The sequence below is a fragment of the Eschrichtius robustus genome, chromosome 13, assembly GCF_028021215.1.
Source record: "Eschrichtius robustus isolate mEscRob2 chromosome 13, mEscRob2.pri, whole genome shotgun sequence".
Taxonomy (NCBI): Eukaryota; Metazoa; Chordata; class Mammalia; order Artiodactyla; family Eschrichtiidae; genus Eschrichtius; species Eschrichtius robustus.
The window spans coordinates 28,588,408-28,732,586 of NC_090836.1; the positions used below are offsets into that span (position 1 = coordinate 28,588,408).

At 36.0% G+C, this 144,179-nt stretch overlaps 1 protein-coding gene across 1 annotated transcript; it reads right to left on the reverse strand.

Annotated features, from left to right (window-relative positions):
* Positions 1 to 20,891: 20,891 nt before the first annotated feature.
* On the reverse strand, positions 20,892 to 96,538 carry SYT10 (synaptotagmin 10). Its single transcript, XM_068560861.1, has 7 exons — positions 96,388 to 96,538; positions 74,019 to 74,376; positions 60,953 to 61,520; positions 31,166 to 31,286; positions 26,245 to 26,416; positions 23,701 to 23,830; positions 20,892 to 21,076 (listed from the first exon to the last, which is right to left on the reverse strand). The coding sequence occupies exons 1-7, from the start codon at positions 96,536 to 96,538 to the stop codon at positions 21,005 to 21,007; spliced, it is 1,572 nt and encodes a 523-aa protein (XP_068416962.1). The 3' UTR covers positions 20,892 to 21,004.
* Positions 96,539 to 144,179: the final 47,641 nt, after the last annotated feature.

Sequence of the window (144,179 nt, forward strand, 5' to 3'; positions counted from 1 at the left end):
GTCCATTCTCTAGTAGGTCTGTGTCTTTATTCCCGTCTTGCCACAAGGTTCTTCATGGCCTTTTTTTTTTTCCTTAGATTCCGTATATATGCGTTAGCATACTGTATTTGTTTTTCTCTTTCTGACTTACTTCACTCTGTATGACAGACTCTAACTCCATCCACCTCATTACAAATACCTCCATTTCATTTCTTTTTATGGCTGAGTAATATTCCATTGTATATATGTGCCACATCTTCTTTATCCATTCATCTGTCGATGGACATTTAGGTTGCTTCCATGTCCTGGCTATTGTAAATAGAGCTGCAATGAACATTTTGGTACATGACTCTTTTTGACCTATGGTTTTCTCAGGGTATATGCCCAGTAGTGGGATTGCTGGGTCGTATGGTAGTTCTATTTGTAGTTTTTTCAGGAACCTCCATACTGTTCTCCATAGTGGCTGTATCAATTTACATTCCCACCAACAGTGCAAGAGTGTTCCCTTTCCTCCACACCCTCTCCAGCATTTATTGTTTCTAGATTTTTTGATGATGGCCATTCTGACCGGTGTGAGATGATATCTCATTGTAGTTTTGATTTGCATTTCTCTAATGATTAATGATGTTGAGCATTCTTTCATGTGTCTGTAGGCCATCTGTATATCTTCTTTGGAGAAATGTCTATTTAGGTCTTCTGCCCATTTTTGGATTGGGTTGTTGGTTCTTTTGTTATTGAGCTGCATGAGCTGCTTGTAAATCTTGGAGATTAATCCTTTGTCAGTTGCTTCATTTGCAAATATTTTCTCCCATTCTGAGGGTTGTCTTTTGGTCTTGTTTATGGTTTCCTTTGCTGTGCAAAAGATTTTAAGTTTCATTAGGTCCCATTTGTTTATTTGTGTTCTTATTTCCATTTCTCTGGGAGCTGGGTCAAAAAGAATCTTGCTGTGATGTATGTCATAGAGTGTTCTGCCTATGTTTTCCTCTAAGAGTTTGATAGTGTCTGGCCTTACACTTAGGTCTTTAATCCATTTTGAGTTTATTTTTGTGCATGGTGTCAGGAAGTGTTCTAATTTCATACTTTTACATGTAGCTGTCCAGTTTTCCCAGCACCACTTATTGAAGAGGCTGTCTTTTCTCCACTGTATATGCTTGCCTCCTTTATCAAAGATAAGGTGACCATATGTGTGTGGGTTTATCTCTGGGCTTTCTATCCTGTTCCATTGATCTATATTTCTGTTTTTGTGCCAGTACCAAACTGTCTTGATTACTGAAGCTTTGTAATATAGTCTGAAGTCAGGAAGCCTGATTCCCCCAGCTCCATTTTTCGTTCTCAAGATTGCTTTGGCTATTCGGGGTCTTTTGTGTTTCCATACAAATTGTGAAATTTTTTGTTCTAGTTCTGTGAAAAATGCCAGTGGTAGTTTGATAGGGATTGCATTGAATGTGTAGATTGCTTTGGGTAGTAGAGTCATTTTCACAATGTTGATTCTTCCAATCCAGGAACATGGTATATCTCTCCATCTATTTGTATCATCTTTAATTTCTTTCATCAGTGTCTTATAATTTTCTGCATACAGGTCTTTTGTCTCCTTAGGTAGGTTTATTCCTGGATATTTTATTCTTTTTGTTGCAATGGTAAATGGGAGTGTTTTCTTAATTTCACTTTCAGATTTTTCGTCATTAGTGTATAGAAATGCAAGAGATTTCTGTGCATTTATTTTGTATCCTGCTACTTTACCAAATTCATTGATTAGCTCTAGGAGTTTTCTGGTAGCATCTTTAGGATTCTCTATGTATAGTATCATGTCATCTGCAAATAGTGACACTTCTCTATTCTTAAGATCTTTGCTTTTTTGTTCTTTTCTCATTTTGTTAAATTACTTCTTCAAATATTTTGTATTAAGTGTATATATATACTATACTTTCTGTATAATTGCACATCTAAAAATATCTTTTTCTTGTACTTATAGTTGAATGCAAATTCAGCCTTGTGTAGAATTTTTATCTCAATTTTTTTCTCTGCAAAACTCAGAGAATATTGTTCTACTTTCTGATCTTAAGAATAAGGTCAATGAACTTTGGGGATACATATACCCTGTACCATACCCAAAATCTGAAGGGTGAGAATGTGCAACTGTTAAAATGCGGTAATTTTTTTAAAGTATAGCTAATCAGTAATGTAAGAGATAAATCATGTTTCCATCTGTTTTGTGACAAGGTGAACACTTGAATATTTTCAGCCAGAAAGCAAATAAAAATGACACAACTGATTTTCTTACTGCCATCTTACTATCTCTGTCCTGCTTATGTCTTGCATATGCCTGTTCAAGCATGCTTGCTTGTTTATGGTGACATTGTACAATATTATCATGTGAATACACAAGTCTCCTAAATTTCAGCTGTGGTTGGATATAATTTATTTCTTGATACCTGTGATGACTTTTAAACTGTGCAATATTTAAACTGTATGTAACATTTTCACAACAATTTCTATTCATTCAATTACTAAGTCAAGAATGTAAAACAAACAAATATTTTATTATTATCAAGAAGTTTCCATCTGGTGCAGTATAAGGAGAATACATTGAGGTTCTAATATGAGGTTATAATTATCCACTTGTTTTGAAAGTCATGAAAAGAAGAGAGAAATAGTACCAACCAAAGTTTACCTTTTAAACAAGGAAACTTTAAAATAAAACTTGAAATTTTAAAACATCTTGGTTCAGATATTTCTCATCATTTTATATGTAGGAGGTAGAAGTCCCTTGTTTGTGTCCTTTGTTCTAATAATAAAAATTTACCCATGAAAAATAACTATGATATAAAATATTCTAAATTAAACAACATTGGAAATTTTCAGAAAATATAAAGGACATTAAATAATTTTTAAAATCAATACAATTGAGGACTGAATACCAATTTCATGGTAAAACTATTGCTGATAATTAGAATTATATATTTACAATTATAATTAAATTATCGAATCACTCACAACAGGTTAAAATACTAGAATACACTTGAAATTAATAGTTACTATATTTACTTAGACAACAAAGTCTATATTTAAGAAAGATAATCTACTTCAGAACTATCCCAAAGTTTTAGGTTATAAGACAATATTCCAACAGAATTGTGCAATTTAAAATAGAATCATAAGGACTAGAACGCTGAATGGCATTTGTAAGTAGATCCTTTTGGATTTATTTAGTAGTTTCTGGTGGAAATATTGGTGTACAAATAAATGACAGCTGTCAGTTCATGTAAGACAGCTGAATTAAATATCAAAATTGAAGGAGAGATTCTTAAATTTTATTGTTGTTGAAGGGACAGCTGGAAACAACTTAGAGTTTATTATAATGAGTCAAAGAAATCAAAGTTAATTTAAATAAGATCTGTGCTCATAGGTGTGGCATCTATATAAATTTGAATTTTAGTGATGATGTAGAAAATTCATTGTTTAGATTGAACAATGGTGAGGCTTTGTAAGGAATTCCAAAATGCTCTGAACTTTAAAATATTTTTATGACACTATGCATCTGAGATATGATAGGCATTTTGTTTCCCAAAATATTTGCGAAGAAGACAAAGGTGTACCATGTAGAAAATAATATTGTTTGTTGGAAACACATTGAATTGTATAACATCATGGGTTATATGAAACAATGTTTCAAAAATGTAACTTGGCTAATAATTGAAGTAATTTGCTGAAATTGGCTTCCAGATTCAGATTTTATCTTTACCTTAAAACTTCTACATCACATTTATTAAGGACTGGGGATATTGCCTTAAAGCCAATAAATATTTACCTTAAAGTAAATATATAGCCAATCCTCACTTTTCAAAAGTAGAAGCATTGAAGGGAAACAAAACCATCGAGGAGAGTAAAGAGGAATTTATGCAAAAAACAAAAATCCCCCAACCAACCAACTAAACAACCAAAAAAAAAAAAAAAACCACTAAAACTGATATTTCAAAGTTACTAAATCTATAAACAACAAAACAAAAACTTTTAGACTAAAAATTTTGTAAGACTATTTATAAACTATATTTTATAATGTAAGAACACTCTCCTCAACCTCTACTCCATTGTTACTTTTGTATGTCAGTTCTTTCTCCAGCAATGCTACTATTTCATTTCCCCATATGATGACTGAGACTGTAGTATAAACAAAATGAAACAAATCTATTCAAAAGGGAATATAGGCGTGGGGAACATGGGGACGGTGGGGGAATGAACACAGACATAATTCTTGATCTTGATAGAAGCGAGATTTAAAGAGAACAATGCCTATTAATTTTGCATTTACCATTATATGTTATAAAATTAAATTTTTATTCCTGTTTAACAGATTCAATTAACCACATTTGATCCACCGATCCAGTTTTGTGAACTGGGAATGTGATATACAAGATATAGCAGAATAAAGGCTAATTGATGAATTTTTAAATGAATCTCAGTTGCACAGAATTCTGTTAATCATGTTTGGCTTGTAGACAAATTGTCTTCATTGGCCCATGCAAGGTCCTCTTTTATGCTTGTTGGTATGGTGAATATACATATTTATTAGTATAAAGAGCATCTGTGAACTCAAATCTTAAGAACTAGACCATTTCTAGTTATTTATACCTGTACATTTATTCATCCTTATTTTACTCCTCTACTTCCCACTTCCAAATTAACACTATCCTAAATTTTTTGTTTGTCATTCTCTTGATTTTCTTGGTAACAGCTTTATTGGGATATAATTCAAATACAAATCAATTCATCTACTTAAAGTGTATAATTAAATGGTTGTTAGTATATTCACATACTTGTAAAACCCATCACCACAATTAATTTTATTTTTTTAAACATCTTTATTAGAGTATAATTGCTTTATAATGGTGTGCCAGTTTCCTCTTTATAACAAAGTAACTCAGTTATATATATACATATGTCCCAATATCTTTTCCCTCTTGCAACTCCCTCCTCCCACCCTCCCTATCCCACCCCTCTAGGTGGTGACAAAGCACCAAGCTGATCTCCCTATGCTATGTGGCTGCTTCCCACTAGCCATCTATTTTAGGTTTGGTAGTGTATATATGTCCATACCACTCTCTCACTTTGTCCCAGCTTACCCTTCCCCCTCCCCGTATCCTCAAGTCCATTCTCTAGTAGGTCTGCATCTTTATTCCCACCTTGCCCCTAGGTTCTTCTGACCATTTTCTTTTCTTTTCTTTTTTTTTTTTTAGATTCCATATGTATGTGTTAGTATACGGTATTTGTTTTTCTCTTTCTGACTTACTTCACTCTGTATGACAGTCTCTAGGTCCATCCACCTCACCACAAACAACTCAATTTCGTTCCTTTTTATGGCTGAGTAATATTCCATTGTATACATGTGCCACATCTTCTTTATCCATTCATCTGTTGATGGACACTTAGGTTGCTTCCATGTCCTGGCTATTGTAAATAGAGCTGCAATGAAGATTTTGGTACATGACTCTTTTTTTTTTTTAACATCTTTATTAGAGTATAATTGCTTTATAATGGTGTGTCAGTTTCCTCTTTATAACAAAGTAACTCAGTTATATATATACATATGTTCCCATATCTCTTCCCTCTTGCATCTCCCTCCCTCCCACCCTCCCTATCCCACCCCTCTAGGTGGTGACAAAGCACCGGGCTGATCTCCCTGTGTTATGCGGTTGCTTCTCACTAGCTATCTATTTTACGTTTGGCAGTGTATATATGTCCATGCCACTCTCTCACTTTGTCACAGCTTACCCTTCCCCCTCCCCATATCCTCAAGTCCATTCTCTGGTAGGTTTGTGTCGTTATTCCCATCTTGCCACTGAGTTCTTCATGACTTTTTTTTTCCCCTTAGATTCCATATATATGTGTTAGCATACTGTATTTATTTTTCTCTTTCTGACTTACTTCACTCTATATGACAGACACTAACTCCATCCCCCTCACTACAAATAACTCAATTTCATTTCTTTTTATGGATGAGTAATATTCCATTGTATATATGTGCCACATCTTCTTTATCCATTCATCCGATGATGGACACTTAGGTTGCTTCCATGTCCTGGCTATTGTAAATAGAGCTGCAATGAACATTTTGGTACATGACTCTTTTTGAATTATGGTTTTCTCAGGGTATATGCCCAGTAGTGGGATTGCTGGGTCATATGGTAGTTCTATTTTTAGTTTTTTAAGGAACCTCCATACTGTTCTCCATAATGGCTGTATCAATTTACATTCCCACCAACAGTGCAGGAGTGTTCCCTTTTCTCCACACCCTCTCCAGCATTTATTGTTTCTAGATTTTTTGATGATGGCCATTCTGACCAGTGTGAGATGATATCTCATTGTAGTTTTGATTTGCATTTCTCTAATGATTAATGATGTTGAGCATTCTTTCATGTGTCTGTAGGCCATCTGTATATCTTCTATGGAGAAATGTCTATTTCGGTCTTCTGGCCATTTTTGGATTTAGTGGTTTGTTTTTTTGATATTGAGCTGCATGTGTTGCTTGTATGTTTTGGAGATTAATACTTTGTCAGTTGCTTCATTGGCAAATATTTTTTCCCATTCTGAGGTTTATCTTTTCATCTTGTTTATGGTTTCCTTTGCTGTGCAAAAGCTTTTAAGTTTCGTTAGGTCGCATTTGTTTATTTGTGTTTTTATTTCCATTTCTCTAGGAGCTGGGTCAAAAAGGATCTTGCTGTAATTTATGTCATAGAGTGTTCTGCCTATGTTTTCCTCTAAGACTTTGATGGTGTCTGGCCTTGCATTTAGGTCTTTAATACATTTTGAGTATATTTTTGTGTATGGTGTTAGGGAGTGTTCTAATTTCATTCTTTTACATGTAGCTGTCCAGTTTTCCCAACACAACTTATTGAAGAGGCTGTCTTTTCTCCACTGTATATGCTTGCCTCCTTTATCAAAGATAAGGTGACCATATGTGTGTGGGTATATCTCTGGGCTCTCTATCCTGTTCCATTGATCTATATTTCTGTTTTTGTGCCAGTACCATACTGTCTTGATTACTGTAGCTTTGTAGTATAGTCTGAAGTCAGGGAGCCTGATTCCTCCAGCTCCGTTTTTCTTTCTCAAGATTGCTTTGGTTTTTCGGGGTCTTTTGTGTTTCCATACAAATTGTGAAATTTTTTGTTCTAGTTCTGTGAAAAATGCTGGTGGTAGTTTGATAGGGATTGCATTGCATCTGTGGATTGCTTTGGGTAATAGAGTCATTTTCACAATGTTGAGGAACATGTCCAAGAACATGGTATATCTCTCCATCTATTTGTATCATCTTTAATTTCTTTCATCAGTGTCTTATAATTTTCTGCATACAGGTCTCTTGTCTCCTTAGGTAGGTATATTCCTAGATATTTTATTCTTTTTGTTGCAATGGTAAATGGGAGTGTTTTCTTAATTTCACTTTCAGATTTTTCATCATTAGTGTATAGGAATGCAAGAGATTTCTGGGCATTAATTTTGTATCCTGCAACTTTACCAAATTCATTGATTAGCTCTAGTAGTTTTCTGGTAGCATCTTTAGGATTTTCTATGTATAGTATCATATCATCTGCAAACAGTGACAGCTTTACTTGTTCTTTTCCGATTTGGATTCCTTTTATTTCTTTTTCTTCTCTGATTGCTGTGGCTGAAACTTCCAAAACAATGTTGAATAATACTGAAGAGAGTGAGCAAACTTGTCTTGTTCCTGATCTTAGTGCAAATGGTTTCAGTTTTTCACAATTGAGGACTATGTGGGCTGTGGGTTTGTCATATATGGCCTTTATTATGTTGAAGGAAGTTCCCTCTATGCCTGCTTTCTGGAGCGTTTTTGTCATAAATGGGTGTTGAATTTTGTTGAAAGCTTTCTCTGCATCTCTTGAGATGATCATATGGTTTTTCTCCTTCTATTTGTTAATATGGTGTATCACGTTAGATTGATTAGTGTATATTGAAGAATTCTTGCATTCCTGGGATAAAACCCACTTCATCATAATGTGTGATCCTTTTAATGTGCTGTTGGATTCTGTTTGCTAGTATTTTGTTGAGGATTTTTGTATCTGTGTTCATCAGTGATATTGGCCTGTATTTTTCTTTCATTGTGACACCTTTGTCTGGTTTTGATATCAGAGTGATGGTGGCCTCGTAGATTGAATTTGGGAGTCTTCCCCCCTCTGCCATATTTTGGAAGAGTTTGAGAAGGATAGGTGTTAGCTCTACTCTAAATGGTTGATAGAATTCGCCTGTGAAGCCATGTGGTCCTGGGCTTTTGTTTGTTGGAAGATTTTTAATCACAGTTTCAATTTCAGTGCTTGTGATTGGTCTGTACATATTTTCTATTTCTTCCTAGTTCAGTCTTGGAAGGTTGTGCATTTCAAAGACTTTGTCCAATTCTTCCAGGTTGTCCATTTTATTGGCATAGAGTTGCTTGTAGTAATCTCTCATGATCGTTTGTATTTCTGTAGTGTCAGTTGTTACTTCTCCTTTTTCATTTCTAATTCTATTGATTTGAATTTCCTTTTTTTTTTTTTTTGATGAGTCTGGCTTTATCGGCTTTATCAATTTTGTTTTTCTTCTCAAAGAATCAGCTTTTAGTTTTATTGATCTTTACTATCATTACCTTCATTTCTTTTTCATTTTTTTCTGATCTGATCTTTATGATTTCTTTCCATCTGCTAACTCTGGGGTGTTTTTGTTCTTCTTTCACTAATTGCTTTAGATGTGAGTTTAGGTTGTTTATTTGAGATGTTTCTTGTTTCTTAAGGTAGGCATGTATAGCTATAAACTTCCGTCTTAGAACTGCTTTTGCTGCATCCCATAGGTTTTGGTCATTGTGTTTTCATTGTCATTTGTTTCTAGGTACTTTTTGATTTCCTCTTTGATTTCTTCAGTGATCTCTTGGTTATTAAGCAGTGTGCTGTTTAGCCTCCATGTGTTTGTATTTCTTACAGATTTTTTCCTGTAATTGATATCTAGTCTCATAACGTTGTGTTTGGAAAAGATATTTGATATGATTTCAATTTTTAAAAAATTTACCAAGGCTTGATTTGTGACCCAAGTTATGATCTATCCTGGAGAATGTTCCATGAGCACTTGAGAAGAAAGTGTATTCTGTTTTTTTTGGAAGGAATGTCCTATAAATATCAATGAAGTCCATCTTGTTTAATGTATCATTTAAAGCTTGTATTTCCTTAGTTATTTTCATTTTGGTTGATCTGTCCATTAGTGAAAGTGGAGTGTTAAAGTCCCCTAGTATGATTGTGTCACTGTCGATTTCCCCTTTTATGGCTGTTAGTATTTGCCTTATGTATTGAGGTGCTCCTATGTTGGGTGCATAAATATTTACAATTGTTATATCTTCTTCTTAGATCGAACCCTTGATCATTATGTACTGTCCTTCTTTGTCTCTTGTAATAGTCTTTATTTTAAAGTCTATTTTGTCTGATATGAGAATTGCTACTCCAGCTTTCTTTTGATTCATTTGCATGGAATATCTTTTTCCATCCTCTCACTTTCTGTATGTGTCCCTAGGTCTGAAGTGGGTCTCTTGTAGACAGCATATATGCGGGTCTTGTTTTTGTATCCATTCAGACAGTCTATGTATTTTGGTTGGAGCATTTATTCCACTTATGTTTAAGGTAATTATCGATATGTATGTTTCTATTACCATATTCTTAATTGTTGTGGGTTTATTATTGTAGGTCTTTTCCTTCTCTTGTGTTTCCTGACTAGAGAAGTTCCTTTAGCAGTTGCTGTAAAGCTGGTTTGGTGGTGTTGAATTCTCTTAGCTTTTGCTTGTCTGTAAAGCTTTTAATTTCTCTGTCAAATCTGAATGAGTTCCTTGCTGGGTAGAGTAATCTTGGTTGTAGGTTTTTCTCCTTCATCACTTTAAATATGTCCTGCCACTCCCTTCTGGCTTGCAAAGTTTCTGCTGAAAGATCAGCTGTTAACCTTATGGGGATTCCCTTATGTGTTACTTGTTGTTTTTCCCTTGCTGCTTTTAATATTTGTTCTTTGTATTTAATTTTTGATAGTTTGATTAATATTTCTTGATGTGTTTCTCCTTGGATTTATCATGTATGGTAGTGTCTACATTTCCTGCACTTGATTGACTAATTCCTTTCCCATATTAGGGAAGTTTTCAACTATAATCTCTTCAAATATTTTCTCAGTCCCTCTCTTTTTCTCTTCTTCTTCTGGGACCCCTATAATTCAAATATGGGTGTGTTTAATGTTGTCCCAGAGGTCTCTGAGACTGTCCTCAATTCTTTTCATTCTTTTTTCTTTATTCTGCTCTGCAGTAGTTATTTCCACTATTTTATATTCCAGGCCACTTATCCGTTCTTTTGTGTCAGTTATTATTCTGTCATTGATCTCTTCTAGAGAATATTTAATTTCATTTATTGTGTTGTTCATCTCTGTTTGTTTGCTCTTTAGTTCTTCTAGGTCCTTGTTAAACGTTTTGTATTTTCTCCATTCTATTTCCAAGATTGTGGATCATCTTTACTATCATTATTCTGAATTCTTTTTCAGGTAGACTGCCTATTTCCTCTTCATTTGTTAGGTCTGGTGTGTTTTGACCCTACTCCTTCACCTGCTGTGTGTTTTTCTGTCTTCTTTTGTTTAACTTACTGTGTTTGGGGTCTCCTTTTCTCAGGCTGCAGGTTCGTAGTTTCCATTGTTTTTGCTGTCTGTCCCCAGTGGCTAAGGTTGGTTCAATGGGTTGTGTAGGCTTCCTGGTGGAGGGGACTAGTGCCTGTGTTCTGGTGGATGAAGCTGGATCTTGTCTTTCTAGTGGGCAGGTCCACGTCTGGTGGTGTGTTTTGGGGTGTCTGTGGCCTTATTATGATTTTAGGCAGCCTCTGTGCTAATGGATAGGGTTATGTTCCTATCTTGCTATTTGTTTGGCATAGGGTGTCCAGAAGTGTAGCTTGCTGGTCGTTGAGTGGAGCTGGATCTTTGCCTTGAGATGGAGATCTCTGCGTGATTTTTGCCGTTTGATATTACATGGAGTTGGGAGGTCTCTTGTGGACCAGTATCCTGAACTTGGCTCTCCCACCTCAGAGGCACAGCCCTGACACCTGGCTGGAGCACCGAGAGCCTGTCCACCACATGGCTCAGAATAAAAGGGAGGAAAAAAAGAAGAAGAGAAAATAAAATGAAGTAAAATAAAATAAAGTTATTAAAATGAAAAAATAAAATATTAATAAGAAAAAATAATTTTTAAAATAATAAACCAAACCAAACCAAAAAAAAAAAAAAATCCCGGACAGACAGAACCTTAGGACAAATGGTAAAAGCAAAGCTATACAGACAAAATCACACAGAGAAAGATACAAATACACACTCACAAAAAGAGAAAAAGGGCAAAAATATATATATATCGTTGCTCCCAAAGTTCACCTCCTAAATTTGGGATGATTCGTTGTCTACTCAGGTATTCCACAGATGCAGGGTACATCAAGTTGATTGTGGAGATTTAATCCGCTGATCCTGAGGCTGCTGGGAGAGATTTCTCTTTCTCTTCTTTGTTCATACAGCTCCCGGGGTTCAACTTTGGATTTGGACCCGCCTCTGCGTGTAGGTCGCCTGAGGGCATCTGTTCTTCACTCAGACAGGAAGGGGTTAAGCAAGCAGCTGCTTCGGCGGCTCCGGCTCATTCAGGCTTGGGGGAGGGAGGGGTACGGATGCGGGGCAAGCCTGCGGCGGCAGAGCCTGGTGTGACGATGCACCAGCCTGAGGCACGCCGTGCATTCTCCCGGGGAAGTTGTCCCTGGATCACGAGACCCTGGCAGTGGCGGCCTGCACATGCTCCCGGGAGGGGCGGTGTGGATAGTGACCTATGCTTGCACACAGGCTTCCTGGTGGCGGCAGCAACAGCCTTAGCGTCTCATGCCCGTCTCTGGGGTCCGCACTGATAGCCGCGGCTCGCGCCCATCTCTGGAGGTCCTTTAAGCAGAACTCTTAATCCCCTCTCCCCACGCACCAGAAAACAAAGAGGCAAGAAAAAGTCTCTTGCCTCTTCGGCAGCTCTAGCGTTTTTCCCGGACTCCCTCCCAGCTAGCTGTGGGGCACTAGCCCCTGCAGGCTGTGTTCACGCAGCCAACCCCAGTTCTCTCCCTGCAATCCGACTGAAGCCCGAGCCTCAGCTCCCAGCCCCCACCTGCCCCGGCGGGGGAGCAGACAAGCCTCTCGGGATGGTGAGTGCTGCTTAGCACCGATCCTCTGTGCGGGAATCTCTCTGCTTTGGCCTCCGCACCCCTGTTGCTGTGCTCTCCTCTGTGGCTCCGAAGCTCCCCCCCTCAGCCATTCGCAGTCTCTTCCCGCTAAGGGGCTTCCTAGTGTGTGGAAACCTTTCCTCCTTCACAGCTCCCTACCACTGGTGCAGGTCCCGTCCCTATTCTTTGTCTCTGTTTTTTCTTTTTTCTTTTGCCCTACCCAGGTATGTGGGGAGTTTCTTGCCTTTTGGGAGGTCTGAGGTCTTCTGCCAGCGTTCAGTAGGTGTTCTGTAGGAGTTGTTCCACATGTAGATGTATTTCTGATGTATTTGTGGGGAAGAAGGTGATCTCCATGTCTTACTCTTCTGCCATCTTGAAGCTCCTCCTCCCACAATTAATTTTAGAACATTTTCATCCGCTCCAAAAGTAATCCAGTTCCCTTTGTAGTCACTCCCAGTCTCCTCATCAAAGGCAGCCCCAGTCAACCACTAAACTACTTTCTGTCTCTATAGATTTGCCTGTTATGTACCTTTCATATAATTGGAATCATACAATACATTATCTTTTGTGATTGGCTTCTTTCAGTTAGCATAACGTTTCCAAGGTTCACCATGTTGTAGTATGCACCAGTACTGTATTTTTATTTATTGCCAAATAAAATTCCATATGTGGATATACCACATTTTACCTTTCTATTCATCAGTTGATAGGCATTTGGATCATTTCCTCTTTTTTGCTTATTATGAATAATGCTGCTATGAATATTCATGTAGAAGTTTCTTTGTGGACATATGCTTTTATTTCTCTTGTATATATATTTAGGGGTGGAGTTGCTGGGTAATGTGGAACTTTATGTATAACATTTTGAGGAACTGCCAGAAACTTTCCAAAGTGTCTGGCCCATTTTACATCCCTACCAACTGCCAATGAGGATTCCAATTTTTCTACATTTTTGTCAACACTTGTCATTATCTGTCTTTTAAATTATAGACATTTTAGTGAGTGTGAAGTGGTATCTTGTGGTTTTGATTTCTATTTCCCTGATGACTGATGATGCTAAACATATTTTCCAGTGCTTATTGGCCATTTGTACATCATTTGGAAGAAATGTCTTTTCATATTTTTTGCCCATTTAAAAAACTGTGTTCTTAGTTTTTATTATTGAGTTATAAGAGTTCTTTATATATTTATAAATAAGGTCCTTATAAGATATAGAACTGGCTTATGGTTTCTCACATTAAGTAGGCTGTCCTTTTAAGCTCTTGAAGGTATCCTTTGAAGCATAAAAATTTTTAATTTTGGTGAAGTTCAGTTTATTATTTCCTTGATTGTTAATGCTTTTGGTTTCATATCTCAGAAACCATTGCTAAATCCAGGGTCAAGAAGATTTACCCCTATGTTTTCTCCTAAGAGTTTTATCATTTTAGCTCTTACATTTATGTATTTGATCCACTTTGAGTTATTTTTTTGTATACTGTGTGAGCTGGGGCTCCAGCTTCATTTATTTGGATGTGGACATCCATTTGTCCCAACACTATTTGTTGCAAAAACTATTGTTTCCTCATTGAATTGTTCTGGCACACTTGTCAGAAATCAGTTGATCATAAATGTGTTTATTTCTGGACTCTAATTTCTGTTCCATTGACTTATATGTATATACTTAGTCAGTTATCACAGTTTTAATTTTATTGCTTTCTTAAATTAGTTTGTATGTAATTTTTGTTTGCAATGATACAACATCCTTTCAAGATTAAAAATTATACAAAAGTGCACACAGAAATTCTTCAGTTTTAAGGTTTCCAGTCAACATTTTGTTACTAAGATTTATCCATGTCATTGGTAACAATAATTCAGTTATTGCATGGTTATGTATCATTTTTTTGTTGAATATGCCATATTTTTAAAATCCATCACCTTTCTATAGGTGTGCAGGTCATTTTTATTTTTATCCCCCCCTATTTTTTTACAGTGTTTCAATGTCAAGTCTTGTACCTATCAACAATATACATGGATGAAGTAGTTTCCTCTGGGTATATACTCAGGGGTGGAATTGCTCCAACCTGGATATGTCAGTGTTTAATAGATACTTCCAAATTGTTGGGTTTTTTTTTTTATTACTCTCCATCAGAAATGTATTGGAAATTCTATTGGTCTATTGGTCTTCAGAGTTGGGATTGTGAGACTTTGTGAGTTTGTCAATTAATGCCATATGGTAGCTTTTGATTGCACTTTGTATCTCACATATATTTTTATTATATATTTTTCATTTGTATAGATTGTATAAACTGCCTTTACAGATTATAACCTAATATTATATGCCTTCAGCTTTGCAGAATGGAAATCAGTTTGAGATGTGGTCCTATGAAGAATATGTTTGCATTTTAAAAAAGGAATACAAATCTCTAAAAAATGAATATGGAAGACAATTCCAACAGAAGAAAGAGAAAAGTCTTAGGCAATAAAATTCAAATTTCCAATCAAAATATATGAAAAATGTTTATTACCACTGGATAAAAAAGATGTAAAATTAAAACACTGATGAAATATCATTTTTGTTGTGTTTAAATTGGCAAAGATTCAAATAATAATAATGGCAAGTATTGACTAGGGTAACTGGAGACTCTCATATATTGTTAGTGGAAATATAAATATAAACACTTCCTGGGGAGACATTTAGAAATACTAACAAAAAATCTTTAAGAGTTTCCATTTGACTAATTTTTTTAAGAAGCAACTTAAAAAACGAATCTAAACAACTTAGATTTCATTCTGGCTCTTCAAACATTTTGGATGTAGGAACTTAAGCGAGGCCAGACAAGTCAGATCATTGACTTTTCATTATCCTGCCTTCTAAACAGAGGCATAAACTTATTTATTTGCTTCTTCTTAGGAGTTGTATTTTTTTTAAACACTGACTCTAGGTACAGAGCATCTGTTTTATCAATGATTATGATTTCCTTTGATTCACTGCTGTGTTGATTGCCTAAAACTAGTTGCTGTATGTATAATCCTTATGAAAATATTTTTGAAAATCTGAGGTAAAACAGAACCAAACAAAATAACTGGTATTCCCAACTACTGAATCACCTGCTAAGTTTTTATACGGAGTTTTTGCAGATGAAAAAAATGTAGCTAATATGTGTAAATGGCATTTACCTCTCTTAACACTTGAGTAATGATTGTTTCATTATACCTTAATGGAAATAATCCAGGACCTTAAGTTTATAATTTTGTTAAAATAATGGTATGTATTAAGTGAGGTTTTTAAGGTTTATTCAGTTGCTCCAGTTACTGAATTATTGATAAATGAATTCCTCTTCTCTCTAATGAGTGCCAAAAATAATGACTATTAAAGAAAGACTTAGCAACATAAAGGTCTCAAAATTAAATCTGAAAAAGATGTTTTCTTCAAAGGAAAGAAAAAATAATTTATAATCACTTTATTTTTCAAAATACATATGAAACAGTAAAATTATATTTCAAGTGCTTTTCCTTTTTCTTTTACAAAACTAATCTCATAAACTGTACACTTCACAATGGCATTGAGGTTTCATTGTTTCATAATTCATCTGAACCTAACAAATATGTTCACACATTTTAAAGAAGACATTGTAAAAATACTGAAATGTGTAACATCTTTTAAAGGTGGTTGCAAAACATTTGTTCTAAGTAATACAATTATATGCTGTCAAATTTCACAAATGGCTGGTTACCATGTACAAAAGCCAGAAACATGAATTTCAAAAGATTTAAAAAGTTTTGTTCTATAATACGGAAGTCAAAGATTTTGATTTGAACAAAAGCTACATATTATATCACAAACTTCAGTTAAAAAGCCACCTTATGAACAATGACTGAAGGATACAAAAAAAATCAAATATGATGGATCCAAATTATTCAATGTCATGTATGAAATGAAGAATTTTCATGGATTCTGCCAGTTTAGAATAACTGGCACATATCTTGGAATATTCATTCGTGGAATCATCATATTTACAGTGTGAGATATTTCTATTTGACTTCTTCATTCTTCAGTGAGGATCTCACTTCATGTGTTCCATAATTTATCTATATTTTGCAGATGAACCCAATCATTTATGTCAATTGGAAGGGTCAATAAAAAGTTAATGACATAAACTTGAGTTGGACTTTTTGTTTATAAAAAACTATAAATGCAAATATTTTGTATATATAATTGAAATCCACCATCCTGTACAGTAAATAGGGATCCTGTGCATAGCAGATACAAATCGCAACAAAATTTCTGAAGAAAATGGTCTATTTTTACCCTTTTATGACAAAATCAGGCATAGTTTGTTCTTTGGAGAGGGTATTCATGACCCAGTTGAACTTCGAAGAAATCATTGTCAGTTTGAGATAAAAACATTTCCACATAAATACTATCTGCAGCTTTAGATCCATTAAAGGCAAGTCATTTCCAGTGTTTCAGAATAGATAAAAATAGGACTATTGTAATCAATTCTCCTTATAGAAGTGTATTTAAATCATTTCAAGCATGAAGAAACCTATCTTTTCTCTTATATATCTTCTACTTATTTTTTCAATCACCATTTCTAATATCCAAAATGTTTGCATTCAATAAATCTTTAAGTCCCACCTCAGCCCTTAATTTAGTGCTTTCTTTTTAAGGTCTCTACAGCATGATATTATCATGCTATTAAGTCAAACCCTGGTTACCAATCTTCATAATGAACAGGGTGGAAATAAAAACAATTTCTTGCTTTGATGAGAAAACCCTTGAACTGACTACTAATTAATTGCCACTGTTCAAATGCACATCCTTTTTGTTAACTGTAATTGCCAGATTACAGGTATTACCAATGCATCTTTAACTAAATTTCTATTCACTTTAATATAAGATTGAACAAATATAGGAAAAGTCTTTTAATGAAATAGAAAATTCTTACCTTAAAGAGTACCACTGAATAACATATTGGAAACATTTAGTTTAATTAGCTCTCTTTCCCATATAAAATAAAAACTTACTAGTTTCTTTTAAATAATGGGTTTAGTAGGTTCAGATAAATCATATCCTGAGCCATATCATTGAGTAACTATTAAAATGCTATGTCGTGGGTTTTTTGAACAGTGTTAGAGAATTTACTTTCTCCTAAAAGTTAAAATACAAAGGTGGTTTTTGATTTTGCATTCAATATCTTTATTTCCATATACTTTAACATCTGCATTTAACTGCCATTTAGTTATATAGATTCTTAATTTAAATTATTTTACTTTCCATGCTTTTGTATCATTTTTTTTGGCAGCGTACAAACTACAAAAGTTTAAATCAATTAAAGTACATCAGAACAACCAGAGCTGCTTCAAGAACAGATTTAGTTGGAAGAAGAATGATTTTCCTAAATCCTCATCACCTCTAGTTTTCTTTCTTTCTTTTTTTAAAATTATCAGGTAATTAAATTACTTGGTCATAATTGCAACTAAAGTGGCAAAAATATCATATGGAAATCCATTCCATGAAAATATATCTGAGATGATATCAAATATTGTTTTTAAAGAGGTAAAGAAATAACAATGTTTTCAGTGTTAAGATTTTGTGTCCCTTTATTTGCAATAGTCTCTGACTCTTTTGATAACTCATTCTGAAATGAGTTATATTTTGTTTCATGGATAATAAAAGTTGAGAAAGAAGTGAAAGTTTGGAGTTTTCATTTTTGAAGCAATTAATCATTAAATTAAAGCCTTAAGAGACTGATAGTTTTTATTGCATTTGCAATTTTAAAATAATAGACATTACAGAAGAATAAACACAGATGTCAATTAAATATCACAACCAAATAGGTTCAAATATATTTTGCTTTTATCTAAAACCTGAGTCAGTAGCAATCAGTTGTGAGCTCCCTCCAGTAACTAGAACATACAATCACTCCCAAAAACTGCATAAGAAAGTAGGTGCTTGGTTCTGTGTTCCCATCTCTAGTTCCCTGGCACTAGTCCTGATGATATTTTTTACTGAACTATGAATGTATTAACATCATAAGTTTTATATGTAAAATAAAGTACCAGAAACAGGGCTGGCCTGACAAAAAAATTAAAATTGTCCATAAAAATATTAAGAAACTAGGGTAAAAAAAGCATCAGCTGTTCAGATTTTTGTGAGAAGATTATATACTCCACAAACATTAATAATTTTTCATACTCAGTTTCCTCATTCACCTGATTACTTAGTGAATCAGGTAAAATAAATAAGTAAATAAACAAAACAAGAAACAAAACCAAAAAGAACATCAGTGTTGTTATGCTAATTAATCAACACTTGTTCCTTTTTCTTAGATTTATGTTTGGCAAGTCCCTGAATAAGTCCCTGGAATTAGGTATTCATTATATACCTGAATTGTAACTTCATAATGTGTCAGTGCTGTCATTAAAATGTGGTGTTCCACACAAATTAGTGGAGAATATCTGTAACATCAAAACCTTATTTTAAATACTGAAATGAAAAACATTCCATCTTCAACCACAGGTAGAAAGAGGATAAGTTATGTTTGTATGGATGCACGACTGTGCAGAGTGACGGTGTATTGTATTGAAAATGGTAGAATTATATTTTTATAATATGAACTACCATTTTAAATGATGTATGAAATCTGAGTTACTAATTTTCCCTCCTTAATCTCTCAAAGGTTAACAAATGCTCAGTCATGGTGAGTTTATTCTAATCCCTAGGAAACATTAAAAAAAAAATTACCTTCAACACTTAATCTACAATAGCCATATTAACGTCTCCTGTTTGGCTGATTGTTTGCATTTTTTATCATAAACATTGACTTTTTCTCCATAGGAGGCAAAGAAAAGCATGAATAAAAAGCCCTTAAAATATATATACTAAGGAAATAGAGTTGCTAATTAATTGTAAGTTGCAGCAATACCTGTAAACAATTGTCTCCAAATATGTTATTTTATTAAGAGTCTTCCCATTTGACAATTTTATTTTCCAGTAAAACAAAGACTTACAAAATGGAAGTGTCATCCTCATTCTGTCTGTAGCAAGTGGTTCTTTTAGGCTTGATAAGGTAACCAGGTATGTCCAACAGGTTTCTTTAGTTATTTTAAATTAGAAGATGTTAACCAGGAATACTTGTTTTCATTAAGGTGGCACAAGCATTTTTGAAAAATTTTAGGGAACTGGGTTTGACTTTAAAATGCTAATGTGTAAAATAGTTACATCTTAATAGTAATACCATCATATGAGAGATGCCAACATACAAAATTTCAAGATTTTTGAAACTTTGTATTTTTTAATATTTAAAAATAAAGGATTTTACTAAAATCAAAACTTTGTAATTGCTGATAAAATTTTCTCATTCTGATGAATATGTTTTTATAGCCTACCTGCAGATTTTCTTGCTTTTCGGTGTTTTTTGGGGGGGTGGGGTTTAACCTTCTTTCTTGGGATAAGCTTGAAGTATGCACTATCCATGGTACACATCTCAAAAGTAAGGTTGGGGTTATTCAATATAGATACATTCCAATAGGGTCCAGAAACAAGACAATAAAATGTTGACATGATTTAAAGGAAAGTTGTTTAAATGTTCAAAAAACATTTGCATAGTTTTTACGACTAGTGACCTGATCCTTGATCCTTATGAAGGCAAATGCCTTTCACAAAAGACTGTGGGTCTGGGCCTTAAGAATTATATATTTATATTAAATGTTCAAGTTGTATTATTTAGGGTATAGTTTTATAATTTGCTGGAAAATGTCATTTTTTTCTTTAAGAAAATACCCACTTCTAAAGATTACTTCTGTTTGAGTTTAAAAGTCGCAATTACTGTGTACAATCCAAACGACAATGAGCACAGACATTTATTGTACCTTTGGTGTCAGTATGCCTATCAGAAATACAGGATCTATGTGATAGCTTTATGTCACAAAATAAACATGTCACAGTACTTGAGAACTTTATGAAGACTTATGAGTTCTGATTCTATTCACTTAGGAATACTAATGCTACATTTGAGATTAAGAGTAATAGAATTTTTTAAACGTCAGTTAAATAGTGCTACAGATGTTTGAACTAATGTAACTTTAAGACAATATAAAATAGTAGCCCAAGTAGCTCAATCTCCATTTTCCAGCTACTAAATATTACTTAAGTTTATACTCAAAGAGGTTCTTCAAATTATAGTTTTTTTCTCTATATATTAAAGAACAAACTTGAAAGAAAAAGTTTTGAGTTGAACAGAGCCGAACTTCACCAAAAAAGATTTTGTTGAGAATGAAAGAATATATTATCAAATAAGTAATATTAATTTGATTATTCAAGGATTTAATGCTGTGAGTAAAGTTCAGAATTTCCCTTAAAGTGTATATAGAACCATGTGCACAACTAGAAATGAACATAGTTTTAATAAAGTCAAAAGCATACATATGTGGCATGTGCTTCTTTATACAATAGCAGCATTAACTGTATTTAATTTTAGATAAGTATGGATTATTTTCAAAAAATGTATTCTTTGCTTATGCAGAGAATTTACAACTTAATGAAAACATTCTTTGTGCTAATTGGCATATGACACAAAGAATAAAAAGCCTTATGTAAGGACCATTTGTATTCAAGTAAAATACATCAAGATGTCCGAAGTTAATAAACAGACAAAAAATGTAAATAAAAATTGCACATCGTTTGTTTCATTATCAGGATATATTTTAAATGAGGAGCTCAAATCTTTCACTTTTTTTTTTTTTTTTTTTTTTTTTGATCTGATGAGTACACGGTCCTGGGTCCTTATTATAATGGTCTTATTTTGAAAGCATTATGGTGTGGAAGGTGGTTTGGGAGATGGACAGGATCCTTGACTGTCAAAACTGATTGCCCGGCCAGGTAACTGAAAGATAATAATTTCATAATATATGATCTAGTGTAAAAAATAATAAAGTGGGTAATTGTTGTTACCTTTTAATAGTGAATATTCACCCCTGATATGCAAGCCTCTGAAAAGAAGATATACATAACTGCCCATGCCTTTCAGAACTCACCTTCTCAGGTATCATGAGGGGACACAAACATCTAACAAAGATGTACATAGATGGCATGCAGAGCAACTGCAGATTCATTTCACATTCTATCACAGGCTTTTAGTTCTTATTGTAAAATAACTAATGGTTTACTACAGTCGGGGGCAATTGCTGGGTAAGAACAAGGTTCAAGACACAAGAGACTGCATTCCACTTGCTCTAAGGCAGGAGGTGATTTTTATAGGAGCAATTAATGAGATGAGAGGGACTGGGAAAATGGGAGCCACGAGTGATAAAGAATAATTTCTCATGGTCTTTAAATATTATGTGTATTTTAAAAGTTTAATTACAACAGAATAAACTTTTGTATCTAGGTAGAAGTAGCCAGATTTTCCAAGTGATGCTTTAGTCTCCTCTTACCAACTTACTCAGCTCTTGAATAATTGTTCCCTTCTCATTTTAATCCCTGCTGTGGCAACGAAACATAATTACACATGTACCACTTTCCCACAATTCAAAATCCAGCCAGTTGTTAGGTCTCCAGTCCCTATGTTCTGTTTGATCAGTGAATGTAGATACAGGAGTTGGAGAAAAGGAGCTATTTGCTAGAGAAAGTATATTTACATAATCTTTTTGGCCCACTTGTCCTCTGATAGTCAGCTGCTAGAAAAATATATCTGAGATATTCTTCTGAGGCCCATATTGTAGCTAATTCTTCCTATATATTCTATGATGACTGAAAAGTATTCACATGTTCTCAGACACAAACACATGCCTATTTCATAGCTCCTCTTCATCATATAATGTATAACTTCTAATTAAACAGTCATAAGTATAATATGCCTTGGGTCATACAACATCTGTCCTTTCATTAGTTAAAAGTTGTTGGTCACATTATCTCACTTCTCCCTACATCATTCCTGTGAAATCTGTAGGGGTGGGCGTTTCTATTTTCATTAAATATGGGAGAATGTAGCTGCAGACAGAGTACGTGGTCTGCCTAGGATTAGACAGACAGAGGAGCAAGGGTTAGACTCCATGTCTCCCTTTAGTGTGGTTCTCTGCCCAGAAAAATTTACTCTCATGTCTGGATTCTTAGATTTAATATTCATTTTTCAAACTTTACATGAAAACAAAGATGAGAATCAGGAAAAGGATAGTAAAGCAGTAGAGTATACTTTAGACAATACACATTGTTGAAATGAAACAACCTTCTCAGGACTCGTTGAGCTATTACTTAGGGGAAAGTGTTGTGTGAATGTGCATTTGCATGTCTGTCTGTCTTTTATGATTTACATTAAATGATGAAGTGAGGTAAAGATTTGGAACATTAATATAATAAAGCAGATATCTTATCTATGATGACAGTTCACCTCTGTTGTCTGAGCATGTGCTGTTTATACAGTGTTCATCGAATTTTCCTTATACTGTCTTGAGTAACACAGCCAAAGTCACATTTTTGTGACTAAGCTGAGCTTAGAACCAGGGCTCACTGACATTTAATTACACTGCTCTGTCTCTCCTATTCAACCCTGTGCTTAGTGACAGAACAAGAAGCAGAATCTTATCCATGGGAGAGATGGCAATGTATCCTTCACTTACTATGTGGCTATCATAACTTTTTATTAAATTGCATAAATTCCACCCTCTGCCATACATCCTTTTATCAACCTGCATTACCTCTCAGTTAATCAGGTCATATCAATGATTTATTTTGAGACTCTTCTCTATTTATTTATTTTGAGACTCTTCAAGAGACTCCCGCAGTCTCTGACAACTGCCTTCATGGATAAAAATCCTGATAGAAACTGGTATTGATACTTCTTCTGGTTAATATAACTATTAATATTAGTTATAATTAGAGCAAACACTGTGCCATACTCTGTACTAAGCACTTAACATTCAGCATTTTATTTAGTTTTACTCTATGAGTTTACTGCTATTACAGAGTGTAATATGTAGTCACACAGCAGAGCCAGGTTTTCAACTCAGACAAAAAATATTTTTAAAAATCTGTGAGCCCTTTTACTTCCTGACCAGAGTCAGTGGATGTATATCTGTCCCCTTACATAGATGAGCTGTATTAGGTGATAGTACCCCTATTTAGGGATTCTGGAGAAGTTTAGGTGAGGTAGCTGTTTTCACAAAAGAGAATCAGGAAAATTCAGTTTCCAGTTAGTAATGAATTTACTTGATTGCTCCACCACTCACTGATATAAGTTTTCAGACAATGCAAAGAAAATAATAGGCTTGCAGTTTTTATGGGCTTACTGTAAAGGAATATCAAACTCAGAAAGTTTAGTGGTTTTTAAAAACCAACAAGGCACACAGAACTTTTCATACTGGATGATAGAGTCTGTGGGACAAAAGCAAGAACAATATCTGTTTAAAAAAATAGGTGAATATATAAAACATTAGTGAAGTGTTAGCAGATAAATAATATTTAAGCAAGAAATAAAGAAGAGAGTAGATGTGAGAGAGTCCCAGAGCTTACCTCCAGCAAGGGGTGCCAATGTGTTATTGGTTTTCGGTGATAGGCCAGCATTTCATTCCAGTGGTCTCGCCCAAGACCCTCAGCATCCAGTCCTGTTCTACACACTCCTATGACTTCATTGTGTCCTACCCTATGATTTGGAGAATATTTTACTTTCATTCCAACATTCAAAGATAAGTTTCACACACCTTAAACAGAATTTTAAACTTATGATTAAAAGAGTAGATTTTGTGGTAGGTTCTAGATAATTTTACATATTAAACTACTTCAGATCAAATGAAAAGTCTTAAGTAGGCTAAAATTTACTAAACAGGATCAATATTCAAAAATGAATCTGTAAAAGGATCACACACAAACCATTTTAGTGCTCTGTAAATTGAGAACATTTCACAATAATAAGAATAGTGTGAATGAGAAATGCCAGCTGGTCCTTACCTACATGATGAGTTTCTTTATTGGTAGCAGACCTATTAAGTGATGTAACTCTAATCTCCTTCTTTCCAAAAGGTTTAATGTTTTATAATGATGCCTACATTTCTTACCAAAAGCTCAATACCCGCTTTCTTGTATAAATGACCATAATTAATTGATTCTAAATGATATGTCAGTGAACATTACTGCTTGTATTACAATTAAACAGGGCAGGGCTACATTTTGAGCCATGGCATTTGACTTATTATTGCATAGTACCAGAGCATACTGAACAACATTATTATTTTCTATTCATGCCTTGTTTTCATAGCAACAAATCAAAATAATAATGATAGTTAATATTTTTAAGAGCTGTTATGTGCCAGACACTGTTCTAAGTAATTTAAATGTACTGACTCACTTAATCCTCACACCATGACCATGAATATCATTATCATCATCTCATTTTACAGACAAAGAAATTAAACACCCAGAAGTTAAGGGACCTGCCTGCCTTTGTACACTTAGTAAGAGACAGAGACAGGACTTGAATCAAGACAGTTGACTCATGCATGCATATAGTAAGCTGCTTTTCAAGAATGGAATGGAATTTAAAGGCATTTTCTTGAGGATTATTTTGACATACATCTATCTATAAGGAAAGTTTTGAGATGATTTTAGGACATTTCATTACTTTCTTCCTGTCACTGATGCATTAATAGATATGTAGGCTTAGTATCTTTTCTTTTAATATGAAGTTTCCCAAAAAAGCATATTTTAGAAATAACTTTTAATCTTTCTGTTTTATATATTGTCAGGGTCCATTTCCCTAAAATTATTTGGGTGACGAATGCTCAATTGTATCTACCTGTAATCTATGCTGTGAGAAATCAATAGGAGTAATTTTTTGGTAAAGCAGAATAAGGGCTTCTGATGAAAACATTACAAGATTTTTAGAGTTTTCTATTTCAACTAATTAAAGATTTTTCTCTCTCTCTCTCTCTCTTTAAATTGTGTCAACTTGTTTTGTAAACTCTGATGTAAACTAATTTCAAATAGATGGTATAATCATTGTAGTTTTCAGTGCTTCATTTTTCTAGCTCTCATCCAGAAGATACCATTTTTAATGTCTCTATGTTATAGGGTCTTGGTTACTGCCATTTGCATAATGATATAATATAGACACTCTTTGAATATTTGTGTATGTGTATTCTGTCCCACTTGTGTTATCATTAGAACAAAATAAGACATTGTCTATGTGCTGATAATTTTGTAGGTTAAACATACAGGATTCCTTTCTGAAAGTCTTATAAGTATAAAAAGCAAAAAAATAAAAAGAAGTATATAGCAAGGACCAAATAATACATATACACCTTTAGTGGGACAAAAGTTCAGAGGGAGAAGAGATTGGTTAGCCAAGAAAGACACAGAAGTGGTGCCTTGAGCAGGGCTGTAAAGCATGGGTGAAATGAGATACACGAGCAAGGCAATATTTCAGAAAAGGAAGGAGTGGGTGCTGCAGCAGGAAGAAGCTTCAGAGTTTCACTCGGGAGTTTGCCATTTATTTTGTGAAAGGAGAAGTAATCAAAGTGTGTGAGCTGGAAGAACTATCCACAAAGCAATGATTTAAGACTGGTGTGAAAGCCTCATGGCATAACGCTATGGACACTATTCACCTTCCACTGTTAATACTCACTGCTCACAGCTGCACGTTACACTGATGTTTTACAAATGGAAAAGTGAATCTCTAAGAGGTAACTTGCTCTTTCACACTGCTAGTTAATAATAGAGCTCAGTATCATGATATTCATATTCCAGCCCAGCTGGGAAAGCAAAATATGTTGATTGTAATTTATGTTGTTACTGTAAAAAGACTTCACAAAAGTGCTTCCTATTATGTATCCCATTCTTTCACCATCCGCAGGTATCCTGTCCTTCAACTTAAGAATGATGTCTTTTGGAAAAGAAAAAGGATAAGTAATAACATAGAATAAAATTAATTTTGAATGAATAATTTGTATTCATTCCAGTTTAAATTAAAACTCTTGTAGCAGTAAATAACCTGAGAAGTTGAATTTGGTCTGCATATGACTAAATGTAGCTGTTATTCAGTGAGTAGAGGGATGAACGTACCTGTCATAATCCATGACTGCAATGGAGAGGCTGACCTGGTCCACATTCTCCGGAGGGATATCAAAAATAATGGCCTCATTGTACACAGGGTTTAGAGTGTTTTTCTTTGTAGTGGTTTTCCTCTTTTTTAATCTTCGACCCTCACACATCAGAGACACTTTGACATAAGGATCTATCATGGGAAGGCAATTTTATTAAAATGAAAGTAATAGTACAAAGCATAAATAAAACTGTGGTTAATTGCTACTAAATAAGAAAAGTGATGTATTAAGCCCTTTAGTATTACTGGTTTTAAATTCAAATGACATAATTGGGGGTAATAGACTCTCTAGAACTTCTTACTGAATGAACTAGAAAATAATTAACTTGATCACTGTGTTTAATACAACAGAGAAAATGCACTAGTTTATCAAGAGCCAGTTTAAACTATAATGTGTCTTTTAGTCACAGCTATTTGAGGACATGTTTTGTCCCAAGTGATTTCTAGGGAATGTAATCCTAACAGGTAAAAATAATTGTATTAAAATTAATTTCCTTCAAAATGATTTAGAATAAGAAGACTAAAATTGGGCTTCCCTGGTGGCGCAGTGGTTGAGAGTCTGTCTGCCAATGCAGGGGACATGGGTTCGAGCCCTGGTCTGGGAAGATCCCACATGCCGCGGAGCAACTGGCTCCGTGAGCCACAACTACTGAGCCTGCGCGTCTGGAGCCTGTGCTCTGCAACAAGAGAGGCTGCGATAGTGAGAGGCCCGTGCACCGTGATGAAGAGTGGCCCCCACTTGTCACAACTAGAGAAAGCCCTTGTACAGAAACGAAGACCCAACACAGCCAAAAATAAATAAATAAATAAATTTAAAAAAAAAAATTAAAAAAAAATTGTAAACTTAAAAAAAAAAAGACTAAAATTTATGAAAGAGCAACATTGTATCTAGATAAGTATATATAATCACAATGAATTGAAATTAGCAAAAACTATGTGGGAATTGTCTTGAATTGTTGGAAAAGGTATTAAACTTAGAGGTTCCATTTTAGTCATAGTGCTTGATAAAAAGTTTGGATTGAAGAAATGATCACTACAAATCATTTATTAAATGCTCAACAGTATACAGTGAAAAGGTGATATTTGGTTTACAGATGTTCTCAAGGAAGTTTCCTCATGTGAATTGTCTGTATAATGCCAACTGGAAAGAGAAAATTTTAGTCGGGCTATATTTTTATGGGCCAAAGAGGTCAAATAATTGTTAACAAGTTCTGCTCTAGCTGACTGATCTCTACTCTCTTAACCCTGCCACCTTAAGTAGAAAAACTGTTACAGTATTATAGAAAATTGTACAATATTTATCAAAAATTTCTTTAAAAAGCCTTACTTTTTGTATCTTTTTATAAAAAGGAGGCATGGTTTTGGGAGGGGGTATTGACATTGGAGTGAGTATGCTAGGCGGTCAAAACAATCAGTGTCTGCTCTACCTTCATTTTTTTTTTTCATGATAGTTACCCTCCAACTGTAGCACCACAACCATTTTTTCTCTTTCCATCAATGTAACAAAGTAACAAAACTTATTTCCTTAGAATAAGCCAAAAACATGGCAACATTAATTTATTTGAGCAAATGAATGAAATGGATGATTTTTAGGCTCTAGAAAAATGTCTCTGCATATTTCATAAGCATTTCTATCAAGGGGCAAAAACACATTTTATGGCTGGAAATAGGGTATATAGAGGAAAACAAGGTAAAAGGGAAATGTTCAATGGCTGTTTCCTATTTATTTATTTATTTTAACTTTTTATTTTATATTGGAGTACAGTTGATTAACAATGTTGTGTTAGTTTCAGGTGTACAGCAAAGTGATTCAGTTATACATATACCTGTATTTACTCTTTTTCAAATTCTTTTCCCATTTAGGTTTCCCATAATATTGAGCAGAGTTCTCTGTGCTATAGAGTAGGTCCTTGTTGGTTATCCATTTTAAATATAGCAGTGTGTACATGTCAATCCCCAAATCCCTATCTGCCCCCCCCTTCCCCTCTGGTAACCATAAGTTCATTCTCTAAGTTAGTGAGTCTGTTTTAATAGAAATATAGATCAATGGAACAGGACAGAAAGCCCAGATATAAACCCATGCACCTATGGGCAATTAATCTATGACAAAAGAGGTAAGACTATACAATGGAGGAAAGACAGTCTCTTCAATAAATGGTGATGGGAAAATTGGAGAGCTACATGTAAAAAAATGAAATTAGAACATTCTTTAGCACCATATACAGAAATAAATTCAAAATGGATTAAAGACCTAAATGTGAGACTGGAAACTATAAAACTCTTAGAGGAAAACATAGGCAGAACACTCTCTGACATATCACAGCAATATCATTTTTGATCCATCTCCCAGAGTAATGGAAATAAAAACAAAAATAAACAAATGGGATCTAATTAAACTCAAAAGCTTTTGCATAGCAAAGGAAATGATAAGTAAAATGAAAATGAAAATACAACCCGCAGAATGAAAGAAAATATATGCAAATGATGTGACCGACAAGGGATTAGTCTCCAAAATTTACAAACAGCTCATGAAGCTTAATATCATCAAAACAAACTGCCTGATCAAAAAATGGGCAGAAGAGCTAAATAGACATTTCTCCAATGAAGACATACAGATGGCCAAAAGACACAAGAAAAGATGTTCAACATCACTAATTATTAGAGAAATGCAAATCAAAACTACAATGAGATATCACCTCACACCAGTCAGAATGGCTATCATCAAAAAATCCACAAAGAATAAATGCTGGAGAGGGTGTGGAGAGAAGGGAACCCTCCTACACTGTTGGTGGGAATGTAAATTGGTACAGCCACTATGGAGAACAGTGTGGAGGTTCCTTTAAAAACTAAAAATAGAGCTATCACATGATCCTTCCATCCCACTCCTGGGCATATATCCAAAGAAAAACATGGCCCAAAAGTATACATGCACCCCAGTGTTCATTGCAGCACTATTTACAATAGCCAAGACATGGAAGCAACCTAAATGCCCATCGACAGAGGAATGGATAAAGAAGATGTGGTATATATATACAGTGGAATATTACTCAAAAAAGAATGAAATAATGTAATTTGCAGCAACATAGATTGACCTAGAGATTATCATACTAAGAAGTGAAGTAAATCAGACAGAGAAAGAGAAATATCACATGATATCGCTTATATGTAGAATCTAAAAAAAAGATACAAATTAACTTATTTATAAAACAGAAACAGACTCCTATTTACTTTTCAATGTTTTAATAATAGGAAGTATGTTCTAAGGAAGAAGCTCATTTTTGTGATATAATTCCATGTATGAGCTTCCAGGCCTAGGCCTCTCATTAACAATGAGAACGAGTCCTAGTTTATTGTCTGCTACCCCCATCATGTCTCTGATGACATTTCTCTACTAGTGACAAGGATAATTTACTGGCTCCTTAGTTGATTCACAAGGCTGTTGTGAGAATTAATGAGGTGATGTTCTCAAAACGTGCACTCCCCCGATGAGAAGCTTCATATAAATAAAAAGTAGTCTTGCACTTAATTACAACTTTGATGCTGTTTGCTTGTCTTGGAATTTGGTTCTCTTTTGATACATGGTAGAAAGAGTAAAATAAACAATAATTTTCAGAGTGTGCTGTTTAAGTACTTCAACATTTACTTACCTATGACCTTTTTACCAAAATGAATGTGGAATTTATTTGTTTTCTTCCTATCCTTATATTTCAACTATGCATTGTAAATTTTAAAAAATGAATAGGAAATTCATGACATAGTTCAAAAATGAGATAGAGAAAGATGTGCACTGAGAAGTCTCCCTCCCATCTGTCCCCATACGTCTCCACTACTCAGTTTTTGTGTATCACTCAAGTATTTCTTCATGCAAATATTAGCAACATGAATATATATTCTAAGATTCCTCATTCTTACATAGGAGGGAGCATGATATCCATATTTATTCTTGTACCTCATTTTTTATTCACTTAGTATATCCTGGAGTTCTCTCTACATTAGAACTGAGAGTTCCCTCATACTTTTTGTGATGCAAATTTAGTTTATTTCTTTGTTCTTAAGAACCAAAAAGTTATAGATTCTACTCCCCATGTCATCTTTTACTATATCTCCACTACTATTTCTTATTTGTTTAATTCAACAAATGCTACTGAACTCCCTACTCTGTCTTTATCATTTTTTCTTCCACAGAGCTGTGCCAGAGTTCACCTATTAACTTACAAATAACCCTTCAAAACTGTGGTGATTTAAATGAAGGGATTAAAGAGAATGATGTGGTTTTACCTCTTTAACAAAGTTAGCACAAGAGAAATTTCCTTCAAGAATATCTTTAAGAAACTTTAAGGAGTATTCATTTACTTTATTATTTCTTTCACTCCCTGTTGTTGTCCAAATTTTTAGTTAGAAAGGTGGTAAGAAAGCAAATGCAAATAGTGGTCTTGGAATGTTATTTCTTTGCAGATCAGGTGAGGGAGATAAATTCAGTCTAAATATGTCTTCTTAGGACTCTTGCTTGTAGAGTAACACAAGTTTAAATTGAATGGCTTAAAGTCCAAGGATATTCCTTTATAAGCAACTGACTAGTTGGAAGTAGGGAAGTGTATGGTAAATAATGCATTTTTGAGAAAGAACTAAATAAGTAGAGAAAGAAATAAAAATAAAAACCCAAGTTCAAAGTCTATCTATTTGATAATACTTTTTAAAAATTTCATAATGATAATGTAAACTAAAAAGGTGTTTGGAGCACTTTATTTGGTAATCTCTTTTTCTACTTTTATAGCGTCCCATGACAGACAAATGAACTCAGTAATTCAATAGCCATATATAACTTTGGCTATGTGGAATATTTTATTTGGGAATGTACCCACTAGCCAAATGTGTGCATACCTGATGAGCCGGTGATATCCATAGCTTTCAGATTTCTGCACTTGATGACTGTCAATGTCACACGTCCAGCAGTTGGCAAATAACAAAGGGAAAACATGATTTCACCCAGGTCTATACTTTCCTAGAAAGGCAATTGGTAATGTTAGCAATTTCAAATACCAGATAGTGAAAACAAAATATAATAGAGTGAAAAATTGCTTTAGTGGAATATTTGAATGCCATTTTAAATTGTTTTATTGAGGATACAGATTGCATTGCAAAAAGCTGTAATAAACAGAGTAAGATAAAAGAGTATATTCCAGTTGCTCATTTGATATATCTACTTGTATTTCTAACAGAAAGCTCAAACTTAATACAATCAAAATCAGACTGCTGATTCTACTCATTCCTAATCATCTTCTGAAACCAATTCCTCTGTCATCTTTCCAAAATCAGGAAATGAGATCATAATTCACCCAAAGGCTGGAAGCAAAAACCTAGCAGTCACTTTCATTCTTCTTTTTCTCTCACCCCTAACACATCGAACCCATGTCTTGTCTACATTATCTACAAAACATATACGAAATTACTGACTTTCTTTTCAGCTCTATTACTATCATTGAAACCAATATCACTTCTTGCCAGGATTACTTCAGTAGTCTCTAAAACTGATCTCAGAAGCAAAGTGATCACTTATGAAATGCAAATCACATTATTTCACTTTCCTGCTTAAAACCATCTAAAGGCTCACAACTATATTGGAATAAAATTCAAATTCTTTACCTGGGCATATAAGTGGGGTAATTATAAATCCTGGTAATCTAGGAAATTCCAGATTTACACCTACTGTCCTGATATAATTATTAAGAACGTCTCTTTCCATTATTAAATATGTCTTTGTTTAGATAATGCATTACAAAGTCATACATATAAGGAGGCCCCATGTGATCTGGACCCATCTATCACTCTATTAATCTCTTGCCTCTCCCTCAGCTCACTCTTATGCAGGCACAAAAGCTTTTTTCTGTTATTCAATCGAATGACATTTGTTCCTGCTTTTGACCTTTGCATTTTCTTTTTCTCTCTCATATCTTTACATGGTTGACTCCTCTTCACCATGTAGGACTCAGCTCAAACAACATCTGTTCAGTGAGGCCTTCCCTCTTCCTATCCTATACCCATCCCACTCACATAACCGTCACATTTTTTTCATAGCACTTCTCATCACCAGAAATTATCTTTTACATTTATTTTTTGTTTCCCCAATTCCAATATATAAGGTCTAGGAGAGCACGGTTCTTATCTGTCTTATTTTTATATCTTAATGAAGGTACATAGCTGGCTCTCAGTGCAGTTTTTGAAGAAACGAAAGGATTATTAATTAATCTGGATTAAAACTGACCTGCTTTGTTTCATTAGTAAAGTAAAACTGTCCACAGTACCCTGGTATAGATAAATTTGCTGTCAGTGGCTGCATAGATGGTGGACAAATGAAAAAGAGTGTGAACAATGCACATTTGGGATGCTTCTCAAAGAGTTGCTTACAGGAATTAAATCAAATTATTCCTGGTAAGAGCTGGAGGAATTGGGCTCCTGGACTTCAGACTATACGACAAAGCTACAGTAATCAAAACAGTATGGTACTAGCACAAAAACAGAAATATAGATCAATGAACAGCATTGAAAGCCCCGAGATAAACCCATGCACATATGGTCACCTTATTTTTGATAAAGGAGGCAAGAATATACAATGGAGAAAAGACAGCCTCTCCAATAAGTGGTGCTGTGAAAACTGGACAGCTACACGTAAAAGAATGAAATTAGAACACTCCCTAACACTATACACACAAATAAACTCAAAATGGATTAAAGACCTAAATGTAAGGCCAGACAGTATAAAACTCTTAGAGGAAATCATAGGCAGAACACTCTATGACATAAATCACAGCAAGATCCTTTTTGACCCAGCTCCTAGAAAAATGGAAATAAAAACAAAAATAAACAAATGGGACCTAATGAAACTTAAAAGCTTTTGCACAGCAAAGGAAAGCATAAACAAGATGAAAAGACAACACTCAGAATGGGAGAAAATATTTGCAAACGAAGTAACTGACAAAGGATTAATCTCCAAAATATACAAGCAGCTCATGCAGCTCAATATCAAAAAAACAAACCACCCAATCCAAAAATGGGCAGAAGACCTAAAGAGACATTTCTCCAAAGAAGATATACAGATTGCCAACAAACGCATGAAAGGATGCTCAACATCATTAATCATTAGAGAAATGCATATCAAAACTACAATGAGGTATTACCTCACACCAGTCAGAATGGCCATCATCAAAAAATCTAGAAACAATAAATGCTGGAGAGGTTGTGGAGAAAAGGGAACCCTCTCGCACTGTTGGTGAGCATGTAATTTGATACAGCCACTATGGAGAACAGTATGGAGGTTCCTTAAAAAACTAAAAATAGAACTACCATATGACCCAGCAATCACACTACTGGGCATATACCCTGAGAAAACCATAATTCAAAAGGACACATGTACCACAATATTCATTGCAGCACTATTTACAATAGCCAGGACATGGAAGTAACCTAAGTGTCCATCGACAGATGAATGGATAAAGAAGATGTGGCACATATATACAATGGAATATTACTCAACCAAAAGAAGAAACAAAATTGAGTTATTTGTAGTGAGGGGGATGGAGTTAGAGTCTGTCATACAGAGTGAAGTAAGTCAGAAAGAGAAAAACAAATACCGTATGCTAACACATATATATGGAATCTTAAAAAAAAAAAAAAGAAGGTTCTGAAGAATCTAGGGGCAGGACAGGAATAAAGATGCAGACATAGAGAATGGAATTGAGGACACGGGGAGGGGGAAGGGTAAGCTGGGACGAAGTGAGAGAATGGCATGGACATATATACACTACCAAATGTAGAATAGATAGCTAGTGGGAAGCAGCTGCATAGCACAGGGAGATCAGCTGAGTGCTTTGTGACCACCTAGAGGGGTGGGATAGGGAGGGTGGGAGGGAGTCACAAGGGGGAGGAGATATCGGGATATATGTATACATATAGCTGATTCACTTTGTTATACAGCAGAAACTAACACAACACTGTAAAGCAATTATACTCCAATAAAGATGTTTAAAAAATAAATAAATAAAATAAAGTGACATCCTTCAGATAAAAAATATATATATATTCCTGGTAAGACAAACTGTGGTAGATTTAATATGGCGGGAAATAAGTTTCTATGCATCCAGGTCCATAAAACTGGTTTTTAAAAATTCTTCATGAAGAACTATTAACATTTATTGGACTTATCCTTACAGTTTAGGTTCTGATTTATGTAACTCCCATTTCTTTATTCATGATCTAGAAGTAGTAGAGCCCAGCAATTAAGAGCATAAATTTTAGAGTCAGTTAAACTTGAGTTGATTCCTGTTTTCTACTTCTTGGCTGTGAGATCCTAGGAAATTTAATTAAGCTTTGAATCTTTGAGACTTCATTTTCAGATTGAGGAAAATGCCATCTCCACAACGGTTTTAATCATTAATTGGGATAATGTAAATAAAGTCCAAGGCACACAGTGTCTGGCATATGATAAGGCATGCTGTTTTGTTCATTGCTGTATTGCTATCACATGGAGCAGGGTCTTACACATATCAGGTGCTCAGTAATGCTGGACAAGTGAAAAAAATTAATAAAAAGAAGCATTATTTTTTGAGAAAAAATACTAAGAAAATAATTATTTTAAAACAAAAGTATATCCAAATGTGTCTCCTCTGGGCTGTTTGATTGCTGCAGATCCAAAATAGCAAGAAAGATCCAAAAGGAGAGGTCTGAGAAAAAACAGGAAGAGTACAACCTCCTTCTAGTACTCATTCTTTTCATCACCAAGTAAATACTGAGTATTATTTGTTAAGTGCACTGGTAGGTGCTGTAGATACCAAAATAGAAATGGCATGATTCTGCCCTTGAAGATCTCCGTTGAGGAGGAAGAGAGTAGGCTATAAAGGGCTAAGAAAAGAAGTCTGAATTTTATTTTTATCTGATTCTTTATTTCTCATTCTCTGTTTCCAAGTGTTTCTTTAGGCTCAATCAATGGACTGAAGTTCTCTGTCTGATATCCATCCTTCTTTCCTTTACTGGACATTTCACTTCCCTGGAACTATCAATCAGAGTAGGCATATTTTGTTGAAAGCTGGTAAAATTTAAGGGATCCCTTTATAAATGTAGAACAAGATACCAGTTCCACCAAGAAACATGGTGGGGATGGTGATGGAGAAGCTAGGAAAGAAATAGGAGACATGATCTCAGAGGTGAAATACTTAGAATTCAACAGGAAATGAACTATATATAAGCAGAAAAAAGTATACAAACAGAGACATCTAAAGGGATTGGTAAATACAACATTTTCACATGTCTGACTGATATGGTTTTATTTTTACACATCACACTATCTGTAGAAGTAAATTTTCTGTTTCTTTAGATGTAGCACATGTTTACTGGATGGAACAAAGAAAGTTTGCTGTCTTTGGTCTCATCTCTCAAAGATCCTTTCTATGAATTCAGTTGCAACATAATTTTGACTATTAATGAGTATTGGCAAATATAAAGAGTTTAAACTGGGGAGTGACCAAAGAACTAGCCCAAATAAACTGAAAGCAAAGAGCATGATTAAAGGACATATCTGAGCAACTTCATATGACAAGCTAGTTGGCTTTTTGTTACTGCAGTAGTAAGAAATCTACTTAAATATTTAAATTCCATATAGTCAGGAGTTTTAAGGAAACTAGAATGAACTGAGTAGGGAAAATTAATGTATAGTATGCATGCATAATAACTGCACAAAAATTTGAATCTTCATTAGAATATTTTTTTTCCTTCAGGAAGTATGAACGTGAAAGAACTAAAACTGCCTACATATGGAAAAGGGCAAAATACTCTCTAGGGTAAATACCAATATTCTTCAACTTTTTAAATCTGGAAGAAATATAAGAGATAATTATGAGAAATGAACTTAATGAAGGTAAATGGCTGTATGACCTTTAAAAAGGTCCCATCACAAAAGTAACATCAGAACTCCAGATTTTGGTGACAGTTTTCTGAGCTACAATGTGCACTGATTTCAGTACCCACCACTGAATCTGTCCGTGTGTTGATAGCCCACCTCCAGGGATGAGGTTGAGTTTTATTTGCCTCTGTTTGCCCCAGATCACTGCAGTTTATAAGGAAAGTCTTAGTTTCAACAATCTGAACCCTCTAATGCCCAGCAAAGAACCAGGAAATAAATTGAAAGGTCTCTGAACATACAGCATAAATATAACAAAGTTATGCAATAAAATTCTCTTATATAAGGAGACTACATCTTCTCTTATTCAACACCCATTTACTATTTATTTTAGACAAAATTCTAAGAAGAATGTTTACTTGGTATATCAGTCTATAGCAGTTCAAAACACACATGTGAAATGTAAAGATGGGGAAATTAACAGCACTAGGTCTAGCAAAGGCAGAGATAAATGATAGCTGCAAAGACACAAAGCGTATAAAAAAGAAACAAATACTGTATTCTAAAAAAGGATAACAATCTAGAATCATTTTGTATCAAGGGTAACTAACACTAATAACTCTTCAGTAACTTAAAAACGACACTTTATTACAGACTTGAAGAGTAATTGATGTTCAAAATGATGACTGAGTCATCAACCTAGGGAAAATTATCCTATACGTTTTGTTTAAGAAGGTAGAGAAGTGTACACTATTCTTTAGAGTTATTTTTATCCAAAACCCTTAACATCTTTGAAGTGATAATTTTGGCTTAACATGAGAAAAGGCTTTGAGTTTCTGAAAATTTTATTTATGGGTAATCTCATTTACTGTAATTCGATATAAAAATGAAATTCCCATATTAACCTTTGAACAACTTTTGTGCCTTTGGGCAAATAATTATTTGAAAGCCTACTATAAAGCCTAGGATATCAGATTTCATAAAATTTCTTTCAAGTAGGATGACTTTTATTTCATTCTTATACACACCAATGTAATAGGTGAAACATTCACAGTGACAATCTTCTGAATCTATATTTGGAAAAAAGGCTCATGGAAAAAAGCTAACACTGAGGTTAGGTCAGGGACTATATATTTGATTTCTTCAACCTGGTTCCACAGACATAGAGCTGGGGAGATAAAGATCATTTTCTGATGACTGGTTACAGTCAGCCTCACAAACATATTCACAGTTATAAAGTTTTTGCATGTACTGTCTCTTCAAAATTAAAATAAAAATCATTGGAAAGATAAATTGATATGCAAATAGTTGCATTACATATCTTATTTCAGGACTAACTGAACAAATAGTGAGCTCAAGATATGGAGAGGAGGCAGTTTAAAGGCTCAAAAACTAGTGATTATAATAACCAGGGGAAGCACTCCTGGAGGGAAATAATCATTACATCGGCGTTTGAAAGATTAAAGAGATTGGATTTTACAGGGAAAAAGAGGAATGAAGCTCTATGTATGTACTATGATTAATACTCAGAAATAAGAATGGGCAATTTATGTTGAGAAATATGGAGTTTGGTGACCTGTTGGGGGATGTTTAAGGCTAGATGCAGTTGGCTTGGTGACTTCTCTGGGCAATAGGGATCCAAAGATTTTGGTAATATGAAAGACTGGGAGCTTGGCAGAATGGAAATGGCATAGATTCCTGAGTCAGAAAAGCCAGAGTTGAAATCCTATATCTTCCATGTACTACTTCCCAAGCACATGGCAAAAATACATGACCTCCTTTAACTTCACTTTGATCATAAGTAAAATGGGGATAATAACATCTGCCTCGTAAGGTAGGTATCATGCATCTAAAGTGCCTGGCATGAACAGAGACTGAAAAAAAAAATAATGATGCTAATGAAAAGAATAGTTTAAAAAACATTTCTTTATTTTAAGTAGGCTAGATTAGGATGGAAAAAGACAGAAGAGAGGGGTCAATGAAATAAACAAGCATAGGAAGGTGTTGGCTGAAGAAAGGTTTGAATTCGGAGATATATTTGGAAAAATCACCAAGACTTATTAAAAAAATATTTAAATGAACAATTGGTTGCCATGGTGACAGCAGTCATCACATCCACCTAGCACCCTAAATGCAGCCTGCCTTCCTCATTTCTTGGTTGGTAAGAAAACAGATAGTTTTCCTCACATTGTTAAATGATACGTTATTGACTAAAATGAGCTTCTTCATTAAGTTACTACATTACTTCATGAAATGAAGCTACAGTGAAATGAATACCCAAAGTGGGTCTGCTGAATTCAAACTACAGTAAAATACTTATTTCCCTCTGACCCACACGTCCCATCCACCTGAGAAAATCATGGAACTTAACCTTAATCAATCCATTTAACCCCACTTGGCCTCAGTTTCTTTGGTATAAAATGAGGGTGTTCAAAGAGATAAACTAGTTTATTTTCCAGCTCTAAAACTTTGTAGTCTTAACTACCAGTAAAATGAGGACTAAATAGTATACATAGCTCTGATATGTTCAGGAATGTATGGATAGGCCCTTTTAGTCTTCGTGTGCTACAGAGCTGGCAAAGCCTCGTTGGAAAGACCAGAAAGGATCAACTGGTGCTAATAGCTTGATTTCAAGTTCAAGAATAAGTGGTCATAAAACATGGCTATCAATTAAATTTCCAGACAATGTGGCTTAGATGAGGAAGGATCCAATCCTTAAGGCAGAGAGCATAGGGTTGATTTGGTTGGGGATTCGTGAGAAAAGACCATACTGGACAATGAATATGCAGTGTCATTTATATTGTCCCCTGGCTCTGCTAAAAATTTTAATCTGATTGTGTTTGACTCTCTGATACGTGTTGGACACACAGGACCTACAATACAGTCCATATTCTTCAACATGACACATGTGGTCCCTAACAATTTGGTCCCTATGTTTTTTCTACCTTCATTTTACAAATTTCTTGTTATACACAACAAACCCCCAAACTCTGCACTCCAGCTGTATCAAATACCTCATCAATCTGTAAACATTCATTCATTTATTAGCATGCTTGTGTTAATTGAGAACATCCAAAATGGCACACACTCTTCTAGTCATTGAGGGAACACTGATGATCAAGACAAAATTTTCCTCCTCATAGGGCTTACATGGGATTTTAGACAAGTCACATAACCTCTCAGAACACCACACAATTAAGTAGGGGACAAACTGGAATGAAAACATAGGTCTGCGTGATTTTAAAGTACGTTTTTTAAATCAGTGTTGTAAGCATTTTTAAGAGGGATTCTTAGGTTCTAACTATGAGAATAGAGATGAAAAATACTTCATTCTCCCCATGAGGATCTAGGAGGACTTCATAGGTGGGTGACTTTTAATCTGAATCTTGAGGAATGACTAATGGTAAAGGGAATTAAAAATAGAGGGAGCAGCATATAAAGAAGCTGTGGGTTGAGGCTTTGAAGTGTCTAAGCATGACCAGAAGGTAAACAGAGATCACTGGCTCAGGATCCCTTCTCAGGAATACTTACTCAGATCAACCCAGATTTTCTCTGCAGTCAGGATGAGATCCATTTCATGGCTAATAACAATTACCTGGAGAGGTTGCATTTAGATTTAAAGGGGATAATATACAAAGATAATGTATGCCACGGGTCCAGTTTGCAGACTGACACATAGTAGATGCTCAAAACATACTATTTTTTCTTGTTTATAACAATCTTTCTAGGGTCAGTGACTGATATAAGGTTGATGCTCAATAAAAAAGCATATTGAATGAATAAATCATAAAAGTATCAGGCCAGGTTATGACTTCAGGGACAGCAGGGACATCTACTGTTTGAAGAACTGAAGACTACTCAGTAATCAGAGATCAACTGAACAAAGACACTGTTCATGAATGTTGAGGGCTTTGTGAGTGAAACCCCTAGAAGTGTGCAAGGGCATGTCCATATATGGCTCAAAACACTTTTGAGCCATTTAAAGGTACACTAAGGTTTGGGGAGCTGAAGTTACATGATACTTATCTACTAGTTTTATTGAACTTATTTCTTTGTAGATCCCTCTACGCTAGTGTGATCTGGTATTATGTTTGCTATAATTCTATAGTGCATTGGAATTTCAGAATTAAATGTATCCCTAAGGTGGACAGATTGCTTCTTTTCTTTGTACATCTGGCCATCTCTTCCGCTCAGCCAGCACAAGCAGTCTAGTGACTATGGGAAGCAAACAAGAAGGAAGAAGAAGCTGTTTGAAAGAATACAGTTAGGGAATGTAATGAACATTATAATCCTTTTCCAGTTTCTAGCCCACTTCCCTCCTTTTCCTCCAAAGAACCAAAATTTTCACACAGCACTTCCTCCTTGCCCTTTCTCTTTATCCCAGTGATTCTGATTAAACCAGATTCCATCATGCTCAATGAAGGTGGGGAAGAAACAGCCAGAGGAGGGTCCTATCACAAAACCTAGTTACATTCCTGGATTTTCCCCATCATCTCCACTTAAAAATAGAGAAAATGCTCACCTGGTGTCCTTTAGCAGGACCTGCTAGTATTTCTGCAAGAAGGAAGGAATGCCTTTGTAATAAGCATATAATATTAGGCACTGTGCTTGGCCATGGCACAAAGATAAGGTGAAATATTGCTGATGTCAGGACAGGAATGGGCGGAGAGCGTGGAAGTGTTAGAGATGGGACCATTAGGAACCCTACTGAGCATTAAGTGCTTAATGGTCACAACCAAGAGCTATTATTGCCAGGGATGCTATTTAATAGTGCCTTGTTTCTTCTCAGTGGGAGAATTATTTTCAGCCCTCAATCTAAGCAGGAAATAACTCTACCTGACATACTGGTTTAGCTCTTATCCTATCCAACACAGCCATAGACTTAGCTACCAGGAGTCATTAAGTACTCAGGTTGAAGAGACAGAGCTGAGGCCTTAAAACAACCTTTCCTGGGTTTAACAAATCAAGTCTCCTAACCACCTGCATAATAAGGACCCTGAAGCAAACAGGCGATAGCCTAATATAGACACTGGGACAAGAAGAACTTGGGACACAATAAGAGGATAAAAATTTGATAAGAACTCCTCATTGTACTGGTTAAGAGATATCATAAGTTTCTTGCTGAGAGGAACTGGAGACTTATTCTCAAACCTTAATCACCATTTATAGATGGGGCATAGAAACCTTGTGTAGTAAACTGTGTACAGCAGTCCTTAGAGTGTTTGATGCTTTTAAATATCATTACAAAATTCCTAACTGAAGGAATTCCTCTCAGTATTGCTGTATGTAGATACTTGAACTGGATGAATTTTAAAGAATAAGAAATTGGTTTACTTGGTTCCTCCCCTCCACCACAAAGTCTATTCCCCACATAGTAGCCAGAGATCTTATTGATAACAAATGAAGCCATGGCTCACCTATAATCAAAAGCCATCAATGGGGGCTTCCCTGGTGGCGCAGTGGTTGAGAATCTGCCTGCCAGTGCAGGGGACACGGGTTCGAGCCCTGGTCTGGGAAGATCCCACATGCCGCGGAGCAACTGGGCCCGTGAGCCACAACTACTGAGCCTGCGCATCTGGAGCCTGTGCTCCGCAACAAGAGGGGCCGCAATAGTGAAGAGGCCCGCGCACCGCGATGAAGAGTGGCCCCCACTTGCCGCAACTAGAGGAAGCCCTCGCACAGAAACGAGGACCCAACAGAGACAAAAATAAATATTAAAAAAATAAATAAATAAAAGACCCTTCCCTAAAAAAAATTAAAAAAAAAAAAAAGCCATCAATGGTCTCACATGTCACTCAGAATAAAACTCAAAGGTCTTTCCATGACTTGAAGTCTCTAGATGATCTGACCCTCATCTATTGCTCTCATCAGAGAGGCCTTATCTGACCACCCTATGAAGAGTGGCCCCACCTCACTGCCACTTCTTGTCTTTTACCCTGCCTCATCTTTCATATAGTACTTCCATTCATTGGACATATTAACATTTCTTTCATTATTACCTGTCTCCTTTTTCTACAAAATAAGCCTTATTAGCTTGGGGACATTTTATGTCCTAAAACATCCAGAAAAGTGCTTGGTAAAGAGGAGAACTAAATAGAAATTTGTTGAATTGAGAGATTTAAGATCCTTGGTCTACAAATAGGCATAGCAGGTAACCAGCCTGTGTTAAAAAAGTGTTCTCCTAGTCATTATTTTTCACTGGATGGGAAATATATCATACTTGTTTCTCTATAAATAAATAGATTATAAATTGAAACATTTGCAGTATACTTGATATGATAACATCCCGTTTGGACATAATTTTCTGCTCTGGTTATCTAAGCTCTTCTCTAGACTGTTATTTCATAGGTGTCTACACTTGTAAAGGATCCCTTTACTTACCATAGGGTGTGGAGTTATGCATAGAATATATAAAAATTTAAAAGTACTCCAAAAACATAAATAAAATTGGTATTCAATCAGTAAGATCCTTGGTTTAGTGAACTAATTAAATTTATAGAAAGACTTAATGCAGTGTAAGCCATAGCACAGTCTTTTATAACTTGTCATGTTTTATTCAATTTAAGATTGAGGATAATAGTAAAGTAAAGAATATCTCATTCATTTAAAAAATTGTGATGGTAATACATTTAAGAAAGTTAAATATTAAGGTAAGAAATTTAAGACATGGAAGGAATTGGGATATTAGTAACCAAGTGGATAACAAATAGCTGTTTTCTTTGTTTGCAAGATTACAGCATGTTGGGGATAACTGACACTTTACTTAGCAACTTTAAATTTTACAGGAACTGCATATCTATTATCTTATTTTATTTTCAAAATTATTCCTGTGGAGTTGATATTATTATAAACCTCTTTTTATTTTTTTATTTTTTTGGTTGTGGAAACAAGTTCAGAAATGTTAAGCAATTTCACCAAAGTGATACGACTTGATGGTAGCAAATCCAGGATTCTAAAGGGCACTCACTTTGAGTTCCTGTGGTTTTCTGCTTTCCTCTGTGACTTTCCCAAATGGAAATACTGCTTCCCATTTTATTAGCCAGAAGAACAAACTCAAATTTGTTTTCATGGCCTTAGATTTAAAAGCTAGTGAATGAAGTACTATATTTCTTTCAAAATTTTGTAAAAATTAGAAAATCAGTTACCTGAATTTTAGTAAGCTATTTAATGCAATCTATCATAGAGGAAGAGGAGAATATTTTGAACATTCACATTTTAAAATCAACTGCTTATCCTTTTCACTATGTAAGACAATGTTAAAAATTAAACTAGTTAAATGCAAGAGAGAAAGGAACAATTTTAACTCAACACTACCTGTAGAATTATACTAAATTCCTAAAACTTGCAACAGACTCACATATATTGCTAGAACATCATGAGAATAAAAAGCTTCTCTCTGTCTCCTATAACCTCCAAGCATTACAATACAGAAAGACACAACTGATACAATTAAATTATACTTCTAATATGGATTTTTCACTAATTACATCTAAGAAAGAAAAATAGCTTATAAATTTCCTGAAATAACACTGATTCTGACTGCTGTTTTGAATAAGGCCAAGAGTCATTGTTTAGTTCTTCATGCATTTTTGATAAAAGTTGTTAATAAGATGGATCTGACAGGATTATAAATTTTAAAGGTTTTATACATATATTTTGTCATAAATATCTTATTAAAAATTTCTTCGATTTATGTATTTTGAAATTTTAATTTTGTAAACCAAAAGTGAACTTCCATGTTAAAAAAAATTAATTCTTTTCATATCTTTTTAGCATGTTTCAAGCATGGTAAAAATCTAACATAGTTCAGGGCAAACTACACTGAACTAAGAGTTTAAATCTAGTTTTGAACCTTCTATTAATCAGTTGTGTGAATTTAAGTGATTTTTTATTATCACTGGACCTCCATTTGCTAAACTATAAAATGAAAGGAAATAATATGATAATAAGATCTAGACTTTCAAAATCCTACTCAGAACATACCCATGAACTTTTAGGTTAATATAAAAAGACTTCTGACTTATTATAAGTCTCATGCGGTTTACTCTGAGAACAAAATCTCAGATCATTATTATTTAACACATATTGATTTTACTTATATATAATTCTTCCAACTTAGATATTTTATTATACAACCTAAAAGTAACAAATTGGAGAAGTAAGGAATGCAGGAAGCACATATACTTATATGGAGAGAAAATAGCATAATAGAAGAACAATGGACAAAAATTAAAATCTGCTTTTTAAATTTACTATCATAATTAATGGTCACAAAGATCACCACTAACATGGAAAGGTTAAGTTATATTCAGTAGCTTCTACTTAAAAAATAGGGATGAGTATAGCATTTTATGTGTTTCTAGGTTATATTTCTAAAGTAAGAAACTGGACACACAAATATATGTTTTGAAACCTATAAAATTATCATAAATTGGGGCAATTTTTAGACTATTCTAAATAAACAATCATTATTAAAACTGAAACCTTGATTTTTAAAAGGCAAAAATTCAGATTTTTCAGTTGTGATGAAATGTGAAATTCCAGTGTAAGGAAGCCCTTGGAAATTCTCTGTGTAAAAAAGATTAGACAATTTTAGGGTGCCTGCCAGCACCGCCTTCCTCACAGTAGAATCAGATCCTAGGAATGGCTGCTGCTGGTGTCTATTTCCCCAGGGTTAGCTGCAGCATTCCCCTTCTTCCCTAGGAGACTCTCCAAGACCAGCAACTGAGTGGCTGACAGGATCTTTGTGCTCCAGCCTGGTGTCAGGCCTGAGCCTCTAAGGTGGGAGAGCTGAGTTCAGGACATTGGACCACCAGAGACTTCCCAGCCCCACATAATATCAACTGGCGAGAGCTCTCCCAGAGATCTCTGTCTCACCGCTAAGACCCAGCTCCACCCAATGGCCAGCAAGCTCCAGTGCTGGATGGCCCATGCCAAACAGCTAGCAAGACAGAACACAACCTCACCCATTAGCAGAGAGGCTGACTAAAATCATACTAAGTTCACAGACACCCCAAAACATACCACCAGATGCAGCCCTGCTCACCAGAAAGACAAGATCCAGCCCCACCCACCAGAACACAGGCGCCAGTATCTTGCACCAGGAAGCCTACACAACCCACTGAACCAAAATCACCCACTAGGGGCAGACACCAAAAACAATGGGAACTACAAACCTGCAGCCTGTGAAAAGGGGACCACAAACACAGTAAGTTAAGCAAAATGAGAAGACAGAGAAACACACAGCACATGAAGGAGTAAGGTAAAAACCCTCCAGACCTAACAAATGAAGAGGAAATAGGCAGTCTACCTGAAAAAGAATTCAGAGTAATAATAGTAAAGTTGATCCAGAATCCTGGAAACAGAATGAAGAAAATAAAAGAAACATTTAACAAGGACCTAGAAGAACTAAAGAGCAAACAAATAATGATGAACCACACAATAAATGAAATTAAAAATTCTCTAGAAAGAATCCACAGCAGAATAACTGAGCACAAGAACGGATAAGTGACCTGGAAGATAAAATAGTGGAAATAACTACTGCAGAGCACAATAAAGAAAAAAGAATGAAAAGAATTAAGGACAGTCTCAGAGACCTCTGGGACAACATGGAACACACCAACATCAAATTATAGGGGCCCCAGAAGAAGAAGAGAAAAAGAAAGGGTCAGAGAAAATATTTAAAGAGAGTATAGTTGAAAACTTCCCTAATATGGGAAAGGAAATAGACAATCAACTCCAGGAAAAGCAGAGAGTCCCATACAGGATAAATCCAAAGAAAAACATGCCAAGACACATATTAATGAAACTAACAAAAATTAAATACAAAGAAAAAATATTAAAACCAACAAGGGAAAAGCAACATGTAACATACAAGGGAATCCCCCTGAGGTTAACAGCTGATATTTCAGCAGAAATTTTGCAAGCCAGAAGGGAGCGGCAGGACATGTTTAAAGTGATGAAAGAGAAAAACCTACAACCAAGATTACTCTACCCAGCAAGGATCTCATTCAGATTCGATAGGAAAATTAAAATTTTACAGACAAGAAAAAGTTAAGAAAATTCAGCACCACAAAACCAGCTTTACAAAAAATGGTAAAGGAACTTCTCTAGGCAGGAAACACAAGAGAAGGAAAAGACCTACAATAACAAACCCAAAACAATTAAGAAAATGGTAATAGGAACATACATATCGATAACTACCTTAAATATAAATGGGTTAAATGCTCCAACCAAAAGATATACACTGGCTGAGTGGATACAAAAACAAGACCCATATATATGTTGTCTACAAGGAACCCACTTCAGAGCTAGGGACACATACAGACTGAAAATGAGGGGATGAAAAAAGATATACCATGCAAACGGAAATCAAAAGAAAGCTGGAGTAGCAATTCTCATATCGGACAAAATAGACTTTAAAACAAAGACTATTACAAGAGACAAAGAAGGACACTATATAATGATCAAGGGATTGATCCAGGAAGAAGATATAACAATTGTAAATATTTATGCACCCAACATAGGAGCACCTCAATACATAAGGCAAATGCTAACAGTCATAAAAGGGGAAATCGACAGTAACACAATCATAGAAGGGGATTTTAACATCCCACATTCACCAATGGACAGATCATCCAAAATGAAAATAAATAAGGAAACACAAGCTTTAAATGATACATTAAACTAGATGGACTTAATTGATATTTATACGACATTCCATCCAAAACCAACAGAATACAATTTCTTCTCAAATGCTCATGGAACATTCTCCAGGATAGATCATATCTTGGGTCACAAATCAAGCCTTGGTAAATTTAAGAAAATTGAAATCATATCAGTATCTTTCCGACCACAACACTAAGAGACTACATTTAAATTACAGGGAAAAGTCTGTAAAAAAATACAAAAACATGGAGGCTAAACAATACACTACTAAATAACCAAGAAATCACTGAAGAAATCAAAGAGAAATCAAAAAATACCTAGAAACAAATGACAATGAAAACACGACAACCCAAAACCTATGGGATGCAGCAAAAGCTGTTCTAAAAGGGAAGTTTATGGCAATACAATCCTACCTCAAGAAACAAGAAACATCTCAAATAAACAACCTAACCTTACACCTAAAGCAATTAGGGAAAGAACATAAAAAACCCCAAGTTAGCAGAAGGAAAGAAATCATCAAGATCAGGTCAGAAATAAATGAAAAAGAAATGAAGGAAACAATAGGAAAGATCAATAAAACTAAAATCTGGTTCTTTGAGAAGATAAACAAAACTGATAAACCGTTAGCCACACTCATTAAGAAAAAAAGGGTGAAGACGCAAATCAATAAAATTAGAAATGAAAAAGTAGAAGTAACAGCTGACACTACAGAAATACAAAGGATCATGAGAGATTACTACAAGAAAATATATGCCAATAAAATGCACAACCTGGAAGAAATGGACAAATTCTTAGAAATGCACAACCTGCCGAGACTGAACCAGGAAGAATTAGAAAATACAAACAGACCAAACCCAAGCACTGAAATTGAAACTGTGAGAAAAAATCTTCCAACAAACAAAAGCCCAGGACCAGATGGCTTCATGGGTGAATTCTATCAAACATTTAGAGAAGAGCAATGACCTATTCTTCTCTAATTCTTCCAAAATATAGCAGAGGGAGGAACACTCCCCAACTCATTCTACGATGCCACCATCACCCTGATGCCAAAGCCAGACAAAGATGTCACAAAAAAAGAAAACTATAGACAAATATTACTCATGAGCATAGATGCAAAAATCCTCAACAAAATACTAGCAAACAGAATCCAACAGCACATTAACAGGATCGTACACCATGATCAATTGGGGTTTTTCCCAGGAATGCAAGGATTCTTCAGTATATGCAAATCAATCAATATGGTACACCATAATAACAAACTGAAGGATACAAACTGTATGATAATCTCAATAGATGCAGATAAAACTTCTGACAAAATTCAACACCCATTTATGATAAAAACCCTGCAGAAAGTAGGCATACAGGAAACTTACCTCAACATAATAAAGGCCATATATGACAAACCCACAGCCAACATCATTCTCAGTGGTGAAAAACGGCAACCATTTCCTCTAAGATCAGGAACAAGAAAAAGATGCCCACTCTCACTCTTATTATTCAACATAGTTTTGGAAGTTTTAGCCACAGCAGTCAGAGAAGAAAAAGAAATAAAAGGAATCCAAATCGGAAAAGAAGTAAAGCTGTCACTGTTTGCAGGTTACATGATACTATAAATAGAGAATCCTAAAGATGATTCCAGAAAACTACTAGAGCTAATCAATGAGTTTGGTAAAGTAGCAGGATACAAAATTAATGCACAAAAATCTCTTGCATTCCTATACACGAATGATGAAAAATCTGAAAGAGAAATTAAGGAAACTCTCCCATTTACCCCTGCAACAAAAAGAATAAAATATCTAGGAATAAACCTATGTAAGGAGACAAAAGACCTGTATGCAGAAAACTATAAGACACTGATGAAAGTAATTAAATATGATAAAAACAGATGGAGAGATATACCATGTTCCTGGATTGGAAGAATCAATATTGTGAAAATGTCTATACTATCCAAAGCAAACTACAGATTCAGTGCAATCCCTGTCAAGCTACCAATGACATTTTTCCCAAAACTAGAACAAAAAATTTTACAATTTGTATGGAAACACAAGAGACCCCAAATAGCCAAAGCAATCTTGAGAAAGAATAATGGAGCTGGAGGAATCAGGCTCCCTGAGTTCAGACTCACCTCTAAAGCTACAATAATCAAGACAGTATGGTACCGACACAAAAACAGAAATATAGATCAATGGAACAGAATAGAAAACCCAGAGATAAACCCATGCACATGTGGCCACCTTACCTTTGTTAAAGGAGGCAAGAATATACAATAGAGAAAAGACACCCTCTTCAATAAGTGGTGCTGGGAAAACTGGAGAGCTATATGTAAAAGAATGAAGTTAGAACACTCCCTAACATTACACACAAAAATAAACTCAAAACGGTTTAAAGACCTAAATGTAAGGCCAGACACTATCAAACTCTTAGAGGAAAACATAGGCAGAACACTCTATGACATAAATCACAGCAAGATCCTTTTTGACCCACCTCTTAGAGAAATGGAAATAAAAACAAAAATAAACAAATGGGACCTAATGAAACTTAAAAGCTTTTGCACAGCAAAGGAAACCATAAACAAGATGAAAAGGCAACCCTCAGAATGGGAGAAAATATTTGTAAATGAAGCAACTGACAAAGGATTAATCTCCAAAATATACAAGCAGCTCAATATCAAAAATACAAAGAACCCAATCCAAAAATGGGCAGAAGACCTAAATAGACATTTCTCCAAAGAAGATATACAGATTGCCAACACGGGAAAGGATGCTAAACATCACTAATCATTAGAAATGCAAATCAAAACTGTAATGAGGTATCACCTCACACCCATCAGAATGGCCATCATCCAAAAATCTACAGACAATAAATGCTGACGAGGGTGCAGAGAAAAGGGAACCCTCTCGCATTGTTGGTGGGAATGTAAATTGGTACAGCCACTATGGAGAACTGTATGGAGGTCTCTTAAAAAACTAAATATAGAACTACCATGCGACCCAGCAACCCCACTACTGGGCATATACCCTGAGAAAACCATAATTCAAAAGGACACATGTACCACAATGTTCATTGCAGCTGTATTTACAATAACCCGGACATGGAAGCAACCTAAGTGTCCATTGACAGATGCATGGTAAAAGAAGATGTGGCACATATATACAATGGAATATTACTCAGCCATAAGAGGAAACACAACCGAGTTATTTGTAGTGAGGTGGATGGACCTAGAGTCTGTCATACAGAGTGAAGTAAGTCAGAAAGAGAAAAACAAATACCGTATTCTAACACATATATATGGAATCTAAAGAAAAAAAAAATGGTTCTGAAGAACCTAGGGGCAGGACAGGAATAAAGACGCAGACCTAGAGAATGGACTTGATGACACAGGGAGGGGGAAATGTAAGCTGGGCCGAAGTGAGAGAGAAGCACTCACATATATACACTACCAAATGTAAAATAGATAGCTAGTGGGAAGCAGCTGCATTGCACGGGTAGATCAGCTTGATACTTTGTGACCACGTAGAGAGGTGAGATAAGGAGGGTGGGAGAGAGACTCAAGAGGGAGGGGATATGGGTATATATGTATACATATAGCCAATTCACTTTGTTATACAGTAGAAACTAATACAACATTGTAAAGCAATTATACTCCAATAATGATGTTAAAAAAAAGAAAAGAAAAAGATTCGAAAATTTTAACAATGTAATGGTTCTTTTTGTGGTTGAAGGCCTTGTCTTATTATCAAGAATTTAATGGACTAATTTAGCTTCCCTTAAGGTAATAAACACACAAAACATCTTAGACACATGGCATGGTCTAAGAAGGTTACAGGAAATTAAACTGTTTGTAATCAGGAATCATTTTCTTTCTTTGTGGTATCATTCAGGGATACAAGAAGAAACAAACGACACACACAAATTAGAGTAATTCCAGAGGACTTAATGATGGGCCCATCTACAGTGATGTGAGCAGGAAGTAGGGAAACCACAAGAGATGCTGTGGTGCCCTGGTGTGGGTAAGAGTAGAGGTGGTAATGACCCCTACGTCTGAAAGGGCAAGGGGGTGGGGACATTTACCTGAATTCAGAAAGAAGTGGTAATAAGAATAGCCTACTTTGAGAGGAACGGTACCCTCAGATAAAGGACATTGCCATCCTGAGGCAATCTCTCAGAGAAAGATCTAAAGAGAATACATATCCAAATGTCATTCTCCTTCTGTCCTAACAGTTCTTGCCAGAACTCAGAGAGCAGAGAGTTTGCAGACAAACAGGCCAGCCACTTAAGGCACCAAACAAGGTGAAGAATATTGGAAAGGAACATACAGAAGATAACCAGCATCATTAACTCTTGAGGTTTTATAAGATACACTTTATAAGTGCATGCAGAGGTTGGTGAGGGAAAAAAGAGGAGGAGACGTGCCCAGTGGAAAAGGAACAGTCAAGTCAGGTGGGAGATGAGGGACATGCTAGGTATCAGTGTGAGTATATATATCATAAAAGAAGAAATAGTATCTACTCACTGAATCACAGCATACAGTAACTAAATAGATTTAAATTATCTCTCACACAAAACTTTCCGACCTAAATAGAAAAGCATACCACCTAAAACTACCTTCACTATTATAATAGGACATAGCCATTTTTAGCACCAAGATCTTCTTTCCTGTTTAATATGTCAACTACAACAACCAAAACCATATCCCTGTGATATCATTCTGTTTATACTTCTTGACCGCTAATGTATACTGAGCATTTGCAAATGTCTGGCTCTATGCTAGGCACCTATTTAGTCTATTCAACAAACTATGGTTCACCTTCTCATAATCCCCATTTTGCAGATAAGATAGTTAAGACTTAGAGAGATCTAGTAACTTTCTCAAAGACATACAGATAAATGACACAGCAAGGATGCAAAGCCATGGTCAGTTTGTTCCAGAGTCCACAACAATGATTATATTAGCCTTTTATTAGCAGTTTAAGTAGTACATTCCTGTAATATTCATTACAGCATTCTGCTGCACAAAACAAAAATTCAAAGTTAAAGCATATCTAAAAGTTAAATTTTGAATCATAATATTTGAGGTTGTTTAAAAAGCAAGATGATTTTTTTTTTTTTGCCTATATTCATAGCATCTACATAATTTCCAATTTAAATTCCTACATTGTTCTAAATGTAAAGAGTGCAATTGCCATGTAGGTTGTCTATCATTCATGGGCCTCTATCTCTCTCTGTCTTTCTCTGTCTCTGTCTCTGGCTGTAGTTAAGAGGAAGTGAAGTCTAGTCACTAAAGAACTTAGGCTTTGGTGATTTATTGAATACGGAATATTTATGAGACAAAGTCCCTTTTAACAGTCTGTTGTTAAAAGTTGAGTAGGTGTTGGGGTGAAGGGCAAAATGGCAGGATAAGAAGACCCTTAGCTCACCTTCTCCCAGAGACATACTGAATCTACACTTTACATATACAGTACTTCCTCCAGAAGACCTGAGGACTGATTGAACAGCTACTGAACATAGAAGGACCATATAGAAATGGGTAGGAAAGACAGAGACATGGTATCTATGGGCACCACACTCTCATTGCAGTAACCTGCAGTAGGGAGGGATATTGCTGAGGGGCCCGGGCACAGACTCATCTGCTCTGGGATACCATGAAAAAAATGGCAGTTTAAAGAGCATCTAAACTATATGAGAAGAAAATCCATTTACTAATCCTAGAGATTCTGCCAAATGAGCAGGACACTACTGGACCCCTCTCTGGGGTCAGAGGTACCAGGGACTCACCACTATTTGAGTCCCTCTGGGACTCCTCCCAGCCCATGCCCACTCCAGCACCAGCCCCAGCCATCCTGCCAAGGTGACATCCAGTGTAGCACTCCCAAAGTACTGCCCTCCAGACTGGCCCAAACCAGCTTCAGTGCCCCACCAAGGTGGCCTCAGGCACAGCACTACCCAGAAACCACACTTGGCCTGGACTGCTCCCACTCCAGCCAGCCTGCCAAAGCCACTAGGCACAAGCAATCTACACAGGAGATTCAGCCACACAGGCAACTCCATCAAGACTGTAGAGAATTAGCTGTTTTGCCTAATTCATAGAAACAAAAACTAAAGTCAAACAAAATGAGGAGACAGAAGAATATGTTCTAAACAAAAGAACAAAATAAAACCCCAGAAAAAAACCCTAATGAAATGGGAACAAGTAATTTAACTGAAAGAGTTCATAGAAACAGTCACAAGAATGCCCACTCAACTCAGGAAAAGAATGGAAAAATTCAGCGAGAACTTCACAAAGACTTAGAAAATATAATAATGAATCAATCAGAAATGAAGAGTACAATAACTGAAATAAAAATACACTAGAGGAAATCAACAGCAGATTATATGACAAAGAAAAACAAGCAATCTAAAAGATAGAATAGTAAAATCACCCAATCAAAACAGCAAATAGAAGAAAGGATTTTCTTTTTTAAATGGAGAGTTTAGGGGACCTTACCTCTAGGATAAAAATCAAGCATTATAATTTACAGAGTTCCCAGAAAAAGGAGAGAAAGACAAAGAGACGGAAAATGTATTTGAAGAAATAATGGTTGAAAACTTCCCTAACCTGTGCACATCCAGGTATAGGAAACACTGACAGTCCCAAACAAGATGAACCTAAAGATATCCACACCAAGGCATATTATAATTAAAATGGCAAAAATTAAAGATAAAGAGAGAATGATCAAGTTGGATTCATTCCGGGGATGCAAGTATGGTACAATATACACAAATCAATCAATGTGATACAACATATTAACAAAACAAAGGATAAAAATCATATGATCATCTCAATAGATGCTGAAAAACCATTTGATAAAATTCAACATTAATTTATGATAAAAACTCTCATCAAAGTGGGCCTAGAAGGAGTATACATCAACATACTAAAGCACATATATGATAAACCCATAGCTAATATCATACTCAATGGTGAAAAGTTGAAAGCATTTCCTTTAAGATCAGGAACAAGACAAAGATGCCCATTCTTGCCACTTTTATGCAACATAGTACTGGAACTTCTAGCCACAATAATTAGTCAAGAAAAAGAAATAAAAGTCATCCAAATTGGAAAGGAAGGAGTAAAACTGTCACTGTTTTCAGATGACCTGACACTATATATAGTGTCAAAGACTCCACCAACAAAGTAGTAGGACTGATAAAAGAATTCAGTAACATTGAAGGATAAAAAACTAATATACAGAAATCTGTTGCATTTTATACACTAATAACAAACTGTCAGAAAGAGAAATAAAGAAAAACATCCCATTTAAAACTGCATCAAAGAGAATAAAATATCTAGGAATAAATTTAACCAAGAAGGTGAAAGACCTTTACTCTGAAAATTCCAAGACTTTGAGGAAAGAAATTGAAGACAATACAAATAAATGGAAAAATATACTGTGCTCATGAATTGGATGAATCAATACAATTAATATGTCCATACTACCCAAAGCAATCTACACACTCAGTGCAATACCTATGAAAATACCAATGGCATTTTTCACAGAACTAGGACTAATAACACTAAAATTTGTATGGAACCACAAAAAACCTTGAATAGCCAAAGCAATTTTGGGAAAGAAGAACAAAGCTGGAGGTATCATGCTCCCTGACTTCAAACTATTCTACAAAGCTACAGTAATCAAAACAGTATGGTACTGGCACAAAAACAATCAACGGAACAGAATAGAGAGTTCAGAAATGAACTTACACTTAGCTAGGCAATTAATCTACATCAAAGGAGGCAAGAAAATACAATGGGAAAAAGCTTCTTCAATAAATGGTGTTGGAAACCTGGACAGCTACATTCAAAAGAATCAAACTGACTACTCTCTCACACATTATAAAGAAATAAACTCCAAATGGATTAAAGACCTAAATGTAAAAAACAACACTATACAATTCCTAGAAGAAAACAGGCAGTAACTTCTTTGATATTGGTTTAGCAATATTTTTTTGGATGTGTCTCCTCAGGCAAGGAAACCAAAAGCATAAATAAACCAATGGGACTAGATCAAACTAAAAAAGCTTTTGCACAGGGAAGGAAACTATCAACAAAACAAAAAGGCTGCCTACTGAGTGGGAGAAGATATTTGCAAATCGTATATGTGATAAGGCGTTAATAGCCAAAATATACAAAGAACTCATACAACCCAATATTGAAAAAGCAAACAACCTGATTAAAAAATGGGAAGAGGACATGAATAGACATTTTTCAAAAGAAAATATACTGATGGCCAATAAACACATGTAAAGGTGTTCAACATCACTAATCATTAGGGAAATGCAAGTCAAAAACCACAATGAGATACCACCTCACACTTGTCAGAATGGCAATTATCAAAAGACAAGAAAAAATTTTTGGTGAGGATGTGGAGAAAAGAGAATACAATGCTGGTGGAAATTGTAACTTGGGGCAACCACTATAGAAAACAGTGTTGAGGTTCCTTTAAAAAATGAAAAAAATAGAACTACCATATGGGCCAGCAATTACACTTCTGGGTATTTGTCTGAAGAAAAAAAAAAACAAAAAAAACACTCTTTTGAAAATATATATGCACCTCTATGTTTATTGCAGCATTATTTACAGTAGCCAAGATATAGAAGCCACCTGTTTCCATTGATAGATAAATGGATAAAGAAGATGTGGTATATATGTATACAATGGAATACTACTCAGTCATAGAAAAAGAATAAAATCTTGTCATTTGCAATAATATGGATAGAACTTGGGGGTATTATGCTAAGTGAAATAAATCAGAAAGAGAAAGACAAATACCATGTAATTTCACTCATATGTGGAATCTAAAAAACAAAACAAACACAATAAAACAGAAATAGACTCACAGATACAAAGAACAAACTGGTGCTTACCAGAGGGGAGGGACAAACAACCTAAAATTTACATGGAACCACAAAAGACCCAGAATTGCCAAAGCAATATTGAGGAAAAAGAACAAAGCTGGAGGCATAACCCTTCCAGACTTCAGACAATACTACAAAGCTACAGTAATCAGAACAGCATGGTATTGGCACAAAAACAGACAAAGATCAATGGAACAGAATAGAGAGCCCAGAAATAAACCCACATGCCTACGGTCAATCTTCAACAAAGGAGGCAAGAATATACAGTGGAGAAAAGACAGTCTCTTCAGCAAATGGTATTGGCAAAGCTGGACAGCCCCACGTAAATCAGTGAAGTTAGAACACTCCCCCACATCATACACAAAAATGAACTCAAAATGGCTCAAAGACTTAAATGTAAGACATGACACCATAAAACTCCTAGAAGAGAACATAGGCAAAACATTCTCTGACATAAGTTGTAGCAATGTTTTCTTAGGTCAGTCTCCCAATGCAATAGAAATAAAAGCAAAAATAAACAAATGGGACCTAATAAAACTTATAAGCTTTTGCACAGCAAAGGAAACCATAAACAAAATGAAAAGACAACCTACGTACTGGGAGAAAATATTTGCAAAGATGCAACTGACAAGGGCTTAATTTCCAAAATATACAAACAGCTCATACAACTCAAAAACAAAAACAAAAACAAAAACCCACTCAAAAAATGGGCAGGAGACCTAAATAGACATTTCTCCAAAGAAGACATAAAAAGAAGACAACAGGCATGTGAAAAGATGCTCAATATCACTAATTATCAGAGAAATGCAAATCAAAACTACAACGAGGTATCGTGTCACATCTGTCAGAATGGCCATTATTAAAATGTCTACAAACAAATGCTGGTGAGGGTGTGGAGAAAAGGGAATCCTCCTACACTGTTGATGGGAATGTAAATTGGTGCAGCCACTATGGAAAACGGTATGGAGTTTCCTTAAAAAACTAAAAATAGAGTCACCATATGATCCAGCAATCTCACTCCTGGGCATAAATCCAGAAAAGAGGAAAGCTCTAATTTGAAGAGATACATGCACCTCAATGTTTGTAGTGGCACTATTTACAATAGCCAAGACATGGAAGCAACCTAAATATCCATCAACAGATGAATGGATAAAGAAGATGTGATATATATAGATAGATATACACACACACATATATACTCATACAGTGAAATAGGAATAATACTTAGCCATAATAAAGAATGAAATAAAGAGATTGTCATACTAAATGAAGTAAGTCACACAGAGAAAGACAAATATTATATGCTATCACTGATAAGTGGGATCTAAAAAATAGTATAAATGAACTTATTTACAAAACAGAAATATTCAAAAAAATAATATTTGATAGACCCTTAGTTAGAAGATAATAGATTCAAACATTTTATAGCTATAAACCAGGTCAATGTGGTTACACACACACACACACACACACACACACACACTTCCATGAGAATTCCTAAGTGTCTAGAACATAGTTGGTGCTGAAAAAAATGTTATTTGAATAGATGAGTAAATAAATAAATATGCAAAATGAAGTGGTTCTGTTCATAAGGAAAGTTTTTCCTTACCTATGTAAACTTTCAATGGATTCTTGAGTGTGTATAAGAAAACTACATTTATATATTCAAAATACATTTGTCCTTATTATACAGGACTTTTTGAAAAAAAGTTAATTAAAATCTGAATAATATTATTCTCACATAGTTTAAGCATAAAATGTATATAAAGCAATATGTTGCAAATCATTCCTTCTCCATATTCATCCAGCTTCTACTATTTTTGCCAATAGGTAACAACTATTATTAAATTCTTATGTCTCCTTATATAGAACTTTTTTAAATATATAACTGAATATGAATATATATTTCTCTTTCCCATTACAGAAGTAGAGGCATAGGGTACACACTGTCCTCCAATGTGATTTTTCCCTATGTTGGAGATACTTCTGTTAGTTGAAGAGCTGACTGGCTTGCCATATTTGTAATATACAGCTCTAAAGTGAAAACTAATTTTTTGCACAGAATAAAGACATGCCTTTATTGTTTTCTTTTCATTCAACCTGAAATTAACAAAAAACCCCTGATAATTCCTGTTAAAAATATTAATCCCTCTTGCATAGAAATAATTTATTGGTAATAAAATTATAAATACATGATACGTGCCTCTTGCTTCAACCATTTAGGATTTTTAACAATAATTTTAAATTATTTCTGGTTTATTTTACATATGAAATTGTGTTACACACTGAATAATTTTTAATTTGTGCTACACACTGAATAATTTTTGCCTACAGAAAGTAGTTAATGTCAACAAATATAACCAAGCATATCAAAAAGTACATCATTGCACTGTTCTTTTTTTCTTCTGGGAGATTTGTACTAGCATACATTCTTTCACTTGACCTTATATGCAAATATGCTAAGTTATTTATTCAACAAGTATTTAGTGAGGGCATACGACTACATTACTTTCTTTCCTTTCTCCTTCTTTCTAGAACACTCTATAATTTCTGTGTGAAATTACTTTAAATTAAAGATGTGTGAGTAGGAAAAGACAGTTTCTTAAGCAAATTTCAACTCATTATTTTTTTCATTTTTATTAATCTGAGAATATAAAATTGTTTAATAATTTTTCAAAAGCTTAAGAGAAGTTTTAATTAAATACTACATTAACCATAAAGATGATACTGGTGTATACTGTGAACTTTGGTCCCGTAGTCAAGAAATTTAGGTTTCATCAGTATCTTCGCAACAAAAAAGTCATAAACGGTATCTAGAACAGTGTGTGGCTCAGTGTTCCAGTTAAAGAGAAATGTCATTTGACTAGAATAATTTAATAATACACTTTATTATCTGCATACTTCCTTTCATATCCAGAATACTGAAATGGAAATGTCTATGCTGTGGAAGGCAGAATAAAGGCATCCCTAAAGATGGCTGCTTCCTAATATCCTGACCTGACTATGCTACCTACATGGCAAAAAGGACTTTGCAGATGTAATTAAGATTATAAACCTTGAGATGGGAAGCTTTTCCTAGATTGCTCACGTGGGCTAAATCTAAACCAAGGAATGCCCGTGACTGCTAGAATCTGGAAAAGGCAAGGAAATGGACCACCCCTAGAGGCTCCAGAAAGGAAGAGAGCCCTGCCAATACCTTGATTTTAGTCCAATAAGACCTATGTTGGACTTCTAACCTACAGAAGTGATAAACTTGTGTTATTTTAAGACACTACATTTGTGGTAATTTTTACAGCAGAAATAAAAAAATTAATACTTCAAGCACATGGGAAAGTTGAAAATAAAATTGAAGAATTCATTAATATTTACCAAAAAAACAGTTTATGTTCTATTAGCAGTCAAAAATTGAAGATTCCACAAGGGATTCTTACTGTTTTTTAAGGACCAGTATGGCATACAAAAACTTATGAATGTAAAAAAATAATCCACTGTCAATCACCTATAAAATTATGTTAAATTTTTAGACTTCATTTAGGGGTTACTTACCTGAACCCAAATATATTAACAGAACAGTTTTTATGGTAACATTTGTTGCATCCCTAGTACTTACAGTACGTCAAACACAGAGTAGGCAATGAGCAAATATTTGTTGAATGAATGAAGGAAGGACTAATATAAGATTGGTGAATCAAGAGAAATAACCTAACAATTAATTATTATCTGCATTTGTAGAATTCTACAGAAGATGTCATATATTTAAAACAGTAAAATTCACTCTTCACCACTTTTATCCCTGTAGGAATATAAGTAATAAAGTGAAAAACAATATGAAATCAAAAGAGCCCCAATGTGCCTTTAAAATATAATCCAGTTTGTTCCCTAATAGATTATCACAGTGGAGGCCATGAAATAAAAACCTAACAACTAAAAATGTTTTGATGATGTAATGTAATAAACTGACAGTATAAATTTTTATTTAATTTATCCATATAATTTATAATGAAAATTTAATAACCCTAAATAGTGGTTGTACTTAGTAAAACATTTATAAGAGGAAAATACAAAAGGAGCTATTTTGAATTAAAAAACAGTTTTCTTATTTTTTAAATAATCCCTGTCACTGTCCAAAACTTCAACATTTCTAGTTTATAATTTGTGGTAAAACTTAGACAAAAGATGTTAAGACAACCTGGTAGTAAAAAAATTAAATGCCTTCATTTAAAAACTAATAAATGAAAAAAATTTAGCAATCTAACATCCAAAGAGACCAGTTCCCTAATTCTGTTTCTCCAATTCTATTCTGGACAAATAATCTTGAATAAAAAGATTTATGTATAGAGAATGCAACAAATTTTTAGTCTAACAAAATTTATGCCTAATTCAAATGTCCCACAATAAAAGAATGGTTAGGAAAATGGATCATATATTTCAACATCATGTACTAAAACATATATAGCACGAAAAAAATGAGTGTGAAAAAATGTAAACTTAGTTTGATCTTAATTATTTTAAAACATTCATAGAAAAAAAAGTAGAAAGCAATATGCCAAGTTTTTACATATAATTCATGGCATTATGGATTAATTTTATGTTTTTTACCCTGTTTCTAAAATTTTCAATATTAAATTATTTTATAATCAGAAAAAGCATTTTGTAATGAAAAGGAAAAGTTCTAATGTAAACAATTACTTCTTGATCATTCAGCATTTCAAATGCTATAATCATATCAATTCAACAAAAGCTCCTGAAGGAATGGGCTGTTTTAGACCAAATCAGGGAGTTTCCAGTGGCATCAAAGTACATTTTAGGTTTAATCTGAGGAACGAAATCATCTTAAATAATGAAAGTCAATAATAACTATGAGGAAATTGGGTGCTGATAATAGGTTACAGATAAATATTTTACAAGAGAAAAGGCCTACTATTTTTGGCAAATTCCAAGAAATGTCCAATACAGTGAAGTAATGAATTTCCCCAAACAGGAAGTGTAGAAACAAAGGTTAGATGTTGAAGGAAAAGATTTTTTATTTATACAATCACTAATGTTACCTACATAGTGTTAAGTGTTTGAATTATTATGTATGTATGTAATCACATACTCTGCAGGTCTTTAGGATATAAATTCCATAATTTGTAGAACTAATGTGGGTAAAAATTAGTTTTATGTATCACTGCAGGTCAAATAAAAAGGAATACATTGGTGGAATTATAACTTACTGTGGTAGCACAATGAATATCTTTCCATACTGTGGCTTCCCTGGAGAGATCAGAGGCTTCAAACAAATTATCAAAAATCACTTCCCCAATCATGTCATGTCTAGAAAATCTGTCAAAATCATACACACCGAAATGTAGTTTTCGGTTGCTTAGTTGATCATATGCTACAGGAAACTGAAAAGTTTCATCAAACACAGGATTTAAAGTTTTTCTGTGCACACGGGTCTGAAATTTCTTTTTCCTATCTGGAAGAAGATACATCTTCACATAAGGGTCAGAAGTTCCTGTGAAGTCTTTAGCAGGGAGATCTAAGGCTTTGATAATTTTAACAACTAGAAGTTCATTTTCATAATCATACTGGAGGGTGAAGTTAAGCTTCCCACAGGTTTTGACATCTTCTTTCTTGTTGCCCTCAGAGTCAACTGATTTCTGTTTGTAGAGCTCTGGTTTTATTCTCCCAATGCTGGTTGTTGTTTCTCCTCTTTGTAAAATGGGTTCTGTGCCCATGCCAAAATCAACACTGGAAACCTGCATTTGCCTTGGTAGGTGTCTTCTGAAGGAATTGTGTCTGTACACACACACATACACACAAAATCATTTAAGTAGATCATTTTGATGATAATGTTATATACAGTGGCATATAAACTCTCCCCCACACCCAGGATAATGGGAACATTATATCTACAGTAATAAACAGATGGATACACACACACACACACACACACACACACACACACACACACACACACACACACACAGAGTTATTTTTGAAAAACCAGGAATGCAATATTCAAAGAAAAATTCTCCTAAAATTATAGAAACACCTAAAACACACATACGTACATTTTTATGAGCTTTTGGTATTTTTATGTACCATAATAAGCACAAAACATTTAAACACAATTGTAAAGAAAGATGATTACCAAAAAAGTTCAATATTCTACAAAATGTTACCTGGGTGTATCTAGATGTAAACATTATGTAAACAAATCATTCAGATGGCTGGTTTCTTTTCATCTGGATATTTTGGTCTTATGAATTTCCCATTTTAGTGATGACAATATTAAAAAACATAAGTCCACATATTCTTACACTGTGTTATTTCTAATACTTAATATAACTGAATGTGTACTTTTCAAAAGAATATATAGTTATGACAGAAAAAATGAGTACATTTTCCTTTTTTCAACATGGAGTGGGCTTCAGAAACTCTTAAGGATTAAAAGACTGTAGAATTTTAGAGTTTGGGGCTAAATAATAGTTCTTAAAATTCAAACTGAATTTCCTATACTCACTGTTACTATTTATCTCTCCATCGTTTCCAGAACATTAGGTATATCAGCTTACTAATGGATCATAAATGTGACTAGCATTAAGATCTGCTTCTCTTATACTTTCTCCATGATTTCTAGCGTGAGCTATGTCAACTTATGTGTTTCCTCAAGGTCTGGTTCAGGTCTTTTGTTCTTTTCTCTTCTCAGTCACTCCATCAGACTAATAATCAGTTTTGGGGCTATAATTACTACCTTTAACCTGGTGATTCCCTAGATATATCTCAGATAGACAAAATTCTAGTTCCATATCTCTTTGTCTTGAAGGGGGATTTCTAAACAATTGTCCTAATTTTGCCCCAAACTCAAGCAAACTCATTATTTTCTCTATTTTGCTTTCAAACCAGTTCACTCTTCCACAATCTCTGACAATAGCTCTAACATTTTTATCAGTCACTTAATGCTTGGAATCCTGCAGTATGCTTGTTTGAATCACTTTTCCTTTATTTCATGGGATTTGCTTAATTTTCTAAGTCCTGTTGATTTTTTGCTTTGAGACATCTCATATAATTGTCCATTCTGCTCTATTTCCATTGTTATTTGGTCCATATCCTCATCATCTCATACTTTGCTTTCTACAGTAGCCTTCAGCTTGGCTTTCCTTCTTTCATCTCTCTCTTAAATTCAATGTCTCTCCAGCACTTACTTCAAAATCCTTTACGCTTGTTGTTATACCTTTTTCCACTTGATCATAATTGAAAAATTATTTCTATATAAAGAAACAAACTAGGATAACTTTATCTCAGATGAGAGAATAAGCTCCTAATTAAAACTATACTGAATTTAAGACCCAATATTTTAGTTTCAGTATCTAAGTGAGTATATATGTAAAAGTCTTTACTAAGTTACTTAAAACTTGAAGTGATCTGTTTCCTCAGATTGATCTCCAGATTGATTCCATTTTAATGCATTGAACATGCTATGAAATGTATTTTGATCCTGAATCTATTCCAGATATACAAGATCATGGGCTTAAATTAGGGTCAGGGAACCATCAGGGAGCATTTAAGAAATAATAAGAATTTAAAAAGGAATACAGGTATTATGTGTTGTTGTGAATTATTAAAGAGGTCTAGTATAATCCAGTTAATATATTCAATATTCTTAAGAGATTTAGAATATTTTACTAAACAATCTAATATTTCTGCCAAAATCACTTTCACTTATGCAACAATTTTAAATTATATTTTTATTTTTGTGAGCAAAAAGCCCCCAAGAAATTAATTCCTTATTTTTTATAAATTGATCCATAATTTCACCTCCCTTATGTTTTTCAACATAATAAAATTTAAGCTTCTATCCTCTCCCTAAAAAAATCAATAATTTATTTCTGATGCCACTGAATATAATTGGGCAGCTGTAAAGCCCCTTCTAACAAGAATCAAAACGTAGTAACATTTTTGTTCTAGTAAGCCAGTGCCCTAATTATGGAGTAAATAGTTCATGTTCTAAGTCACAGTTTAGCTAGTCAGTTAAGAGAAGCTTTAATTATTACAATGTTAAACTATTGCCATGACAACACAGATCCTCTTTATCTTCTTGAATTTTTTTTCTCTTTTGGAATGACAGTGGTAAGTGTCTATTTAGTCTCACACAAACACCAACCAATTAAAGTACAGGCCATTTGACTGTTACTGACCCCACGCTTACCCTTCAAACCTAGGAAGGCACCACATAAGTACTCTTCCAGATGGAGAAGGAAAAACTTTTCCCACCCTGAAACATCTGAGAGTAACTACTAGATATAGTCAATATTATCTGATGCCATAGGAATAAAATGTATTAATATGGTAATTTTCAAATATTTTTTTCACCAACAGATCCTTTCTTTCAAAGAAAATCAGAGACCAGAAGTTCAACACGTACGGACAGAGCTGCTTTGGTTAATGTGTGAGTAGAGTCCTGGAATCTCACTGGAAACCATGCCAATTTTTCCACACTACCCAGGAGAAAGCACTTGAAGAGCATTACATTGAGATGAGATTAAAAAAATGCTGGACTGAAATCAGACTATAGTTTGGTCCCAGCCTCCCTATGGAGTAACAGCAACTTTGGGCAAGTCACTTCACTTTTTTGATGTTTACTTTCCTCATCCATAAAACCGTCCTTTCATAGTTGTGAAGGTCAAATGAGATATTACAGATAACTTTGAAACTTACTATTTTTCATACTGCTAATAATTATCATTAGAGTTTAGGACACATGGAGCTGAAGGGCAAATGCCATAATGAACTCTCTGGTTCTGACAATCTCAAATCTAGGTTTCCTGTTTGGGGATACGGAGTTGGCACAAAGTCATTCTTGTGTGAGCATGTCCTGGACTACCACCCTGGACAACAGATTCCCTCTGACTCTCACTTCTCAGCCACAGCAGTTCTTTTTTCCTTAAGTGGGAAACCTATATCCTCCTACTCTTACTTGCAGTGTCTTTACTATTAAATTTATCTTAGGTACTGCTTGAGAAATAAGAGGTAAAAAGCAAAAATATATTAAGCAGCATTTTATTTGTTTATTCAATATATTTACAAGGAGTTCATCTCTCTTTGTTTTAATATTGATATTTATATAGGAAACTATCACCATATATTAAAAGTTGTAACCCTGTTTTATAGCTAAGGAGGCTCAAATAATAAGACTAAATTAATTTTCTGGTAAACAAAGTTTTCATCTTTATTTGTTTCCTATTTTTTCCATTCAATTTGAAAGAATGACAAGAGTGACTCATTCAGCACAAAAATATCTGAGCATATACCATGCAGGGCACTATATACATGAAGGCAGACTAAGTTGTATAATATACCACAAGGAATTTTTGAAATTAATTCATTGTCTGATGTCAGCACAATCCTCTATATCTTTAATCTCTTCTTTAACTGTTCGTCTCACGTTATTGCTCAGTAGAAGCCTGATTCTTCTCCAAGGACACTGTTTGCTCTGTGCCCCTCTCATGTGGTGGTTGATATTTTTGCAATAATGCTTGTTCCACTGGTCCTAGAAGTGAAGGAGTTGTCCATTCCTCTTGTCCTTCATTACCACATTCACATCATTCTCCCTGAATACACCACTCCAGGCTCTAAAGCTCAAGTCAACAGATCATATCCCCATTACCACTTATTGTTAGTAATTTACTAATACTCAAATCACTCCCTTTAAAGTGATTTAAATAACTTGGTTCACTAACTCTCTTTGACAATGTTTTTGCTTTGATTCCTAGCAGTGAACAAGTTTCTTCCAACTACTTGGCCTCTAGGTTCTTTTAATTCCTCTCCTCCAATGATGTTCTCTATTTACCTCAGTTACTACCATGTGCATAGCCAGATTTTGTCATTATTATTAGCTGCAAACTCTCCACAACCCCAATTTCATGCATGCTTCTCTCTGAGCAACACCTCTTTCCAGCTCACACCCTCTTATAGTCCAATTCAAATAACTTTTCCAACTCACAAGAACCTCCAATACATTGATTCTATCACTATTTCATAATCCCTAGTTCCTTGATATCACTTTTCCCTCTTTATCCAGTTTCAATTCCATTGTTAATCAATAGAGCCACTCTCACACATACATTCCCAATTCTCTTGTTGCTCTCTACCTTCTTAGTTGCAGGGCAAAACCACAGTCCTGGTTGAATTCAACTTTCCATCATTTCTACACCTGTACATGTGCAAGTGAATACAACTAGAGAAAAACATAAAAGAACTCTCAATGTTCCATTTTAAATTCATGACCACATTCCTCATTAAACCCTAACACTGAACAACAAACCGTTCTCCCTCTCAATCTCCTAGATTCACAAGACTGTTTCACACCTTCTCACCTTTCTTCAAACCTCTAACACCTTCCTCATTCCCAATCTCAATTAATGACCTTACTTCCTATTTCACTAATGAAGTTGAAGCAAAGAGCAGAAACCTTCTACCTCATCAACCCTGTTATCAACGTCTGTATCCATATTTTTTACCTTTCTGAGATGATTAATTACCCATGCTATTACCTAAAGCCAATCCCTTCACTTGTATATTAAATCCCATTTTCTCTCATGTCACCTTCAAGACTGCTCCTCTTTGCTTCCTGCATTATTAATTCTGCCTCTTTGCTGGATTATTACCATCAGCACAAGAGGATACTGTTATTTCTGCTATTTTAAAGGAACCTTCCATTCACTCTACTTCCTCTCTCTGTACTGCTGTTTCTCTAACACATCTGCAGCAAAACTCCTTGAAAGAGTTGAGGATAGTACATCCACTATCCAATTTATCTTCTCCCATTCTATATAAACTCACTCTAACTAGTTTTTCACATACCAATTCTGACATAATAGCTCTTGAAAATGTCAATTATGTCTCCCCGACATTGCTAAACTCAGCGGTCAATCCATGGTCCTCACCCCACTTGACCTTACAATAGTTACCTGACAGTTAATCACTCCTGATTGTTTACATACTCTCTTCACTTGGCTTTCAGGTTATACCCTCCTGGTTTTCCTTCTACTTTACTAGTCTTGACTTCTCAGTCTACAATGCTGTTCCTGATGTCTTAATATTGGAGTACTTCTGGGATTCATCTCTGGTTTTCTCTTTCTTATCTACACTCACCTCTCTGAAGATATTATCTCCTGGCTTTGAACACCATCTCTATGTGGACTCCAAGTTTACATATGTTTCACAGATTCTCTCCAGAATTTCAGAGTTATTATCTGGTTGCCTACTCAATTTTTCCACTAAGATTTCTAACAACTTCCTTAAACACAACAGTTCCATATCTCCTGTTTTTGGCTCTCAAACTCACTCCATTCACAGCCTCATGTTTATCAATTTTATCTTTCCAGATGCTCAGGCCAAAACATGCAGTCATTCTTGACTCCTCTTTTCTTACTCATATGCCCAAGCTAATGTGTCATAGTCTGTTTGTTCTATCTTCAAAGTATATCCTGAATCCAGCCAGGATATAAATATATATATCCATCATTAACTACCATCTCCTTGGTCTGAACCACCATCACTTCTGGCCTGGATTACAGCCTCCATAGTGGTCTTTCTGCTTCTATCCTTTTGCCTCCTTCAATGTTTATACTCAAAACAACAGAGTAATCCTTTCAAAACAAGTTAGATCATGGCACTCTTCTGATTAAAAACTCTCTGGTGGCTTCCCATGTTACTCAGAGTAAAAGCCAAAAGTGGTTTGGGTCCTACTACCTCTCTGATTTTTCTCCTAGCATTCTCCACCTGGCTCTCTCTGCTACACCTACACTGGCTTCCTTGCTGTGGTTGGGACACAAAAGGCAGATTCCACCTTCAGGACATCTGCAGTGGTTGCCTCCTCCACAAGGAAAGTTCTCCCCAAACACCCGCATGGATCACCCTTCCATCTCCTCATTCAGACCCACCAACCCCTTTATTTTACACTATTATTTTCTACAGAATTTATTATCTTCTAAAACATCATGTAACTGACTTAGTTATGTTGTTTGGTTCCTCTCCACAAGAATGCAGGTAGGGAATTTTGAGTTTTGTTCCCTAATGTGTATCAAATGTCTAGAAAAATGCCTGGCACATAACAAGTGTTCTATAAATACTGTTGAATAAATAAGTTAAAAATTTTCCTGGAAGAATTTAGCCATATGACTAACAATCCAATCATAATAAAAGCTGTTTGGAGAAAAAACTGGTTTTCTTCTCAATTATGCAATGTAATGCTTAAAATTAATTTAAGTAACTTATCTTTATTCTGTTCAAAGAATTTACAGGAAACTTGTTTTTAATAGTAATTAAGGAAATGAATGTTCTTATTCTGTAAATACTTGTCCCTTGGCCTTTCACCATGTTAAAAAAAAAGTTTACAAATCATAACAAGAGATGATAAGCAATTGCTTTTGATCCAGCATGTATTTAAAGGAATAGAGTATGAAGTAATTAGGTTGGTAGTTTTTGATCTACAAATAAAGTTCTGAGAACATAATATTTTATATTAAAGAAAAGAAGTAATATAAAATGAAGCCTAAATTAAAAAAAAAAAAAAATCACAATAACTACTTGTCAGAATAATAAATCCAAGAATATTCTGTTTGGTATTGCTAGGTCCCTATAAGGTCTTTTGACCTTAATTATGTATTCTAGCTCTAAATTTCTATGCTCAATTTGTCATTTAGGCCTTCCCTTACTTGGAAGTATGTTGCTGGCTATCATGAGCCTCTCTCCTAGAGAGGTCAGCTAGGATTTGAAGAAAAATGTTGTAATCCTGCAACTGAGTTCACCTACCACCCTGGGTCCGTCCTTCTGTTCCTCCACATCTCCTTGAGCATACTGCAAGGAGTGTATTGAAATCACCTGTTTCGGATGTGCCTTCCATTCCCCAACCCTTCTACTAGTAGTCTTTATAATAGCAGAACTAAATATTATTAATCTTTTCATGAATTTCATAGTAAACACATGCTGGGATTCAAGAAATGTCTGTTGGAGTTTGTATGAAATAATTTACTACAAGATTCTTGTGACTAATAAAAGTCAACTTCCCAAGAATTATTTGTACTATGAAGAAGAAGGGCCTAATCAATTTATAATTAGTACTTGTAAAGAGGAGATAATATTTATCAGTGCCAGAAAACAAACTCTCCAAGTTTGAATACATTTTATAAGGTTTTATTTCTGACCTTGGTTCAAAGAGCCACCCCATTTCAGAAGTTAGTTTATATACCAAATACATATGTTTCATAGCGGAGATTATTTAACCACCTCAAGCACCGGCACAGCATGTTTTATGAACTTTTATTTCAAGGAGATAGATCTCAGGTTCTCTATTGTTCTGGTCAAGCACTGCTTCTTGGTATCCTAGCTGGTTAAATACCATTTAAATTCTTCCTTTGTGTAACATCTTGTCTTCCACTCCTTACAGTATCTTGGAATGAAAATTGCAATTTTTGCTATCTTTTGAGAAGGATTTAACTTTTTAAAAAATCTCTTAAAGAAAACTATGCACTCCAGTATTACATATTTTTACGTAATTCTTCGTTTCTCTTTTAACAATCTACAATGAGTGTTCTTTCTGACTTTATGTGTGATGATATTAAGAATTACTTTTCTAAGCAACCATAGCTAATTGTAAATCCATCAGCACATATGAGTCAATGATTTCTTTCCATGTCATGCTTTTGTTCATGTTCAAATGGATCTGTCACTAGGTTTCCTAATTATTTTCGGTATGTACTTAGAATCCTCTCTAACAGTGGCTAACCTACATAATTTCTCATCCTCAACAAATTATTTTGCCACTTACAATTCACCTCATTTCACACTATTAATGAATGCACAGAAAATTGGTCCTTATACTCATCCTTGGGAGTATACCATCATTAACCTTCTCCTAATATTAGCACTGTTTATCTCACCATCTGATGCTGTCTTTAAAGGAGCAAAGCAAAGTGGAGAGATAATCAATCAATCCAAATCATTCACTTGACGCTTATTATGCACCTACCCAGTGAGGAAATTAGGAGCACATTAAAGTAGGTTATACAGACTTGTTCTTTGAGAACTTGACATCTCAGATCTGGCAAACAGCTAGAGCTCAACATTAAGACAATAAATAATTGCTAGACTGTAGCTATGACTTTAAAGGACAATAGCTTATAATTGGACAGAAAAAGATGCATTTTCCTTAAAGATCTTATAGTGGATAAAAAAGAGTTTATCATTCTAGACAAGGGAAGTAGCATAAGCAAAAGCACAGAGGCAGAGAGTTGAGGTCTACAGGAGGATGATAAAAAGACCAAGCACTCTTCTAACTGGCAACCATGAAAGATCCATTTAGATAGATAAAACGAAGTCATCAAATTCATTTACTGATTTTTTAAATTCAACAAATATATCCTGAGTTCCTACAGTGCTTTGTCTAGGTATCAAGATCAGTACAGAAATAAAATTGGCAGGTTTTCTGCCTAAGAAGGCAGTGTAGAGCTATATGTGTGGGGCAGTATGGACTCAAAATGTTATAAGATTTTTATCATGCCTGAACTACTATATTACTTTCAAAGTAGATGCCTTTTTCTACAGTCTGTCCTACAAACTGTTGTCAAATTAATTTTCCTAAAACACAGCTCTTTATCCAGGGGACTCTTTTGCTGCAAATATTTTTGACAGGACAGACCTTGAACAATTTTGGCCATGATCTCAAGGCCTTCTCAGACTGTAATTCCAGCTGACTTTATCTTCCATTATTCCTCCACTGACCTCTATTTTCTGATCAAGGTAACTTACCTGCTGTTTTCATAATAAGATTTCCCGTTCTGTGTCCTTTCACATAAAATGTTTCCATCTGGAATGCATACCCTCTTCCAATTGTCTTTATGTGAATTCCTAGTTTCCTTTGGCCTCAGTTTAATGGGACTTCTCCATGCCTCAGCTAAAAATGATTTTTCTAATTATCTTAATTCCACATTCTCCACCACACAGTTTGCACTTGTAGTTCCTTATATTGAAGTTGGTATCTTATCTCTCTGCATTATGTTGTGGATTTTTTTCCAGTTCACTAGAGTTTGCAGAGTGGACAGAGTATGTAGAATACACTGACTATACCTAAAAGTTATATCTGCTGACTGTATCTACTGAGTAAGGCTATTGGATTAATCAACAGTCAATCAAGACAGATGTGAGAATAATGTTAATAATAAGAAATACACAGATGTCTGTTGGGTTGTTTGGCTGCCAGCAGGCTGATGGGGCCAAATGTCCAGGTATTTGAAAAGGAAGATGAGAACTTGGGAAATGTGGCAGTTTCCGGCAATGCTGTTAACTAATCAAGATGTCGCTTAAGAATAGTGACAAATAAAACTTGAGAGGATATGTCATCTATTGTCTGAGCCAAATAAAAGGGAGTCCCAACACCAGACTAGAGCTGGGATATCTTAATAAGGTGAGAAAACCAAGCATTAAAGTTAAATTTACTGTGTGTGCGTGTGTGAGTGGTGGGGTGGGGGGCGGGAGGGGTTCTGATTTGCTAGACCTCAATGAAAAGTTAACATTTGAGCAGAATAATCTGATTTATAATGATGTGCCCTGGATCTCTCTGTCTGCATAATAAACTCAGCAATTTCCCCTTCCTCTCTATATAAAGGTAATTTTTAGTATGATGAAGTAATTATATAGATGAGGGGTTTTGAGAACTAGGAATAATCAAGTTTTCTTCAAGGAATTCATCCCAAGGCCAAACAGATTAAAATCATGACTCTTGTTATTCATGATAACCACATATAATTCCACATTTCTAACTGAGCAGAATGAGCAGGAAGAGGCCCTCATTCTCCAACCTCCAAACTACCTGTCCTCAGCAGACTTTAACCATCTTTGGTTGCAAAAAAACATATTCCCTTGGCTTTAACTCTTAAAACATGTTCCATCAATCCGGATAAATCTGAATTCTAACTTTCACCAGCTGCATGGCTTTAGGCAATTTTTAAAATCTCTCTGGGCTTCAGTTAACTCACAAGTAATGGGGATAATTAATAATACTTACTTCATACAGGCTGGCAGAGGATTAGCAGGAAGGATGCCTGGCATAGTGACTAAATTGCAGGCACTCAAAAACAATACTTTTTTTCTTCCTTCTTCAGCCACTCATAAACAAGGCAATTCGAAGAGGTCAATAAAATTATATCAAAGTTCTAGCAGAACTATGAATTTGTATTCCACTTTTTCTCTTAAGAAAATATGAGATGTACATGTACAATCCAATTTTTATGTTTTTTAAGATTGAGAGAAAAAGTTTTTTTTTCTGATTTCTTCAATTTCATGTAATAACTGAGAAATCCGGGGCTAAAATGACCTGTTTTCATTCCCTATTGCATTTTATTTCTAGAAACCAATTCTGCATCCAAAACCAAGTCTTCACACATGTGTTCTCAGTATGTATTCTTTCATTCTCCCCTAGCTAGGGATAATCAGATAAGCTCTATGTTTACATTCAGCAGATAATATTTTGGAGATAGTACTTCATTTTTCTAAGGTTTCCAAAAAAAAAATCTGCACAAAGAAAGGCAAGCTATTTTCATAGCTTACCTCAGTTTGTCTTCATTAATTGAGTGTCCTTATGTAGGGTGCACTTATCAACTAAAAGAGTTGAATAATTCTGAATACTAAGTTGATATATTGTCATAGCCATTATCAATATTTTAAAAAAATGTTTTGTAGGTTAATTGAACATGTTTACCCTGAAATTTCTGGGTATGTTAAGGCTTTATTAAATATCATAGTTGACCACAGTTTGCAGATGTGATAGTAATGACAATCAAGTAACCAACCACATGAGATAATTTTGAAGCAGTTTTTCCTATAAATATAAAGAAGTGGCACATGGGATAATTATTTTATAGTTAAATATCCATAAATAAATTTAAATGAATGTATACTGGATTATAAAAATGAACCCAAATGCAGTGCTCAGGAAAACTTGTCAACATAATAACTAAATATGAGGCATACTTTGGTTATAAAATTTAAATAGCTCAGAGAAGTATAACACCTCCATCCATCCTCCTTACCCCAAAGTTTCTCATCCCCAAAGTAACAATTATTCTTACTCATCCCTCAGGGATTTATTTCAGAAAGAAGACAATTTATTTATAGATACAATCCTTTTTTATTTTATAAAAGATATATTGAATATTCTTTCAATCCTAGTAGCAAGCATGACCCATGCAGTTTTCCAACTTGATAGATTTCCAAACCCACAAAAACTATGTCATATCAGAAAGCATGGATGCATCTTTGATTTAGAGAAGTAGGAAGGTAAGATTAGGAAGTCAATCAATTAGCAGAAAACAGCACTCACCCCCATTGCTATTGATTTTTACTCTGTCCTAGGGTAAAACTAGTTGCTACTTCTGGGAATCAGAGAAACACTGCTACTAACATGTTTTTCGTGTTAAAGATTGAAGACCACACTTAGTAGAAAAAATGGCTTTTCACAAGAATCTTTTTCCCTTTACAGTTAACACAATTCAATACACACCACAGCAAATTATTTTCCCTCAAGCAAATTTCTGCTGATTTTTCCAGGCTGAGTTAAAATGTACTTACTTAAAATTTATCTCCTTAAGGAGGTCTCCCTCTTCCTTCCTTTCATGTACACTCCTTGCTATGCTCATGATATTCACCAAAGCTCTTGTGGAACTTACCATACTCTAACCAGTATAAGAGTTTGGTCTATGTGAGTTCAAATAAGCAATGAAATTTTCCAGCAGTTTATGGAGTAGGTGCTAAACAACTGTAGACTAAACATTAGTTTCTGTTACTCAGTTTTGACTGTGAACTTGTGGATGATTTCATGAAACGCATTGCAGATGGCTGTTTTCTTGATATTTATTGGTTGTTTTAAACTAAATTGAAAGACTGCAAATAGCAATGATCAAACAATGACATTTCAAAGGAAAAAGTCAATAAATAATAATCTCTAATTAGATGATTTTAATGAGACCTCAAATTCCACTAAGCCCCTTTCATGGTACTGCTCTCTGTTTGGCTTCTTTGTCCTTAATTTCTCTCTCTTCATCCTTATTTAGTCTGTCCTGCCAATTCCCTCCTTATTCTATTATCTGTTTCCTGTGTCTTTCTCATTTCTCCTGTTTGTCTTTTCTTTTCTCCTTTCCCACCTCAGTTTTTCTCTCTTAGAAAATCACATACAACACACACACACACACACACACACACACCACAAATAGTTTTATATATTTGATCTTTCCTTACCGGGATGAAGATGTAGGCTCAGTAGTTTGTCTTTGCACACGTGCATGTTTAATTAAATGTTCTGTTAAAGCAGTTTGGACTTCTGTTGGGATATCAGGGGAAGTGTGGCTGATTTTTATTGCAGGCTCAATAGCTTTCAGTGCTGGTTCTCCATTTTCTTTAACCTCTTTTTTCTCTTCAGTCTCAAAAACTTCAGTGGGAGCACTTGACATGCTCTGTGGAAGGGTACTGACATTGGAAGTCACGGGTTTGCTCTTCCAGCAAGGCCAGCACAACTTCCAGAAGACAAAAAGTGAAACAACCAACAAGGCCAGGCCACAAAAGCTGACAACAACTGCTAACAGGCTGACTGAAATATCTGGAAAAAATTACAATGTAAAGAAATATTAAGTCATTGATAGTGTATGTAATAAGGCAGCAACAGTGGGATAATTTGATATTATGGTTATTATTAATAGTTTACTGATTTAGAGTTTCAAAAATTTACTTTTAAGTGTCTTTGTAGGGAGGAAATATTAATAATTATGTTTGGAAATTCTCAAAGGAGACAAAAATTTCTTTCCCAGGAAGTTTCCAATTGTATACAAGAAAAGCATGATATGTACATATTATTTCCAAGTATAGTACAAAGGTTCCAAGAGTTTGCAAAATGAAGGTTAGCTACATGCAACCTGCCTTGAAGTCATGAAGCTTAAGATGCTCTGAAACTGTATACAACTAGAAAGGCTTCTGTTTGCTTCATCTTTGATCTAAAGATGCAACCTTCTTACTCTCTAAGCAGGTAATGTTAAATATTTGTATAAACTGCTTTCTATGGTGTAAATGATAATAACACATTACTAATAGAGAATGGGTACACAATTATTTGTATTTTCAAACTCCATAGGTCCTTTCTAATAAGCTTTCATGCTCCTAATTTCTAAAGTCCAAAATTGGTTGATGGTTTCTTATCTAAGTATCTTTAAAATATTCTTATTTAAAAATAATTACAGGGACTTCCCTGGTGGTGCAGTGGTTAAGAATCTGCCTGGCAATACAGGGGACACAGGTTCAAGCCCTGGTCTGGGAAGATCCCACACGCCACGGAGCAACTAAGCTTGTGTGCTATAACTACTGAGATTGTGCTCTAGAGCCCATGAGCCACAACTACTGAGCCTGAGTGTTACAACTACTGAAGCTCTTGCTACTAGAGCCCGTGCTCTGCAAGAAAAGAAGCCACCGCAATGAGAAGCCCACGCACTGCAATGAAGAGTAGCCCCCTCTTGCCGCAACTAGAGAAAGCCCACACACAACAACGAAGACCCCAATACAGCCAAAAATAAATAAATAAATAAATTTTTAAAAATAAAAATAATTACAAAATTAATATATGCTCATTATGTAAAATAATTAAAAGTGATATAGTAAAAAAAAGTTAATGATTGTATAAATAAACAAATGGCAGAGAAGAAACAAATCTCTCATGCAAAAGCACGCCAAACAATTTATGTGGATATTCTGCCCTCAAGGAAGTGGAGCATAGCTCTCCATTCCTTAACTGTGGGATGCACAAAGTGACTTTCTCCTAAAGAGTACTTGTATGGAAAGGGGCAAAAACGATGTAACTTTACACAGAAGAAATCTGAAAAATGCTAACTTCACCCAGGTGATCAAAGGGAACACCAACAGTGACAAATCATGTTAATACCTTTGATAGGATGTGATGAATATGGCACTTTATCTTTGTGGTCTTCCTCCCCAAACCAACAACCTGAATCTAATCATGAGAAAAATAGAAGACAAATTCCAGTAGAGGGACATTCTACAAAAAACTGCCAATGTTGTCCAAAAAAAGGAAGTCTGAGAAACTGTCATAACCCAGAGACTAAGGAGACATTACAACTAAATGCAATGTGGTATCCTAGATGGAATCCTGGAGCTAAAAAAAAAAAAAAAAAAACAGGACATTAGGTAAAAACTAAGGAAATCTGAATAAAGTATGGACTTTAGTTAGCAGTGTATCAATACTAGTTCATCAACTGTAACAAATGTACCATATTGATGTAAAATGTTAATAATAGGAGAAACTGGGTGTGGGGAATATGGGAACTCTGTAGTATTTTCCCAAATTTTTCTGCACATCTACAACTGTTTTCAAAAGTAAAATCCATTTAAAAATGTTAAGAATATCCCCCTACCCATTTCCATTTTCACCTTCCTAAAATAATCAATGTTAGCAACCTGGTGTTATAGCACTCTTAAAGTTTGGAAGACCAAATAGATTTCCCATGAGGGGAAATTTTTCTAGATTTAGATAACCTTATACTTTTCTTTTACAACTTTGTTTAGCATCAGTGTCAAATATGAAACCAATTTCTTTTGTTTCTTTGTTTTAAATAAAGATGTTAGGAATATGTTACAGGCTTAACTGTGTCTGTCCCTCCATCCCTTTCAAATTCATAAGTTAAAGTTCTAAACCCCAGTACCTCAGAATGCGTATTTGGAGATAGAGACTTTTAAATTAGTAATTAAGGCAAAATGAGGTCATATGGATGAGCCCTAACCCAATATAACTGGTGTCCTTATAAGAAGAGCAGATAAAGACAAAGACAGTCACAGAAGGAAGACCATGTGAAGACCCAGGGAGAAGGCAGCCATTGACAAGCCAAAGAGAAGAGGATTCAGAAGAAATCAACCCTCCTGACACCTTTATCTCAGACTTCTAGCTTCCAAAACTCTGAGGAATAAGGTTCTGTTGTTTAAGCCACCCAGTCTGTAGTACTTGATTATGGCAGCCCTAGCAAACTAAAGAAAAAATCCAATTTCCTTTAACCACCATTGTAAATCCAGGAGGTCCCACCTCTCCTCCAAAGCAACCAATAACCCCAGTTTGGTTTGTGTCTGTCCAGCCCAAGCACTAATAAACAAAAATATCTCTTAAGTAACTATAAAATATAGAACTATTTAATACAATTTTTAATATAAATGGCTACTGCATATTTCTTTATTCAATTTCCTTTTTTTTTTATTCAACAATACTTGAGGTCTAACTTCATGTCACAGCATTCCATAATACTTCATCATGATGGATATTTGGATTATGCCCACTGTTTGCTATTACAACATAGCTACAATGAGCATCCTTGTACTCTTGTCCCTGTGCATATTTGTGAATATTTATCTAAAGTAAATATCTAGAAATAGAACCACAGGGTCACATGTTATGCACATATTTAGCTTTACTAGATATTTCCAGAAAGAACCCCAGACTGACTAACAAAAAACATCATATAAGTTTGCCAGTTCCTACAATTTCAGAGAAATATTGTTGTATTTTAATTTTTACTGACCTGATGGGGAAATGATAGGTTGTTTATTTCTCTGATTAGTGAGATAAAATGGTTCTGGTTAAACTCTCAATTTGTAGCTGATGGAAATCCGTTAAGAAATTGAAATAATTCCAAGTTTTTATTGCTACTTAATTATAAGAATAAAAATTAATTTTGACATGCTATAATACATAGACACTAATATTTTCCTTTATTTTTCAATTGCTAGCTAAAGCTACATTGAATATATTTTCCATTTATATTCCATTGGTGAGGAATGCGTGATCATATTTCATATTTTGTAGTTTATTTTTACATTTTAAAATTATTTGTTAGCACCATACCTTGAGGGAAAGAGAAAAATTATAAAATGAATGTGCTTCCTGATTATTAACTACAGTTTTAAAATGGAGGAAGCCAATGATGGCTTCATAATCTTCATGTATTTTCAGCTCCACTTACATTATATTTTTCTGGATATTTTAACTCAATTAACTTCTTCAGTGGCTAACTTCTACTGAGTTGGAGCCAAAGCCAAGATATAAGGAAACTGCAGGACAATGTGGGATAGAGGAAAGGATGGAAATACTTTTCAGTCTATAACTGAAAATGCCCCCTGTTTTTAGGTTCTTTGACCCAATTTCAACTTGTGTGTGTCGGGGGGGGCGGAATTCCCATACCACCAACAATTTTCTGGATACCAACTGGGTGTTCTTACAGTTCAACTCAATTCTGACACCTGCCTACCAGAGGTAGCATTAGATTCCACAGGTTAAGGGTTCAGTCCTACATAACTGCCCCCCTCCCTTCCAATGCCAGTAGCAAATCCAAGTTGTTACCTGTGGTTTTCTGACCAACCGGCAAAAGATTGGAGGTTCCCACGACCCCCTCCTTGGGTTTGATTAATTTGCCAGAGCAGCTTACAGAACTCAGGAAACTCATTTCTTTACCAGTTTACTATAAAAAGATATAAGGATATATTATAAAAGGATTACCAGTTTATTATAAAAGGATATAACTCAGAAATAGCCAGATGGAAGAGATCATAGGGCAAAGTATGGGGAAAGGACATGGAAGCTCAGAGCACAATATTCTCAAATTTCTGCATGTACAACCCAGAAGCTCTCAAACCCCATCCTGTTGGGTTTTTGTAGAGGCTTCATTACATTGGCATGATTGAGTAAATAATTGGCCACTGGTGACTGATTCAACCTCCAGCCCCTTTCCCTTCTCAGGAGGTCAGCAGGGGTGGGACTGAAAGTTCCAACCCTCTAATCACATGGTTGATTCTTCTGGAAAACAGCCCTCATCCTTAGGTGGGGTCCAAAAGTCACCTCATTAACCTAACAAGACATGGCTCTCATCACTAAGGAAATTCTAAGGGTTTTGGGAGCTGTGAGCCAGGAACTGTGGTTGAAGACTAAATATATATGCACAATATCACACCTCCCTTCTCACTAATGTGGTTCATAAAATACTTCATCCAAACCAAGTCACTTTTGAAAGTGAAAGGTTGTACTATCAACTGTACCAGAGTAGCGGGAATCAAGTCATATTCTGTAAACTTAGTAAATGGTCATCTTACCTCTTTTAGTCTAACATCCTTCCAAATTACCCAATCAGGTCAAATCTAAACTTTGAATGGCATTCCACAGTGTCTTTGTGATTTGACCCCTGGCTATTGACCCAACTTCATTCTTCTGCCACTCTCCTACCTATTCTCCTTCTCTTGACCACACGTTACTCTCTCATGATTTTTGTTCGGGCTGTTTCAAATAGTTCCAGGGCATTTTTTCCTCCTGTCTGGGTGCCTGGCAAATTTGTATTCATGCTTCAAAAACTAGATCCAGTAGTACCTCTTCCCGGAAGCTCTCTCTGCCTCCTCTGTCCCTAAGAGCCTTTAAAGCACACCCACTACCATAGCACTAGTAATAATTTATTGGCCTATAATCTTTTATCCCCAACACTTAGGACATGATGGTTTCAAAATTATTTTCTTTTGGATATTAGAAAGGTAGTATGGTATACATTATCTGGGATAACATCTAGTAAACAAACACATTAATATATATGTTATGAAATGTATGGATCAGTCACATTGAGTGGGATCACTGAAGACCGTAAGCAACTTAATGCCAATTTAGGTAAGGTGTTAGTGCCAAATTGGACAATTTTTAAAAATTTTAATTTATTTTTGGCTGCTTTGGGTCTTCCTTGCTGCACACAGGCTTTTTCTAGTTGCGGTTGGGGGGGCGGCTACTCTTCGCGGCAGTGTGTGGGCTTCTCATTGCGGTGGCTTCTCTTGTTGCAGAGCTTGGGCTCTAGGTCCATGGACTTCAGTAGTTGCAGCACGTGGCCTCAGTGATTGTGGTCCACGGGCTCTGGGGTGTGCAAGTTTCAGTAATTGTGGCATGTGGGCTCTAGAGTGCAGACTCAGTAGTTGTGATGCACGGGCTTAGTTGCTCTGTGGCATGTGGGATCTTCCCTGACCAGGGATCGAACCTGTGTCCTCTGCATTGGCAGGCGGATTCTTAACCACTGCGCCACCAGGGAAGTCCCCAAATTGGACAATTTGCAAAATAATTTTCAGGTTTCAGAGGTTTGGAGGTTTCATAATTGTGGACAAGGAATTGTGGATGTGTATTTATTTTGCTTCTCCAAATGCTCCCATCCTACCAATACACTTTCTCCCTTTATTTACCTTTTTTTTTTTTAGTGTCTAGTATATATCACATGGTCAAAAATATTTATGGAGCTACTGAATACACATGTTGGGAATTATCTGAAAAGATACTCAAATGTCTGTGAACTTCAAGATGGCTAAAACTTGAGTGACATGGAGGGAATATATAGAAATTCTCATACTAGGAAAATAGTATAATATAACTTATACTGTGAAACCATTTAGACTTGGGTTAAAATGTCAACTCCACCACTGTGTGACTTTGGGCAAATTGTTTAGACATTAAGAGTCTCAGCAAAATGGGGGAATTTATATTTATTTCACAGGAATGTTGTGAGTTTTATATAAGGAAATGTATGTAAATTATTTAGAATCATAATTTGCATAAGTGCAACAATAGGTTGCTACTATTGTCAACTATTTTTTTTTTTCTTTAAACAAGAGTACCTAAGGGAAAAGAGGCATAGATATGGATTGAGTATGGATTGAATGGTGATTCACAGATAAGTTAGAAGAGAAACTCATCTTGTAATGCTATTTAGTACTGAAAGGAGTGAATTTGCTTATAATGGAGACCAAAATTTCTGAGTAAATATTAATGTTTCAGGAAGTTAATAAATAACATTCTATTTTCCTACTCAGTTGTGCTCAGAGAAACTGTGCAAGCAGGTAGCAATTAAAAAAAAAACAGGTGAATATCAGCTTAGGTCCATTAGAAAGTGGACTTGCTAATATATCACCTTGAATTAACTAGACTAGCCCATAGAGTCACAGTCCTGGCTGGACAACCACATGTGTTCCCCATGGGTACTTGACCCTATAAAATCTACTACACAAAGGAGTAGAGAATATTTGTTTCCTGAGGATATCAAGCTTATAACTCAAAGAAAAGGGGGAAACAGGTAAGTCATTTCGTAGGGATGGGGTAGGCCAAGATTCCATGATTATCCTATCTTGTAGCTCCTTCTATCCAGAAATGTAAAGCAAGGGGGGAAGAGATTTCCCCACAACAGTAAGAAGTGAAAGAAGTTGCATTAGTTGGAATTTTACCGAGAAAAATAAAACTAAAATTATAAAAAGAAGCTTATTGCATTACACACTTTTTACATTGCTTATTATTGAAATTATGACTAATTATTAAAAGTATTTAAAAAACAAAACCAATAGTTTAATTCTTAGGTCTTTATGGCATTTTTTTTTCAACAAAATTTGTTTAACAAGATAAAAAAAGAATTTGACTATCAAAAGATTAAGGGAGGATCTGTGAGAATTTATAAAGTCATCAAAATGCTTAAAATGAGTTTTTATGATTCAGTATTTAGCTATGACATGAAGGATGTTATGAGTTTGGACTTAGTTCAAATTCAAATAAGTAGTCCCAGGAACATTTTTAAGTCAAGGTATGAAATGGTTGAATATGCATTTCAGAAATAACCTTCTGGCTAGGGAGAAGATAAGAGTGGAGGCCAGCTAGAAGATGAAAAAATAGTTAACAGATTATAGTAGTCATCCACATGAGAGATTATAGTGGTTCTGAACAAGGGTGGCTGAAATGCGAAAAAGAGCACGTTGGGAAATCAAGGCTCTAGTGAAGGAGTGTGAAGATTGAAGGACAAGAATGTGATTCACTGGGAGACAAACAGGTTGTTGAAGTGAGGAAGACAATGACTTCAGCTTCGGCTGTGTTGGGTTTGGAGTACATACCCAACATGCAAATAGAAATTTTGAGTAAGCTGTTGGTCACTGCAACTCAAGATAAAATTGAAGGACTTTCTTAAATAGTAGAATCTGAATCCATGAAAGAGAAGATAAAAGCTCCTTAACAGATTCCTGAGGACACCGATAATAAAAGAAAGAGAACTTTAAAGAACAAAGAGCCTGCATAGAAGACTGGGAAAGAGTAGAAGTATGAACAAAAATGAGATCAATGTGCTTTCATAGAAATTTAGAGAATATTTTAAGAAGTGGTAAACAGTATAAAAGTTAAAATAAGTTCAATTAAAACAAAGGTTGGTAAGTATCCATTAACTTTAACAAGTAGGTCTTTAGTGTATTCGAGGAGACTAGTGAAGCAGAGACTGTTAAACAGATGAATGTGGTTTAATGAATAAATGGGAGTGAGGATGTGAATTCTGTGAGTGTAGATAGTTCCTTCAGGATATTGTATTCAGGAAAGGGGGAAACAGTAGCACATGGAATTGATGATGTTTGGATGTGCAATATTTTAGCATGTTTTAAAATTTATGGGAAGGAATCAGTAGACAAGAAGAGATAGAAAATTAAGCAGAATGAATAATTAATAGTAAAGTCTCATAAAAGGTGACCGTGGGTGGAGTCTGAAGCAAAGGTGAAAGGATTGGATCACGTCTTCCTTTGTAAGAAAACGAGGATGGGCTGGAGACCTTCAAGATGGCAGAGGAATAAGACGTGGAGATCACCTTCCTCCCCACAAATACATCAGAAATACATCTACGTGTGGAACAACTCCTACAGAACACCTACTGAATGCTATCAGAAGACCTCAGACTTCCCAAAAGGCAAGAAACTCCCCACGTACCTGGGTAGGGCAAAAGAAAAAAGAAAAAACAGAGACAAAAGAATAGGGACGAGACCTGCACCTTGGGGAGGGAGCCGTGAGGCAGGAAAAGTTTCCACACACTAGGAAGGCCCTTCACTCGTGGAGACGGGGGGTGGTTGGTGGGGGGGAACTTTGGAGCCACAGAGGAGAGCACAGCAACAGGGGTGCAGAGGGCAAAGCGGAGAGATCACCGCACAGAGGATTGCTGCCAACCAGTACTCACCAGCCAGAGAGGCTTGTCTGCTCACTTGCCGGGACGGGTGGGGGCTGGGAGTTCCAGCTTTGGAGGTCAGATCCCAGGGAGAGGACTGGGGTTGCCTGCATGAACACAGCCTAAAGGGGGCTAGTGCACCACAGCTAGCCAGGAGGGAGTCCGGGAAAAAGTCTGCACCTGCCTAAGAGGCAAGAGACCATTGTTTCAGGGTGCGCAAGGACAGGGGACTCAGAGCGCCACCTAAATGAGCTCCAGAGAAGGGCACGAGCTGCGGCTATCAGCACAGACCCCAGAGATGGGCATGAAACGCTAAGGCTGCTGCTGCAGCCACCAAGAAGCCTGTGTGCAAGCACAGGTCACTATCCACACCTCCTGTCTTGGGAGCCTGTGCAGCCCACCACTGCCAGGGTCCCGTGAACCAGGGATAACTTCCCTGGGAGAACACACGGTGCACTTCAGGCTGTTTCAATATCACGCCAACCTCTGTCACCACAGGATTTCCCCGCATACTGTACCCCTCCTTCCCCCCAGCCTGAGCAAGCCAGAGCTCCCTAATCAGCTGCTCCTTTAACCCCGTCCTGTCTGGGTGGGAACAGATGCCCTCAGTCGACCTATACGCAGAGGCAGGGTCAGTACAAAGGTGAACCCCAGGAGCTGTGCGAACAAAGAAGAGAAAGGGAAATTTCTCCCAGCAGCCTCAGGAGCAGCGGATTAAATCTCCACAATCAACTTGATGTACCTTGCATCTGTGGAATACCTGAATAGACAATGAAGCATCCCAAAATTGAGGCAGTGGACTTTGGGAGCAACTGTAGACTTGGGGTTTGCTGTATGCGACTGACTGGTTCCTGGTTTTATGTTTATCTTAGTTTTGTATTTAGAGTTTATTATCATTGGTAGATTTGTTTAGTGATTTTGTTGCTCTCTTCCTTTTTTTAATTAATTTATTTTTTTAAAATGTAGATTTTTTTTTTTAAATTTTTTCTCTGTAAGTGTGTATGTGTATGCTTCTTTGTGTGATTTTGTCTGTATAGCTTTGCTTTTACCATTTGTCCTAGGGTTCTGCCTGTCAGCTTTTTCTTTTATCTTTATTTTGTTTTTACTATTCTTTTTAGTGCTTGTTATCATTGGTGGATTTGTTTTTGGTTTGGTTTCTCTCTTCTTTCTTTCTTTCTCCCTTTATTTCTCCCTTTCATTCTCCCGTTTCTCCTCCTTTTCTTCCTTCATTTCCCTTCCCTTCCCCTCCCTTCCTTTCCCTTCCCTCCCTCCCTCCCTCCTTTCTTTCTTTTTTGCTTTCTTTCTTCCTTTATTTCCCCCTTTTCTTCTAAGCCACGTGGCTGACAGGGTCTTGGTGCTCTGGCAGGGTGTCAGGCCTGTGCCTTTGAGGTGGGACAGCTGAGTTCAGGACATTGGTCCACCAGAGACCTCCCAGCTCCACGTAATATCAAATGGCAAAAGTTCTCCCAGAGATATCCATCTCAATGCTAAGACCCAGCTCCACTCAACAACCAGAAAGCTACAGTGCTGGACACCTTATGCCAAACAACCAACAAGACAGGAACACAAAACCACCCATTAGCAGAGAGGTTGCCTAAAATCATAATAAGGTCACAAACACCGCAAGACACACCACCAGACATGGTCCTGCCTACCAGAAAGATAAGATACAGCCTCATCCACCAGAACACAGGCACTAGTCCCCTTCCCCAGGAAGCCTACACAACCCACTGAACCAACCTTAGCCACTGGGGGCAGACACCAAAAACAAAGGGGAACTACAAACCTGCAGCCTGCAATAAGGGGACCCCAAACACAGTAAGTTAAGCACATGAGAAGACAGAGAAACACACAGCAGAAAAGGAGCAAGGTAAAAACCCACCAGACCAAACAAATGAAGAGGAAATAGGCAGTCTACCTGAAAAAGATTTGAGAGTAATGATAGTAAAGAGGATCCAAAATCTTCGAAATAGAATGCAGAAAATACAAGAAACGTTTCACAAGGACCTAGAAGAACTAAAGAGCAAACAAACAATGATGAAAAACACAATAAATGAAATTAAAGTTTCTCTAGAAGGAAACAATAGGAGAATAACTGAGGCAGAAGAACAGATAAGTGACCTGGAAGATACAATAGTGGAAATAATTACTGCAGAGCAGAATAAAGAAAAAACAGAATGAAAAGAATTGAAGACAGCCTCAGAGGCCTCTGGGACAACATTAAATGCACCAACGTTCCAATTATAGGGGTCCCAGAAGAAGAATAGAAAAAGAAAGGGACTGAGAAAATATTTAAAGAGATTATTGTTGAAAACTTCCCTAATGTGGGAAAGGAAATAGTCAGCCAAGTGCAGGAAGCACAGAGAGTCCCATACATGATAAATCCAAGGAGAAACATGCCAAGACACATATTAATCAAACTATCAAAAATTAAATACAAAGAAAAAATATTAAAAGCAGCAAGGGAAATACAACAAATAACATACAAGGGTATCCCCATAAGGTTCATGGTTGATTTTTCAGCAGAAAGTCTGCAAGCCAGAAGGGAGTGGCAAGACATATTTAAAGTGATGAAAGGGAAGAACTTACAACCAAGATTACTCTACCCAGCAAGGATCTCATTCAGATTCGACAGACAAGTTAAAAAACTTACAGACAAGCAAGAGCTAATAGAATTCTGCACCACCAAACCAGCTTTACAACAAATGCTAAAGGAACTTCTCTAGGCAAGAAACACAAGAGAAGGAAAAGATCTACAATAACAAACCCAAAACAATTACGAAAATGGTAATAGGAACATACATATTGGTAACTACATTAAATGTAAATGGATTAAATGCTCCCACCAATAGACATAGACTGGCTGCATGGATACAAAAACAAGACCCGTATATATGCTGTCTGCAGGAGACGCACTTCAGACTTAGGGACACATACAGACTGAAAGTGAGGGGATGGAAGAAGATATTCCATGCAAATGGAAATCAAAAGAAAGCTGGAGTAGCAATTCTCATATCAGACAAAATAGACTCTAAAATAAAGACTACTACAAGAGACAAAGAAGGACACTACCTAATGATCAAGGGATCAATCCAAGAAGAAGATATAACACAGGTAAATATTTATGCACCCAACATAGGAGCACCTCAATACATAAGACAAATGCTAACAGCCATAAAAGGGAAAATTGACAGTAACACAATCATAGTAGGGGACTTTAACACCCCACTTTCACCAATGGACAGATCAACTAAAATGAAAATAAATAAGGAAACACAAACTTTAAATGATACATTAAACAGGATGGATCTAATTGATATTTATAGGATATTCCATCCAAAAACAACAGAATACAATTTCTTCTCAAGTGCTCATGGAACATTCTCCAGGATAGATCATGTCTTGTGTCACAAATCAAGTCTTGGTAAATTTAAGAAAATTGAAATTGTATCACATATCTTTTCCGACCACAATGTTATAAGACTAGATATCAATTACAGGAAAAAAAAAAACTTTAAAGAATACAAACATATGGAGGTTAAACAATACACTACGTAATAACCAAGAGATCACTGAAGAAATCAAAGAGGAAATCAAAAAAAAACCTAGAAACAAATGACTATAAAACACGATGACACAAAACCTATGGAATTCAGCAAAAGCAATTCTAAGAGGGAAGTTTATAGCAATAAAATCCTACCTCAAGAAACAAGAAACATCTCAAATGAACAACCTAACCTTACACTGAAAGCAATTAGAGAAAGAAGAACCAAAAAAACCCCAAAGTTAGCAGAAGGAAAGAAATCATAAATATCAGATCAGAAATAAATGAAAAAGAAATGAAGGAAAACATAGCAAAGATCAATAAAACTAAAAGCTGGCTCTGTGACAAGATAAACAAAACTAGCAAACCATTAGCCAGACTCATCAAGAAAAAAAGGGAGAAGACTCAAATCAACAGAATTAAAAATGAAAAAGAAGAAGTAACCACTGACACTGCAGAAATACAAAGAATCATGAGAGATTACTACAAGCAACTATATGCTAATGAAATGGACAACCTGGAAGAAATAGACAAATTCTTTGAAAAGTACAACCTTCTGAGACTGACCCAGGAAGAAATAGAAAATATAAACAGACCAATCAGAAGCACTGAAATTGAGACTGTGATTAAAAATCTTCCAACAAACAAAAGCCCAGGACCAGATGGCTTCACAGATGAATTCTATCAAACATTTAGAGAAGCACTAACACCTGCCCTTCTCAAACTCTTCCAAAATATAGCAGGGGGAGGAACACTCCCAAACTCATTCTACGAGGCCACCATCGCACTGATACCAAAACCACACAAAAATGTCACAAAAAAAGAAAACTACAGGCCAATATCACTGATGAACATAGATGCATAAATCCTGAACAAAATACTAGCAAAGAGAATCCAACAGCACATTAAAAGGATCATACACCATGATCAAGTGGGGTTTATCCCAGGAATGCAAGGATTCTTCAATACATGCACATCAATCAATGTGATAAACCATATTAACTAGTTGAAGGAGAAAAACCATATGATGGTCTCAATAGATGCAGAAAAATGTTTTAACAAAATTAAACCCCCATTTATGATAAAAGCCCTGCAGAAAGTAGGCATAGAGGGAACTTACCTCAACATAATAAAGGCCATATATGACAAACCCACAGCCAACATCGTTATCAATGGTGAATAACTGAAACCATTTCCTCTAAGATCAGGAACAAGACAAGGTTGTCCACCCTCACCACTGTTATTCAACATAGTTTTGGAAGTTTTAGCTATAGCAATCAGAGAAGAAAAAGGAAGAAAAGGAATCCAAAATCAGAAAAGAAGAAGTAAAGCTCTCACTGTTTGCAGATGACATTATACTATACATAGAGAATTCGAAAGATGTCACCAGAAAACTACTAGAGCTAATCAATGAATTTGGTAAAGTAGTAGGTTACAAAATTAATGCACAGAAATCTCTTGCATTCCTATACACTAATAATGAAAAATCTGAAAGAGAAATTAAGGAAACACTCCCATTTATCATTGCAACAAAAAGAACAAAATACCTAGGAATAAACCTACCTAAGGAGACAAAAGACCTGTATGCAGAAAACTATAAGACACTGATGAAAGAAATTAAAGATGATACAAACAGATGGAGAGCTATACCATGTTCTTGAAAGAATCAACATTGTGAAAATGACTATACTACCCAAAGCAATCTACAGATTCAATGCAATCCCTATCAAACTACCAATGTCATTTTTCACAGAACCAGAACAAAAAATTTCACAATTTGTATGGAAACACAAAAAACCCCAAATAGCCAAAGCAATCTTGAGAAAGAAGAATGGAGCTGGAGGAATCAGGCTCTCAGATTTCAGACTAGACTACAAAGCTACAGTAACCAAGACAGTTTGGTACTGGCACAATAACAGAAATATAGATCAATGGAACAGTATAGAAAGCCCAGAGGTAAACCCATGCACATATGGTCACCTTATCTTTGATAAAGGATGTAAGAATATACAGTGGAGGAAAGACAGCCTCTTCAATAAGTGGTGCTGGGAAAGCTGGACAGCTACATGTAAAAGAATGAAATTAGAACACTCCCTAACACCATACACAAAAATAAACTCCAAATGGATTAAATACCTAAATGTAAGGCCAGACAGTCTTAGCAGAAAACATAGGCAGAACACTCTATGACATAAATCATAGCAAGATCCTTTTTGACCCACCTCCTAGAGAAATGGAAATAAAAACAAAAATAAACAAATGGGACCTAATGAAACTTAAAAAGCTTCTGCACAGCAAAGGAAACCATAAACAAGACCAAAAGACAACCCTGATAATGGGAGAAAATATTTGCAAATGAAGCAACTGATAAAGCATGAATCTCCAAAATTTACAAGCAGGTCATGCAGCTCAATATCAAAAACACAAACAACCCAATCCAAAAATGGGCAGAAGACCTAAACAGACACTTCTCCAAAGAAGATATACAGATTGCCACGAAACACATGAAAGGATGCTCAACATAATTAATCATTAAAGAAATGCAAATCAAAACTACAATGAGGTATCACCTCACACCAGTCAGTATGGCCATCATCAAAAAATCTACAGAAAATAAATGCTGGAGAGGGTGTGGAGAAAAGTGCACTGTTGGTGGGAATGTAATTTGATAGAGCCACTATGGAGAACATTATGGAGCTTCCTTAAAAACCTAAAAATAGAACTACCACATGACCCAGCAATCTCACTACTGGGCATATACCCTGAGAAAACCATAATTCAAAAAGAGTCATGTACCACAATGTTCATTGCAGCTCTATTTACAATAGCCAGGACATGGAAGCAACCTAAGTGTCCATTGACAGATGAATGGATAAAGTAGATATGGCACGTATATACAATGGAATTTTACTGAGCCATAAAAAGAAATGAAATTGAGTTATTTGTAGTGAGGTGGATGAAACTAGAGACTGTTATACAGAATGAAGTAAGTCAGAAAGAGAAAAATAAATACTGTATGCTAACACATATATATGGAATCTAAAAAAAAAAAATGGTTCTGAAGAACCTAGGGGCAGGGCAGGAATAAAGATGCAGACGTAGAGAATGGACTTGAGGATACGGGGATGGGGAAGGGTAAGCTGTGATGACGTGAGAGAGTGGCATGGACTTATATAAAGTAACAAATCTAAAATAGATAGCTAGTGGGAAGCAGTCCCATAGCACAGGGAGATCAGCTCAGTGCTTTGTGACCACCTAGAGGGGTGTGATAGGAAGTGTGGGAGGGAGATGCAAGAGGGAGGAGATATGGGGATATATGTATATGTATAGCTGATTCACTTTGTTATAAAGCAGAAACTAACACACCATTGTAAAGCGATTCTACTCCAATAGAGATGTTAAAAAACAAAAAAGAAAAGGAGGATGGTTCTGGAATCAGGTAAGTTTATAGGTATAGGCAGGAAGACAAGGGAATTCTTGTTTGTAAGTACAATTTTCTCTGCAAAATAGGAGTTAGGGTCCACTGCCAGTTATTTTGGGATATTGGGGAATAATTTGGAATATTTAAACAGACTGGGGAAAATCTGATATATGAACTTTAGAGAACAGGAGAAGATTGAATAGGAAAACAAAGGATGTCTGGTCAGAAATGAGGGTTCTTTTGATATTGGAGACTAAGAGTGATACTCATCTGCCTGGTTTTAAAACCTCCTAAATATTCAGTTTCTTTGGTGTAGGAATAGAGAAGCAGATGAATTTATCCATGAATGAGCACCCTCTACCTTCCCAGGAGAATGCGATAAACCTCAAAGGAAAAATGATTGCAATGAATAAATGATGTATCATAAGTATGATGCAATATTTGTTGACAGGGAATTCACACAGAGGTAGAAAACTGAATGGAGTTTCCAAATGAGAAAGATAAAAGCATAGGAGCTCTTCGCTGACACTCGGAATATTTGAATTTATAATTCTAAAATAATACTGTTTAACATAATGACTAGTGTTTGAGCATGATCATAAAAGAAATGAGGTAAGGTGGAGAGGAGGAGAAGATAAAAGAAATGAGGTAAGGTGGAGAGGAGGATCTCTCTAGATCAAAATTTTAACGTCTCTGGATAATTAAAAAGAATCCATTATATGCCATTCATCCAATTATATCTTGGTAAGAATTAGAGTAAATGAAATTTCAAAAATTAGATTAGACTCAAAGATAATCAGGTTTAAAATTGCTCAAACTCTGATTTGACTACATACATATGCATAACTATTGCTTCCACCGGTATGTATCTACTTACCTATCTGTCTGTCTGGTTGGCTGACTCTATATCTCTGACTGATTTGTAGCTATAAAGATCTTACTCTTTTATCATGTCTTAATATCTCAAAATAAAGTGACATTGTTCTGAATAAAACAGGAAAGACCACTCTCATCAGCAAACAGAATAAGCCAAAAAATGCTAATTCCTCAGAATCTTTTAGTAAAACAGAACTTTGCTAAAGTCTAACATTTGCATGGTCTTAATTACTATGGAATATAAATACTGTTAGGTCTAATTACCTATTAACCATGCAGATGGCTACGATGCAGAAAAACATAGGCCAATTTTCATGCTCTCAATTCCAATTACTACTGCCTTAGTTGATAATCTTATCTGTGTCTTTCTGCATCATTTTTTAAAATTTTAAAATTCTAGTTTTTTAATTTCTCAAAATGTACAAAGAAGTAATTTCTCAATTAATCAGAAATTATAATTTCTTGTATATTCCAAGTCTTTTGTTTCTTTGGTTGTCCTCATTGTTGCCTGATGACAGACCATGTTTATGGCAACATTCTGCAGAGAACAAGAGGTAATAAAACTCAAACCAGCAACTCTTATTCAGAGAAAGCTGAGGAAAGCTGCCTCTAAAACGAAAATTTGGAATTACCTTTGAAGTTAACTTATTTATACTCTTCATATGGTGTTATTATTATAATGGGGCATAATTCTGATTTCTACAATAAGGGACCAAATAAATAGTGACTTAAACAAGACAGAAGTTTATTTCTCTCTCATTTAATTAATTGGCTCAGCATAAGAAAGCAGGGCAACTACATCAGCTTCAGGTGTTTGGAATCCCGGTTTCTTCCATATTTTTACTTTTCTATTCAAAGGTTTTTGCTTTCTCCTTAAAGTCCAAGATGGCAAGCTTAATGTCTACATTCCAGGCAGCTGGATGAAGAATAACAAGCTTGTTACAATTGCTAATAGCCATTAAGTAAGTGTGTCATAGTTTTCTCTGTGTATGTGCTAAAGCAAATACATCAGCATCAGAAGTCGCAGAATGAGTCTAAATCGGCTTGGAAGAAAACACTGGAGAAAATAGCGAAGCAGACCCATAACCCTCATAAGCCAAACTTTTGTTGGGTCAGATGAGTTTGGCAACATTGCCAACATTCGACATAACTGTACAGCTAGCTTTAGAGCACAGCAACACTAGATTTTATATCTCTTATAAATCCCTGCAAGGAAAAAAAATGCATCATTACTACTCTTGACAGCATTCTTGATGGTAAAGAGTCCAATAATGAGTGGATAAACAAAGGTATCACCAATTCTCAATCAAAAAGCCATTCAGAAGAATCAGACTCAAAACTTTAATTTTTAAATTATTTTAACCTATTTGTCTTTTATGCTTTCCTTTTTATATTTGTACAAGAGTGATATATGATATTAAAAATTTATGTCTAACTTTTAGAAGTTTTTCCATAAGTATAAAATAGAAATTCTATGTGATAAGAAAGCATAATTTAATTTGCATCCTTCTTTTTCCTTTTTTGGTATCATATAAAATAATGTTGTGTCTTGTAATCAATAGCATCTTAGATTCAATAAAATATGGTATCAAGTATAGTACCAAATATCGTGTTAAATTAGCCAAATTTATTTTTTAAATCTTTACATATATTCGTAATTGAGTAAATGATTTATAACCTGTGATTGTATATTAATTCTACATTTACATTAACTTGAACAACTGTGCACAACATTTAATTAATGGTACCAGTACCATTCTTATTAGTCAAGTAACTTCAGTGAAAGTGTTTGCCTACTTGCTCCCACATCTAAGAAATTGAAGAACATACCTGAATTTAGAAGAATTTGTTTAAATGTTTATTTTAGAATGTTTAGTACTAAATTAAAAGTATAAAAATGCAAATTTATAACATTAATTAATTAAATGTTTATTTAAAATATTTAAATTATGGTTAGGTCTATACAGTTGTGATGTGACTATGAGCTTAAGTGGGTTTGATTAGCTGAATTTATGAGGTCTGCTTTTCAAGCAACAAAGTTTCCTAAAACCTCATAGGGATTTGGATGTGGAGAAGCAATTAAAGACTGACCAGAAATGAACTCAAATGCAGTTCAAATACTCTTATGTAAATTCAATCACAGTATGTATGAAAAATCGCATTTAAGGCCAATATATTGTTTTGTATTTTCCCTAAGCATTATAGCACTAAGTCCTATTGTATCAATAAATTAATGAATTTAGTGGGTGATCTATCTATTTAGGGGGACAGGGAGAATCAGTGGCAAAAAGACTGCAAAAATCTGACTTTCTAAGAAAACGGCACATGATGAACTTTCCAGTGTACTAGTAATGTTGGCATCAATAATGTCTCTAAAAAAACTACTCCAAAAGAGTAAACTAACTAGTGTTGCCACCTGCAGTTAAGTTTTTGTAAAGTTCACTAAAATATAGGATCTGTCAACTTAATTGCTTGATACTCAAGTCAATAACGCTGCTGCTGCTTCTGCTACTGCTGTAGTAGTAAATGGTAAAGAGAATGGTGAAGCTGCTCCTTACTGGCATTAAAAAAAACAGTAGGAGGATATCTTATTTACATATATGATTCATGACTTCTTTAAGGTAGAATAACTTTAGGATTACAGTCAACCCTCTGTATCCATGTTCTGTATCCATGGGATCAACCAACCACAGGTTGAAAATATTAAAAAAAAAAAAAAAAAATTCTAGGAAGTTCGAAAAACCAAAACTTGAATTTTTTACACAGGCTACTATTTACATTACATTTACATTGTATTTACAGCTATTAACATAATCATTTACCTTGATTTAGGTATTAAAAGTAATCTAGAGATGATGTAAATTATAAGGGAGGAAGCGCTGTAGGTTACATGCAAATACTACATCATTTTATATAAGGAACTTGAGCATCACAAATTTTGTTATCTGTGGGGGCTCCTAGAACAAATCCCCCATGGAGACCAAAGGAGGACTATACCTGAACTTCTCTGCCTCTACACCTATATGAAGGAATCTAAAAATATACACAATCTGGAAGCTTGCAATTGTCACTGCAACCTTAGAATAACTGACACCATCTGGGCAGTGCTGAAAGTAAGAAACCACTGTACCATTCAATGTCCATGTCCTCCTACCAATAATGTGTTTCTCATTAAACAAACAGTGAGTAGAAGGATCACCTACTGGAAATGTGTTTACGTAGGGATCTTTAATAAAGGACACAAGTACATAAGTTATAAGAATATTTACTTTAAAGAACAAAGTGAAGCTGAGTTGCTAATTAATATAATTAAAGATTTGGTAAATAATCTTTGATCCGTTTCATAGATATATATTGGTATTGGGAGTTTATTTGCAGATTAAAGTATTTTACTTCTAATTGTTGCATAGATTTACAAATGGAAAATGTAAAGCAATCTTGTGCATCTTTATATCTCATACACAACCTAGAAGGATGTATTTTCTAGTGACAGCCATTCAATAAATATTCATATATTAAATTGAATACCCCATTTGAATAGTATATATTTTCCCCTAAGGGCAGAAAAATATCCATGTAATTGTTTTAGACTATGTTTTGCCCACTTTTTGTTCCCAAGGGAAAGTCCAAAAAGAATTAGGATTACAACTACTTCTTGTAGTGCTTAGGATGAGCTCAGAACCCTTTCTACAATTCATATACTGTGCTTTACCTTAAGCTGATAATTGTGTATTTATAAAGATTTGAGAGCTAGCGTTTGTTTTCCAACCTTCAAATTTTCCTCATTATCAATCAATTTGAGACCCAGGAAACCACTATTCGGTGTATGATCACAAGGGGTGGTGGTGGGGTAGTGGTGCAAATCAGTAGTTTTATCCACAGTATCAACTGTTAAATGACCAAAGTACAGGTCTTTAAACTTAAATACTCTCATTTCTTTCACTTCACTTCCTTCTCTTAGTCTTATCTTTAGCAAGTGTATCATCAAAGACATTTCAGAGCAACTTATCCAACCACCACACAGGATTTTAAGTTCACTCTATTTTGAGTGTTTATCTCATGCTTAGCTACCATACACAAGACAAGCATATACACAATGTTCACCCAGTGCCTTCCACTAGTAGTTGAGTTTCATACATTCTTAGCAATTTAACACCTGCTGAATAAATGGAAAAGACTCTGTTGTGTTTATAAAAATTCACAAAATGTCTACGCTTCCAGAATATGTACCGAAGCAATTATGTATCATTCCGCTCCAGGGCCCAAATAGCAACATCTCCTCAGGTTCTGCCAAGTGCACACAGAAGCCTCTCGTGGTTCCTATTGTCAAGATCAGAGAATTTTAAAAGTGCAAATATTCCACTTAAATAATGGTATGCAAAGACTAAACCACATCTCTCCTCCACCTCAGTCCCCTCTCCCTTTGTCTTCGGTAGTAGTGGATGAGGGGATCACTAACTGTGCCTTCTTTGCCTCCTCCCCAGCACAAGAGTTCACCGTCACGTTCCACACTGAGCTACGGCCCAACTCTTACCTGTTGCCTTGGCTACCCTCAACCCACGAAGCCCTGCCAGGTGACTAAAATGACGGGAAAGTAAGGGGAAAGAAACAAGACCCTACAGAAGGAATGATAACCTTCCAGCCCGATGACGAAAATCCCCAACCAGTGTTCGTCTCCCAAAGCAACAAGTGACCCTCTCACAAGGGACTCTTAAAACCACGCGGCCAGCAACTTCCGGAATCCATCTCGCCCGCGTCAACAGCACAACAGGCGGCACATAGCGCAGGTGGTAAAAAACCCTTTACCCCAAGCATGACCAAAACAGTGGCTCTGATACGCTCCCCACCCCCCTTTGAGAAAAATCTGTCACCTGAGACTTCTTTCCACCTCCAGATTTCTGAAGGTCGATGTGTTTCCTCCACCCCACCCCGTTTTTTCCCCCCAAGTTTCTTGAAGGGGCAGAGAGGGTGCCTGTGTTGGGGGGTGTATGAGCACGTGTGTAGAAAGGATTTATAACCCTTTGCCTCTGTTCCACGTAAATCTGTATGTGCACTGAGCCTTACCTGTCGCGTCAAAAAAATGGGATCCATAATCCCTGCTGTTGGGCCAACGTTGTCATGAAGCCCTATAAAGTCATATGTATTAAAGGGCTTTGCACACTGTCAAATGCTAGACAGCTTGCGGCCGCGGGTTATCCCTACAGGGATCTTTTCTGCTCTCGAGGGCCAAGGCAGCCCCATTTCCAACGCGGTTCTTTGCGTCCACGCCCGGATTCTTCCGCCCGGCCCCTTCCCCAAGCCGCGACCCACCACCCGCGGTACAAGCTAGGACAGCCAGAGTCCGGGTGGCGAATGGCCCCCGCGGGCAGCGCTCGGCTAACAGTCGGACGCCGCCGCCCGCGCTCGCCCCTCCACTCCGGGAGGGAGATCGGAGGCGTGGGAGAGCTGAGGGGGGCGGGGGGGGTGCAGGCGCCTGGGAGCTAGAGACGGCGCCGGCGGGTACGGAGTGGACCGGAGAAGTGGAAGAAGCCGGGCAGATGGAGGCGAGGAGACAAAACCCGAACAATCCACGCTGGAAGTCGCCAGGAGCTGACCAGAAGGAAGGAGCGAGGTAGGATAGGAAAGCGCGGCGCCCCAAAGATGCGCCGGCGCCGCACTGAAGGCTCAGGACCCGGGAGCTTAGAGCCGAGAGGACGCGGGTCCCAGACGACTGGGGGGAGGTCGCGAGCGGAGCCCTCCCCCAATTACCTGCGCTACTTCCGCCCTGGCTGCCTCTGTCCGGGGGGAAGATGCTCGAGCATTTCTCCCACTCCACCTGGCCCGCGAAGCACAGCTCGGTGACGATGTGCAGCGCCTTCTGGCACAGGCTGCTCACTCCGTCCTCCTTTTGGAAACTCATCGTTTGGCCTTGTTTCCCCCAGTTAGCCGTCCTTTCCCCTTCCCGTTACCTCTGTGCTGGCCCCTCTAGCGCCCTAAACCATAACCGGCCCTCGAGGACTTTGGCCGGAGAGCGCGCAGCTAAAAGGCGGCAATTTAGGAGCCCCAAGTTGGCCCCATGGCGGGAGCGGAGGGCTCGGGAGAAGGCGGAGAGGCTGGGGCGGTAACCGGGGCGAGGCAGAGGCGGCAGCGGCGGCTGCGAGGTTTTTGCCAACTCTCACGCGGCGCGAACGAGCCCAAGCGAGCTGGAGAGAGACCCGGCATGGAGTGCGGAGGGGAGGGGGTGGGAGACGTAAAAAAACTAAAGCCCTCGGCTGCTGCAGCGCTTGTGTTTCTGGCGGGTGCCTGATGGGGGCGCGTCCAATCGCAGCCTGGCGCCGGCCCGGTGACCCCCCAACAGAACGCGCCGTCCCCCTTCTTTAGTCCCCGGGGGAAGGGGGAGACCATGGGGGAGGGGCGGCCCGGCTCCCCTGCTGGGTTGTCCTGTTGAGGCTGGGGATGCTCTTCTGGGGGCACAGGAGGGCGAGAAATCTTGGTTTTCTCTGTACCTTTTTCAGCCTCCGTACACCAATCTCCTCTTCCCTCCAACGTGACTACGGATGTGCTCTATCCGGTTCTACTTTTCTGAAAAGTCATTCCAACTGAAAACAAACTGAAAAAGTTAAATTGAAAAAACGAGTAGATGAGTAATAAAACTAGATGTCTATAGAAAGAAGACATCCCAGGAAAGCATTTTAAAAATGATTGTTTAGAGACAGAATATTCAACCCAAGAGGTCTTTTTATTACTAGTAGTGAAATTCACCATGAGGTACATTTACTGATTACCCAGTTCAGTTTTTCTTTATGCATAAACAAACTGAATAGTCAAAATTTAATTGATTGCCTTTTTGATTTTTTCTTTATTAAACTTAGGAGATCTCAAAACAAAATATGTTATTTGTATTAATATTCAATTAGGATTCTGTCCACTAATCTGGAATTGGCGATTGAGACTGCATAACCTGAACCCATTTATCACCCTTTCAAGTGACTTAAATACTGAAAAAGACAAGCCACAGTTGTTAAAGGGGAGGAGGGTTAATTTCAAATCTGTCACACACACCACTGCTTAACCTGAGGAAATTGTTTTCAGGTGTTTATCTCAGTCGAGGAGATGACTGAGGGGCTTGGACTCATAATTCTCTAATGCAAATGAATGATAATCACTAATGGAGCTAGAGCTACAAAATAATGTTAATAAACATGTGCCACAAGTTTACAGGAAATGCATTTACATTGCTTTTAAATTGTTTTCAGGCTGAGTTTGATCCCATATTATAACCTGAAGATTGATTTAACCTTTGTTAGGTAAGGATTCTTTACTTTAGAAGTGGAATATCCTGAATTTGTTCTTGTTGAGGAGGAAGAAATTTCCCCCTACCCGTCTTGATTCTTCAGGCTGGTCTACGAGTTAAATTGATTTGAAGCAAATCAACAGGAGAAAAAATATGTATATAACATGTATACAGTGGGAGAGACTCAGGAAAAATGAGTAACTCACCAAAATGGCTGCAACCCTCACCTTAAAAGCCCTCTTCAGCTAAAGGCAAAAAAGGGTGTTGGGAGTAGTGGTTTGGTACCTCGAAGGGGAGGAAGGCAATTCACATGGAGATGGGAAAGCAAATGCTTGGTAAACAAATGTGTTCTCGGCCATAGGGAGACAAGAGAAATTTTAACAAACAGACCTTGCTAGGTTCCTCCCAGTCTACAAATCTAGTTCATACAATAGTTACCTATGATGATAGCTCCCTTCCTGGACTCCTCTATCTACGTTTTTTTAGGCAGCTAGGAGGAAGGTCGAAGTTTCTTCCTGAGTCTTTTTGGTACTGTTGTTTTCAGCTCAAAATAATCTATATGCCAAAGAGACATTTTGGGACAGCAGGTTTTGCTCCCGTAGAATAGGTTGTTTTATTTTAAACTGTTTGACAGTTTGTGATAAATTATTTCCTCTGTAAGGACACTGATAAAGCTTACTATAAATATTCAGCATAACATCCCAGTAGGGAGCATTTATTAGTTGAATCATTTTGACCTGATTCATAGGACAATTGGTATAACTAGGACTACTTTTATCGTGAATTAAGAGAAAGTAAAATCTGCAGGCTTCATTTCCTTTTTTTTTTTTTAATGCACATCGATTTGGGTTTTTTTTTTAGATCAGATTGACTAAAGAAATAATTTCACTGTGATTTAAAAAAATCTTGAATATCCACTATGTTTAAAGATAAGTGTTACTGAACAAGGGCTCCTGTGCTGATGTTACAGAAAGCCAAACTCTGACAGTGGGTGTTTGCAGCAAAGTAAGGATTTATTTGCAGGGCACCAAGCAAGAAGAACAGGCAGCTTATGCTCAAATGGCTTTCAGGCAAGGGTTTTTAAAGACAGTGTTAGGAAAGAAGGTCATAGGTTGTGTGATCAGCTTGTGGACATTCTTCTGATTGGTTGGTGGTGAGGTAATAGGGTGATGGTTTGGAAACCTCAACCTTCTGGTTCTAACCAGTCTGAGGCCTACATGCTTGTGGTCAGCATGTAGTCACCATCCTCCACCTGGGTGGGGGGGTCTTAGTTTCTACAGAATAACTTAAAGATATGCATCAGATTTTATATCTATCTTCAGGAGGAACTAGCAGTCCTGTGACTCTATTGTCCTAATCATTAACTGCTTGAGCCTTCTCTTTGGAACTTAGTGAAGACCTTGAAGACTAATGCCTTTTTTTCTACAATCAAGAAATGGGGGACAGAGAGGAGATTCTGTACTCAGGAAGGCCCCTCAGGGTCCTGCTCAGTTTCATAAGTAACAGATTTTAGTAAGGCCCTTTCCAATTGTCCTTGCCCTCCAGTCCTCCACACTCTAGACTGACCCATATGAAACAACTTGTAATGTAATGCTGTGTTTTCATATTTACTATATGAGCTCTTGTGTGGGATGACCAAATCAGTGATTTTATACTACTTACTTGCTTATGTGGAGTAAGGCAGAATGTCTCTCTAATGACCCTCTTATGTTTGATTTCAGTGTTAAATATTATTAAGTAAGCAAATTCTGAAAATAACTTTCCTGGTATTTGCTTATGCTGTTCCTACTATTTGGTTGTTTATTACTATTCCTACTGCTGTGTTTCCACAACAAGCAGAGTTAATTTCACTTGGATATTCATTTTTCTGAATTCATTTGTCTGAAATATTTTTGCTTTCTTCTAAAATTAATACCATAAGGATTTGATTTATTTTAGGCCATCTAGAGATGGCATCTTTAGGCCATCTCACAGTTCATTAACAGGTGGGTCAAGTCAGGATTTTATGTCACTTATTAAAGCTCAGGTAAGAGTTTTGGGAAAGTAGAAACTGCATTGAAAGTCATTTTTTTTCAATGATGAAGGATAAGATGACAAGAATTTAAACTCACAGTCTTTAAATTTCTTTGCCAACTATTTTAATAAGAGCCTAATAAACCACACAATACAGATTTTCATATACTTCCTCACCAACACTCTGAAGGAGTTGCTAAAGTAGTAAGGAATGGGAGAACAGGTTAGGCTGACACTTACTGAACACCATTTGCTGTGTTAATGTGAGGCATTGATAGTCAAAAAATACAGGCTGTAAGGGTCTTTGTCACAGCTTCCTTCTGAGTGACCTTTGCATTAAGTAGAGGAGGAATTGGTTTGGGGGGGAAGATCCTATGAGAATTCCTGTGTGAGCTAAACTAGCCTCTTGAGTGGTAATTTTGGACATTCAGTACTCCCTGATTTCCCTGCTTGCTCAATGCTTTTCCAATTCTTTCTTTTTCCTCTTCCCATACCCCTTTCAAAATATGGAGGAGAGGGAGTTATCGTCTCAGGTAGAGATCTACCCGAGGTATTGGTGGATTTTCTGAGGAATTCGAGCCCAACCCTGGGAGACAGGACTCTTAGATCACTCTGAGGGACCACTCCAAAAATGTAAAGGAGGATCCAGGATATATAGGTGTTTTTGCAACAAAAACCAGGTAGTCTGAACATAAAAACATTACTGTTAAAGAAAACCAGATATCTTAAGTTAAGGAATTTGGCACTTTTCTATATATGGGAAGATGCAAGAGTCTGGGCTCATTGAAATCATTCCTTTGATATGCACCTTAACTATGTGGGGCCAATATTCTGTGTTTTCCCATCCTGAGTCTCCTCAGGGTGCACCTTTGGGGGGGTTGCTGCAGTGATTGACTGCTTGATGGCAGGCATCCTGTTTCTATCCTGAGTTCCCTCAAAGGCTCACCTTTGGGGTGGCTGCAATGTGATGGCTTGATGGCTGCAACACCCTTTGTTTACTGATATGGCAGTCAACACTTTTTTTCATTCAAATAATTTCAAATATTACTTGATCCCAAAGACAGGAAGTAAGAGAGTGAGTAAATGAAGAAATATCAGAACAGCTGAGCTCACTCTGAAAATGAAGATCAGAGGCAAATATTACATTTTAATTTATTTAAAGCTTTACCACATTCCTTTTCTGTGTTCTATAGTAGCTCAGGTTCATAAGGGCCCAATTCTAACTTCCTGTACATGCTTGAGTCTTCTCCATATTTCTTAATTTGGAGAATGGCATCGTCATTCACACCCAAGTGGTGATGATGATGACCAGATTTCTGGCTTGCAGGCATGGGTATTGCTATTGAGAAATCCCATTCTATTCTGGCTCCAGATCCTTTTAATCAATCTGATTCATCACTCTGGAAGGTTTGGTGTCTTCTCTTTTTCCATTGTGTTCACTTGTTCATTTATCCTGACAGATATTCAGTGAGCATTTCAGAGACTCAATTTTGAGAAATTTTACTGATTTATTCCTTTGATAATCCTTTGCTTTCTATTTTTCTATTTCTTTCTATTTCTTGCACCTGTCTAGAACTCCTTTATGTTGGATTTTGGACCACCAGGATTGAATCTTTTATTTTGTTATTCTTCTGCTTTCCATCTCTACCACCCCCTACTCTTTACAGTTGAAATTTTGGGAAATTTCCTTGACTTTATTTTCTTTTTCTAAAGAAAATTGAAGTATAGTTGATTTACAATGTTATGTTAGTTTCTATTGTACAACAAAGTGATTCAGATATATGTATGTGTATATATATATATTCTTTTTCATATTCTTTTCTATTATAGGTTATTACAAGTTATTAAATATTGTTCCCTGTAGTATATAGTAGGACCTTGTTGTTTACGTATTTTATATATAGTAGTTCATATCTGCAAATCCCAAACTCCTAATTTATCCTCCCCCTTTCCACTTTGGTAACCATAAATTTGTTTTCTATATCTGTGAGTCTGATTCTGTTTTATAAATAAGTTCATTTGTATCATACTTTAGATTCCACATATAAGTGATATCATATGAAGTTTGTCTTTCTCTGTCTGATTTACTTCATTTAGTATGATAATCTCTAGGTCCATCCACGTGGCTGAAAATGGCATTATCTCATTCTTTTTTTATGGCTGAGTAGTAGTCTACTGCAGACATGTACCACATCTTCTTTATCCATTCATCTGTTGATGGACATTTGGGTTACTTCCATGTCCTGGCTATTGTAAATAGTGCTGCTATGAACATTGCGGTGCTTGTATTTTTTGAATTAGAGATTTATCTGGATATATGCCCAGGATTGGGATTGTTGGATCATATGGTAACTCTATTTTTAATTTTTTAAGGAACCTCCATACTGTTCTCCATAGAGGCTGCACCAATTTACATTCCCACCAACAGTGTAGGAGGGTTTTTTTTTCTTCACACCCTCTCCAGCATTTATTATTTGTAGACTTTTGATGATGGGCATTCTTACCTATGTGGGGTGATAACTCATTGTAATTTTGATTTGCATTTCTCTCGTAATTAGTGATATTGAGCATCTTTTCATGTGCCTATTGGCTATCTGTATGCTTGACTTTCTTTTATGAACTTTCTATTAAATTTCTACAATTTCAGCTATTATAGTTTTAAGGTATGCATACTTTTTATTGATTGTTTTTGTTTCTTATTTCATGGACATATAGTCTGTACTTCTTTTCAGACCATGTTAATTGTTATCTTTAACTTTCCTCCACTGCTTCTGTCTTGTATCTTTTCCCTCTGAATAACTTCTTTTTGCTCTAGTTTTATTGAGATATAGTTGACATATAACATTGAATAAGTTTAAGATGTATAACATAATGATTTATGTGTATATTATGAGATGATCACCACATTTTAGTGTATCATGAACTGTAGCAATGTAAGTATTAAAATACCAAAAGCGTGGATTAAAGAATACCATTCCCTCAATAGAAAAGAGAAAAAAGAAAAAAGAAAACTACAAATAGTGATTTGGGCTTCGAGCTATGCTTTCATTTTGTGAAACTGGTATGTCAATAAACCAAAATTCATGCAGATCAAATGAGAGACCTAGAATTATCCATTAATGATTTGCAAAAAAAAAAGGCTTGTCATCTATTACACTCTCATTTTAGTAAATGATCATCCAGGGGTTCTTCCATCCAAAAATTTTACTACCTCTGAAATTCATTTGTTCTGTCACTAGAGAACTCTGACTAATGCACTCTCTTAATCTCATCTCCGGTGGTCTGTCTCCTAATCTTGATGAGCTACTCTTGTCCCTTTAATCTTGCCTAAGGTGGTTTCTTGGCTGCTCCTCTCTTGATTAGCATCTGCTTGAATCTGCCCTTTGGAACTCAGGGAAAGTCATGGAGGCTGGAGTCTTGCCTACAAAGAAATGGGGAACAAAAGGGCCTCCATGCCGAGGAGCCCCACAGGGCCCCACTTGGTTTCATTACCCCCTTTTCTTTGATGGGGTGACGACTGCTCTGACTACTTCCTGCTGAGATGGGGTGTAGTCCTGCCTAAATTTGGAGGAATAGATACCGAATTAGAAATATTTGAGTTCCAAGTCCCAGATCCAAGTCTTATATGATTAAGATATCAGTCCCTTAGGAATAAGCCTGAAACCCGGTCCAGACTTGGCACTTTGGAGAGACTTGTAGCCAGTTGTTTTCAAACCATTCCCTGTATGGGGAAAACCCATTAAGGCAATCCTGAAGACCTGGAAATAGGAAGCTGACCACATATCTAGCAGTTAAAATTATTGAAAGAATCAGCATATGAATCTATAGTTTTGTAGTAAAAGGTATGAGAAAGGATAAGAAAACAGAATTTTCATTCCATTTGTCAAAACAAATAATTTCCCAAAGGGTGAGATGTCTGCTTTTTGGGAGTCTGCTCACTGGCTGTAGGCAGGCTTGGCTGGTTCATCTCTGGTAATCTTCTTACTCTAGTGTGATGTACCCACAGTTTTACTCCATGCAATTTTAGAGAAGCGTGACTAGTAATAAGAACATCATAGGGTCCCTTCCATTTTTCTTCAAGCTGCTGCTCAGGTCATTGCTCTTTTTAACACTTTCAGCAGCCTCTTGTCTCCCGGCTTTGGAGGGATGTAAGGAAGCTTCCAGGCGAGGGGAGACCCAGATTCTGGCAGAGGTATCACAACATAAGGTGCTATCTTTTCTGCTTCCCCAAAATAATTTCTTGGAGGAGGAAGTCTAGGGTAGTCCAGGCAGGAGGAAGAGAGGAGCATCCTCAAGGCAAAAGTGCAGCTGCTAAGGCTGTCCCTCTTCCACCATCTATTCCGGCCTCAGAGTCCAGCTGCTGGGATGGTGGACAGGGTATGATTGGGGCTCAGCCTTTCCAGGCAAGGGTCCCAGGTGATCTGGCCTTCAGGGACACCCCTGGGACCATCCCCAAGTTGGTCCCTTCATGGTTGCCAAAACTGTTACCCAAAGCTCAGCCTCTCTTTACACTGGTGCCAAATCAAATCTTGGAGACAGAGTTTTGGGTGAAGTAGAAAAAGATAACTTTATTGTTTTGCCAGGCAAAGGGAGACACACCGGGCTTCTGCCTCTAAAAACTATGTGTCCCTGAATAACTTTTGTTTGTTTGTTTGTTGTTTTTCATGTTGTGGGATTTTCTCAGGTGTCTGCTGATAAAAATGACTAGATGTAAATGCTCTCTATTTCTATTTAAGAACACTATAATATGGAGTTGAAATGCATTAATAAGGCTTACAACCAGTGAGCTTCACTGAAGGATGATTCAGTGTACTTTGAAGTGGAGCATCCCAAAATTTCAGAGAAGGACAATCTAATCTTTCATTAGAGATGTGGGGTAATAATTAAAGTCTGTCTGCTTTTACTTAACCATCCTTTTTCTGGTGCCTCAATCTTCCCTCTTGAAATCCTGTTGTCTTGTTTCTGGAGCCTTTCTATCTCCAGGGAAAAACCCTTTTATTTGCAAGATTGGAGAAGTGTAATCACCTGACCACAAGAATTTTATGGGTGGAGACTTGAGCCTCAAGACATTTAGAGAATTACACTAACTCCTAACCCCACCTTTTTTAGCCCTTCACCCTACCCCCAACTTCTGCAGAATCAGTACAAGGTATCTTCATATTTGCATTTTTCTGAGGCTCTGTGAGGTGATGCATTAACTTCTCATTTTTTATCTGCCTCTAGAGGTTTAAGCTCCCTCTACTCAGGACGGCAGTTACTACTCCACCTTCTTCTATCTTGGAAAGGTATTGACATTTTTTGTCAACTCCTGTGTCCTCTCCTATTCTTTTTATCCTATTGGATTTATAGCCTTTCATTGCTGTATTGTCATTTCAGTGTCATTTCAAGAGGGGTAGGAAAACATATCTTCAATCCATCATGTTTAACTGTTTAAAAGGACAGTTCTGATTATGTCATCCCAGTGCTTCCTCATTGTGCTTTAGATATATAGAATACCTTGCGTGTGGCCTGTAAAGCCCTACCTGACTTGACCTCTGCCTATTTTCTTTGTTCTCTACTGAATTCTTTGACTTTGTGCTTTCTTTTTATTCTCTATGTCATAATTTAAATTGAATAATTAATTTGATATAAACTCTAGTACATAGAGAACTTTTCTTCATTCATTACTGCTCTTTTCCAATTGCCTTGTGCTGTGCCAGCAGTAACAGTCATTTGATAAATATGAATGAATGAATAACTTAATGTATGCCATTTGTTAGCCCTATTGCCTTCTTTCTAGTTATCAGAAATAAAAACCTTTAATTACCTGTTTCAGAAATACCACAGTAGAAAAGGTATTCCATGCAAATGGAAACAACAAGAAAGGTGGGGTAGCAATACTTATATCAGACAAAATAGACTTTAAAATAAGACTATAACAAGTGACAAAGAATGACATTACATAGTGATAATGGAATTGATCCAATAAGAAGATCTGATAATTGTAAATATATATGCACCCAACAGAGGAACACCTAAATATACAAAGCAAATATTAACAGACATAGGGAGAAAATGACAGTAACACAATAGGAGACTTCAACACCCCACTTACATCAATACAGATCATCCAAACAAAAAATCAATAAGGAAACACTGTTCTTAAACAACAAAATATAAGCAAACCAAATTCATCAATACATTAAAAGGATCATACAACATGATCAAATGGGATTTATCCCAGGGATGCAAGAATGGTTTCATATATGCAAATCAATCGATGTGATACACAATATTGACAAATTGAAGAATAAAAATTGTATGATCATCTCAATAGTTGCAGAAAAAGCTTTTGACAAAATTCAACATTTGTGATAATAACTCTCAACAAAGTGGATATAGAATGAACATACCTCAACATAATAAAGGCCATATACGAAAAGCCCACAGTTAACATTATACTTGATGGTAAAAAGTTGAAAGCATTTCCCCTAAGATAGGAAGAAGACAAGAATGCTCACTCTTTTATACAACATAGTATTGGAAATCCTAGCCACAGCAGTCAGACAATAAAATGAAATTTAAAGAATCCACATGAAAGGAAAAAGTAAAACTGTCAGTGTTTGCAGGTGACGTGATACTATGCATAGAAATCCTAAAGAAACCATTAAAAAACTACTAGCATTCATCAATGAATTCAGTGAAGTTGCAGGATACAAAAGTAATATAGAGAAATCTACACACTAACAATGAACTGTCAGAAAGAGAAATTAAGAAAATAATCCCATTTACAATCTTATTAAAAAGAATAAATCTAAGTAGGGAGGTAAAAGAGCTGTACTTGGACAACTATAAGAAACTGATGAAAGAAATGAAAGGTGACACAGGTGGAAGGATATGTCGTGCTCATGGATTAGAAAAAATGTTGTTAAAATGACCATGCTACCCCAAGCAATCTACAGATTCAGTGCAATCCGTATCAAAATACCAAGGGCATTTTTCACAGAGCTAGAAAAAATAATCTAAAATTTGTGTGGAAACACAAAAGACCCCAGGTAATCAAAACAATCTTAAGAAATGAGAACAAAACAGGAGGTATAATGCTCCCTAAGTTCAAAATATACTACAAAGCTGTAGTCATCAAAACAGTTAGTACTGGCACAAAAACAGCCACATAGATCAATGGAACTGAATAGAGAGCTCAGAAATGAACCCAAAGTTATATGGGCAACTAATCTATGACAAAGGAGTCAAGAATATACAGTGGGGAAAAGACAGGCTCTTTGATACATGATATTGGGAAAACTGGACAGCTACATGTGAAAGAATCAAACTTTTGCACAGCATATACAAACATAAACTCAAAATGGATTAAAGATTTAAATGTAAGACCTGAAGCATAGGCAGTATGCTCTTTAACATTGGTCTTAGCAATATTTGTATGGCTGTGTCTCCTCAGGCAAGGGAAACAATAGGGAAAATAAGCAAATTGGACTACATCAAACTTAAAAGCTCTTGCACAATGAAGAAAACTATCAACAAAAAGGAAAGACCGCCTGCTGAATGGGAGAAGATGTTTGTAAATGATATATCCAACAAGGGTTTAATATCCAAGATATACAAAGAACTCATACAACTTAATGTCAAAAAAACCCAATTTAAAAAATGGGCAGAATATCTGCATAGACATTTTTCCAAAAAGGACAGACAGATGGCCAATAAACACATAAAAAGATGCTCAACATCACTAATCAGAGAAATTCAAATCAAAACCACAGTAAGATATCCCCTCACACCTCTTAGAATGGTATTATAAATAAATAAATAAATAAATAAATAAGTTGGTGAGGATGTAGAGGAAAGGAAACCCTCTGCACTGCTGGTAGGAATGTAAATTGGTGCAGCCTCTATGGAAAACAATGTGGAGGTTTCCAAAAAATTTAAAAATAGAGCTATAGAAAATTAAATAGAACTGTTTGCATGATCTAGCAAATCCTCTCCTGGGTATTTATCCAAAGAAAATGAAAATACTAATTAGAAAAGATATATACACCCCTATGTGCATTGCACATTATTTACAATAGCCAAGATATGGGAGCAACCTAAGTGCACATCAATAAATGAATATATATATATATATATATAGTTATGTTACTTAGCCATGAAAAAGAATGAAATCTTGCCATTTGCAACAACATGGATGGACCTAGATGGTATTATACTAAGTATAATAAGTCAGACTCAGAAAGACAAATACTGTATGATTTCACTTATATGTGGAATCTAAAAAACAAAACAAATGAACAAGCATAACTAAACAGAATCAGAACTACAGTTAGAGAGAAGAAACATTGGTTGCCAGAGGGGAGGGGTATAGAGAAAGGAGAGAAATAGGTGAGGGAGATCAAGAGGTACAAACTTTCAGTTACCAGAAAAATGAATGACAGGTATGAAATGTACAGTGTGGGGAATATAATCAATAATTATGTAATATCTTTGTATGGTGACATATGACAACTAGACTTATTATGGTGATCATTTAAAAATGTACAGAAATATTGAATCACTACATTATGGGCTAGGAACAAACATAGTGTTGAAGGTCAATTACAATTCAGAAACAAAGTGTAACCAACTAACTAACTCAGAAAAAAAGCAGATTTGTGGCTAGCAGAGGCAGAGGGTGAGGGGAAGAGGAGTTGGAGGAAGGCAGTCAGAAAGTACAAACTTCCAGTTACAAGATAAATAAGTACTAAGGATGCACTGTATAACATGATAAAGATAATTAATACTGCTGTAAGTTATAAATGAAAGCTATTAAGAGAGTAAATCCTCGGGTTCTCAACATAAGGAAAAACATACATTTTTTCTATTTCTTTAATTCTGTATCTATATGAGATGATGGAAGTTCACTAAACCAATTGTGGTAATTATTTCATCATGTATGTAAGTCAAATCATTATGTCATACACTTTAAACTTATACAGTGCTGTATGGCAATTACATATCAATAAAACTGGAAGAAAAAAGAAGTGAAACACCAGAGTATAGCAGAAACTGATAAACTGTTATATTCCCAGGGAAGTTGAGAGAATAGGTGTTAGAAGAAAGAGCCTGTGATAGTAGTGGAATATGTCCTTTGAGAAGAAAGAAGGTGGTCACTTGCACTTTAGGAACAAATCTAAATTTTGAGCACCTGCTTTGTGTCAAGACAGTTATACATTTTATTTTTTAATTTAATAATGATAATGTTAATTAAGTAAATTATCTAATAATTTATAATTAAATAAATAAAACTAAACACTTCATAAGCAAATAGTAACTCATATATTAACTCATTTAGAACAGTGACAGGCATAGTTTAATCTTTTTACATATATTAACTTAATTCTCACAACAAACTTATGAGATAGGTGCTATTTCCCACTTTACAGATGAGAAAGCTGAGCCACAGAGAGTTGAAGTTGCCTTCCTTAGGCGATATAACCATTAGTAGTTGAGCCTAGATTTGGAGTAAGTCCTTAAGGTTGCAGAATTTGGGTTCTTAACTATTGCAGTATGCTGCTGCTTCTCACCTATCCTCATGAGATGCTTATAGGGTAGGAAAATGAGATTAAAAGACATTAAGCCAGGCAGGTGTATTGATAAAAGCATATAATGATAAAAGTATGACCTTTCTCTACCTCTCCATTCACATTAGCAACCAATACTACCCCCAATAGTTATACAATTTAAGAACTTAGCATACATCTTAGTCCCATTCTTCTCCTCTCTCATATGATTTAACAAGTATATGGATAGACATGTATAAATAGATGTTCTATCATTGTCTATTTCCCAGAAAGGTACAGTTCTTATCCAACTGTAATTAATGAAAATTCCTTCAGTTCAACTGGGTAGCTTTAATTATTTTAAGTGACAATAAATTTTTCAATGTGATGATATACCATAATTTATTCAGCAGTTTCCCTACTGATGGAAATTCACTTTATTTTTAGTTATTCGTCACTATGGATCCCTCTACAATGCAGTGACACATATTGTAGCAGTGCGTGGTGTATGTTGCAGTGAACTTCTTAGATCCTTACATACTGAAAATTTCATTTATACGACCTAGGTTCCCAAAGAAGAGAATTCTGCTATATGAAATCACATTTAAAATCACATTTCTACCAGAAACATATAAGAATATAATTTTCTTTGCATCTCTTGCTTACAAAAATAGAGGTTACTACTTTAAAATTCTTGCCATTATTTTGAGTGTATTTTTTCAAAGACTTCACTAACAAAAAGAATGATATGGTCATATTTGTATATTTTTGTAAATTTTTATATAATGTGTGTATAAATGAATTTAAAGTTAAGTGTAAAACATTTTTAATTAAAAAAAGGATGTAGGAGTAGCCATTATTTATCTTTTAAATTAGTGATCTCAAAGCTTAGCATGTATCAGAATCATCTTGAGGGTTCGTTAAAACACAAATCCTGGCCCACACTCTCAGAGTTTCTGAATCAGTAGGTCTGAGGTGGGGGTATAAAAATTTGCATTTCTAAGTTCCTGCTGGTCCAGGGACCACACTTGGAGAACCGTTGTTCTTTGTGGCCTCTTTAAAACCAAGAATTATTTCTAAGACTTTATACCAGAAGTAAGCCCCCAAATAGTCCCATCTAATTAATAGTCAAGTAACTACAAAATTTAGTAATATGATAATCTTTTTAAAAATGTGATAAGACTCAATGTAGGCTAGATTTGGGGGGGAAATGGGTAATTGTGTACACTGCTAGTAAGAAGATAAATTGATACATATTTCTCTAAAATTACAGTGTTGCATACTCTACTTAGAAATTCACTTCTAAGGGTTTATCCTAAGGAAAATATCATAAACGTGTTCACTGATTTAGCAACAAAAATATTTATTGAAACATTGTTTGTAATATTAAAAATGTTAGAACTGTCTGCATTTCTAAATAGGGGATTTATTAGATCAATTGTGGTATATCCATAAAATTGAATACCACTCAGCTATTCAATAAAAATTAATCAGATTATATAGATGTACAAATTTACTGATTTATAAATATTAAGAAAAAACAACAAATGCTCACAGTGGTTATGTCAGATGGGCTTAGCAGCTATGATGACTCGTGCTCTACACCTCTTCCAACCTCTTCTCAGATGCTTTCCTATTCTGTAGAGACTAGAAAGATAGAAATTCCATTCCTTAGGCTCCATCGCAGCTTGAGCTCTGTATCTGTTTAACACCCGCAAACCCCATGTTATTGCAGGAAATTTGGAAGGTACAAATGAGGCAGTAGATATACTTTTGTTACTCCCATTTCTTCTCACAAGCATAGTCATAGAATCATTTGATTTTTTGCTACATCATCAAAGGGGTCCCCGTGTTGAGTCGCTTGTAATGTGATTGTCAAGAAGCTGACCATGGGACATCCATTTTGTCGTTGTGTAGTATAGCATGCACAGAGTAGATTGTGGAGCAGTTTCCTATTCCTGGCAGTGATGGCATGATTTTGAATTCTAACTTCTAATCATTTAAGAATCAGTAATTCCCTGTGGTATGGCTCTGGCATTCTTTCTGACAGCACAACCTAGAATCTGTCTCTTTCCTCTTTACAATAATTCTGTAAGCCATTTAGTATTTGGTAAAATCTATTTTGGTTTATAGTGGTGGAAAAGATTCTGTTCTCTGTAACTGAACACTGAGCACTGATAAGATTAGATAATTTCATTCTGTATTATCTAATTAACAACCATGTATTACTATCGAATATGAAAAAGCTATTTATATAATAATAGTAATATTGTTTAGAATTAATCTAAAGTTTACAAAGGGGCTTATTTTAAAATTACAATAATATTTTGAACAAAGTATGATAGTTTAGTAGTTAAGAGTTTGAGCTTTAGAAACAACCTAAGTTTAAATCCTAGCACTGCCACTTCCCCCTTTAGTATTCTTGATCAATAAAGCTTCTAAAATCTCAGAATCATTTGCTATAAACCTGAGGATTATAATACTTTATCTATGGTGTGACGATTAAATGAGATAATGTATGTAAAGCTGAGATCCCAATGCTTAATATTTTACAGGAATTAAATAAATGGTGGCAGTCTCGCTGTCTCCCTTAAACTTTCATAGAGTTCACATTTTTCCACCCTGATTGTAAGAACATCCAAGCATCTCTTTTTTTCAGTGCTTTGCTTTGAACTGTATTTCATTATACAGCATCAAAATAAATTTAGATAAATGTCCTACTATCATTTAAATTAGATGCAAGAAACATGAAAATATTAAATGGAAATGATTTCTCCATGTGAGCTTATATTTCATTATCACTGACATTATTTAAGAAAACAAATTCTACTTTATAGTTAAGTGGTTTTAGGATTCTTTCAGCTCACCGATTGTTTCAAGGTGAAACAAGTGCTGACCTGGTGTTCAAAATACAGCAACACATCAATATCTGATAATTAAGGAATTATTGTTTCCTTGGATTCACATGCATAACCCTTAGTAATGTTAATAGTGAATGAGAACACAACGAATTTCCTAGGAATTTAAAATAGGAACATGCTTCCAAGTTGTTTTTACTCAAGTATCTGGAGTTCATAGGGCAAATATTACCTTTAAATATACACCCAAATATTGTGTGATTACAGATAGAACTCTGAAACTGTCAACAAGCTCGAAGCACCTTGTCTAGTAGAGCTAATTGTTTCTGCTGATGTAGTTGCAATCACTTTATTCTTTTGCAATGTTCAGTTGCCTAGAGAGAGGAATGCAATATGTGCCCACTGCATAAACAAATAGAAAACCACCTTTTATGAGGTTCAATCTTATCACTTTTTTTTTCCTTTTCTTTTCTTTCTTTCATTATTATTATTATTATTATTATTATTATTATTATTATTATTATTATTATTATTATTATTATTATTATTTGGCTGTGTTGGGTCTTTGTTGCTGTGCACAAGCTTTCTCTCATTGCAGCAAGCGGGGGCTACTCTTCCTTGAGGTGCACAGGCTTCTCATTGAGGTGGTTTCTCTTGTTGCAGAGCATGGGTTCTAGGCACGTGGGCTTCAGTAGTTGCGGCGCACAGGTTCAGTAGTTGCGGTGCATGGGCTTAGTGGCGCACAAGCTTTGTTGCCCTGCAACATGTGGGATCTTCCTGGACCAGGGATCGAACCTGTGTCCCCTGAATTGGCAGGCAGATTCTTAACCACTGCACCACCAGGGAAGTCCCTCACCTTGTTTTTATTAGTATATACACTAACAAACTGAGATGATATTAGTAAGTTTTAATTATGAATAAATGATAATATATATCATATATATACTTTTGTTACTCCCACCATTTCTTCTCATGTTACTTTGAATGTGTAGTTCCTGTATTCTTAAGTGATGCTCATGAGGATTATTTCTTGAGAAAACATGTGCTCCTGAGTTGTAGGTAACTATCTGAGATTCTTTTCTGCTTTAACTAAAGAGAATGAGATTAGGAATGCCTCCTTAAGACCTCTTCTTTTAAATAAGAGCTTGTCACTAATTTGAGAGAAAACTTGTTAATAAGTACAAGAACTATGTTCGTTCATTCATTCACTCATTCAGTATCTATTTGTTGAGACCTACTATGCAATAGTCTGAGTGCTGGAGATACAGCAGTGAACAAATTAAACAAAGGATATAAATGATGCAGCCCCTTTGGAAACCATTTTGGAAGTTCCTAAAAATGTTTAACATTGGGTTACCATATGACCAGAAATTCCATTCCTAGGAATACACCACCAAAGAACTGAAAACATATGTTCACACACAAAAATTGTATATTGATATTCATAGCATCATTATTCCTAGTAGCCAAAAAGTGGTAACATCCATCAGCTGATGAATGGATAAACAAATGTGGTACATCCTTATAGCATAAACAAAAATGGAATTGACTCTAAAAATTTATTACAAAATAAGTTCTCTTCTTCAGTTAACTTCTCATTTTTAACTGAAATGAAATGTAGAGGGGAAAAATTATCTGGTATGTTAGTCTGTGCAGTGTGACAACACTGTTCCTCAGGTGGGTTTCTCACATCTTCTGGGGAGCAGTATGATTCTTTAGGGGAGAATTTAGATGTTTACAATCACTTATAGCCTAAAAACTTTAAGATGTTCAGTCTTGGTTTAACCCATTCATGATTATATTAAAAGAAAATGGTAAATCCCTTTAAAAATTTTTTATATAATTAAAAATTTCTTAGATACTATAATACTATATGCTTGACTTCCAATAAAATGTACTAGAATACATAGAATAAGATCCCTTTAAAAGACATTTGCTTAAGAAATTTTACTACTTTTTAAATTCCACTAAATAGATTTTGAGAAAACATAAAGACCATTGTTAAAAGGACAAGCTTGGGAAATAATTTGATTACATTATGGAATTCAAAGATTTAGCAAAGCTTGTCAATAGTCTAGATCTTATAGAGAATATCTTCATAAGTAAGTTGTAAATACAAGTAAGAGAATTATTTCCATTTGTAATTCATGTATTCTGTCTTAATAGTTTGTTATTTGTTTCATATAAATCATTTTAAAAATACATTACAAGAGTGACAACATGGAAAGTGGCAAAGCAAGGAGCTCACTCCACTGAAACAGTCATTAAGCTGGCAAAACAGACAAAGAGCGTTGGAACAAGGTGGCAGAATAGAAGTATATGGAGCTCACCTCCCCCCTTAAAAACATCAAAAACACATCTACATGTGGAAAAGTTCTCACAGGAAACTAACTGGAAACTGGCAGAAGAATACCTATACAACCAAAGCTGCAAAAGGACTTCCACATAACCAGGTAGGATGGAAAAAAGATATAGCATCAGAACCTCCACCCCCAAAAAAGATCTGAAAGGAAAAGATAGTCTACATGGGTGGACCCTCATTCTGGGGAGTGAGCAGGTTAAGCCACAGACTGAGCATCCCATTTGCCACATGGTGTTCCAGAGATCTACACAGAGGAGACATGGCTACTAGGAGAACCACTGGGACAGATTCAAGGGATGGAGAAGCCTAGACCCCACTTACAAAGAGTGTGCAAGTGCTGCTCGCCAACAAATATGATGGAGAGAGCTCTGCACTAGTGGTTGCTGCCTTGCCACACTCCCCAATCCAAGTGGGGCAAACACCTCAGCCTGCTCATTCCACAACACAGCTTGACACGGGATCTGGGCCAGTTGAGCCCAGGAAAAGATTTGGTTTAGCTTTGCAGAACCAGCCTGGGTGCCTGGGATGTGGTCTGGGTGGGGCAGCAGCAGACATTTTTGGCATTTACTGAAGAGGCACCATGACCAGTAAGCTGTGGTCCCCACTCCCAGTCAAGTAAATGCTCCAGTATCACCCACTCAATGCCATACAGCACGGGGTCTGGAGCAGACAGGTTCTGGAAGAAGACTATCTAGGGACACAGATTGGGAGCATCGAGAGTGTGGTCTGTGTGGGGCAGTGGTGGCCATTGTTGGCTCTTACTCAAGCCACATCTTGAGAACCACCCTAATCAGCACCACATTGCTGTCCTGTTCCCAGCTGAGTGAATGCTCTGGTTCTGCCCACTTCATGCTACAGCTTGGTGCTGCATCTGGGGCAGACAGGCCCTGGGAGAAGACCTGATTTAAGGATGCAGAGGAGGCTCAGGGGCCTGGTATCTGGTTCAGGTGGGGTAGTGGCAGCCAGTATTGGTGCTAGCTCAATCAGCACCCCAGAAACAGCCCAGATCCCTGACAGCAGTGCAGCCAATTCAATTCCTACTGCCACAACACCCTGATCCCCAGCCCTAGCCTGGTGAATACTGTGGCCCCACCCACTCCATGCCATAGCATTTGCAGTAGCTCTGGGACAACCAAAACAGGTGAAAGTATGTGACCTTGGGCTGTGTTTGAGCAGAGCTGTGGATGTCTATATAGGTGGTGCATCAGACCTCTGTGAGCACATGAACCTCACTTACTTCAGCACTCCCCTGCTTTGGGGCAAAACACAAACTCAAAAGGAACAGAGCCTGCTCAAACCTGACCCTCAGGGCTTCTGCTATAGCAACTAGGGAGTAGGCCTCACCCCTAAGAGGGTGGCAACAGCCATGGAGCAAAAAGGAAGTCCCACTTCACACACTGTGCAAGCTTTAGGTCTTCCAACACCAACCACATCCACTGTCAAAGTGATAGAGGCCAGCATACCCTGAGGAAAGACATTGTCGGTGTCCACATCAAAACCAGCCCTGCTACCAAAGACATTCAACACATGCTGTCTACACAGGGATGCTCCCACATAAAAATACCTCTTCAAGATCACAATAGATAACTGTTACTCCTAAATTTGTAGAGATAGAGAAAGATAGGTAAAATAAAAAAGCAGAGGAAATACTCCCAATCGAAAGGGCAAGAGAAATCCCCTGAAAAAAGAAAGAGATAATTAGTCTACCAGACACTGAATTAAAAAGGTGGTAGTAAAAATGTTAACTAAAGAGAGATTATTGATATAAAAGCAGATCTTTTAAACAAGGAAATAGAAAATATAAAGATAACTCAAACTAAAATTGATAATTAAATAATTCAAGAAGCAATGAATAGCCAACTAAATGACACAGAACCATGAATAAGTGATCTGGAAGACAGAATAATGGAAATCACCCAATCAGAACAGCAGACAGAAGACAAATGAAAGAAAATGAAAGTAGCACACACCATCTATGGAATAATAAAAAACATGCCTACGTACACGTAATAGGGATTCTAGAAGGAGAAGAGACAGAAAAGGGGGCTGAAAATGTATTTTAAGAAATTATGACTGAAAACTTCCCAAACCTAAAGAAGGAAACAGATATCCAGGTACCAGAAGCACAGAGGGTCCCACATCAAGACATATCATAATTAAAATGGCAAAAAGAAAAAAAAACAGATAAAGAGAGAATTATAAAGGTAGCAAGAGAAAAGCAAGGAGTCAATTTTAAGGGAAGTCCCATAAGCTTATCAGCTGATTTCTCTGCTGAAAATTTGCAGGCCAGAAGAGAATGGCATAATCAAAGACCTGAAAGGGGAAAACTGGCAACCTAGGTTACTTTACCCAGCAATTTTATCATTTAGAATAGAAGGAGAGATAAAGAATTTCTCAGACATACAAAAACTAAAAGAATTCAGCAATACTAAACCTACTGTAAAAGAAAAGTTGATGGGTCTTCTCTAAATGGAAAAGAAGCAAGAATCTACAGGAAAGGGAAAATCCCAAGAGAAAAGGAAAATATATAGTAAGGATTGAGGATCACTTAAATAAGTCAGCAAATAGATTAAAAATTGAAAAAAAACATGTAAAACCGACTATAGTTACAATAAACAGTAAAGTGATACACATGAAGATATAACATAGGACATCTAAAACACAAAATGTGGAGAAGGGGAGTAAAAAATGTAGATCTTTCAGAATGTGTTTTTGAACTTATGACTATCAGTTTAAAGCAAGTAGATATAATTATGGGTAAACATAACGAACCCCATGTAACCACAAATCAGAAACCTACAATAGATACACAAAAACGAAAAAGAAAGTAATTCAAGCATACTACAAAAGAAAATAATCAAACCACAAAAGGAAAAACAAAAAGAAGAACAAAAGAACAAACAAAAAACACCTGAAAAACGGGAATAAAATGGTAATAAGTACATACCTATAAATAATTACTTTAAATGTCAATAGACTCAGTGCTCCAATCAAAAGACATAGGGTGGCTGATTGGATTAAAAAAACCCAATAACTTGCAATATGCTTCCTACAAGAGACCCACTTCAGGGCGAAAGACACACACTGAAAGTGGGGAGATGGAAAAATATATTTCATACAAGTGGAAATGACAAGAAAGTAGGATAGCAATACTTGCATTGGACAAAATAGACCTTAAAAACAAAGGCTATAATGAAAGACAAAGAAAGGCAGTATATTGCCATTTGCAGCAACATGAATGGATCTAGAGATTTTTATACTAAATGAAGTAAGTTGGAAAGAGAAAGACAAATAACATGATATCACTTATATGTGGAATCTAAAATATGACACAAATGAACTTATCTACAGAACAGAATCACAGACATAGAGAACAGATTTGTGTTTGCCAAGGGGGAGAGACAATGGGGGAGGGATGGATTGGGAGTTGGGAATTAACAGATGCAAACATTATAGATAGAATGGTTAAACAACAAGGTCCTACTGTAAAGCACAGGGAACTATATTCAATATCCTGTGATAAACCATAATGGAAAAGAATATGAAAAAGAATGTATATATATGTATAACTGAATCACTTTGCTGTACAGTGGAAATTAACACAACATTGTAAATCAACTATACTTGAATAAAATAAATTTTTTAAAAAGGGCATTATATAATGATAAAGAGATCAATACAAGAAGAGTATATAACACTCGTTAATATATAAGCACCCAATACACAAGAACCTAAATATGTAAAGCAAATACTAAAAAACATAAAGATAGAAATTAACAATAATACAATAAGAGTAGGAGACTTTTAACACTGACATCAATGGACAGATCATGCAGACAAAAAATCAAAAAGGCAACAGAGGTCCTAAATAACACAGTAAACCAGTTGGACTTAACTGATACCTACAGTCACTACATCCAAAAAACCAGAATACACATTCTCATCAAGCGTGCAAGGAATGTTCACTAGGACAGACCACATACTAGGTCACAAAAGAAGCCTCAACAAATTTAAGAGGATAGGAATTATATCAAGCATCTTTTCTGACCCTAGCTGTATTAAACTGGAAATCAACTACAGAAAGAAAAAAGGGAGAAGAAAGAACATATGGAGACTTAACAACATGCTACTAAAAAAAAAATAGGTCAATGATAAAATCAAAAGAGAAATCAGAAAATAATTAGAGACAAACAACAATGAAAACACAAATTTACAAAATCTGTGGGATGCAGCAAAAAGAGTTTTAAGAGAGAACTTCATTGCAATACAGGCCTTCCTCAAGAAACAAGAAAAATATCAAATAAATATCCTACCCTGCCACTTTAAAGAATTAGGAAAAGAAAAACAAACGAAATCCAAAGTCAGCAGAGGGAAGGAAATTATAAAGATGAGAGAGATAAGAAATAGAATAGAGATAGAAAATAATCAAAGATCAATAAAACCAAGAGCTTTTTTTTTTTTTAAGGTAAAAAAAATTAACACACCTCTAGCCAGGCTCACCAAGAAGCAAAGAGAGAGGACCTACATAAACACATTAAGACATGAATGAGGAGAAATAACAACTGATACCACAGAAATACACACACACACACACACACACACACACACAAATCATAAAAGAATACTATAAACTGTTATGCCAACAAATTGGTCAACCTGGAAGAAATGGACAAATTTCAAGGTACTCACAGCTTCCCAAGACTGAGTGAAGAAGAAAAAGATAAATTGAACAGACCGATCACTAGAAAAGAAATAGAATCTGTAATTTGAAAAAAAAAAAAATCACTGCAAACAGATGTCCAGGACTGGATGGCTTCACTGGGGAATTCTACCAAATATACAAAGAACTTATAACTACCCTTCTCAAGCTATTCCAAAAAATTGAAGAGGAGGGAACACTTGCAAATTTATTCTATGAGGCCACCATCATCTTGTTACCAAAGACAGATATAGGCACTACAAAAGAAGAAAATTACAGGCCTACATCTTTGACGAATATAGACGCAACAATTCTCAACAAAATATTAGCAAACTTAATCTAACAATACATAACATTATCATACACGATGGTCAAGTTGGATTTATTCCAGGGTCACAAGAATGGTTCAACATATGCAAATCAATCAATGTGATACACTATATTACAAAAGGAAAGACAAAAATACATGATCATCTCAATAGACCTAGGAAAACATTTGACAAAATCCAACATCCATTAATGATAAAGACTTTCATCAATGTGTGTATAGAGGAAACATAATAAAGGTCATTTATGACAAACCCACAACCAATAAGATACTCAACAGTGAAAAGCTGAAAGTCTTCCTGTGAACTTCAGGAACAAAACAAAGATTCCCACTCTCACTACTTCTATATAACATAGTATTAGGAGTCCTAGTCATAGCAATCAAACAAGAAAAAGAAATAAAAGTTATCCAAAGGGATGTGAAGAGGTAAAACTGTCAGTATTTGGGGATGACATGATACTTTATATAGAGAATCCTAAAGTCTCCATTCAAAAACTATTAGAATTATTAAGTTAATTCAGCAAGGTTGCAGGATACACAATTAATATACAGAAATCTGTTACATTTCTGTTAAATACACTAATAATGAGATATCAGAAAGAGAAAGTTAAAAAAAATGTCTGGTTAAAATCACATCCAGCGGCTGGTTGGGGCAAGATGGCGGAAGAGTAAGACGTGGAGATCACCTTCCTTCCCACAGATACATTAGAAATACATCTACACGTGGAACTGCTCCTACAGAACACCCACTGAATGCTGGCAGAAGACGTCAGACCTCCCAAAAGGCAAGAAACTCCCCACGTACTTGGGTAGGGCAAAAGAAAAAAGAAATAACAGAGACAAAAGAATAGGGACAGGACCTGCACCAGTGGGAGGGAGCTGTGAAGGAGGAAAGGTTTCCACACACTAGGAAGCCCCTTCGCAGGCGGAGACTGCGGGTGGCAGAGGGGGTAAGCTTCGGAGCCACAGAGGAGAGCGCAGCCACAGGGGTGCGGAGGGCAAAGCGGAGAGATTCCCGCATGGATGATCGGTGCCGAGTAGCACTCACCAGCCTGAGAGGCTTGTCTGCTCACCTGCCGGGGTGGGCGGGGGCTAGGAGCTGAGGCTCGGGCTTCGGTCTGGATCGCAGGGAGAGGACTGGGGTTGGCAGGATGAACACAGCCTGAAGGGGTTAGCGCACCCCAGCTAGCCGGGAGGGAGTCCGGGAAAAAGTCTGCAGCTGCCGAAGAGGCAAGAGACTTTTTCTTACCTCTTTGTTTTGTGGCACGCAATGAGAGGGGATTCAGAGTGCCGCCTAAACGAACTCCAGAGACGGGCGCGAGTGGCGGCTATAGCGCAGACCCCACAGCAACAGGGGCACAGAGGGCAAAGTGGAGAGATTCCCACACAGAGGATCAGTGCCGACCAGCACTCACCAGCCCGAGAGGGTGGTCTGCTCACCCGCCGAGGTGGGCGGGGGCTGGGAACTGAGGCTCGGGCTTCGGTCTGGATCGCAGGTAGAGGACTGGGGTTGGCGGCATGAACACAGCCTGAAGGGGTTAGCGCACCCCAGCTAGCCGGGAGGGAGTCCGGGAAAAAGTCTGCAGCTGCCGATGGGGCAAGAAACTTTTTCTTGCCTCTTTGTTTCCTGGTGTGCGAGGAGAGGGGATTCAGAGCACCGCCTAAACGAACTCCAGAGATGGGCGCAAGCCGCGGCTATCAGCGTGGACCCCAGAGACGGGCATGAGATGCTAAGGCTGCTGCTGCTGCCACCAAGAAGCCTGTGTGTGAGCACAGGTCACTATCCACACCGCCCCTCCCGGGAGCCTGTGCAGCCCGCTACTGCCTGGCTCCCATGATCCACGGACAACTTCCCCGGGAGAACGCACGGCGTGCCTCAGGCTGCTGCAACTTCCTGCCGGCCTTTGCCGCCGCAGGCTCTCCCCGCATCCATACCCTTCCCTCCCCCCCGCCTGAGTGAGCCAGAGGCCCCGAAGCAGCTACTCCTTTAACCCCGTCCTGTCTGGGCAGGGAACAGACACCCTCAGGCGACCTACACACAGAGGCGGGTCCAAATCCAAAGCTGAACCCCGGGAGCTGTACTAACAAAGAAGAGAAAGGGAAACATCTCCCAGCAGCCTCAGAAGCAGCAGATTAAAGCTCCACAAACAACATGATGTGCTTGCGTCTGTTGAATACCTGAATAGACAACGAATCATCCCAAATTCAGGAGGTGGACTTCGGGAACAGAATATATTAATTTTTCCCCTTTTCCTTTTTTTGTGAGTGTATATGTGTATGATTTTGGGTGAGATTTTGTCTGTATAGCTTTGCTTTCACCATTTATCCTAGGGTTCGGTCCATCCGTTTTTTGTTTTTTTTTTTTTTTAACCTAAAATTTTTTTTTTCTTAATAAATGTTTACTTAATAATTTTTTCCTTATTTTCTATTTTTAAAAATTAAAAAAAAAATTTTTCTTAATAAGATTTTTCATATTTTTTATTTCAAAAAATTAAAAATAGTTTTTTCTTAATAATTTTTTTCTTAATAATTTTTTTGTTATTTTTTATTATAAAAAGTAATAAATCTATTTTTAAAAATTAAAAAAAGTTTTTCGTAATGAATTTATCCTTAATAAATTTTTTCCTTATTTTTATTATAATAGCTTTATTTTATTTTATTTTATCCTCTTGCTTTCTTTCTTTCTATTTTTCTCTCTTTTATTCTGAGCCGTGTGGATGAAAGGCTCTTGGTACTCCAGCCAGGCATCAGGGCTGTGCCTCTGAGGTGGGAGAGCCAACTTCAGGACACTGGTCCACAAGAGACCTCCCAGCTCCATGTAATACCAAATGGCGAAAATCTCTCAGAGATCTCCATCTCAACATCAAGACCCAGCTTCACTCAACGACCAGCAAGCTACAGTGCTGGACACCCTATGCCAAACAACTGGCAAGACAGGAACACAGCCCCATCCATTAGCAGAGAGGCTGCCTAAAATCATAATAAGGCCACAGACACCCCAAAATACACCACCAGACGTGGGCGTGCCCACCAGAAAGACAAGATCCAGCCTCATCCACCAGAACTCAGGCACTAGTTCCCTCCACCAGGAAGCCTACACAACCCACTGAACCAACCTTAGCCACTGGGGACAGATACCAAAAACAACGGGAACTACGAACCTGCAGCCTGTGAAAAGGAGACCCCAAACACAGTAAGATAAGCAAAATGGAAAGACAAAAAAACACACTGCAGATGGAGGAGCAGGGTCAAAACACACCAGACCTAACAAATGAAGATGAAATAGGCAGTTTACCTGAAAAAGAATTCAGAATAATGATAGTAAAGATGATCCTAAATCTGGGAAATAGAATAGACAAAATGCAAGAAACATTTAACAAGGACGTAGAAGAACTAAAGAGGAACCAAGCAAAAATGAAAAACACAATAAATGAAATTGAAAATACTCTAGACGGAATCAATAGCAGAATAACTGAGGCAGAAGAACGGATAAGTGACCTGGAAGACAAAATAGTGGAAATAACTACTGCAGAGCAGAATAAAGAAAAAATAATGAAAAGAACTTAGGACAGACTCAGAGACCTCTGGGACAACATTAAATGCATCAACATTCGAATTATAGGGGTCCCAGAAGAAGAAGAGAAAAAGAAAGGGACTGAGAAAATAATTGAAGAGATTATAGCTCAAAACTTCTCTAATATGGGAAAGGACATAGTTAATCAAGTCCAGAAAGCTTAGAGAGTCCCATACAGGATAAATCCAAGGAGAAACACGCCAAGACACATATTAATCAAACTATCAAAAATTAAATATAAAGAAAACATTTTAAAAGCAGCAAAGGAAAAACAACAAATAACACACAAGGGAATCCCCATAAGGTTAACAGCTGATCTTTCTGCAGAAACTCTGCAAGCCAGAAGGGAGTGGCAGGATATACTAAAACTAATGAAGGAGAAAAACCTACAACCAAGATTACTCTACCCAGCAAGGATCTCATTCAGATTTGATGGAGAAATTAAAACCTTTACAGACATGCAAAAGCTGAGAGAGTTCGGCACCACCAAACCAGCTTTAGAACAAATGCTAAAGGAACTTCTCTAGGCAAGAAGCACAAGAGAAGGAAAACACCTACAATAACAAACCCAAAACGTTTAAGAAAATGGGAATAGGAACATACATATCCATAATTACCTTAAATGTAAATGGATTAAATGCTCCCACCAAAAGACACAGACTGGCTAAATGGATACAAAAGAAAGACCCATATATGTGCTGTCTACAAGAGACCAACTTCAGACCTAGGAACACATACAGACTGAAAGTGAGGGGATGGAAAAAGATATTCCATGCAAATGGAAATCAAAAGAAAGCTGGAGTAGCAATTCTCATATCAGACAAAAGAGACTTTAAAATAAAGACTATTACAAGAGACAAAGAAGGACACTATATAATGATCAAGGGATCGATCCAAGAGGAAGTTATAACAATTGTAAATATTTATGCACCCAACATAGGAGCACCTTAATATATAAGGCAAATACTAAAAGCCATAAAAGGGGAAATCAACAGCAACACAATCATAGTAGGGGACTTTAACACCCCACTTTCACCAACGGACATATCCTCCAAAATGAAAACAACTAAGGAAACACAAGCTTTAAATGATACATTAAACAAGATGGACATAATTGATATTTATAGGACATTCCACCCAAAAACAACAAAATACACATTTTTCTCAAGTGCTCATGGAGCATTCTCCAGGATAGATCATATGTTGGGTCACAAATCAAGCCTTGGTAAATTTAAGAACATTGAAATCATATCAAATATCTTTTCTGACCACAATGCTATGAGATTAGATATCAATTACAGGAAAAGATCTGTAAAAAATACAAACACATGGAGGCTACACAATACACTACTTAATAACGAAGTGATCACTGAAGAAATCAAAGGGGAAATCAAAAAATACCTACAGAGAAATGACAATGGAGACACGACGACCCAGATCTTATGGGATGCAGCAAAAGCAGTTCTAAGAGGGACGTTTATAGCAATACAAGCGTACATCAAGAAACAGGAAACATCTCGAATAAACAACCTAACCTTGTACCTAAAGCAATTAGAGAAAGAAGAACAAAAAATCCCCAAAGCTAGCAGAAGGAAAGAAATCATAAAGAACAGATCAGAAATAAATGAAACGGACATGAAGGAGACAATAGCAAGGATCAATAAAACTAAAAGCTGGTTCTTTGAGAAGACACACAAAATTGATAAACCATTAGCCAGACTCATCAAGAGATAAAGGGAGAAGACTCAAATCAATAGAATTAGAAATGAAAAAGGAGAAGTAACCACTGACACTGCAGAAATACAAACGATCATGAGAGATTACTACAAGCAACTCTATGCCAATAAAATGGACAACCTGGAAGAAATGGACAGAGTCTTAGAAATGCACAACCTGCCGAGACTGAACCAGGAAAAAACAGAAAATATGAACAGACCAATCACAAGCACTGAAATAGAAACTGTGATTAAAAATCTTCCAACAAACAAAAGCCCAGGACCAGATGGCTTCACAGGCGAATTCTATCAAACATTTAGAGAAGAGCTAACACCTATCCTTCTCAAACTCTTCCAAAATATTGCAGAGGGAGGAACACTCCCAAACTCATTCTACGAGGCCACCATCACCCTGATATCAAAACCAGACAAAGATGTCACAAAGAAAGAAAACTACAGGCCAATATCACTGATGAACATAGATGCAAATATCCTCAACAAAATACTAGCAAACAGAATCCAACAGCACATTAAAAGGATCATACACCATGATCAAGTGGGGTTCATTCCAGGAATGCAAGAATTCTTCAATATACACAAATCAATCAACGTGATACATCATATTAACAAACTGAAGGAGGAAAACCATATGATCATCTCAATAGATGCAGAGAAAGCTTACGACAAAATTCAACACCCATTTATGATAAAAGCCCTGCAGAAAGTAGGCATAGAGGGAACTTTCCTCAACATAATAAAGGCCATATATGACAAACCCGCAGCCAATATTGTCCTCAATGGTGAAAAATTGAAACCATTTCCACTAAGATCAGGAACAAGACAAGGTTGCCCACTCTCACCACTATTATTCAACATAGTTTTGGAAGTGTTAGCCACAGCAATCAGAGAAGACAAAGAAATAAAAGGAATCCAAATCGGAAAAGAAGAAGTAAAACTGTCACTGTTTGCAGATGACATGATACTATATATAGAGGATCCTAAAGATGCCACAAGAAAACTACTAGAGCTAATCAATGAATTTGGTAAAGTAGCAGGATACAAAATTAATGCACAGAAATCTCTTGCATTCCGATATTCTAATGGTGAAAAATCTGAAACTGAAATTACGAAAACACTCCCTTTTACCACTGCAACAAAAAGAATAAAATATCTAGGAATAAACCTACCTAAGGAGACAAAAGACCTGTATGCAGAAAATTTTAGGACACTGATGAAAGAAATTAAAGATGATACAAATAGATGGAGAGATATACCATGTTCTTGGATTGGAAGAATCAACATTGTGAAAATGACTCTACTACCCAAAGCAATCTACAGATGCAATGCAATCCCTATCAAACTACCACAGGCATTTTTCACAGAACTAGAACAAAAAATTTCACAATTTGTATGGAAACACAAAAGACCCCGAATAGCCAAAGCAATCTTGAGAACAAAAAATGGAGCTGGAAGAATCAGGCTCCCTGACTTCAGACAATATTACAAAGCTACAGTAATCAAGACAGTTTGGTACTGGCACAAAAACAGAAATATAGATCAATGGAACAGGATAGAAAGCCCAGAGATAAACCCATGCACATATGGTCACCTTATCTTTGATAAAGGAGGCAAGCATATACAGTGGAGAAAAGACAGCCTCTTCAATAAGTGGTGCTGGGAAAATTGAACAGGTACATGTAAAAGTATGAAATTAGAACACTCCCTGACACCATACACAAAAATAAACTCAAAATGGATTAAAGACCTAAGTGTAAGGCCAGACACTATCAAACTCTTAGAGGAAAACCTAGGTAGAACACTCTATGACATAAATCACAGCAAGATCCTTTTTGACCCAGCTCCTAGAGAAATGGAAATAAAAACACAAATAAACAAATGGGACCTAATGAAACTTAAAAGCTTTTGCACAGCAAAGGAAACCATAAACAAGACCAAAAGACAACCCTCAGAATGGGAGAAAATATTTGCAAATGAACAAAGGATTCATGTCCAAGATTCACAAGCAGCTCAATAACAAAAAAACAAAAAATCCAATCCAAAAATGGACAGAAGACCTAAATAGACATTTCTCCAAAGAAGATATACAGATTGCCAACACACACATGAAAGAATGCTCAACATCATTAATCATTAGAGAAATGCAAATCGAAACTACAATGAGATATCATCTCACACTGGTCAGAATGGCCATCATCAAAAATCTAGAAACAATAAATGCTGGAGAGGGTGTGGAGAAAATGGAACACTCTTGCACTGTTGGTGGGAATGTAAATTGATACAGCCACTATGGAGAACAGTATGGAGTTTCCTTAAAAAACTAAAAATAACACTACCATACGACCCAGCAATCCCACTACTGGGCATATACCCTGAGAAAACCATAATTCCAAAAGAGTCATGTACTAAAATGTTCATTGCAGCTCTATTTACAATAGGCAGGACATGGAAGCAACCTCAGTGTCCATCATCGGATGAATGGATATAGAAGATGTGACACATATATACAATGGAATATTACTCAGCCATAAAAAGAAATGAAATGGAGGTATTTGTAGTGAGGTGGATGGAGTTAGAGTCTGTCATACAGAGTGAAGTAAGTCAGAAAGAGAAAAACAAATACAGTATGGTAACACATATATATAGAATCTAAGGGGAAAAAAAAGGTCATGAAGAACCTAGTGGTAAGACAGGAATAAAGACACAGACCTACTAGAGGATGGACTTGAGGATATGGGGAGGGGGAGGGGTGAGATGTGACAGGGTGAGAGAGTGGCATGGACATATATACACTACCAAATGTAAAATAGATAGCTAGTGGGAAGCAGCCGCATAGCACAGGAAGATCAGCTTGGTGCTTTGTGACCACCTAGAGGGGTGGGATAGGGAGGGTGGTAAGGAGCGAGATGCAAGAGGGAAGAGATATGGGAACATATGTATATGTATAACTGATTCACTTTGTTATAAAGCAGAAACTAACACACCATTGTAAAGCAATTATACTCCAATAAAGATGTTTTAAAAAAATCACATTCAAAAACAAAAACAAATGAACAAAAACAAACAAACAAACAGAAAAACCTAGGAATAAACTTAAGCAAGGAAGTGAAAGACATACTTGTGGAAAAGTATAAAATATTGATAAAGGAAATTGAAGATGTTTCAAAGAAATGGACGATACCCTGTGCTCTTGGATTCAAAGTATCAATGTTATTAATATATACTGTAGTACAAAAAGCAATCTACAGATTTAATGCAATGTTTATCAAAATACTAGCAAAGAGAATCCAACAGAACATTTAAAGGATCATACACCATGATTAAATGGGTTTTATTCCAGCAATGCAAGGATTCTCTGAACTAGAACAAATTTTCTCTGAACTAGAACAAATAATCCTAAAATTTATATGCAATCACAAAAGACTCTGAATTGCCAAAGCAATCCTGATAATAAAAAAAGAAGAAAGCTGGAAGTACAACCATCCCGTACCTCTGAGAAAGTTATGCTTTGGTATCCCATACTACAAAGACATAGTAATCAAAGCAAAATGGTATTGGCACAAAATCAGATATGTAGATCAGTGAAACAGAATAGTGCCCCGAGAAATAAACCCACACATCTACAGTTAATTTATGCAGACATAGGTCCAAGAATATACATAGAGAAAAGACAGTCGTGCTGGGAAAACTGGACAGACACATGTAAAACAATGAGTTTAGAACATTATCTCACACCACATACAAAAATAAACTCAAAATATTTTAAAGACCTAAACATAGGACATGACACTTTAAAACTCCTAGAAGAGAACATAGGCAAAACACTCTTTTACATAAATATTTGTAAATGATGTAACCAATAAAGGATTAATATCTAAAATATATGAACAGTTCATACTCAATATTGAAAAACCAAACAATACAGTTAAAAACTGGGCAGAAGACTTGAATAGATATTTTTCCAAAGAAGACATACAGATCACTGACAAGCACATGAAAAGGTGCTCAGCATTGCAAATTATTAGAGAAATGCAAATCAGATCCATGAGTTATCATCTCATATCTGTCAGAATGGCTATCATCAAAGTCTATAAATAATATGTTGGAGAGGATATGGAGAAAAGGGAACACTCTTACACTGTTGGTGTGAATGTAAATTTGTGCAGCCACTGTGGAAAACAGTATGGAGGTTCCTTTAAAAATTAAAATAGAACTACCATATGATTCAGCAATTCCACTCCTGAATATATATATGGAAATAATGCAAACACTCATTTGAAAATATACATGCACCCAATGAAACAGATGATTGGATTAAGAAGATATATATATATATATATATCGATATATAGAGATCTATATATATATCTTCTTAATATATATGTATTAATATACATATATGTATATATACACATATATATTATTCAGTGATTAAAAAGTGAAATATTGCATTTTTAGCAATGTGGATGTACCTAGTGAATATTATGCTTAGTGAAATAATTCATACCAAGAAAGACAAATACTGTATGATATCACTTATATGTGGAATCTAAAAAATAATACAAATGAATTGCAATACAAAACAGAAACAGACTCACAGACATAGAAATTAAATTCATGGCTATCAAATGGGAGAAGGAGAAGGGTGAGGGACAAACTAGCATTATGATATTAACAGATTCAAACTACTATAGATAAAATAGATAAGCAACAAGGATTTACTGTATAGCACTATACCCAATACCTTATAATAACCTATAATGGAATATAATCTTCAAAAACTGAATCATTATGCTGTATACCTGAAACTAATACAATCTTGTTAATCAACTATACTTCAACTAAAAAAAAAAAAAAAAAAACAAACGCTTGACAGAATAAACATTTGTAGAACCCTAGAAACTAATGAAAATTTTATAGCAACTAGAGAAATGCTTAGTGGAGGAAAACTTTGCTAAATTTCAGCATTTAAGGAAACCCTTGTCAGGTGACTAACTGAATGTTGAGATAATGGAACAGAGAATTCAGTGACTATATACAACAAGGAAAACAAGTTTTTGCTAAAGTAGCTTCAAGAAGTCACAAAACAAATGGACAACTGCACCTCTCAACAGGCAACAGCAGAAAAACTTAGGGAGGAAGAAAATCTGACTTCCAGAGTTTCCACATTGTAATATTCAAAATATTGTTTTTAACAAAAAAATTTCAAGTCATATAAATAAACAGGAAAGTATGGCCCATTCATAGGAAAAAAAATTGATATAAACCATCACTGAAGAAGCCCAGACATTGGACTTACTAGATAAAACTTTAAATCGACTGTTTTAAATTTGCTCAAAAATCTAAAAGAAACCACTGACAAAAAACTAAATGAAACCAGGAGACTGATGCCTTATGAAATAGAGAATATCTATAAAGACATAGAACTACCATATGATTCAGCAATTCCACTCCTGGAATTTTAATTATAAAAAGGAATCCGAAATTTTGGAGTTAAAAAAATACAACAGCTGTAATAAGAGATTCACTCGAGGGATAAACAGTATACTTGAATAGGCAGAAGAAAGAATCAATTAACTTAAAGATAGAATAGTTGAATTTATTCACTTTGAAGAATAGAAAGGAAAAAAGGAAGTAAAATGAACAGAGCCTAAGGAACCTTTTGGGCACTATGAAGTATACTAACATGACATAATGGGATCCCAAGAAGATGAAGAGAGAGTTAAAGAGAATGAAAGAATATATGGAGAAATAATGGCTGAAAAGCTAACACAATTTGGTAAAATACATGAATCTACAAATCCAAAAATTTCATCAAACTCCAATAGGATGAACTGAAAGAGATTCACATTGAGACATATTATAATCAAACCGTCAAAAACCAAAGATAGAGAACCTTGAAAGTAGCAAGAGAGAAGTGACTCATAACCTGCAAGTAATCCTCAATAAGACAAATAAGTGATTTAACATTACAAATTATAAAGGCCATAAGACAATGGATGAGATATTTAAGTTACTGAAAGAAAAAAAAGCTGTTGACCAAGAAGTTTATATCTTGTGAAATTATTCTTCAAAAATGAAAAAGAAGTTAAGACATTAATAAATAAACAAAAGCGATAGACTTGCCCTACAATAAATGTTAAAGGGAATCCTTTATGGTGAAATAAAAAGATATTAGACAGTGACTTGAAGGCATATGCAGAAATAAAGAAATCCAGTAAAGGTAATTATATAAATAAATACAAATGTTGTATTATTGTATTACTGGTTTATAGCACCTCTTTTTAATATATGGTTTGAAAGATAAATACATAAAACAATAATTATAAAACTTTAGCATATACACATGATGTATAAAGATGTCGTTTTTGACAATAATAATACAAAGGGGGGATTGAGCTATATAGAAGCAGACATTTTGAATGCTACTGAAGCTAAGCTGATATCAATTCAAACTAGACTGCTATAATTTTATGTTGCTAATTGTAATCCTCAGGAAAATCTGTAAGAAAATTACTGAAACTGTACAGAAAAGAAGATGAAGAGAAAATCATAATCGTACACTGGAAGTAATTGATTATAAAGAAAAGAAAATAGTATTAGAGAAATTGAGGAGCAATGAAAATTAAGCTATATAAAAAACAGAGAGCAAAATGGAGAAGTTCTTACTTATCACTAATCACTTTAAACATAAATAGATTAGATTCACCGATTTAAAGACAGAGATTGGCAGAATAGATTTGAAAAACAAAACAAACATTGCTAAGAGACTCACTTTAGATCCAAAGACACAAATAGGTTCAAAATGAAACGATGGGAAAAGGTGCAAATGGTAACAAGAGAGCTGAGGTACATATAATAGTATGAGAAAAGTAGAATTTAAGTCAAAATTGATAGAAAAACCAAGAAGAATATTGTATATTGATGAAAGTGTTATTTAATCAAAAATACATAAAAATTATAAATATATACCATTCAAATAACAGAGCCTTAAAATATATGAAGCAAACACTGACAGAACTGAAATGTGACACAGAGTGTTCTAAAATGATAGATGGAGATTTCAATATGCTACTTTCAATAATGGTAGAACATTTAGACTGAAGACCGATAAAGGAAATAGAGGACTTTAACAGCACTATAAAACAATGAGTCTTAAGATATATATACATATATATATATATATGTATACATACCTTAAGTTTTATATATATATAAAACTCTATTCAGTGACATCAGAATACACATTCTTCTCAAGTGCACATGGACATTATTCAGGAAAGATAATATAATAGGCTACAAAACATGTTTTAATATATTTAAAAGATTGAAATCATAAAAGTATCTCCTCTGACCACTGTGGAATGAAGCTAAAAGTCAATAAGAGAAAAAAAAAATAAACTAGAAAATTCACAAATATTTGGAAATTAAATAACACACTGTTAACAACCAATTAGTCAAAGAAGAAATCATGAGAATAATGAGAAAATATTTAAAGATGGGAGAAATAAAAATAACATAATGTAAAAAACTTACTTCATGCAGTGAAAGCAGTGCTCTGTGAGAATTTTATAAGTTTAAATGAGTACATTATAAAAAAAGGAATAAAGATCTAAAATCAAAAACAGAACTTTATACCATAAGGAATTAGAAGAGCAAGGCCAACCTAAACACAAAGCTAATGAAGAGAACTAATAAAGTGGAATAAACAAAGTAGAGAAGAGAAAAACAATAGAATCAATGAAACCAAAAACTAATTCTTTAAAATGATCAAAAAAAATTGAAAAAGCTTTAGCTAGATTGACGAAGGGAAAAAAACAGAGAATGTGAAAGTAACAAATCAGAAATGAAAATGTCGTCATTGCTACTAATCTTACAGACATTAAAAGGAGTATAAAAGAATACTACAAACAACTGTATATCAACTAATTAGAAAACCTAGATGAACTAGACAAATTCCTAGGAACACACAAATAGTCAAAACTGACTGAAAAAGTAATAGAAAATCTGGACAGACCCATAGCAAATAAAAAGATTGAATCAGTAGTCAAAAACCTCACTAAACTAGGGGCAGGACAGGAATAAAGATGCAGAAGTAGAGAATGGACTTGAGAACACGGGAAGTGGGAAGGGTAAGTTGGGATGAAGTGAGAGAATGGCATGGACATATATACACTACCAAATGTGAAATAGATAGTTAGTGGGAAGCAGCCACATAGCACAGGGAGATCAGCTCGGTGTTTTGTGACCACCTAGAGGGGTGGGATAGGGATGGTGGGAGGGAGTCAGAAGAGGGAGGAGATATGGGGATATATGTATATGTAAAGATGTTAAAAAAAATAAAATAAAATAAAATAAGGGGAAAAATATCACTAAAATAGAGTCAAGGACCAGATGCCTTTTATAGTGAATTCTACCAAACATTTAAAGAAGAATTAATATCAATCCTTCTCGAATGCTTCTGAAAACTAGAAGAGGGAGGAATACTTCCTAGTGTTATATGAGGCCAGCATTACCTTATTTATTATCAAATCCAAAGACACCAAAATAAGAGAAAACTATAGACCAATATCTCTTATGAATAAATATGCAAAAACAACAAAATATTAGCAAACCAAATCCAACAGCATATGAAAAGGATAATGTACTCTGACCAAGTGGAATTTATACCTGGAATACAAAGGTGGTTCAACATAAGAAAATCAATGTAAAAACCACATTAATAGAGCAGAAAGAAAAAACCCATTATCATCTCAATTGACTCAGATAAAGCATGTAACAAAATTCAAAATTTTTTAATGATAAAAACACCCAGCAAACTAAGATTAGAAGGCAACTGCCTCAACATGATAAATGGCATTTATGAAAAACCACACTAAGATAATCAATGATGAAAGACTGAAAGCTTTCCTCCTAAGATCAGAATTAAGACAAGTATGCCTGCTTTCATTACTGCTGTTCCACATTGTACCAGAAGTTCAAGTCAGGCAGGACAGTTAGGTAAGAAACAGAAATAAATGGAATCCAAACTAGAAAAGAAGAAGTAAAACTATTTCTATCATAGAAGACATGATCCTATATGGAAAATCTCCCAACCTAATAGAGCTAATAAATTAATTCAGCAAAATTGCAGAGTACAAGATCAACAAACAAAACCAGTTATGTTTCTACACAAGACAAATTAAGAATCTAAAAAGAAAACAGTTCATTTGTAATATTACCTAAAAAATAAAACACCTAAAAATAAATTTAACCAATGAGGTAAAAGACTTATACACTAAAAATACAAAAGACATCCTGTGTTCATGGATTGGAAGACAATATTGTGAAGATGGCAATATTACTCTAAGTGGTCTATAGATTTAATGCAATCCCTATAAAAATTCTAGCATCATTTTTTTTTGCAGAATTTAGAAATACCAATTCTCTACAGATGGCCAAGAAGCACATGAAAAGCTGCTCAACATCACTAATTATTAGAGAAATGCAAATCAAATCTACAATGAGGTATCACGTCACATCCGTTAGAATGAGCATCATCAGAAAATCTACAAACAACAAATGCTGGAGAGGGTGTGGAGAAAAGGGAACCCTCTTGCACTGTTGGTGGGAATGTAAACTGATACAGCCACTATGGAGAACAGTATGGAGGTTCCTTAAAAAACTAAAAATAGAATTACCATATAACCCAGCAATCCCACTACTGGGCATATACCCAGACAAACCCGTAATTTCAAAAGACACATGCACCCCAATGTTCATTGCAACACTATTTACAATAGCCAAGACATGGAAACAACATAAATGCCCATTGACAGATGAATGGATAAAGAAGATGTGGTACATATATACAATGGAATATTACTCAGCCATAAAAAGGAACGAGATTGGGTCATTTGTAGAGACGTGAGTGGATCTAGAGACTGTCATACAGAGTGAAGTAAGTCAGAAAGAGAAAAACAAATATCGTATATTAATGCATATATGTGGAACCTAGAAAAATGGTACAGATTAACTGGTGTGTAGGGCCGAAATAGAGACACAGATGTAGAGAACAAATGTATGGACACCAAGGGGGGAAAGTGGTGGTGGAGGGGTATGGTGGTGGTGGGATGAATTGGGAGTTTGGGATTGACATATATACACTAATATGTAGACATATATACACTAATTGACATATATACACTAATAGATAACTAATAAGAACCTGCTGTATAAAAAAATAAATTAAATAAAATTCAAAAATTAAAAAAAAAAGAAAGAAATACCAATTCTCAAATTTATATGGAATTGCAAGCCCAAACAATGAAAAAGAAGAAAAAAAACTGGAGGACTCACACTTTATGAATTCAAAATTTAGTACACAACTGTAGTTAATCAAACCAATGTGTTACCAGCATAAGAATAGATATACAGACAGATGGAATACAACGAAAAGTCCAGATCTTAACTCATACATATGTGTCCAATTGATTTTTGACAAAGGTGCCAAATCCATTCAATGGGAAAATAGTAATCTCTTCAACAGGCAATGTTTGGCTTGCACAACAGAATATCCACATGCAATAGAATAAAGTTGATGCTTACTTCACATAGTATACAAAAAAGTAACTCAAAATGGGTCAATCATCTAAATTTAAGGGTTAAAGATATAAAACGCTTACAAGAAAACATAGGGATAAATCTTCATGACACTGATCTGACAATGGGTTTATCAATATGACACCAAAGTATGAGCACCACAAACAAAAGTAGATAAACTGGACTACATGAAAATGTAAAGATTTGTGCATTCAAAGGACATTATCAAGAAACTAAAAAAGACAACCTATGCAATGGGAAAAATATTTGCAAATCATATCTGTTAAAGATCTATTATCCAGAATATATAACGAATTCTTCCAACTCAACAAGATGACATACAACCCAACTTAACAGGCAAAGGACATGAATAAAGATTTCTCCAGAGCAGATATACAAATAGACAACAAGCACATATGATGCTCAGCATCATTAGAAAAATGCAAATTAAGATCACAACAAGATACCACTTCACACTCACTAGGATGGCTATAATCAAAAAAATGAAAAACAACAAATGACCAAAATGTAGAGAAACTGGAACCCTTGTACACTGCTGGTGGGAATATAAAATGATGCAGCCACATGGTAAAATTTGGTTATTCCTTAAAAAGTTAAACAGAGAATTGCCATATGGCCCAGTATTTGTACTTCTAGATATATACCCCAAAGAATTAAAAACAGGTACTCATATCAATTCTTGTATATGAATATTCACTGCAGCTCTTCACAATAGCTAATATGTACAAATAACCCAATGTCTTTCACTGGATGACTAAACAAGCAAGTGAGGTGTATGCATAGAACAGAATGTTACTCAGCTTAAAAAGGAATGAAGTACTGATACGAGCTACAATGTAAATGAGGCTTGGAAACATTATATTATGTGAATGAAGCTAGACACAAAAATGTCACGTATTATATGGTTACATTCATATGAAATAACATAGGTACACCTATAAAGCTAGAAAGCAGATTGATGATTTCCAGGGATGAGGCTAAGGGGAAATGGGAGTGACCACTTAATGAGAACAGAGTTTTCTTATGGGGTGATGAAAGTGTTTTGGAACTAGATAGAGGTAAGAGGTGATTAAACAACATTGTGAATATATTAAATGCACTGAATTATACACTTTTAAATAGTTAATTTTATATTGAATGTCTTACCTCAATAAGAAAATAAAGAAGCCACTGCATTATAGTGACTTAAAAAAAAACAAAACAAAACACTGAAGGCATGAATCTGAAAGTAGTACTAGTCAGGGTCCAATCAAAGCACACAGTAATTTTAACAGGGAAGATTTAATATAAAGAATGATTAATGATAATCATAATTACCTAACTAATGGGAAAAGAGAACTCTGAAGAATACAAGAACTGATATAGGGATAAGCCTCCCTTTTGGCTGAGACACAGAAAATATGGAAGAAATTTCCTCCCAAGGCTCAGACCCAGACCTTATTGGAGAGGGTGTGGCAGTTGCCCGTAGGATGGTGGAAATGATTGCTGATGTCCTGCACTGTGGAACTTACTGGTAATCTTCTTGCAAGGGTGATGGACTGAGAAGTTGCCTTCTGGGGAAATCTGCTCAAGAAGTGCTGCTGCCTGTTGCACACTGCAGGAATTTATCAAGAGGAGCGCCCTGAAACCAAAAAAAGAATACATTTCCTTCTGCTGGGTCCCTCCAACACTCTGCATTAACCAAGCTTAACGTAGTGCCTACTGGCAAAGGAGAAATATTTATGAGGTTACATTATTATTTCTATTATTACATAGCAGGAAATAAAAGAGGGTTATCAGCTGAGAAGCAATAAATTGATAACTGGAACAGAAATTATTCTAAAGTAAGTTTAGAAAAAATAAGTTACACAAAGATCTCTAACTCTAGCAATAGCCTGCAAAATTAGTTCAGGAGTCATGTAATAATCCATATATGATTACTTGGCTGTCATCTGGGTTTGTGATATTACCTAAAATCATCTGGAGTTGGGTAGACATATTCCTTAGAAAAAAATGTAAGATCGTTTTTAAAAATAGACATATAAAAGTATAATGTTCAGTTGAAGGTATTAGATAGAACTGTAACAGTGAATTTTCAAGCACTGTCAATAAGACATGCTTATTGATTTGAAAAAGGGTATAATCTGCCATTTCGACTCTCAGATGCTAGTCATTATTTTCAAGTAGAGCTTATACAGGGTACCTACATAGGAAGTAAGATGATAACTAGTCATGTAGGAAAATACACTAAAATAAACATTTCTAAATTGTTAAAAAAGGTAATTTTGATCAAGTTGAATAATCATAACATTGAAGATAACAAATAACTGTTAGGACACAATTATAGCATCTCTATTATAAAAACTTTTTCTGGTTTTTTTTTTTTTTTTTTTTTTAGAGCAAGGTATAAGTGTCAGAAATAAATTGTTGCAATAGAACATTGTTTAAGGGTTATTACTTTATGGGCTTTATGGGATAAAAATTCCTGTCTTAACTTTGACATTTGTCTTTGAAAAATGGTTCTCACTGCAATATTTATACAACAGCTGGAGACCATTATCTTGTGACAACTTTTCATTGCATTGACATTATCTGTTAATTATTTTTGCCACCATTATTTTCAAGCCTAGTGTGCTGTATATCCTGTCTCTTACCAGTTGCATGATTGTTCTTTCCTTCCTCATCGATGAGTCTGAAAGATATACAAACTTTAAAAGTGAAACTCAAACAAAGGTCATACTTTGCACAAAGATTTCTGGAGAAATTCATACAGCATGGTTCAAAAATAATTTCAAGTATTTGAAATTTTTCCTGATATGCACTGTCTCTGTTGGTATGGCCATGATAGCCTCCAAATTTCCTTTCTCCTGGGTACATCTATCCCTTTCAAATGACCTTTGAGTGAAATTCCATATAGCTTTATGTAAATGTCTCCCAATTCATGAATATCCTGTATGAAATTTGATGAACATTTATTCTATAAAAGCGTAATCAATTGTAGGTTCTTTTGGTGATGACAGAAGGATTAAGCAGACCACATCAGAAATAGAAAAATGAAAGAAAGATCCTGTCCTCAGGGAAATTATGGGCTTGTAGGAAAGATATACCTTTTCCAAACTATGTAATAAACATATATTTTCTTTAAAATTGTCTCCTTGCTTCTGGTGACCTCTCTTTAATTGCCCTACCTTTGTCTTCCTGTCTTCTTGGTGAGATTTCATAAAGCTCCCCAGCCTGTTAGCTCAGATCTTGTGCTCCTTAGGGGAGGATACACTACCTCCTTTCACCCGTCATCCTCTCCAAAATAGAACATGTTGTATTGTACTCCTAAAATTTCCCCTCTTAACCACTGACTTTTCCACTCCTCTCTGCCGTAGGGTACCATTCTTGATGCTTTAGTTCCCAAAGAAAGAACAGGGAATGTGGTTCTTAGCCAGCCGTCTCCTTGCCTGACACTGTATCCTATCCCGTATCTTCATATGGTTGTCTCCTTATAATTCCACTCAAATGTCCCTTCATGAAAGAGGCATTACCTAAACATTTTATCTTAAGTACCCTCCTTCCTCAATCCCTAAATTTCGATTACACTTGATCCAATTATTCTGATTTACACTCTTCATAACATTTATGATTATCTGAAATAATTTTTTTTCAAATGTTTGCTGCTTAACGTCTGTGTTGCTTCAATATGATGTTAGTACCAGAAAGATGAGTACATTTTTTAGTTGACTTCTCTATTCCTACCACCTAGCATGGTACTTGGTATGTGGTAAAAACTCAAAATATATATTTGTTAAATGTATGGATGAATGAACTGCACCCAGTCCTTCTAAGGGGAAAGCTTCAAATCTGAGACTAATCTGAAATCCCAAGTCTGAAGGAAGGGCAAATTTTCTCTCTATTTGAGCTGGCACATCTGACATCTATCTTTTTCTCCCCTTGGACTTTGGAACTCCTGGTTCTTAGGCCTTTGGACTTGGGCTGAATTACACACTGGCTTTCCTGGTTCTCAAGTTTGCTGACAGCAGATTCTCAGCCTCCATAATCATATGAGTCAATTCCTATAATAAGTCTTCCTCTCTCTCTCTCTTATATTATATATAATATATATTATAAATATATATTATATATGTATATATAATTTATAAACAAGTATGCTTATCTACCTCTATATATTTATATACAGTTGACCCTTGAACAACATGGGTTTGAACTGCACAGGTTCACTTATATGTGGAGTTTTTTCAATAAATACATACTACAGTACTACATGGTCCATGATTGGTTGAATACATGGGTTTGGAGGACCAACTGTAAAGTTATATTTTCTTCTGCAGGGTGGGGAGTCAGCGCCCCTAACCCTTGTGTTATTTAAGGGTTAACACTATATATTTTATATATATATATATATACATATATATATATATAAGATTATATATATATATATGTGTGTGTGTGTGTGTGTATATATATATATATATATATATATATATATATATATATATATATATATATATATATATATATATATATATATATGAGAGATAAATGTATTTGTGTGTGTGTATGTGTGGGGAGAGAGACAGAGAGAGAGAGATCTCCTATTGGTTCTGTTTCCCTGGAGAATCCTGACTAATACAGATTTTGGTACCAAGAGTGGTTTTAGAGAAACAGAATTTTAAGGATGAGTTTTATGAATTGGTTCCGGGGTTTCTAAAATTGACTTTCTAATCTGATCATACTTAAAGATGCTAATGACTCTATTTCCAGTAGTAAAGAGTGCACTGATAGCGCATGCCATGAACTGTTTATAGAGATACATATAACATTTGCCTTGGATACTCCTAATCATTCACTTTGGCAAGGAGCTAAGTGACTCTGTATATGATACTTCAGAACACTTTGGGGAAACTAGGGAATGTAATGAGGTTTGTTGGTTGCTCCTAATGTCACTGGTTAAAATATGAATGAATAAAAAATGATCACAGGAATTCAAATTCCCAGGACAGTTGCCATATAAATGACCTAAAACTTTCTACATGTGCTCTGAAGGACAGCTTTACCTCCTGTAAAGACAAGGCAAAAATTGCTAAAAATCAAATGCTGAATCTCAGCCCATGATTGGACTAATTACAATACAGGTTGAACTTATAGCACAACAGGGTGTCTACTGTTAAAGTGAGGCCATCGATTGATTGGAAAAGAATGGGATGGGGTTGTGTGTAGGAAGACCTTGATGAAGTGGAGAACAATGAGTACCTAAGTTCTTTTGAGTTTTCTTTACCAGTAGAAGCAGCCTTCACACCTCCTGTGGAATTAGCCACTCTATTCTCAGCAAAAGTGGCTTCTCCAACCCCAGTAGAAATGGTCTCTCACATGAAACCCTGCCCATGGTTGTTTATAGCAGCTATATTCATAACTGACAAAATTCAGTTGGAAGCAACCAAGATGTCCTTCAGTAGGTGAATGGATAAGTAATCTGTGGTACATCCAGGTGAAGGAATATTACCCAGCACTAAAAATAAATGACTATAAAGCCATGAGAAAGCATGAAGGAACCTTAAATGCATTTTACTAAGTGAAAGAAGCTAATCTGAAAAGACTATAAACTGTGTGAGTCCAACTATATAACATTCTGGAAAAGGTAAAACTGTGGAGAAAGTGAAAAGATCAGTTATTGCCAAGCATTTTGGACGATGGAGGGATGAACAGGTAGAACACAGGATTTTTAGGGCAGTGAAAATACTCTGTGTGAGGTCAAAAGGACTCCACTGAGATCAGGATCAAGATGGTGGAGGAGTAGGAAGCAGAGTTCACCTCCCTCCACAGAAACATTGAAAATACATCTACAAGTGGAACAGTTTACACAGAACAGCTATGAGATCCGACAGAAGACCTCAGACATCTGAGAAAACAAGAAAACCCCCACATAACTGGGTAGGAAGAAAAGAAAAAGAAACAGAAGGAATCAGGATAGGGCCTGTGCGCTGGGGAGGGAGTTGTGAAGGAGGAAAGGTTCCCATGCCTTGGGAAGGCTCCTCACTAGCAGATAAATTAGACTGGACAGAGGGGGAGTTTTCAAGCCTAAAACAGGAGAGCAGCAACTGGTTTGTGGAAGGCAAAATGGAGACTAACCTGAACAGAGGCTCACACCAGTACACTGCACTCCCCAAACTGAGATACACCTCTGTCAGTGAGGGTGGGAGTCGAATACTGAAGCTCAGACTCTGAAGTTCAGTCTCAAGAAGAGAACCAGGGTTAGGTGCAGAAACAGCCTAAAGAGGTCAGGCCATGGCAACTGAGGGTGTACTAGGAAGAAGCCTGGACCCACCAGAGAGGCAATGCATGATTATTGGGAGGTGCATGAGGAAAGGGATGGGACAGCCATAAGAACTTCTATCCCTGTGAGCACTCCCAGGAAACAGGACACTGCCCACAGGAGCTCCAGGTATGATGCAAGTTGCTGCCGCCATCTTGGGCTCCAGAGGCAGGTACTGGCCACCTCTTCCAGACCTGCGGGCAGACACCAGGCCCTGCCCTGGCTGACCTGGAAGGTCATGGACAGCTCCCAGAACTAGGAATTCCGCCAGTGGGACACAGGACCTGCCCCCGCTGACCCAGAAAGGCACAGACCGATCCAGCCACTAGCAATTCTGCCAGAGGGACCCAGGACCTGCCCATGCTGTCCTGGGAGGGCTCTGATAGCTTCCACAACTAGGAAATCCACCGGTGGGTGCTGGTACCTGCCTCTCTGTCCTGGGAGCATGTGGAAACCTCTTGTTACCAACAGTGGGTGCCAGGACATGCCCTACTGTTCTGGGAGGGTGCAGAAAGCTTCTGCGACTAGGAAATCCATCAGTGGGTGCTGGAACCTGCCCTGCTGTCCCAAGAGGTTGCAGATAGCTCTTGATACTTGGAAATCCACCAGTGGGTGCTGGGACACGTCCCACTGTCCCAGGAGGGTGCAGATAGCTTCCACAACTAGGAGATCCAACAATGGTGCTGGAACATGCCCTACTGTCTTGGGAGTGTGTGGATAGCTCTTACTACTAGGAAATCCAAGAGTGGGTGCTCGGATCTGCCCTGCTGTCCCGGGAGTGCACAGAAATCTCTTGCTACTAGGAAATCCACCAGTGGGTGCTGGGACAAGCCCCGCTGTCCTGAGAGGGCACAGATAGCTCCCACCACTAGGAAAATCACCCAGAGTACTGGCTGAAAACTCAGCTGACCCCAGGGACTGTATGACTAAGGAAGAAGAGCTGAAATCTCTCTTCACAGCTGTGCAAACAGTAGAGTTACACCTCTGCTGATGGGTTCCTAAATTCAGCACCTGTGAAACATCCAAAAAGACAACAGGTGCTCTTGCAGCTGGGACAGGTCTGGCTTTAGCAACTGTGGGATCTATGGGGATGTACACCTGGGGGTTGGGCCAGACCAGAGTTCAAGCTACCTCCATAGCTCCTACAGGGGTCCAGGTGCATAACTACTGCAGTCCTGGGACCTAACCTCAGTAGACCTGCACCAGTGGCTGGGTGAAAACAATGCCTGAGAGTGACCAGGGCCAATTGCTGGCATACCCACAGTTAAGGCAGGACTGAGAGCAGTGCCAACAACAGTATACTTTGTGAGCCTGCACAGTGGGCAAAAGGGGATACAAAAGAGCATATTCACAGGTGAATATCTCCAGAGGAGGAAAACACAGTGGCTTCTCTCCCAGTGGGAATGCTGCAATTCCACCTACCTCCCACTGCAGATCAGAATCACAGATAAGAAACAGATCTGGGGGCCTCTACTACAACAAATAAGGAGCAGACCCTGCCCCTAACAGGACAGTGACAATCACAGAGCAAAGGGAGGCACCACTCAATATCTAGGGCAGGCTCTGATCACCAAAACACCAATCAAAACCCCTATCAAGGGGATAATGACACAAACCTTTGGACCAAACTCACCCACCAGGTGGCAGACATCAGGGTCAAGAGGAGTTATGATCCTGCAATCTGCAGAAAGGAGACCACAAAAACAGTAAGTTTGACAAAATGAGACAAAAAATAAATATGTGGCTGATGAAGGAGCAAGATAAAAACCTAAAAGAAGAACGGAATGAAGAGGAGATAAGCAATCTATCTGAAAAACAATTCAGAGTAATGATAGTAAAAATGATCCAAAATCTCGGAAACAGAACGGAGGCATGGATTGAGAAGATACAAGAAATGTTTAACAAAGACCTAGAAGAACTAAACAATAAACAAACAGAGATGAAGAGGACAATAGCTGAAATGAAAAATACACTAGAAGGAATCAATAGTAGAATAACGGAGGCAGAAGAACAAATAAGTGACCTGGAAGAAAGAATGGTGGAAATCTCTGCCATAAAACAGAATGAAAAAAAAGAGTGAAAAGAAATGCGGATGGTTTCAGAGATAAACGCAAGCACATATGGTCATCTTATCTTTGATAAAGGAGGCAAGCATATACAGTGGAGAAAAGACAGCCTCTTCAATAAGTGGTGCTGGGAAAACTGGACAGGTACATGTAAAAGTATGAAATTAGAACACTCACTAACACCATACACAAAAATAAGCTCAA

Bases quoted from the DNA above. Each gene is read 5' to 3' on its own strand.
- SYT10 (XM_068560861.1), bottom strand. From the start codon at position 96,538: ATGAGTTTCCAAAAGGAGGACGGAGTGAGCAGCCTGTGCCAGAAGGCG. The intron at 31,287-60,952 runs GTAAGTTATAAT...TTGCCTTTCTAG, and splicing joins ATATTCATTGTGCTACCACA to GAAAGTATAGACCTGGGTGA. The intron at 21,077-23,700 runs GTAAGCTCTGGG...ATTATCTTTCAG, and splicing joins ATTGGCACCCCTTGCTGGAG to TTACCTGGCCGGGCAATCAG.